The 144179-nt window shown below is 40.7% G+C and overlaps 6 protein-coding genes across 7 annotated transcripts; 3 read left to right on the top strand and 3 right to left on the bottom strand.

Annotated features, from left to right (window-relative positions):
* Positions 1-5173: 5173 nt before the first annotated feature.
* Positions 5174-25992, bottom strand: tnk2a (tyrosine kinase, non-receptor, 2a). Its single transcript, XM_073487803.1, has 21 exons — positions 25937-25992; positions 23568-23653; positions 18271-18433; positions 18027-18097; positions 17072-17278; positions 16373-16522; positions 16174-16269; positions 15850-16031; positions 15589-15715; positions 15277-15423; positions 14493-14587; positions 13822-14016; positions 13187-13278; positions 13042-13086; positions 12704-12936; positions 9797-10000; positions 9070-9716; positions 8267-8402; positions 7795-7890; positions 7102-7229; positions 5174-6448 (listed from the first exon to the last, which is right to left on the bottom strand). The coding sequence occupies exons 3-21, from the start codon at positions 18431-18433 to the stop codon at positions 6442-6444; spliced, it is 3021 nt and encodes a 1006-aa protein (XP_073343904.1). The 5' UTR covers positions 23568-23653; positions 25937-25992; the 3' UTR covers positions 5174-6441.
* A 5727-nt stretch (positions 25993-31719) lies between these two features.
* On the bottom strand, positions 31720-43710 carry tfr1b (transferrin receptor 1b). The gene is made up of 19 exons (XM_073488673.1): positions 43659-43710; positions 40596-40647; positions 40009-40222; positions 38740-38944; positions 37699-37836; positions 37113-37197; positions 36881-37003; positions 36674-36769; positions 36430-36569; positions 35264-35427; positions 35051-35170; positions 34482-34567; positions 34321-34384; positions 34167-34234; positions 34009-34076; positions 33277-33367; positions 32753-32980; positions 32519-32668; positions 31720-32160 (listed from the first exon to the last, which is right to left on the bottom strand). Exons 2-19 carry the CDS (start codon positions 40626-40628, stop codon positions 31957-31959), a joined length of 2277 nt encoding a protein of 758 aa, XP_073344774.1. The 5' UTR covers positions 40629-40647; positions 43659-43710; the 3' UTR covers positions 31720-31956.
* Positions 43711-48614: 4904 nt separating this feature from the next.
* Positions 48615-87190, top strand: sh3kbp1 (SH3-domain kinase binding protein 1). 2 transcript variants are annotated; one of them, XM_073488285.1, is made up of 20 exons: positions 48681-48757; positions 56321-56478; positions 66938-67052; positions 68126-68232; positions 69211-69240; positions 69615-69759; positions 69857-69936; positions 72093-72182; positions 77834-77903; positions 78388-78482; positions 78616-78711; positions 78835-78886; positions 78976-79047; positions 81516-81654; positions 81744-81814; positions 81956-82062; positions 82181-82306; positions 83287-83498; positions 83582-83645; positions 84474-87190. In XM_073488285.1, exons 1-20 carry the CDS (start codon positions 48754-48756, stop codon positions 84510-84512), a joined length of 1872 nt encoding a protein of 623 aa, XP_073344386.1. In that variant the 5' UTR covers positions 48681-48753; the 3' UTR covers positions 84513-87190. The 2 variants fall into 2 exon arrangements, with proteins under 2 accessions (XP_073344387.1, XP_073344386.1); XM_073488286.1 differs by lacking the exon at positions 69211-69240 and having other exon boundaries at positions 48615-48757.
* Positions 87191-90137: 2947 nt separating this feature from the next.
* On the top strand, positions 90138-114569 carry map3k15 (mitogen-activated protein kinase kinase kinase 15). The gene is made up of 29 exons (XM_073488386.1): positions 90138-90953; positions 93789-93928; positions 94246-94269; positions 96383-96576; positions 96687-96855; positions 96945-97051; positions 97173-97343; positions 97499-97611; positions 97955-98114; positions 98316-98466; positions 98554-98661; positions 99414-99463; positions 99701-99796; positions 99966-100053; positions 100149-100282; positions 100460-100587; positions 100801-100931; positions 101824-101929; positions 102994-103151; positions 103469-103652; positions 103937-104114; positions 105501-105675; positions 107491-107676; positions 107917-108022; positions 108274-108514; positions 111748-111860; positions 111938-112044; positions 112132-112208; positions 112448-114569. Exons 1-29 carry the CDS (start codon positions 90644-90646, stop codon positions 112539-112541), a joined length of 3999 nt encoding a protein of 1332 aa, XP_073344487.1. The 5' UTR covers positions 90138-90643; the 3' UTR covers positions 112542-114569.
* A 10491-nt stretch (positions 114570-125060) lies between these two features.
* On the top strand, positions 125061-127438 carry ccl20b (chemokine (C-C motif) ligand 20b). Its single transcript, XM_073488333.1, has 4 exons — positions 125061-125220; positions 125627-125729; positions 126790-126864; positions 126973-127438. Exons 1-4 carry the CDS (start codon positions 125139-125141, stop codon positions 127055-127057), a joined length of 345 nt encoding a protein of 114 aa, XP_073344434.1. The 5' UTR covers positions 125061-125138; the 3' UTR covers positions 127058-127438.
* tlr22 (toll-like receptor 22) lies at positions 127401-133453 on the bottom strand. The gene is made up of 4 exons (XM_073488332.1): positions 133345-133453; positions 129833-132446; positions 128913-129030; positions 127401-128600 (listed from the first exon to the last, which is right to left on the bottom strand). Exons 2-4 carry the CDS (start codon positions 132366-132368, stop codon positions 128360-128362), a joined length of 2895 nt encoding a protein of 964 aa, XP_073344433.1. The 5' UTR covers positions 132369-132446; positions 133345-133453; the 3' UTR covers positions 127401-128359.
* Positions 133454-144179: the final 10726 nt, after the last annotated feature.

The following is a 144179-nucleotide window of genomic DNA, read 5'->3' on the forward strand; positions in this document are numbered from 1 at the left end:
CGTCGCTCTTTGTTTTGTCCGTCTGTTTTCGTCCATGCTTCTCTTGTGCTCCTGTGCCTATTACCCGGTCCCCGTGTTTTCCCGCATTCTGGATTTGTTCCTCGTGGCTTAAAAGGGTTGGTATTTTCCTTTGCATGCCCTTTTGTTACTTGGATTTTGTACACACAGCTAAATAATTCGGATGAAAACTCTGCGTATATACTGTATTTCTTTCAAGTTCTAGTCGTCAATCCACAAATAGTGGTCACTTCGTCTCTATAGCTCATGGCAGCATTGTTTGGGCTTTGAGGAACAATGCACTTCTAATGATAGGCAGGAGATGGGCTCTTGGACCTCCACAGCTCTGACTAAAGACAGACAGGAGCTGAATTGATTCTGGAAACTCATTTGCCGGCACTGAACAGCACGCCGCCAGCTTTTCTCCTTGCGTCTGACATCTGCTGACCCCAATCTATGGACGTTAGCAATTCAGCTAAGATATAAACACATGCAGCCTTCTTTTATCCAGGTGATGTAACAGCATTTTTTTTTTCAATCGGTTTGATTAATCAGACAATCAGGGAATCTACTGATCACAGCAATGTTTATTTTAGAAACTGAAAAATATTTTTCAACACATTTTGAATATTTGCACCATTTTTTAAAATTGGTTTGGTCCTTTTTTTCCAAACAGGAACATTTGAACAACATTTTTATTTCACCATTGGCAATAAAAACAAAACAAAACAAAAAATCTCTGGTCAATAAAGTCAGAATTGGTCAACATATGATATGACAGCCATGGGATTGTCTAAGTGAAAACCAGTGAAGGAATGATATTTATTAGCAAGTGATCCTTTGCAACATCCAAGTGATTATCATGAAAGCAGATCTCAAATATCTCAGTTTACACTCATTTTAAGATGACATTTCAACATTACACCAGGTTAACTCAATATCAAAAGAGTTTATTAGGCATTATTTACTTTATTTGCATACAAATAAGATAAAATCAGGTCAAGAGGCCTTCAGACATATACGAAGGACCCCTCCACCCTCCATTACAGATACAAAAAAGACAGAAGCTAGCTGGTTAGCATGCTAACTTCAATAGACATCTCCCAGACACAGCACATGTCTTTGACTGTCCATATGTTACAAATGTCTCTTCTAACAAAAGCAAAATGAGCAGAAAAGTCACAGTTTTGACTCAGAAATACCAAGAAATCATGTTTTCTGAACCTGAAACGCAGCACACAGGAGCCCGTTCTCCTTCACATGTAGTGAGCATTGATTTAATGATGAAGGTGAAGATTTAATAGGTTAAAAATGAGGCCTGGACATCTTTCACCTGCTTATTACCAACTGCGCTTCATGCATACATGTACAGGCGCACACACAAATGTGCCTGGAGGATATTTAAGTACATGTTGAATAATAGCTAATGACTTCCAAATGTTTCCTATTGGAAATCTATTTGAAATCGTTCTGTAATTTCACCCTTTGATGTCTCACCATGGAAATCTATCCTGAGTTAATAGGCAGCTGTCGATGAGCGATCACAGAGGTGGGATAACATGAGAAAGGTCTCCATTCGGTTGGGTTAGGTTGCCACTGTTGTCATTCAGAAAATTGACATGTGAACAGCCTATTTCCAATTTCTCTCTCACACATAGCGCTATAGAAAAAATGATTTGCTCAATAATTATTCTTTCAAAAATGATTGAAAGCACTGATTGAAAGTGACACAATGGAAAGCTTCAAGGTAATAATCTCAGGCCGGTCCATGGTCCGTCTTCATCGACAGACTTGCCAATAATGTTACGAATGATGATGGAGTTGAAATGTCACAAAAAGCTGGGGGGAGTTACCAGCATGTCAGGCTCGGCTGAGACGCATGCAAATAGACAAAGCACATGAAAATCAGCTTTTTAAAAAAAATGTATCTGGCAAGTCACTCAGGGTGGAGCCCATTCTGTCCATTGCCATCACCGGCCTCGCTTCTAACTACTTGTTTGCGGTAGTTGTAGAGAAACTACTGCGTTCAGAAGCTAGCAAGAGTCAAGTGAAGACACATCACTACATCTTCCTCAGCCAGGTAGACTGGATAGAAAGAAGAGTGAAGGAGATCGATGAGGAAATGTGAAGATATTATTAGAGACCCTGCCGATTTAATATTCTTAATAGTGTTTCTGTACAACAGTGATTGTTAAAGATTAGAGAGCGAGAAGGAAAAACTGAGGGAGTTAAACGAGGGGAGCGTGGAGGAGTGGAGTGGAAAGGTAAGAAGAAGGTAAGAGCAGGAGAAAGATTGAAGGAGACCAAAGAGTAAAGAATAAGGAGAGTGACGAAAAGGGCAAGGAAGAGCAGACAGAGGTGGTACAATGGCTTTTATTCAAGAAGAAGAATTTCCATTTATCCACCAGGTCAAAGCGATACAACGGTTCACTGCACCTCTGATTCCTCTTTTTCAATTGGCAGCGGGGGGAAGAACAGCAGTTGCTGAACATCAACAGATGAAAAAGCATGAAGCCTCTTTGATTGATCTCACTGGCGTAACCACATCCATCAGGACGATGGAGCCTTTTGCAAGGAGAACGACTGTTGGCATACGACGCTATGTGACACAATTGGGATTGGGTTGTCGTGGCAGCAGGCTAAGCAGGGTATTACAGACATCCTTCGCCTTAGCAACGCTTGCCAGCTGTAATCCCTCCAGTGAGTTCTGGGTCTGCCCCGGGATCTCCTCCTAATTTGTTGCGCCTGGAAAACCTCCAACGGCGGCGGGCATCCTAATCACATGCCCGCACCTCCTCAGCTGACTGCTTTCAACACGAAAGAGGAGCGGCTCTACTCCGAGCTCCCTCGGGGTGTCTGAGCTGCTCACTCGATCTCATTCTTTCAATCATTACCCAAAGCTCTTGACCAAGGTGAGGATTAGAAGGTAAATCAAAAGCTTTGTCTCCCTGCTCAGCTCCCTCTTCAGCACAATGGCCACACCAAACCGCCTTGATCGTCTCGTGCACCATTTTCCCGTTACTCGTGAAGAGTTCCCCACTTGGAGCAGGAGCTCAGCCCCCAACCAGAGGGGGCAATCCACTGCTTTCTGGCAGGGAACCATGGCCTCAGACTTGGAGGTGCTGACACTCATCCCGACCGCTTCACACTCAGCTGCAACCCACCCCAGAGCCTGCTGGAGGTCACAAACTTGACATCACATGACCCTGAAACATGGCGGAGGAAAGTATACATTGGGTTGATGGTAAGAAACCTTTATCAAAATCATGTATTGTCTTGTCATTGTATCTTTTTCCTTTGCGCTGCCTTGTCACTCAAATACAGGAAACGCATGGCAACGTGTTGTTGGGATAAAATGGAAAATAACAACTTCTTGGCATCCACGCTGCTCCCACATTCCAACATGACACACGTGAACATACGGAAGTCAGAAGAACGACTACCCAACTCGGGAAATGACCATCTGATGAGCTCACTTACGCACCGAGTGAACATGTTGTGTATGCTGACTGTTCTCAGAGCGACTGCTGCAACACTATGCCCCCACGGTGAGCAATTAAGCTGGGTACACCCGGCGTGAGAGCAGCTTGTAAGAGCCATCTGTTGCACCAGTCAAGAGAGTATTCTCCAAATTGAATCATATACCGACAGCAGCTAGAAATATGGAGGTTCACTGCTCCCACCATTAAGGCCAAGCTTACTGTGAAGATAAACCTCCATGAACTCCCTCCTACAGTTAATTGCAGTATTTTGTGAGGTACAAAAGGTGCATGTATTTTGTGTATGTGTTCCAGTATGTTTGTGTGGATGTGACAGAGTGCTTACTGCTGTAGCAGGGAAGTGCCGAGCGAGCGTCTGCAGAGAAAGGCCGCTCAACCGTGCTGTCCAGGGATCACACTGTGCAATCGGACCACAATGCACTGCAGCTGCGATCAATTTAGGACCGGAGGAGTGAGTGAGTGAGGGACAAAAGGAGGGGTGGATGGGCGGTAGGTGTTGCGGCCTGGGGTTTCCATAACTGAAGGGTCGCGGGTTTGATCCCCGAGGAGGCAAGAGACAAGATTTCCATTAGAGAAAGGACTCATGCACCGTTTGAACCCATCACTCTGCGGAGTCTGAGTGTTTGGTGACAAAAGCAAGTTTTAGTCGAACATATTTAGACTTTCTTCCCACGAGTGGTGGGTGGATTCAATGTCCTTTTTGTTGTCGTTGTTCTTTTAATCGTTTCTGTTATATTTTAAGACGGTTAATTGATGGCATTCACAAGACATGTAGTGAACTGAGAATTTCCCAGCATTGTTCACTGTAAAATAAATAAATAAATAAAGGGAGGGTTGGTTAATTTTTCTCAAAGCATCTTTTGTTATAATTATAGAAAATCTCATAACTTCCTGGGTAGACTTGAGGCAATGAGGAACGTTTGTGACACATATTGTGTTTTTATGATTGTGGCATTTGTCAGAGTTGTATATTTGTGTATTTATTTGACTAAACAGTTGAGAGAGCTCGTTGAAAGCAGCGAACTAGCTGCTAACACACGTCTCCAACAAGTACGTTGAGGCAGTAGGTGTCTTGAGTAGTCAGGCATTGCGCGTTACTTAGTTTAAAGTAGATTTAGTTAGACATAATTAAGAGCGTGACCACTTTGAGTGGTCTGCTCGGCTGTGTTTGTGGTGTTGGGAAATGCAAATATTGGGCAAATAATATGGCTTCCTGTGCGGTTAATTGTACCAAAGAGCAACCCTGTTAGCGTTAACTGGCAGATAGCTGGCGAGCTCTAGAGGAAACAGCCATGGGCAGAGCTTCAGGTGGAATAAACACCTGGATTTGAGGAGAGCACAGTTTGTTTTGTACTTAAATTCTCTCTTTTTTGACTGCTGAGTGGAGGGGAAATGTGCTTTATAATAAAGACAGGAGATGAGAAGAAGACACAGGAGGATAACAAAAAAGATCAGGACTCTGCACCTGAATAGACCTGTGGGTGAACTCACGCAAGAAACTCCAATAAACACAAATGATCCTACGATCAAGATACCAAAACTGTCTTGTGATTTTACAAAGGCCACAGATGTATTATATTATCTGTGTACAACTGATGGAGACGTTAACGGTGCCTGTTTCTTTAAGTCATTTATTTTTTTAAATAAAAACAGAACACAGATGTTTTCTTTGAAAAGAGAATGACTCATATTTCACTTTATTATAAAAACAGTGGCAGCGGCCATATTTGCATTTCTCATTAAGAAGCTGCTTTATTTTTACAGTATAATGCAGTCAGCGTCACATACAGCAGTGTGACTACGAGAGCTTACAGCTGAGCTGAAGAGGGACGGACGTCACACACACACACACAGCCACACACACACACACAGACACACACACAGACACACACAGACACACACAAACATTGAACATTTCTTGCCCACTTGTTCTGAAATGTTGTCTAAATTATATCTTGGAGAAGTAGCTGCAAAAAACGACAGTTTGTCTATTTCTATCTCTGTTTAGCTGCGTATAATTACCCATACAGCACTGCAGCACTGAGCACACATGCAAACACTCTCACGTAGCAGGTCCTACTTATTCAGGTAAATGATAGTTAAGCACTTCAGCATGTGTCTATGATTATCATACAGCAGTAATTTTCATCTGAAGAAATACTTAACATCCATTTCCAGTTATTTAACGTGTGGAGGTTCAGCTCTTATACCCTGTATTCATAAGGAGATGGTAGATATCTTCACATTTCTGTTTTGGCGTCCTATTGCCGAAGACGAAACTAAAAATCTCTCGATCCGTTCACAATTCACGCCTTTGTAAAGCCTAAAAAGCTTCGTTTAAGACACAAATGATACATTAATAATACATGATATCAGTATCTTATCGCTTCACTAACTAGATAAATTGTTTACCATCTTCTGACCAGCAGTTAATGTGTCGTCACGTCCATTAAAGTGCTATATACAATACAGCATCTTAACTATTTTCGTAAAAACGTCAGCTGACAGTTCCCTGATTTTTATATATCGCTTCATTTACAGCGTAAAGGCATGGGCACAAACCTTGACATGCATGTAATTCACAGCTAAATTCACAACCAGTAAAAGTTTGCAGTAGCTACCAGCGGAAATATAAACTTTCATTATTCACGTAATAATAATAATAATAATAAAAAAAACGAAACATAAATAGCATCTGTTCAAGTAAACTGAGTGACTCATTCGACAAGCTGCTCTCGTTAGCTGATAATGAGCATGCATGTGTATGACACAGGTAGAAGCAGGTATTCACAGTACACTGAATGAGGCACACGTTTTTCCTCCATTCATTATAAAGCATCGCTGTGTCCTCGAGTCCTCGCAGCGATGAGTCATCCGAGCGGGTCAGTGATGGTGTGTCGATCCAGACATCAGAAGCTCGTCAGTGGTTGATGTCGGCCTGCTGTCACTTCCTGAGAGAGAGACAGAGACAGAGAGAGAGAGAGAGAGAGATGGCATCATATGTGAAGGGTTGTTAGAAAATCTCTGATGCGAGTCCAAGGTGTAACTTCCAGCTTTTTTATTTTAATCTGTCACTTCTTATTTGCTTGCTTTCGCTTTAAATGCAATTTTAACATTGTTTTAGCATTTATATGTCTCTCTTAAGCACTTTGAATTGTCTTGTGTCTGAATGGTGCTACAGTATTTATTTTACATTTTATTTATCTTTTAAATTATACACCAGAGCTACAAGGCTTTAGGACTTTAACATAACTAATTTTCACGCGACATTTTTATTATCTTTATTTATTTATTTTCTGATTTGAGATGTTCTTTTTAACTCTGGTTCCACTTGTTCTAGTCACTGTTTGAAAGTCCAAAACTTTTCAGGGAAGCTCTGACAGCATGTCGACACTCTGACCGGGTGTCTTAACAGTCACAGGAGCACCAGACCGACAGGCAGGAAGAGCAGATGGAGTGACATCTTCATCCCGTATGTGCTTGTGTTATCCAACTATCGCTGCATCTTGACTACACATTAAAACCACAACCAAGCCCAATTAAATTAGGATTGAATGGACATAAACAACTGCTGTACAATACTGACTTCATTTTGCATCCTTACACGTTTCGATGTGGTCCGTATGAGTCCAGCATGAGTGTGCTGGACTCCTCCAGGTTCCACTGGCAGCGCTGCAGAAGCTCCTCACACTCGGTTCTCGACCGCAGGCCCAGACGAAACAGCTGCTCCACCTTCCACACACAAGGCATGTTGTTTGATAGTTCTTTTATACAGTGTGTCTCCACTATGTACTCCAGTATGCATTTTTAACATCTGCGTAGGGGCCTGTTGCCATCAGGGACAGTCTGTGTCTTGGTCTTAAGCGTAACATAACCACCAAACTAAAATGCATACTGCTAGAACACATTTTTAAAACCAGTCTGAATTGCTTATTTGTGTTGTCGCTGTTAACAGACAACAGTGTCTTTATTTGGCCAATGTTCTGCCATTGAGGCATGTGCATCTTATAGAGTTTGATTGATGGAAATTGAGATCACGATATTTCCTTATCGCCTTTTTATGGGGAAAACATGCCTGAAAGAACGCAGAAATGTTCACAATTTTGCACTTGTATGTCTGCGTGTACCGGTGTAAAACAAAAAAGAGATGAATAACATTTCTTTGGAGGAAATGTTACTTTAGTTTTTATTTTATAGTACCTGGTAACATCTACTCTAGAGCAGAAAAGCTGGAGTTTAGCTTTCAAGGCTAACAAAGAACTATAAAGAGTAAAAGTGTGTGGACGTATGAGTGTACCTTTAAATAATTGACGGCCAGAGGGATGCTCCAGTTGTGACCCTGCAGAGCTGCCTTACATTCCTCCAGTGTGACACCGTGCACGGCGCCCTGGACCTATCGATCACATCATCAACTTATAATCAATTGAGGATGAAAGTTAATAGAAAAATGTCTGGAACAACAGATTATATTTTCAAAAATATTTTCCTGGAAGCTGATGAAAGCAGGAATGATGACTGAATATAATATCAAATGTAACTTAATTTATAAATATGGGCTTTGTAACAGACGAACAGTTGCCTTTTGTTGTGTTGAGATTTACTTTTGATCTTTCAGCACATCAGTCGGCACGGCAAAATGTAAATAAATGTCTGTAAACTCTGAATACTCTTCTTATACACAGAAACAAAAACATTTTAATAACAAAACAGGCAGATTAACATGCAAAAATAAAAATAAAAACAACAGCAAGAGTTTTCCTTTCTCTTACCTGTGTGATGCTCTGCTCTTGTTGCATGCTGGGAGCGGCAGTGCGCCCGTTGTTGTTGTTGTAGGAGGAGTTGGGTTTGGCTCCGCCGGGCCGCTGAATCATGGGTTTGACTGCCGCCATGTTGGCTGCTCCATATCTGATTAGAGAACCACAGATACAAAATAATAGCTTATTACAGTAAGTATGAGTGAATGCTTTGTTATTTATCGATGTTCTATCTTTTCATGAAAAACTGCACTTTAGCAAATGTGTTTTAATGAAAACACATTTATTTCATGTTTGTTTATTAACTGGCACAGTCCATCAGCTAATGAAGATGATACGATCAAAAGTACGAGTAGTTTTACATTATAGAAAATATAAAAATGTATAAGTACAGTGATTTTACAGCACCGACCAACACCTGCAAACCTGACTAATTTATATTTCATATCTGATTTGTTGAATGTGTACAAAAACTAAACTCAGATTTCTGTTTTGGAGGAGTTTATTTGCTGGACTATTTCTTGGCCAGGCGGTAACTTCCTGGACAGACTTCTCATCAAGCTTACTCTCCCGAAAACGAGCGAATTACTTTATTTCCGAAAATGGGGAATTACTCCTTTAAATTATTAAATTAGTTAGTTAATTTTATCTCTCACATAGTGGAAAATTGTGAAAAAGTTTGTTTTAAAAACAAAGGAAATATGGCAGGGACGCAGTATAAACAAGCAACTGTAAAAAAAAATACAAATAAAATGAAATAAAATACTTTTAATTAGAAGAACAGACATTAAATATGGTGTTTGATATGAGTAACAAACCTTTCCAGATACGCTGGTCGATCAGGCAGCGGGGCGGGAGCAGAGCTCTGGGAGCCGTCGATCAGTGAGGACAGGCCACGCCCCTCACGGAAGACGAGAGGCTCCAATAAGGAGCCGGACGAGTAGGAGGAGCCGCGAGCTGTGAGCTGTGAGGAATATGATGCCACTGGAGGCAGAGAGGAGGCGGACGAGTTGGAGGAGAGGAGCGGGCCCAGGAGTCCGGACGCCCGCCGTGGGGAGACGGAGAGGGGAGGTGGAGGCAGCGCCACGGGGGAGGAGGAGAGCGGCGGCACCAGTGGGAGGGGAGAGGAGGAGCGGGAGCCCGGCTGAGAGAAGGCGTGGTCTCTGGGTGGGATCTGAGGAGGCGTGTCTTCCGGGTCGCCCAGGGAGATGGAGCTTGTGCGCGACTGCGGGTTGGCGGTGCGGTTGGTGATGTTGTGTTTGGAGGGACGCAGCGGGGGGACGGGGCTGCGAGGGGGCAGCACCGGCCGGTCCTCGAAACAGGAGGTGAAGGAGGAGGTGGAGGAGGGGGAGGGAGGAGGCAGGTAGATCTGTCGGTGGGGGCCCAGAGGAGCCAGGGGCATGGGGAGGGGGGAGGATGGGAGGGAGCGGCCTGTTGCCATGGGAACCTGCAGCTTCACCATCACCTACACCGACAGAGACAGAAAGAAGAGTTAGCATAGAAAATGGATCTAGAAATGGAAACTATATATTAAACGTTCTCTACCTCTCGCTGCAGCTCTTGGAAGAGGTCAGCTGACTGCGACTCACTCCTGCCCGCCATACCAGCGCTCGGCGTGGCCGCGGTGTCCTCAGTAAAACCCTTGTTGATGGACCGCACCTCCTGGTCCTCTGATTGGTCCTCAAGCTCGGTAGTAACCTCGTCGTAAGCTGGCTGGGGGAGAGGCCAGTCCAGGATGGATGGAGTATCCTAAGGATGAGAGGGGTGGACAGAAGCGGAGAAGGTAGCGTTAAAGGAACAGTTCAACATAAAATGAACATTCAGTCACTATCTGGTCATGCTCGTGCCGAAAGTCTCTTTTTAAGCCGAAAAGTGTTGGCATATCTGAAGTGGGTGCACAAGCTTGAGGGTGTAAATAACATCTTGTCAGAGGAGCTGCAGGTGACAGGCTGCACACCTCCAACTTCTCAACGAGGTAACCAACTACTTTTCCTCATTAACTTTATCTGGTGTTTGCACCAGGTTTGAATTGACAAACAGGCTTTTGCATTTTGCTTTGACAACAAATCCTCCGGCATCATTTTGTCAGTACACATCTCCTTATTCTCGACGTGTTAAACCTGAAATGTGACTCCTGCTACTCTGTGCTGCGACTCTGCTGCTGGCCCCACTGCACACGAAGTAGACGCCTGCGGGAGTTTCTAAATGTCGTGGGACTGTGTATTGATTTTTTAAAACACAAAATGATGGTGCAACACCGGGAACATCGACTGCCATGGAGAGCCTACACTGGATGATTTTGGTTGTTTCTTTACATATTAAACGAGTCTCCATCTGCTTCAGTTGTTGACGAGAATGCCCCAACGCTGTTTTGTTGTGAAGCTCCAGAAATGTTTTGTGGACTACGCAACTTCACCTGACTTTTTATCGGTATGGAGGTGAGTAGGTAATGACCATACTTTAATTTTTTGAGTGAACTTTTCCTTTTAAGTGACGGTTACATATAATGTAGTGAGACAAAGTGATGCCAGGACGTCGGGTTCTGTTTCCATCTCCATCAAATATCCCATGAACTTAAATATCCAGTCTTGGAAGATAATCTTTCTCAACATGATGTCGTATTGCTCACTTCATCTACTGTATTTGTCTAGGGATGGTAGCTTTTGAAAGACAATCTAATATCATTGTTTATTCAGTATTTCTGTTATGTAACACCAAGATGTTTTTTTCTTAGAATATGGAAAACCCCAAGCACATGCTACATGTTGAATAAGAGACCACTTTGAGATCCTTGTCTTGACCTCATGACTGTTAATATATAATCTGATGTTACTGCTATCTGAATTTCTGCTGTCTGTTCAAAATGTCATGGCAATCCATCTGACAGTTGTGGAGATACTTTAGTCTGGGCCAAAGTGGTGGATATCGCCATTCATAGAGGCTAAAAACAAAAAAAGTTGACCAAAATAAATAACTCTACTTTTATACACAATCATAAAGCCACTAAGATGGTAAAAAATGCATCTCCATATGCTCCACAAAAGGTAAGACAGCTACATTTTCATGTTGTAAACAGCATGTTGAAACTCCAAACACAGCTGAGTCGAGATGACCAAAGGGAGCCAGAGGATGAGGAGAAGTTACTGTAAGTATGTACATGGCCATCAAGGAGTACGCAGCCATCACACTGCACCTGCCTCAGGCGCCTTCAAAGAAAATAAATTATATTGGACATTACTAAGCCAAAGACCAGGCGGTCTGGTGGGAGCACAAAAATAACCGTTCACATGTCTAACAAACTAATTGGAAGTGAACGGGACTGCTTGCTGGAAACATTAGCTGATGTGAGGTTGACAGGAGTTTAAGATCTTTGAAACGCTGAGGCACAATTGCTTTCTGTGTGAGCTGCTGGTTGTGTCGAGAGAACCCAGAAGGTCAAAAGGTAGCTCAAACCACCGCATTAGCTGGAAAAACATGTGAGAAACAGCGAATAAAGACCTCTTCCTCTTCTATGATCGCCTGACAGCTCAAGTGCGTTAACAGAAACTGAAAACAACTTTCCCAGCTGTCATACTAATCACTTCAGCGGCGTAGTGACAAGCGGGGTTAGCCGAGCCGCAGCTACTGGCTGCAAAAGCTACTATTACAATCCTGTATTATAGAGAGCACTCTGGCTGCTGGTCTGGCAGTGTGGTTTTTCTTAACTAGAAGGTCGTAGTGTACAGTATATACGCTGTATATGAGTTGAGGACATGAGTTTTAAAACTTTTTACAAGCTTGTGTTTGTCCTCTGCTTGTTTACTCTGCTGGGGGTTCGAGGCCTTCGAAACATCCCGCTGTATGAATCAGTCAAAACAGAGCACCCCCAAACGTAAATACACACCAAAGTTAGCTGTAGTGGGGGACACGAGTTGGGAACCATGTGAGGCTCGCTGGAAGATATGTATTGCCCAGCTATGGAATAGGTTACTTTATATGGAAGAAAATTGGCTGACGTTAAAAGTATTTACATGGGATAAACACACGACTGGGCCTTGTCAAGAGATGTGTATACATTGTTCAGTAACACTGGACTGGTTGAAGTATTTCTTTAAAATGAAAAGGTCTGTGAGAATCTGTGCTTACTCGGTTTAAAGAGCAATGGGCTGATGATATGTGGACTTAAGATGAGGAAGATTGGGATGATGAAATTTCAATATGGCACTGAGAATTATGTTTTATATTTTTTATATTTTACGTGTTGTTTTTCCCCTGCAAGAAATTAGTGATACTGTTATTCTTAATTTAATTTATTACATGTCTTTATATATTTTTGTGGATATTTGTAAAACCTGAAGATGCCATACATGACAGACATGACGGACCAGATTTTGGCATGACACAGAAATAACAAATTAACTAACCAAATCTGTGATTGTTTGACAGGTCCGACTACTTTAACTCTGACTGTACCTTCAGTGTGTCTTCATCCAGCCGGCTCTCGGTGAGCGGCGAGGGCGTGGTCGAGCTGAAGCTGTCGTCTGTGAAGTCGATGAGCGACACCTCGCTTTTGGCCGAGCGCACGCCGGACCCCTCCCACGGCCGGAGCTTCAGACCCAGAGACACTCCCAGCCGCTTCAGCCCAGACGAAGCGCTGGTGTCGTCATCGTCGTCGTAATCGTCCATCACGGAGTCGTAGAACGGCTCTGGACACATGTACAAACACCGGAGTCAGGCAATAACAGCAGCAGGTATTTATAGGTGAGATTGTGGATTTACAGACAGCACAGAACAAGAAGAGAAGAACTTACTCTTCAACAGAACGGCAGGTTGGGGCGGACGAGGAGGAGGTTGCTCTGGTAAAGAGAGTTTTTAGACATTCATTAGTTCTGATTGTGAGCTATTAAAAGAAGAAAGAAATGGCGTGTTTGTGTTTGAATGTCTGAATAAATGTACTCTTGGCACGATTGGGGAGTTTGGTCGGCCTCGCGATGCCCGAGTCCATGCCAAGGACGTCAGGAGGGTCCATGGGATTCCCCAAGTACAGACTGAAAGAAAGCAGACGTGAAAAGTCAGATTTAATTTGTGTCTGTGAATTCATTCAGCATTTAAATATGACGCACAAAATGGGCCAAAGAACAAAGGAACCTATTATTTCTTTAACATCTCTTCTTTATATCTGTCAAAGCTAATAAATGTTATTGGTGCCTGTAAAAATGTTTATCTGAGCTTTGAGGTTTTTTCTGTCTTTGCAGCGGTTGTGAGGTTTCTCTGGATTTGAGTATTCGATCGAAAAAAGCTGAACAAGCAGATCATCTGTTGGTGAAGTGGAGGTGATGCTCTGCTGCTCTCCAGTGGACAAAGATGGAAGCAGATCTTTTACTCAAGTAAAACAGTGTAGAGAAACTCTGTCATCTATATGAACAGTACTTGAGGAAAAGTCTTAAAGTATCTGATATTAAATGTACTTAAGTATCAAGAGTACAAGTAAAAGTAAATTGATTATCAGAATCAGTGTCTTTCTTTTTTTAAATTCAGATCATTAATTAAATTAACTAAACTGGTGACTTCAGTCTGTGAGTGTTATCAACCTGTCTATACGATCTGCGTGTCCCCAGCTCCTGTGAGGGTCCGTGTCTCCGTGTCCAGTGTGGATGAACGAGTGTTTGAGCGGTCGGCTGATGTCGTGGGCGGACAGGCCGGCCACCGACGTCACCACGTGGCGAGGAAACTGCCCGACACGCAGCGTTCCCCTGTTCTGACCTCGCCACCAGTAGTGCTCCGCCCTGAAAACACACATATCGACAGAAACAAACACATCAGTATGAAATGTAGGATCTGTGTCCCCATATTGCACTAGTAGAGATAAAATTCAACAATAACGGGACTTTCCTGAGTACAAAAAACGCCTCTGTCACATGAATACTCTTATTTAAATGTATAAACAACAGTGGAAATCAAGCAATATCTTGTTAGCTTGGGGGTTTTCATTTGGGCAGCGATACACACAAACACGAGACAGAACAGATGTGTGTCTGTCCAATCAAAAGAAGCCACAATAAACTATAACGAGCCAGTAACGAGACAGTAATTACAGTAATCCTCCACAATGCAAAGAATCCAGCGTCAACAAAAGATGCATTTGTTGTCCCGTCCAGTCTGCACTGACACACACAGGCAAGACTTTCAAAACCGGTAATTCCATTAAAATACTGCTGTGTGTGTGTGTGTCTGTGTGTGTGAAGGATTGTGACACACTGACCTTCCCTCTATGATGGTGATGACATCGTTCATTTTAATCTGAAGCTTGTCTTCCTCCTCAAAGTCCTGCAGGGCTCTCATGTCTGTCGGCATCGTCTGCAGAACACATACACACTTACAGTTAATGCAAAAAGCAACGGTCCAATGAACAATTAGTCTGCTCATTTTGTGAGAAACTACTTCTGGCGTATCTAACACATTTAAACTGCATGCTAAATAAGATTTCATCCTTTCTTGTTGATAAATGTGCTCCAGATTTGACCACAGAGATGTTGATTTGCAACATTTAGATGGATTAGATCAATTCAATGTGGCACTGAAGTTAGTTTCTTCTGAGTTTAAATAAAGCTGATCTAGCCTGGTTAGCAAACTACAGTAGTTGTCCCTAAACTGTCTTAGCCTTAGCAACAGAAGCTAATCCAAGGCTCCTTTGTGTGCTGATTCTCATTTGGACATGTCTCCTCAGGTCATGCTGAATTTTCACTCCCCTCGTCTGTTGTAGAGATTCAGGAAATGTAGGGGGAAGTGTTGTGACTCTATCGTTTCCAAATGAACTTAAATCTACACGAATCATTTTAAATGCTTCTCTCAGTCCGATCACAAGTAAACACAGAAATTAGCCCCCTACTAGCTAGCAATTTTAGCTAACTAACTGCTATTTTCGAACTACTTTCTTTCAAACCAGATGTTTGAGACGATTAATGTAAAAAGTTGGCGTTGCAACTGTTTTGGACATTTTCTGACTTACGATTTGTGATTACATTCGACTGAAACTGATGTGCTACCTCGAGCAGGAAGTCTCTGAGCGCAGTAAAGGTCGGTCTGTCCTCAGGTTTGGGGCTCCAGCACTGCAGCATGACGTTGTAGATGTCCTGAGGACAGTCCTCTGGTTTACACAGCCTCTCGGCCTCCACGTCCACCTTGTGGAGGATCTGAAAACAGACGCACAAACGCAGAATACTGATTATTATCGGCTGAATTTATAAAATTGTGAGATGCTGCAACTGTTTTTTGTAGTTGGAATGTTTTAATTTGAACTTTAATGGAAAAGTAGGAAAGATGGAAACGTGTGTGTGTGTGTGTGTGTGTGCTTGCACCTGGCTCCCATTTAGGCCCAGCCACGGCTCCTGTCCGTGGGTGAACATCTCCCACAGAGTGACCCCGAACATCCAGGTATCAGACGCATGGGAGAAAGTACGAGACTTCAGGGACTCTGGAGCACACCTGGAGTGAGACAAGGATGGAGACAGAGATGTAGAAAAGAAAACAGGGAAAGAATAATACCAGACTTGTTTGATCACTCATCAAAATTTGAGCTTTGAAGTCAGGCTACAGAACTACCAGGATGCTGTTCTCACCATGGGAAAGGGATTTTGTGGCCCTCCTCCATGATGTATAGGTCGGTGTTTTTTGGCAGCGCCCTCATCAGGCCAAAGTCTCCGATCTTCACCGTGTCGTTGGTGGACAGCAGAACGTTGCGAGCCGCCAGGTCCCTGTGGAGGAAACGCTTCTGCTCCAGATAGGCCATACCACACGCCACCTACGCACCAACAGAGACAGCACTACTTAATAACACCTCCAGTCCACTACATCTCACAGGCCAATATTGTACTTTTTAGTGTGCAAGAGGGTTTCCACTTCCACTTCCTCTTGTGTGTTTGATCTGTTTGGTGTTAACTGACCTGCACAGCGTAGTTACACAGAGAGGAGATGAGGATGTGACCCTGACGCTTTCTCAGACGATCCAACAGGGAACCCAGAGGGGCCAGCTCAACCACCTACACACAAACACACAAGATGGAGATAAAACACTCAGCTTATTACATCAACACTTCTCATTTTTGAGAGAGAATATGAGAATAAGTGTTTTGTGTGTTTTACCATCTTCATGGGCTGTGTGAGGACGATGCCGTACAGCCGGATGAGGTTCTGGTGGCTCAGTGAGTGCATGGCGTTCACCTCTCTGATGAAATCGTCCAGACCGTCTGAGTCCAACACGCTGGCCTTCAGACACTTCACCGCCACCGACAACTAGGAAGACAGAGAGGGAGAGACGACGACCGTCATTCAAAGTAAAGCAAACAGACTCTTAAGCTCCTCTTCTTTGTGAGGTTCCCCGGACCTCTGATCTATGGAAGACTGCAATCAAACTAAGGAAATAATACGTTCAACCCAGGACTGTTTAGGGCTTCTGTAAATATGTCATTAAATGCACCAAAATGAATACTAAAATGTATTATAAAATGTGACATAAACAGATATTTCTGTATTTATTTACCTTTGCATTAATTCCCTATTCATTTATGTTAACAGCGTATTATTTTTTGAATGTATTCATTTACATATTTATGTTTTATTTTGCACAACGTAAAGGGAAAAGAATACAGTAATAAATATCTAAATAAATACGTAAACACATACATTTAAATCTTATTTACTTTTATTATCTGGATCTACTGTAAAGCTCTTTGTAACTTTGATTGTATATAAATAATTGTATTATTATCTTTATTAATCAACAGCAAGTTATGAGCACAAGTTGACTCCATGTTGGTGCAGAAACTCTCTCCTGTGTCTCACCACTCTGCCGTTGGGTCCGGTCCACTCTCCTCTCCGCACCACCCCGAACGTGCCGTCTCCGAGCCGCTCGAACAGCTGGAGCTCCGCCTCTCTGATCAGGCAGGTGAGCGAGGCGGGAGCTTCGCTACTGGCTGGGGCCGGGCTGGACGTCGCCCCCTGAGGGACGGGCTGCTGGGGGTCGGCGTCGGGTCGTTTCACTGGAAACACCTACAGGCCCGGAGGAAGAAACCTTGTGACCCTGGTTTTCGTTCTCGTTCTCATAAACAGGAAGATCTTTTACTTGAATTGATTTATTTATGGATCAACAAAACACACCAATCCAAGGGATAAAACGTTTAAGTGAAAACACTTTTATAAGATGTTAAAGACAAAACGTGAGACATAAAATGTAATAATATGATCTTATACCCAAAGCTACATCAGTATACCCTCAGTTAAATTAAACTAAAAACCAGTTAGCTTACTGTCTGAGATTGTTGTTGTGAATATTAAAACCCTGCCGTCTCACTATGTATTGCTCTGAATAATAGTATAAACATGTTTCACTGAACGTCGCAGCATTGCAGATGTCTGTCGTCTCCAATTGAAGGTTATAAAAATGCTGGTTTTACTTCCAAGTGCATCTACGTCTCATTATATATGACCCATTTTACAGTGATTATAAAAGGTATTTAACTTTCTTTAAATATACAGTCACCCTGCAAATATGTGAGCATTTGGCAGTACGCAGTCTAGTTATCTAGCAGAAAAAATGTGTTTAATATTTGAATAAGACTAACATTACACTATCTTATTTGGCATTCAAACTTTTGTTCAGTTGGCGGTGAGACGTCGGGGTTAAAGAGTCAGAGAACACATGTTGAAATACAAGACTGTGTGTGAATGTAACAAAGTGTGTGTGTGTGTGTGTGTGTGTGTGTGTGTGTGTGTGTTAGAGTACAGAGTGGTACCGCACCTTGCTCATCCAGGACTTGCGTTTGTAAAGAGCTCTTCTCCTCTTGACGGCCTCCCAAAGCCTCCTCTGACCTGAAGTGACACAATAACAAACACGCTGAAGACATTTTATATTCTTATTTTAACCAACTGTGAAAGAATTATTCAGATATTTGACTTAAGTACTATTTCAGAAACATTTTAAAAGAAAAGGCAAATAAAATAAAATGGATATTTTTAGACTGGGACCAGGAAAGAGGACGTACCCGGGCGCCCCATGCCGATCTTCTCCAGGTCTTCGTTCTTGACATAGTCGAAGTGGGAGATTCTCGTGACGTTGAGGTCGTCACGGATGCGCAGGAAGTACTGCTGCAGCTGCACATCTGTCAGCAGCTCCAGCAGCCACTCCGTCCCCTCCTCACACTGCATCTGCACACACACATTCACCTGCTGTTACTACACATGTGTGGACACATCAGTGACAAAACACTGTGCCCTCGGTGCATACAAGATCCTGATTCTGTGTTTTTAGCTTCAGCTGATCAGTTATCATTACAGGGTGAGGCTAATGGACACTGAAGTGGAAATGGAGGAGCTACTCTAAATTATGGATGACTGTGCATTAACACGTTCAATAAAAACAAATCCCTGACAAAAAACATTTTTACCTGACATACCCCTGCAAAACTACAGATAACACAGACTGAACAAACGAGATTTCACGTGTTAGTGTGAGCTGTGAGGTGCTGGTGGGGGCAGAGCCAAGCTAGCTGTTTCCCCTTGCTTCCAGTCTCTATGCTAAGCTAAGCTAACGGATTGCAAGAAAGCGATTAACATTTGCCCAAAATGTCAAACTACTTCTTTATGTCGAGTCCTTGGAAGCCAGACTTTGCGTCTTAAACTATTGCTTCATTTTTCACCCATCTGGATCTCAACATGTCACATCAGCGATGTTGAAGCAGTTCAGTGAGAGTGAGTCAGAAATTAATCACATTATTTAAGCTGTCATTGTGTTTGTGTGGGAAGAATCATTCTTTCTATGAGGATTGTGTTTGAGAGACGTGATTATATTATGAGTTTTGAGGCAAATGCTAATATCAATATTTGATAGTTTAAATCTTGTTTTTGTTTAAATTAACACAAACATTTCCGTCAAGATCTCTTCATTTCTTACATGTACCAAAACTGTAACTGACTTATTTGCAAAATCTGCTCACACACGGTCCTCATGTGTTAATGAACAAAACATCAGACAATCTGAGGGGTTGCACCATTAATAACAGGAAAGAAAAGAAAGAAAAAACTTACACATTCTGCACTAAATTTATTGTTTTTATGTCTGTTTTGTCCCAGACATGCCTGAAACGTTGCTTTTTTTCTGGTGAATTACAGGATAACTGAAGCTTGTCTTTGGTTTAACTCTAAACTGGTACAGTAGACATTATGGATCTGCACGATTAGTCGACTAAAAGATTAAATGTCCAGCTTCTTAAATGTGAATATTTTATGGTTTCTTTACTCCACCATGACAATATACTGAACATCTTTGGGTTGTGGACAAAAAAAAGACAACAAAAAATTAACTATTTTTAAATGTACACATTTAAGTTACATTTTGATAGAATTTGCCATGTTTCCATCGTCAAATGTTGATTAATTATAGAGAAAATATTTCTTTTTTTGCTGAGGACCCCCTCAAACCTCCTCAAGGTCCCCTGGAGGTCCCCGAACCTCACTTTGAGAACCACTGGTTGTGAACAATTGGACTAAATGGTTAATTCAAATTAAAATCACAACACATACTCTGTTGTTGCAGCACATCAACACACACACACACACACACACCCACACACTGTAATTACAGCGACAGAAGGAGAATCACTGTATGTCCAACCACAACTTGAGGCTTTACCATTCCTGCCCCGACACTTCCTCCGATCCTCCCGTCTCTCTCCTCTTCGTCCTCCTCCTCCCCCTCCTCCTCTCCCCTGGTGAATGGGAGACGCTGGTACATATAGCTCTCCCCCATACTGTAGCGGCTCCTCTCGTCCTTCGCAGTCGTCTCTCTCTTCCTTTTTTTCCCCCCCCTGTCTAGCTGCTATTCAGAGAAGGCGTTAGCTCTGCCTCTCCGAGTCTAGTTTGCTAATCTCCTCTCAGCTCGGTGACCTTCTCTGCTCGATCGATAGGCGCATGCACACGCACACACAAACGCACCGGGAGGCATTTGACGCCGCGCTCTCTCCAACCGTATCACCTAAAGCTATCTATAAACTCTCTGTGTCTTCCCTCCCACTGCTTGTTTCTCTGCCTGCTGACTCATGGCTTCCTGCAGCGTCGGACACCTCCATACTTCCCCTTCTCTCTGCATCTTATCCTCCTCTCTAGCTCTCCATCTCCTTCTGGCTCAGCAGCCGAGCCCACCGTCTGATGTTAAATAATTCAGCAGCACTGACAAGAGGAGGAGAGGGAGGGAGGGAGGGAGGAGGGAGGTGGTGGAGGAAGGAGGGGAGAGAATGTAGATACAAATAGGTGGACAGATGGATGGGTAATTGGACGAATGGTCAGGCCATAGAGAAATAATAGGGAGACGGTTCCCAGCATGCATCTGATGGGTGCTGACATGCAGATGGTGCAGCAGTCACCTCGACATCAACTCAAACAAGCAGAACATCTTCCCGAGGATGGGAATATGATGCGGTCGTTTTGCTTTGAGCTGATTTCGCTGGTTCAAGAGTTTTGATTTGAGTTGTTGGTTGCACAAAATCAGCAATATTAAGACATAACTTTGGTATTTTCCGCATTTTTCAGGCCTCTTTATGGACATTTATCAAGAAAAAATGTCAGACTGTTGCGGAAATTTCAGCTGCTCAATAGGATAATTGCGTTACTTTGGTTTTTTAATCGTCCATAGCACGTTTCCCTTTTTAAAAGTCGAAAATCTTCACTGTAGCCGCTGAGCTAAGAGTGCACACCCTCTCTTCAGTGGGTGCACGTGCTCCACCGTGCATGAAGGATGTAGACAACATCTTTTCAAATCAATTTTTAAAAAAAGTCCCCATCTCCTTCAGTTGTTTAGAAGAACGCCACAACGCTGTTTGTCTGTGAAGCTCCAGAAACGTTTTGTGGACTACTAAACTATTTTTGGGTGAACTTATCCTTTAATAGTTGGTCCATGCAGTTTCTCTCCACAGGCCATCACTCTGATGAACAGTTACTTCAGTCATATGGTGTCAGTAATCTTCTACCACAAGGTATAATTTATAATTTACAGTTCAAAATATACAAGTTTTGCCGTGTTTTCTGTTGTTTTACTGTTTATTTTGTAGTTCAGCCTGTTGAATCGGGCCTTAGCATGTTGCTACTCCCAGTCTGAAGTGATGTTGGACTAAACCTGAAATATGTAGAGACAGTCAAGAGAAACTGTGTGAATGTTAAAGGTGCTATTTGTAGGAAAAGTTGATTTTTGAGTCTCATTCCCAACTCGTCAGATAATCACGCTCTGGGACTGTAGGATGGGTCGGCCGCCATCCCAAAGCGTCACCCAGGGACTAAATCTCCTTTATATTCTCTGTATCCACATCTTTTCTAGATTTTCCACCTACAGGTAGATCCACCTCAGCCGTGCACGGGAAATAAAAACCTAAATCCTTTTTTCCTTAATTTAAATCACACAGGTTGTCACAAACCACCAAACATCAGCATGCCCTCTCACAGGCAGTTTAAATAAGATAGCATGAGGTATATCTGAGTGATATAAAGGCTTATCTGCTGCTTGCACTGAGCTCTGACAGAGATAAAATGTACACATAAATCCAATCTGCTTAAACCTGTGAGCTTAAATCAAAACATATTGAGCTCAACTACCACTGAGCTATCCCCACCACCAGCAACATCTGACGGCTAACTGGTGCATGCAGGAAATTCAGAGTGTGTCGACAATATCTGCCCGTCCGCTGCACGTGTGTGTTTGTGTCTGAGCATCTGTGGCCTAAATGAGCATAAAATCAGAGCTTTCATCTGTGTGTGCACCAGTTTTATCGAGGGCGATGCCCTAAAAATAGAGAAGCTAAATTTAGCATATGTACACTGACATGAAGAGTGAACAGAGCTGCTTTACCTCGCTCTCATCTCAGCATAGAAACACCTGAGATTCACTCAGGACTGTGAACAGATATCCTGTACGATGAGGATGAGGATTTATGGTGCGGCTTTATTCTTAGTTTCCTCAAAATCACTGACCTCTGACTAATTAGAGACACCAGGAAACAGCAGCTCTCAGAGCAGCGATGCTGTAATTTAGTATATGTACAGTTGAATGAGAGTAGAGGCAGCGGAAAAACTTCAAATATTCATATCTGACAAAGAAAAACAGCAAATAATAACATTTAAGAAGCTGGAACCAGAGAATATGAGTGACAAGATTGAAAATATTTTTCATTTTTCAAATTTTTTAACTTTGTATCATTCAGCTAATTGATTTAAAGCTACACTGTCCCTATATGTCCATACTGCAACCTGCTGACAAGGTTCAGCCTAAAGTCAGCAAGCAACTGGGTGTGTTTTCCCGGGCCCGGGGTCAGAACCACCCTCTAACACTTAAAATAAGAGATCATCTCATCCTGCGCAGGAGTCAGACCGTCGGCTGCCCTGCCTGGGATATCATCTCTATCAGAAACTGAGCGAGAGCCAAGTATCCCCACGCAGAGCAGGTCCACTGAGGGAGACATGACTAAGCCTCTGTTTACATCACTATCATTATCATTCCAGCTGACAATTATATAATATTTCTGTTCTGATTTAATGCAAAGCAGTCCTTTTTTCAATCAGTGTTTCTCTAATCATTCATTTTCTCCTTGTTTTGAAACAACTGACCGGTTATATTGAGTACACGTATGTAAAACTGACCATGACTTGCATGTGTTTGAAACAGTTGTTAGAGACTCCATCTGTTATTATGCTTATTTTAAACTGTCCATGTCAGTATTAGAGCTGAAGGTGGATCGTGGTGCTGGATTTCTAATGGCAGGCCTGGTCCCAGCAAAGACCACTTAGAGCAGCATCAACATTTTTTATTCATACAACAAAGACGAGGCTTTTAATTCTGTTAATTATATCAACAGACTGACGAGAAACATGGAAAAATGTAGACGTCAGCTTTAAGTTTGTTTTTCATACTACTGTGGGCCGTGGTAGAAAGTAACTAAGTACTGTGCTTGTACTTGTACTCTACTTGATAATGTCCATTTTATACTACTTTATACTTCTACTCCACTGCATTCAGAGGATAATATTGTACTTTTTGACTTTGTGACTTTGTAGATTGAGATTAAAAACATAAAATACAATTATATACTATATTTTAATGTATTATTATGGATAAAGACGAAACGTACTCATCTTTAACATTATATAAAGTAATAATTTAGCCCCACCTTTACCAGCTGCAACATCTATATAGTATTTTTACTACTTGTAACAGAAGTAAAACGTATGAGTACTTCCTCCAGCATTGTGGATGTGTTGGTACAACAGAGAGGCAGTGTGTGTGTTAAACTGGTCTCACCCTGCAGACGTCTTCTGGTGGATCAGGAGTCAGGAGAGGTCACTGGAGGTCACCTGGTGGAGGCCATGGGTGGAGAGACTCCACATCTGCACACACAAAATAAAGACAAAGAGAGTCTGAATGAACTAAACTGAGAGATGGAGACACAACAGACACAAGAGCTCAAATGTGGTTGTTTTCACACAAATTATTAATAAAGCGCCAAAGCAAACTGGAGCTCCATCTGTCTCCAGACAGAAGACAGCAGAGTCTTTCACAGCCGTGACAGACTGAAACAAACCGAGGAAGACAGACGAAGAAACAGTTTGATGGAGGAGCCCACACATTTCCCTTTTCATGCCACATGAATTCAATTTCACTCATTTTTACAGATTAATAACACTCACTACTGTTATCTGTGAGCAACACTTAATACCATGCATCCATTGTTCTTCCTGTACCTCTCGTTTCTGGTGTCCCTCCAGTGTTTTCTGTTTGATATCCCTTGAAGGGGCCACCGGGACTTTTGCTTTGCTGTTTTAAGTATTTAAATACTTAAGATTTGAATGTTTCAGCCTAAATATCTGTTCACCTCTGTACATTAGGGTGTGTATTTCATGAGGGAAGACAGGACTGGAGCACACTGATTGATCTGGGGTCTTTTCAAGGTTCTGAGTCTTCATCAGAGTCAGAAATCAACTTATTTTTGAAGACGTGTTGAAACATCAGAAGTTGCTGATTCAGCTGAACGTTGCTTAAGGATGAGCAGAGATTTCCTTATTTTTCTTGACTTTTGCAATACTTTTTTTTTTTCTCTTCTCTTACTACTGTTTCTGTGTTAGTATGCAACAAAATACAAAATATATGTGAAATCCTACATGGCAACGAACCTGATTCTGATCATAATGACAATTTAATTGTTTAGTTAACACTTTTTTACTTCGCTCTCACCGACTAATACATGCACGTCTCTTTACACTTTATACTACTGACTCAATTATACTGAACTTCAAGGGGCTCTACGTAGTTTTTGAGAAGAAATTCAAACTCAGAATTTTAATATTTACAATATTAATGAGGAAATAATACATTTTTTTCCCATAACTGAACAAACAAGCTGTCCTCCGAACACTGTTTGAAGCTAGAAAGTTGGCAGGGTCCGCCACATATAAACAAAGTAAAACAGTATGAACACTGACTCCACCTGCTTACAATCTGTTTACATTACAGTGTGTATATTTATTACTACAGCGTACACACCCATATATCTATTTTACCACCTTTTACAAACTGTTGTCCTGCTGCACAAAGTATAAACATATTTGTCTGGGTATTGTTGTGCAAGAAATAAAATGATTGAAGGTAAAATATGTAGTTTGGGGGAAGAGAAAGATTCATTGACTGATTTTTTTTTTTTTATGCCAAAACAAACTAAATAAACAAACTCTCTTTGTTTTCATGACTGAATAAACTGAACAAACAAACTGACCTTAAATGACAACACAATTTCATACTGTTTGTTTGTTTATATGTGGCGGACCCTGCCACCTTTCTTGCTTCAAGCTTCAAACAGATACAAATATTTCTGACTTTGTATTATTACCTTATTTATATTGTAAATATTCAAATTCTGTGTTTGTATTTCTTCTCCAAATCTACATAACGCCCCTTTAAAACATTTTAACAGTTGGGAAGACATTTTAATCAGAACAGAAAAATATTAATCGATTGATTTTCATTGATTTTTATTCAGTTTGATGAATAAACTGATTGTTTACATGTGGCGGACCCTGCCACCTTTCTAGCTTCAAACAGTGTTCTGGGGACTTTATTTTCCTCTTAAACTGCATGTTTATTCAGTTATGGGAAGAAAAAATATATTATTCCCTCACTTATATTGTAAATATTAAAACAGTGCACCTTTAAAACATTTTATTAAAGACTTTATATCGTTGTGTCTTGTTAAAAATCCTCTGGGGGTGGAGACAGAGGCTATTTTCTGGTCTTCAGTCATAAATAATATATTTTTATGACTTAAATCTGACTGTGAGACAAACATATACAAGATTTTTGATATTTTAAAAGCAAATATCAGTACACAGCAGACAAATATAAACAAAATTAAGAATATAAGGACAGTCAATACAAACACAGAGGGAGATGTAGGCTACTCCTCCTTTAATTGATCAATCTGCCGCCTCAGTTAAAGCTGATTAACCTGCTGTTGACTCGTCACGTTAAGTTCCCACCTGTCAGTAAACGTCTCACCGTCACATATTGATCGATTGATTGATTTATTGATTTATTGCGGTTTGTTTTGTAGCGACACGTCTCGTCTTCCTGATGGAGAACCAGGGCTGCCATTAGATTAACCTCCCCGGAGTACCGACCTGTGAAGACGGGGCTCTTAGCGGGAGAGCGGTCCCCCCCTTCTTCTTCTTCCTCCCGTCCGCCGCCGAAGCCGAACCTGTTCCTCGGTGTTCGGTTAAATCCAGCCGGTCCGGTCCGTTATCTGTCTCTCTCTCCGTTCCCACCGTAAATCCCGGGACCCTCCTGAGACGCTGCCGGGATTTACGAGCGTCACTGTGCGTAACCTCACGCGCAGATGTAGCAGCGGAATAACCGTTATAGCTACACTTCCTGTTTGGAGCTCCAGGCTTTCAAAATAAAAGCACATGTTTATCCACTATGTAGATTTGGAGAAGAAATTTAATATTTACAACATAAATGAGGTTATAATACCTTTTTTTTCTCCCCCATAACTGAATAAACAAGCTGTTCCCAGAGGAAAATAACTTGCACACCACTGTTAGAAGCTGGGAAGGTGGCAGGGTCCGCCACATATAAACAGTATACAAGTAAGTAAAACAGTATGAAATTGTTTGTTTGTTCGGTTTAATCATCAAAAATCAATCAATAAACATTTTTGTCTTCTGATTAAAATGTCTTCTACATAGTACACCTTTAATGAAATGTTTTAAAGGGGCATTATGTAGATTTGGAGAAGAAACTCAGAATTTTTATATTTACAATATAAATGAGGTTATAATACCTTTTTTTTCTCCCCCATAACTGAATAAACAAGCTGTGCTCAGAGGAAAATAACTTGCACAACACTGTTAGAAGCTGGGAAGGTGGCAGGGTCCGCCACATATAAACAGTATGAAATTGTTGTCCTTTAAGGTCAGTTTGTTTGTTCGGTTTAATCATCAAACTAATCATCAAAAATCAATCAATAAACATTTTTGTCTTCTGATTAAAACGTCTTCCCAAAAAGTACATAGTACACCTTTAATGAAATGTTTTAAAGGGGCATTATGTAGTTTTGGAGAAGAAACACAAACACAGAATTTTAATATTTACAATATAAATGAGGTTATAATACCTTTTTTTCTCCCCCATAACTGAATAAACAAGCTGTTCTCAGAGGAAAATAACTTGCACAACACTGTTAGAAGCTGGAATGGTGGCAGGGTCCGCCACATATAAACAGTATACAAGTAAGTAAAACAGTATGAAATTGTTGTCCTTTAAGGTCAGTTTGTTTGTTCGGTTTAATCATCAAACTAATCATCAAAAATCAATCAATAAACATTTTTGTCTTCTGATTAAAATGTCTTCCCAAAAAGTACATAGTACACCTTTAATGAAATGTTTTAAAGGGGCATTATGTAGTTTTGGAGAAGAAACACAAACACAGAATTTTAATATTTACAATATAAATAAGGTAATAATACAAAGTATGAAATGTTTATTTTTTCCATAACTGAATAAACAAGCTGTTCTCAGAGGAAAATAACTTGCTCAACACTGTTAAAGGCTGGAAAGGTGGCAGGGTCCGCCACATGTAAACAAAGTAAAACAGTATGAAATTGTGTTGTACTTTAAGGTCAGTTTGTTTATTCAGTTAATAAAATGTTTCTATATAAATATTTTCACATTTCACTTTATAAAACAATACAATTTTCAATATATTTATTTTATTTCAAGGTAAGGTAAATTTGTCATTTTTCAAACAAGAGTTAAAATCAAAACAGTTAAATCACTCTTTACTAAACAAACATTAACTATAAAATCACATTTTATTAACGGTGGTTATTATAAAGTGTTGTGTTGTTCCTCAAAAATCAGCCATATTTACCAAAATACACATTTTCAACACTACATCAGCCATTTAATGCTGATAACTGCAAACACGTTGTCAGTTAAAGTTTATTTTTTGTAAGTTTATTCAAATAGTGTGTCTGATATTTGTGAAACACTAATAACAGATAGCCTGGAGCGGGCAAACTGGGTTTTATTTTGTTTAGTTTAGCTTTAATGCAGGAGGTGACTGAACCCAGCACTGGTGGATTAAAACAAAACTACAATATCTCTGGTGGAAAACTTGGAAACATGACAACAAATGTCAGGCTTGTCTCACTATTTGCATGGTTAAAAGGCATAGCTGGGCGCAAATGGTGCTTTTAATCTGAAAAGCACACCATCGGAAGGATAAAAATATGTTGCTTGAACAAAGAAGTGGCTTTGCTGAAACATTTGGCTGAGGGCTAAACCACTTTCTCACAAGCTTCTCTGTTATCTGAACACTTTTACAAAGGAAGGATGGAGGAAGGCATCTGATGAAAGATAAAAAAGAGTCATAAAAAAGAGGTAGAGCTGCCTAAACAACCCCTGTATCCTCTGATTTCCTGTTTTTACCATGTTAGAAACTAAAACTCAGACACAGATTTACTGGATGCTATAAGCCAAAAGGGTTTATTACATTTTCCAGCTGAACATCACAGAAACAAAACTCCAAGATGTTTGTAACATACAGAAATCATACTGAAGAGGTCTTCAAACACCGCATTTCAGCATACCGTACAGTAAGTTAGTTACACAGTGAGCGGAAAACACATTTCCTCCCCTCCTCAGGATTACGCATCCTTATTTTGAATTCTTGCGACAGACGTAGGAAAACAGGATATAACAGCATCAAACTCACCAGAAGTGACACGAGGAAACAAATGATTTCCATAATATGGATCATGGAATGGTTGCAATTTGGTCGACAGACTTTCTATTCGTTTGTTATTGAACAATTGTATCCATATTCAATGCATTCTGGGCACAAATCCACTCATTTGTAATCAGTTTAATATAATTTTTCTGATCTTTCATGTTCAGACGCCTGAGAATGTCATGTGAACACCACTTAACTGATTTATCTTGACAGAAAATGGTCAAATAAATATAATTTTACCAGCAAAAATATTACTTCGAGTCTAAAAAAAACATTTGTTAAACTCTAATTTGAACATTTGTAACATGGTCCGAGTCTGCTACATCTCAGTAAAGCAATACAGTAACATGCAGTGAAGAGGGATATGATGTTACATGCAAAGAGTTGTTGTGGCTTGTGGAGTTGTTTTATATGTAGTTGAAGCATCTGTAGAGTCACTGACACAAAGAAACACCAGAGAGGTTTGACGGTAACAACCAGACACACCAGGGGGCCGGATGTTTAAACGATGTGTACACACACACACACAAAAAAAAACACTTTTGCCTTTTCTCTCACACATAAACTGGTATTTAGGGATAAAATGTTGTAGATGTGAAGTATAAGCCGAGACCTGTAACCTTGGAGTAAAAACATCGTTTAGGTTTTTTGCCAATTTCACCGACTGAGTCATTATCTTGCAGTCTCAGCCTTCAGTTTTAATGTCATTAAGAGGCACGTTGATAAACTTTGAAACTACTTAAGAATAGAGCGGCGACACCTAATCAATAAGTTGTCAAGCGTTAAGTTAACTGCGAACTATTTTGATAAATCGAGTATTTTTTGGTGAAAAACAAAGTCAAAACACTCTGATTTAAGCTTCCCAAATGTAAATATGTTCTGTTTTCTTACTCCTCGATGACGGTGCACTGAATGTGTCGACATCTGAGAACGTTATCTCAGGCCTACAGCTGTAGCTTTGTCCAAGTGGTATTATTATTAACAACAAAACAAAACAAAACATGACTTCATTTATTCTTTTCGTCTAAAATGGAGATTTGAACATAGACAGAAAAGGTGCCATGCTGCTAGCGTCACATCATCACCAGTCAGCCTTCATTTTCCCGGGAGATTTTATGCGCGGTAACAGACAGAATAGCGATAGTGAAAGCAAAGTTTATAGGGAAGCAATCTAAACGACTGCTGGTTTAAGCTCTTCTACATCCATGTATGCATAATTGTGGGAGTGGAAATGAAGCTTGTGACGTGCACCCATTTTCAGAATGATTGAGATTAATAAAACAGAAATCAGACGAACACACAGCTTTATAAACGTGAGGAAAAGAACGCATGTTTCTGTCGTTGAGCGTACACACACAGTTTTAGTTGGGAATCTACGCAAAAGTTATACGCATCTGGCCACAGGAATCTAAGGCCGGGCTCACACGACAGGAGTTTTAAAACTGCGTTGCACATCACACACACAGCGACGCAACACTTCGCGTGATCTTATGGGGAAGCAGATGTAAACAGGCGGAGACTTACGCATAAACGTGCTGTTGCAACATTAACACTTTGCAGTGAGAAAAAGCAAAAGTAGAAGAAACGAGTCTGGATTCAGCGAGAAGTGGAGGTGAGAATTCAGCTGTCAGTTTTAATATCCGTCCACAGTAGAACGCTAGCTAACGTTAGCCTAAAGGGCTAGGATGTGAGCTTCTCCCGGGATGTCTTTCTTAACGGTTATTGTGGTCCCTCTAAAAAATACTGATATAACCGTCCAGATTTTGAACCCTAAATACCAGATAACCTTTGACTAATTTTGGTACCGACCAAGCATCCACACCAGATTTCTCCTCTGCCTGTCGGGAGGGACCAATCAGGCTTAAATCGGCCTCGAAACTCCTGCAGTGTGAGCCTGACAGATGCTACTGATTCTCAAGTTCAGAACATGATACAGAAATTTGAGCTGAACACACAGACACACAAACACAGTATAATCCAAAAATAAAGACACAAAAAACAAATAAATAAGTATAAAACTCTGGGAAACACTGTTCCCGATAAGTTGTTCCACCCTTCAAAGTGAAATATGAGAGACACTGCTCCCGATAAATACACATGTAAATCACACACACATACACACACACACGCACTGGTAGGTAAAAACTACCATCACTGCTTGTCATTATGGAAGGCACTGCTCCCGATAATGGGGTTTTTAAATTATGGAAGGCACTGCTCCCGATAACTTTATCTCCAAAGTAGACTGTGCAACATAAATGGCTTTCTCGCAAATTATGGAGCCAATCAGCTTAGTTGTTGCGCGAAAAATATGGGTGGGGGTTTGATAATAATTTGGTATATTTTTGGATGTTCTTTGAGCTTTTTTTTGTTTATTTAATTTAGCGTTAATCCTGCCGTCAAGCACAGACTAAATCAAGACCGGGTTTGTAGTTTATGATAGAAATATCAGTTTGCTCTGCGCTCCTAGCTTTGTTTTTAAACTAATTTAAAGACTGACCGACACCAGGCCTGTCACAATAAATATGTTACGATAGCTCATTTTATTTATTGTTTTAGTTTCGTCATCAGAATCAAAAATTCATTGCTCTTTGAGAGGGCTTACTTGCATCATTACAATATCAGTAGCATAAAACAATATCTTTTGTTGCAATTTATATTTCGTCCAACAAAAAAGTAGTATCATGACAGGCCTAACTGACACTAGATCAGGAAAAACTCTTCTCTAACCTTCATTTCTCCCTTTTTATGATTTCAAAACATCCATTTTGAAGACCGGGTGAAGCGCCACTGATGTGCACCATCTCGACTGGAATCGATCTCCACATAAAAAAAGGAAGAAACGAAGGCTGTGAAAGGTTAAACTCTCACCTTATCAGGGGCTCCATTTTGTCAGCAACAGTTGAGGAGGAGTCATTTGTGTAGCAGATGCTGCCGTAAGATCAGACAGTATAACCGTCATAATTATGGAAGGCACTGCTTCCGATAACGTTGTATAAAAAGACAAACAATAACTTTATAGTGGGCACTGCCACTGATAAAAAACTGAAGTATAAATAAGGTTTCTCAGTGTTTCGATGGCGAGAGGTCACAGCGAAAGGCTTCGGTTGGTCCGACGTGTTGGCGAGGACGCAGATTAGTCAGTAGTAGCTTCATTTTTTTTTTCAAGTATTCATTTCACAAGAATGCGTTTTATTTTTTCGACCTCCTCCTGGATCTTTATGGGATAAAGACCTCCCCCAAATTAGGGCGGGGCTTAGACCTCTGATTGACAGCTTGTGCTTAAGTGCTGATATTGGAGCTCCTGCCTCTGCTCTACCTCACGTTTCATTTCAACGACGAACACACAAACACACACAGGACACCAACGCTCACACCTCCCCCAACTTCCCTTCTCTAGATTTCTTAATCGATGTCCCAGATGTCTCCCACCATGGCGTTGGCACATCCCTGCAGGCTCCAGGTGGCCAGGGCCAGCTGGGTGTGGAGCTGCTTCATGTCGGTGGTCTCGGCGATGGATGCCAGCGTGTGGGAGCCTCGGCCCAGCAGGAGGTGACGGAAGGGGGTCTCAACGGGGGACACGTAGGGAGAGAGGAGGGTGTGCTCCACCTAGGATGATAAACAGAAGACTTTAATACATCTGTGTCGAAATTCAACGGCTTTTTTGAAAGTCTCCCACGTTTTCCTGCATTTGCTGCTTCATAGTAAAAGCTTTTATATAACTAAATAATGAGGGACTTTTATTGTGAAGACTTTTTTGGAAATATAAAGGTGTTTAACAATGAATTAGCGTCTTTAGCTTTGCTGAAGTTTTACAGGAAAAGGAGTGTCAACCGTGCCAGGTTGGTTGGTTTTGGTAAGCTTATTGTAACTTTTAATAAATTCACGAGGTAGCGCTGTTATCAACCCTGCTTTTAAGAACTGAAAACATTTCAAATATGCAGGTAAGGAGGTGTGAAAGTCTCACCTTCAGGATCCTGTCGTTGAGGATCCGACAGGCCTCCTTGTCATTTAAGTCGGTGTTGGTGATGGCGAGGTTGAGGGCGTCGGCAGCTCGCTGGAAGGAGCCGCGTGCTCTGTTCAGCCAATTAGGACTCACTCCCTTCAGCTGACCAGACTGCAGAACAAAATGTCCAACAATCAACATGAATTAAAAAAAACAAGTTTACTCAACGAGAGCATAAAAAGGCACGAGACTGACCTGTGTGAGCTGGTTGATTCGTTTGTAGACTCGCACCACGGCCTTGGTGATGACGCTGCTGTATCGACTCACGTCCAGGTTGAGCAGGTGGTCGTGGATCAGTCGCAGAGCCATCTGGCCGGCGAAATGCGCCGCCACCGCCGTCACCTCACTGGTGTGATGGTTGGTTTGGTAGTTGAGGTGATCCATGCTGTCCAGGTTGGTGCCGTAGTAAGTGTAGGCCTCAGTCTAGAGTCATAAAAGACAAGGGGTCAGAAAAACAAACGATTATGTTTATTTACCAGCTGTTCTATGATCAGTTTAAATGCAATCTCATGGTCGTAATCTGAGAGAGGTTTTAACATAATTTCTTCTTTCATTATCTTTATATTAACTGGTCTTGTAGGGACCTTAAAGCTATTTTATTTTTCTTTACTAAAACTATTATCTTAATCTGAATATGTCTACCTACATGGTAACATTCCCATTTTTACTCGTTGCGGTGAATATTATCAGTGAATGTCGTCTTTTGTGTCAGGACTCACGTTGGGCGATATGAAGTGGAAAGAGATGGAGGGAATCCCAGAGAAAGCCAGGAAGGGATAGGAAGGGTCGTCCATTGACATCGGCCTCAGTCTGCACACACGGGACGTGAAGTTATTGAATATGAATATCAGCAACAAAAAGTCTGGCAACAATACTCCAGCACAATGTTAAGATTTTAAGGTACTTTTAGTTGTTTTTTTAAAGCCATAAACGGGCTGGCAACCCCGTACATTTCAGGACTTCTCTCCCTACTTCATCTGTAGGCCTCTTACATCCGTAGAACAAATGTTTCTTCTCGATCAAAGCTAGAGGGTAAGGGCAGCTCCAAAGCTCTGAAATCATTTTCAATCAGGTGCTCCCCCTCCACTGACACGTTTAAGACAAAGCTCAGGATGTTTTCCATGGCCTTTGGTTGCTCTCAGTGGTTTCTGTATTCTATAATCTTTTATTATGAGAAAACGATATGCCCTTAACGACTCTGTAAGGAAACTCCCACGCAGGGTTTAAAGCCTGCAACTCCCCTCCGGTTAGTTAGAACTGAAGAAGCCTCTTGGATGAGAGGTGAAACGTCTTCAAGAAACTGAAACAAGTCCAGTCGCCTACGATACAGCACTTAGAATTACCATGAGCTGGATGACTAATAGCCTTCATCAACAGGATTAATACATTTACAATATTCAACTTTAGCTTCCTGGACAAAACATGGCAGCACAAACTGCTCATCTACTTACGCATTTTTCTGCCAGTTAATTTTTCCCATCATGTCGTACACAGTCCCAGAACCAAGAGGACTCTGCACCTGTGTGGTCGAGACAAATCAATAAAAACTCTGCTGGTTTGTGCAGAACTGGTTCAACATTAACTGTGCTGTTGTTGTTTGTGTCGTTACCTCCTTCATGGTGTTCTCAAGGAGGCTGTAGAGCAACGGACTCCCTGAGGCCATAAAGCTCCCACGACCTTGTGAGGAGATAAATTCAGTCAATTGACAATCACTGAAAAACATCCGAGTCTTGAGAAAAACTGAAGGTGTGAACTGTACTGACCCATGACCAATCCATCCAGGCTGATGTAGGTGATGACACTTCTGTCAATAGAGGACATGTGGCCCTAAAAATGAACAAAAACATGTTAAAGGGAAGTAGAAAAAGAAAAGATTGATTTTCTTACTATTCTAAATCCAAGTCCAAAGGAATTAAGTTTGTACCTCCAACCACTCGGTGGCGCCAACGCTTCCATACTCTCCAGCACTCCAGCTGGCAAACACCAGACTTCTCCTGGGCCTGAACCCATCTGACAAAAAGAAATACACTAATGTAAGCAAAAATAGAAAGTGCCCTACACCTACATCACTGTCACAGTAGAGACTGTTGAGAGTAAAATCAGCATGAAGAAAGGCCATTAAATGATCTCTTTCTAACATACTTCAAATCTCAGTGATGTAGGATAAAATCCACAGTCCTTGTTTTGTTTAAAAATATCTTAAGTTCATAACCCCTCTACTGTTTGTTTCTCTGGACAGTGATTCAGTGCTAAGCAGGATAAAATCATTTAAATATTTAAAAACAAATACCATCAGTTAAGAAAAAGGCATGAGATAAAAGAGGTTTTGAAGAAGAGATGTAGAAGATACTTCTGAGTTTTTCCTTAAGATAAATGTTGGAAGACACTTTTGAACAATAAAGATCATTAAGTAAAGAGAATGCCTCAGATACTTTGGCACGTCCTTGTTAATCCCTTCTGTTTTGTTAGTATGAACAGTCTGATATTTGTTACCTTTCTCCACCATCTCTTTAACAGCCTTGGCCAGCTCCAACAGAACAGAGGTACCAACAGTCGCCTTGGCGTAGCCTTTCCCCCAGGCGTCTCTCTGAGCTCCCAGTACAACGTAACGATCTGTATACCCACATCCAGACACCAGAAACATTGTTAATATCTAGCTGTACAATGAAGAATCCTATTATAGAAGAGAAGACAGATGAGCTCTACCAGGATCAGTGAATCCTTTGATGACTCCGAACACGTTGTGGATCTCCTTGTTGACCAGCACGTTGTTCACCTCCACAGTGACGTTCTCGATGCCTCCCAGTCTGTACGTCAGCGACCTGAAGCCGCCTTTAAAACTCTCATCTGATTCAGGACCGCCGATTTTCCTGGAGGACAGAGAGAGGACGGCGACTGGTGAGTTTACACATTTAACCAGTGAATTTTGTTAACAGAATGAGTCAACTTTACAGGAGACAGTGCTGTGACCAAAGTCGAGTCTTACTCTGCTAAAAACAAAAATGAAGGACATGTGCGCACATTAAACAAGAGTTTATCTAAATGTTAAAGAAATCTGCAACTCTTCCTCAAGAATATTCAGAAGAAAAACAGACTGTGTGATTTGGGAAAGACGAAGGGGAGTCATTTCTTTTTTTAACTGTACAAATTACGACGATTTAAAAGAGTTAATGTTTCATGAAACGTCTCTGCAAAACCCTGAAATGTTCTGGTGCTCCCATGAGCAAAAAATGGAACGTCTGTTTAATTTGGATGCGTTTAATTTTGCTATTAAAAGCCTGGAAAAGAAGGCAAGATAATTTATTTAATTTTTATTTATTCAGTTATTTTCAGTACAACGTCGTAATTTGTTTTTTAAGTCATTTATAAATCACGTTGTACTGCTTTTCTATTTCTGTTTGAAAATGTGTGAGCTGCACTCTGGTCCTGGTTTATATGAATTCACGGTGTCTTTTAAGGCCATGCAGGTTGGACAATTATATGAATGACACAATTATAACAACAAAAAAAAAAGTATTTCATTCATATACAAAACGTCATTACGACAGAAAAACAACATTTTTTAAACAAAAAACAATTGTTACTCAACCAAAGTCCAGATTATAAATACATAAATATAATACGAAATGCTGGGAAATAAAATAAAAAATATATAGATCTTGTATTTAGTAGATGACTATAGTAGGCTTTACCATAAATATGAGTTTTGATGAATTTATGTCACATGTTCACAGTCAAGTATGTCCAGAAACTTCTACTGAATTACTTAGTAAACCTACAAAGTCACACTGCGGCTCCAATAAAGGTGTGAAATATATGTTGTATGTATGATGTATGTCCCATCTGTTCAACAGTGTGTGTGTGTATCTTACTGTAGAAGAGTTGAAGCCGTGTTGGCGGTGATGGTCTGTGCTGGGATTTTAGGGAGGCCAGACGACTGAGTTGGGGGAAACTGGGTGTGGTTGAAGGAAGGGAACCCGGGAGTGTAAGGGTCACCTGAACCCAGATGGACCTGAACGTGGACACGAAAACAAAAGTAAAGAAACAATTTCATCATTATTGGCTACTTTTACAACACGCTTCCTCGTATGTGAAGAGTTGTGTATATAAACGTACGTGTCCGTAGAGCGGCGTGTTCGCTAGATACTTGTAATCTTCAACGTCGGGGTAGATGAGAACAGCAGAGGCGCCCTTCGTGGCAGCATTATCCACCTGAAGAGACGTGATCAGAAACATGAAAACAAGACTTTAAGTTCCTGAAAAACTAAAAAAAAACAAAAAAGAGAAGTAATCTGAGGTATATGAAGAGAGGTCAGCACATACCTGCTCTGCAAAACTGATCTTTCCAGTTCGCAGCAGCATCACGCTGCCTTTCAGCTCGACGTTCTTCTTCTGCAGAACATCCAGGTCCTCCTGACGGCCGTAGTTACCGTACACCAGCTTCCCCTACGAACACAAGCACAAGTCAGACGGGCCGCTACATTCAACACAGCTAAAAACAGCAAATCACTGTTTATTTTGACCTTAAATGTAAAGTGTGGCTGTGTCAACTCACCTCAACTTTCCCAGGTGCACTGTAGGCTAGATAACCTGTCGGCTTGAAGACATCTGAACCAAAAAGGACCTGATTTGGACGCTCGCTGTCAACAAGAGTACAAAAGCTTGTTAGAATATCATCCTTTTTTCTTTTTAATATTGTCAACTGTTCAGTAAGAAAACAAATCTTAATGTAAAGTAAGCACCTTTTTAGCTTGCTGCCTTTTATAAGTCAAGTTTTAAGAAAGTAAGATCTTCACCATACGTAAAAAGAAAAGATAACATATGGAACCTAAAAATGTAACATTAGGTGGCATTTCATCCAGAGGACAAGGCAAGAAAATGTATAGGAAGACTACGGTGTCAGAAACTGGAAGGAGTAACAGCGATCATTATAAACGTATAGCCAAAAACTTGAATGTTCTCAGTCTCCTACGAGTGTTCAGGAGCTGCTCGTTCATCTATGATCATTTCTAAGAGTGTCTTTGGTACGATACTTTTGAGAAACGTTTCTTTTGCTTCAGAGGATTTGATTTGTAAAATAATCTGAATCCATTCATTTATCAAGTGAAGTAAAAAAAAAAAAAAAAAGGTGTCATATCAACCTGTTTGGCATCTGCAGCTGAACGTAGTGGATGTCAGTCCAGGGATTCATCTCTTGTTTCCTGAATTCATCATAGATGCGGTTCCCCAGACTAATATCTTCCTCACTTCCTGCAGAGCGTCGGGGCAGATCGAAATCCCTGCAGAGAAAAAGTTATGTTTCACAAAACAGTTCAAAAGACTTCAAAAGAAAAGAGCTCCACTGATGACTCACAAGCTCTGTTACGAACAAATATCAAGCTTAAGATGAAGTACGTAAGGAGAAACATTCTTTCAAAATGACGAGAATGATGAGGGGGCTTTCTAATCAAAGTTGTTCCATTTTGCAGGAAGAAATGAGTCAAATCACACTCGAACAAGATCTTAAACATCAGTGGGTACTCTAGTGTGACTGATAAATAAAAACTGTGAGTCAGACAGAGGAAACAGTTGGATAGTATCAGCTATGACAATCTTTCATTGGTCAGCAGCACTTAAGTTCAGTGACTGCATAAACCCTCGTATGAATAGAGATCTAACCAGAGACCTACAGAAACAGATTTAAGTGATAGCTGACACATGGAGTTACTTGTGTAAAGTTATTATATAAAAAGAAAATAGAAGTTGTTAAGCGAGTACCCAGAAAATGTTATTTCAATCTCTGCTCATCTCTGTGTGGTTCTTTGGGTCAGCTTTACAGTCACAGAACGTGTTGGGTATAATCCCTTACATAATCGCACTCACTGTAACCTTCCCCTGTTTCATTTGTATTCTGACTGTCTGCAGCGTAATACTCTAAAAACAAATTGTTCCCTCTCCTCTAGTTTATTCATATTTATTGTTTCTTTCCCTCTCAGAAAAGCTGAAGGCTACTTAGACTAAAATTCTACCTGTCTGGTATAATTTATTGATATTTTAACAAAGGATTTAGTTTGGAAGGACTTGTTTTATTCTTCTTAACTGGAATCATTTACTTATTAACGAAGCGGCAGTAGGTTTGTTTGATTGTCGGGTATTTGTATGGTAAGGCGTGTTGTGTTTGAGCGTGAACATGAACAGCGTACCTCAGAGTTCTTTCAAAGGCCTGGCTGGTGAGTTTCTGCTTCAGGAGTTTGGTGATGTCCTTCCAGTCGAGCTGAACTTCAGAAACTGGTGCTACAACAGCTTGAGTCCCGTCCTGCTGATTTTCCGCTTCCAGCTCAACTCCAGCGTCACAGTTCGTCGGCGTCGTCTGAGGTTTACGGTGGCTGACGTAGCCAATCAGGTAGCCTGGAGGAGAAACAATGCAGAGACAACATAACTGGTTTAAATTAGTGTGAAGACTTAAGAACAGCTTTTTAACTCTACACATAGCAAAGTAGTGGACCACATCCCAGCAGTCCTTAAAACCTTGCCCTGATTTCCTGGGATTTTAAATACTCCCACACAAACACTCTCCTGCTAGTACAGCTAGCTGCAGGGCTAACTGAGCTAACACGTCATGGATGTATTAAAAGAATACAGTCAGCAGCAGTTAGTAGCTGCTCTGATGATATGCTGCCGCTATTTGAGTGGGGTATGTATTCAAGATGGCAGATTCTTACATACTGCACCTTTAAGGGAATAAAGAATTATATTTGCTTGAACTGATTAAAAGACAAAAGGTTTAAAACAAAATGAAAATGGGACACAGGAATTGGGGGATGACGTACAACATTAGTCTCGAGCCCTGAAGCACACTGTGGCATTTTAGCTGCTCGTAGGTCTCGTAGGTTATTACTGTCTCGTCTGTTTCCCTGAACTGCTCTTCTGATCGGCCTTTAGATAGACCAAACAAATATCAGCCGATCAATCGAAGCATCCTAACATTTTATAGACTTAACTAATCTAGAAAATGAGATTCAAGAGTCAATTATTTATTGCCATAAATCAACTCATACAGTTGATTTGAAATGTGTGTTGACAAAAAACACGCACAGTACAATAAATAAGATTAATGCAGTCACATGCTTCTTTATATAACCAGTAAAGCAATTAGGCTGTGAATCGCCTCTGGGTGGCTGCTTTGTGGAAGCAAATTGTTCTGGTCTTATTACTGCAGAGTCTTTTTTTCCCTGAGGGGAGATGGCTGCAGAGTGGTTTGGCTGGACGAGAGGACTTCTTTAAAATTTCACATCCTTTCCGCAGAATGTGGATGTGGAATAACTCAGAAATGGTGGACAGTTCACAGCCAATTATTTTTGAAGCAGGGCGCACAGAGTCTGCCCGGCAGTTTTTTCTTGTCCCGATTGGCAAATTTAAATGAAAGAGGGGCGTACTGATGTAAGAAACACATCTTCATAAGCGTGTCCTACCTGTGACAAATATCAGCAGAGTTCCCAGAATCAGGTAGCAAAGGTTACGCCGGTTTTGATGTGGAAGTGCTGGCCTGAAGCTCGGAGACCCCCCCGCCTGACCCGCGGCCTCCGTGGCGTCATCTGTGCCATCGTCGGACAGTTTGACCTCGACGTGTCTCTCTCCGTCCTCTGCCGGCTGCAGAGTGAACCTGCTGTACCGCTCGTTCTTTATCTAGAGGGAGGAAGATAAGAGGAGAAACTATGAGAGCAATGTGCTCCTGATCCCACAGCTGCATGGGACGAAGAGGAAGCAAATGTCTAATAGAGCAAAGAGGAGCACAGCAACTTAACAAAGTTCACTCGAGATACAAAATAATAATTAACAGTACATGTAGTTTGTCAACCTATATTTCGATACTTTTCATTTTAGTCACTTTTTTAAGCACACATACCAAACAAATGTCTCAAATGTGAGGATTCAATGCTTTTCTTTGTCATATGCCACAGTAAACTGATTGACATTGGGTTTTTGTACAGATGTGTGAAGAAAACAAGCAATTTATATTGTAAGATATAAACTCTACATAAGAGAAATAAACACTCACCATGCTGTTAAACGCAGACCTGATACGATCCATCGTCGCTGTTGTTGTGTTGCTATAATCAGAGAGCGGGAGAGACGGAGAAGATGAAGTTGTGAGCGGGAATTCAGGAAAGGAAGGAACAGGAATGCAGAGAGAAAAACCAAAGGAAACAGGAGGGACGGAGAAAAAGGTGAGTCAGGTTTGTAACAGTGATGCTATTCAGCTGACCCTCACAGGCTGACTGTTACTCACTGAGGCAGTAACCTGAACAGGACCAACAGCACTTGAAACATTATTTATACACACACACAGTACAGTGCATGTGCTTATGAGGGTATCACGAGTGATATGAGACTGAGATTTTGCAGCACTGATTTATGGCTATTGGGTTTTCACAAAGTTGATCTCCAGAAAGAGGAACTTTGTGTTTAATTTGCTAAAATACACAAAACAAATTCACAATATGAACAGACATCATGATGTAAAGTCTAATGCGACAAACAAACTCCTCGACTGGACATGTTGAAATATAATAATCTTTTATATCCAAAATGTCGAGCTGAAACAAAAACACAATCATTTAATTCAGTCGACTGATACAAAATGAAACAGCAGTTTTTTGAGAATTGATTTAAAGCTGAAACTATTAGACGAAAACAGACAGAACATTAGTCACCAAGTACTTTAACATTTGATAAATCGCTTTAGACTTTTTCTTATTTTAGCAAAACAGAAAAGTCTCTGCTATAAGGGGTTTTATATTGTTTTAAACTGAAAATATTTGGGCTGAGGACTGTACAGATGTCACCGTGGACTCGAGGACACTCTTGTGATGTGCCGTATGATTAATCAACTACACTGTAAGATTTTTAGACAAAACTGTCAAACCAGGTTCCAGCTTCTCAGCTGTGAGGATTTGCTGCTTCTCTGTAACTGAAACTGAACTGTTGAGGATAAAAGAAGCTGTTTGAAGAGATTTCTTTGGGCTTAAGGGAATTACAGACCAAACGATTAGTCGAGAAAATAATCAGCAGATTAATCAACAATGAAAATAATTAACAGTTAAAACCTGAAACTATTTCTCTGCGTTATGGGACAGTAGTCTTTAGAGATGAGTCGAAATCAGTCACATTATCAATATCAAGATATACATCCTGGGTAATGATACAGCAAATGTGCAGAATAATCAAATTTATGTTAAATGCATTAAGTAGCATGAATCCACTGTTATGCATTACATCTGAAGAATGAGAGTACAAAGAGCTCAATATCTATTTCTCACAGCAAACCGGAGTCATGTTCAGGTCATCGTCTACCAACTAAACCGATCAAAATATGAGATGAGTCACAACCTGTGATGAGCGTAACCTCTGATTATTAAACAAAGGAAATACAATTTTATAATAACAACAACAAATTCAGACAGCTGTGAGTCATTTTAGCAATTTATAAGACGAAAAACAAAACAATGAAACATTAGTCACTGCTTCAGAAGTGCTAACAAGTGCTTGCTCTCTCCATCATACGCACCACATAAAATGTGTTTTGAGTCGACTTTGCTGCAGATAACTTTTCCTCTATTGTTGTGGATTTTCTCATTATTCTACACACCCTGCATCGACCAGATGAGCAGCCGACAATAGACTATGAGAAGACGTCCAATCAATAGTGAGCACTGTAGCCATTGTGACTCAGGGTTCCTGTCTCAATGCAAAATATTTAGTCATCTCAAATGTCTTTCCAAGAACCGGTTTGACCTTTTCTTTAGGCGACAGACAGAAAATGTGACCTTCAGGCATTGTTTCCACATCATAACACCCCTGTTGGTGAAGCTTTGTTTCATTTCTAAACATGTCAGACGCAGACTGCACTCAGACGTCAGTGAGAGATTAGGAACAAGTGTCTATTACAACTGACAACAAGCCAGAAGTTCCCCCTGTTCTTTAAGGTTCGTCTTCTTCCTCATAGACTGATGCAACATTCAATAAGCCTGCCAGTTAATCACACAACTTCCTCATAACTGCACAGAAGCAGGATATAACTGACTATTTCTTCATAGATACTACCTTTTCAGGAGTATGCAAATGTATTTTGCTAAAAGATGTTACATTTTAAGACCCACAAACTAAAGAAAATAAAGAAATTCTCACATTTAAGAGGCTGAAACTGAAAAAAAAAATGTCTTAATCGATTATTAGAATGGTTGCAGACCTTTCTGATGACCAGCTAATTGATTAATCGATCGGTTGTAGTTTTTTCCCCAACATATTAATTTCCGAACAGTGAGCTTCGATGGTCAGTCGAACAAAGCATCTTTGGGTTTTAGACTGTTGGTTGAGCTATTTGAGCTCTGTGAGTATATAATGGACATTTTTCCACAAATTTCTTAGATTTTTTTTAGAATAAAGTAATTATTTAGCTAATCCAGAAAACAATCTGCAGATTTAATAAAAGAGGAAATAAATCAGAGTCTAAAATCTTAAAGAATTCACATCAAAACTATATTAAAAAAATGCAGAAAAGCAGCAAATTCTCAGATTTTGAGACGCTAGAAGCAGCAAAAATTGGAAAAAATGATTATCAAATAAAATCATGAATAAATCAAATAAGAGACTTAATTGTTAAAGCTCTAAATCACTCTATTTTTCAACTATATTATTATAGTGCCACTGCAACTAACAATTATATTTAATATCGACTAATCTGCCAGATCTTATTCATTTTTTTTCTTACAGAAGACAATTAAATGTTTTTAGGTCATTAATAGTCCTCCATACATACTCACACTGGCACACCAGGAAATGGAGCAAAAACAAGGACTTCTTATTAAAAACAAACATTAGTCGATTTATAAGTGAAATATGGATTTACATCGAGGGAAAGACGGTCAGAGGACAAGAGGACAAGAGGACAGGTGATAGATCTGCAGCATCATTTGATGAGTAAGCTAGTTAGCTGCATGTTTGCTGTCGTCTGTTTTCAGTGGAGGGAGGACTTAGCGTATAAAAGGCAGAACAGTTCAACAACAGGTCGACATTATAAGATATAAATGAATACAAAGCCTGTCTGTGTTGGTTAACTCACCTCTCCGCCGCTCAGAAACACCCCGTCCTCCTCCCGCAGCTGCTGTCCTTCCTTTTACGAGCTGACGATGGAGTACTTCCGCCTACGTCATGTCGCAATGACTGACGTCAACATGCCCGCAGGCAAAAAGAAATAGTTTTTAAATGTAATAAATAATAATATGATCATAATAAAAATATTAAAATAATAAAGTAATACAACATTTTTTTTAAAAATGCTTCCATATTAAAATATGATAAATAATAATATAATAATACAAATATTAAATAATATAAATAAATAAAAATGTTTAAAAATGCTTCCAGGTGGTATATTAAAATATGATAAATAATAATATAATAATACAAATATTAATAATATAAATAAATACAAATGTTTGAAAATGCTTCCAGGTGGTTAGAATAATTTTTAAAAATGATTATAAAATGTAATAAATAATAATATAATCATAATACAAATATTTAAATAAAGAAAGAAATACAACATTTTTTTAAAATGCTTCCAGGCGATGAATGAAAAAATGATAAATAATAATATATTATTTAAAAAATGATAAATAATATAAATAAATAAAAATGTTTAAAAATGCTTCCAGGCGATGAATGAAAAAATGATAAATAATAATATAATATTTAAAAAATGATAAATAATATAAATAAATACAAAATTTTATAAATAATATTATAATAATAAAACATTTTTAAAGATAATATAAGTAAATAAATAAAGTAATACAGCAATGTTTAAAAATGCTTCCAGGCAGTTAAAATAATTTTTAAAAATGATTTTAGAATATAATAAATAAATAGATAAATAAATAAATGCTTCCAGGCAGTCAAAATAATTTAAAAAAATATTTTGAATAAATAAAAAAAATCTTAACAATAATAATACAATTCTATGAATAGGAAAATAGGAATAAATAAAAACAAATACAATATATTTATAATAATCTAATATATGGATATGTATGTGTATATATATAAACCATTTTATACATTAGAGGCTCCAACCAGCTTTCTAACGTTGACACTGCTGTGGCCTCAGCTCAGAAATACAGTTTGTTCAGTGGGTGGAGCTGAAGACAACAATCACACACAAGCTGTCGATGCTTCTTACCGTCTCGTGGCACTAATTCTTCAAGGTAAGATAACTCTGAATAGTTGGTGTTTAATCCTGTGTGGCTCACTATACCTGTCACAGTGCTGATCCTTGACCTACATGAGTAAGATGGATACTGGCTGACCACATTCACGTTGTATTTTACAATGAACTTTATTGTTCAAACTGACATCAGTGCCCTAAAACAGTAAGCTTCACTGGAACTGTAGTAATTATAAATTGCCTGAAGCATCTTTTTCTGAATTATTACCTCTAAAATGCTCTAATAAGAATTAGTTAATAGGTAAATTTAAGTCTTTTTAACATGTTTATTAACATTATTATGGACTACAAACACTAACACTACAAAAGGGTTAAATCCATTCAAGATTTTCTACTATGATAACAGAAGGTGATGGAGACACTGCCATTGTTTTTTATTATCAATAATCCCCACAGATGTCAAATGACAGCGATGTAGTCACCACATCCTGCGGGGGAAGAGATTTACAGTAACATGATCTCACTGCAGTGGTATCACAGATGGTTTTCTTACCAGTCATCTGCTGGTGCAAACTGCTGCAGAGCAAGACTCCCATGTAACACTTTAAATGTGGGAAATGTGGCATATAGAGGCATTCGAGCCTGCAACTGTAACTAAGAGACGGTATGAAAATGAGTAAGGGAGAGCAGAAAGGGGGTCCTGAATCTTCTCATGCCCCAGATTTATAGATTTTAATCATATATTCAGAACCATTGAGAAGTTCTTGTTTGTTATTAAGTCAAACGTAATGTTCCTCAATCAAATAGACGTCTTAAATGAAGCAAATGCTGCCATCAAACAGCGAGGGAGCGACGGAGGTGCTAGAAATAGTGTCTGCACTGCTGAGACTTCTCGCTGTGTGTGTGGTTGTGTGTTTCCACATGTACAGTAGGTGGCAAAATTTAATTGGGGCCGAGCGCACCGTGCAGTAGCATCGCCGTCCCAGATGGTGTCACCTTAGTGCTTCGTGGTAAAAATTACCGTTCCTCTCTGGAGAGATTTAACCTCCATCTCTGGATTGGGAAAACAATTTTGCCTCTCTGAAGGAAACCACACGTACAGCACCACAGATGGCATCTATGTGAGAGGATATGTGAGATCTTTTTTTAACATTTCAAAGTGGGCTCATGCCACTGAAGAGGTAGTTTGCCTCACTGCTCAGAAGCCTGACACATTTTTGGTGTCATCATGGTCTCTTCACAAGTCCGGCCTGTGCATCCGTGCATTAATCTGAAACAGATGCAGCGACTCTGAGTGCCGCAATTCGAAGAAAATTCTCCTGAGGCCTTGATTCACAGAATATGAGTAGCCTAATATGGGTGCAATATGTTCAGCAGCAGAACACCATAAATTTTACTCTCCAGTGGCCACAAATGAAAACACCAATAGGCTGCTTGTGCTAAATGCTAAAACCTACTGCAATAAAGGAAAATTCTCCCTGCAGTGCCTCCTGAAGCACACACATCAACACATCATGTTTAATTTGTTTTACAAAAACAGCCGCTTGCCATTTTACACGGTTAGCTATAGCTAATCCACTGCTAGCTTTATATTCTTCATATATGAGAGAAGTATATCTTCTCATCAAACTTGCAAACTATGCAAAGATTTTGTATTAAACTGGCATGCTCTACCTTAATCTCGGCACAGAACAGCTACAGCTCTTGCGAACTGTTTCTTTTGCACTGAATATGACGGATGTGCCACATAAATTGGGGTTTTTACACACTGTCACACCTACGGGAGAGCTACATTTTATATTTCTGACAGTTTTTAACTAAATATGTAGGTTAATCATGCAATAAAACACTCTAAATAGTAGATACGGCAGATATTAACCTGCAGTACCGTCCACAAAATCATTTCAAGTCAAGGTTACACATCTCTTGTGCGTCACAGATACTTGAGATGCACACGGCCTCTCCCCGGTTATATGAATGCCAATTTCTGAACTGTGCTATCGTGTTAGATCTTGTCTGTTCAGCAACTTGTTCTGTCACTATACTCGGGGACAGAGGGGACGACAACACTGCAGGGCTTGGCATGCTGTGTGTGTGTGAGAGAGAGTGTGTATCTGTACTGCATGTGTGAAAAGACATCTGTCAATTAAAAACTATTTTAATGAGGTCTACCTCAAACCATCAGACCACCAGATTACTGTGTTTACACACAACCCTCAGTGAAGTGTTGAGGTGTAAAACCTCAGGCGACACAGGTGCCAGGCTTGAGCTTAAACAGATGCTGCCTTCAAAGACTGTTGGAAATATTGGAATTGTTAAGGAAAAGCTCATGAAATAAAAAAAAAGTAATAAAAGTTACTGATATTGAATTTTCTTGTTTATTTTAACCGTTTTAACAATAGATAGCAAAATAAAACTATATTACAATACAAATACATTACAATACAGTATTACAACTAATTACTTTAAATGATTTGTGTTGCTAACCCACCTTATGATTATTTCCTGACTATATTTATTTAACTTATTGCTATGTAAAATACTTGGGATGCCTAACATTAATGCAAAGCATGTGATATATATGTTGTGATATTGGTAGCTAACATTAGCTTCCTGGCTAATGCTAGCAAAACACTATCTTGAGAGGTCAGGATGATGTCAGCTATTTCCAGACACCTGTTCGCTGATCTGACTGGTAAACTGTTTGCATTTGCAAATTACTTACACTTGCAATGACGTATTTTTGTTGGCTAACCGCGGAAGTTAGCATCGCCCTGGTTCCCTCGTCAAAGAGCCAATGAGATTGTTGAATTGGATTTTGGATTATCACTGAAAATAATCTCTGTGACAAACATAAGTTTATGATACTTACACGTTGTGTTCAGCGGTATGATCTTCGCAGATCAACACCACTTTTGTGATTTTTGAAGCAGAAATTAAATCTCTGGAAGTTAAAAGCTAATGTTAGGCTGTCATCACCGCTAAGCGTCTTACTACATAATTACTGTACACGTTTTCTGTAAATTAATCAACCTACAAGTTAAAAAGTTGGAGTTTGTATCTAAAGTCGGCCTGTAAACTCACGGACTAGTGAGTAGATGAGTCTCCGACAACTTCTGTAGTCTTATTTAGCCGTTTGTTAGCAACACGTAAGCTCTTTATAATTAAACTGTGGCACATTTAATGATAATATTTTGTGTAAACATGTAGATATCTTCAGCCTGTGGTAACCACACACCTTATTTCAGACATTTAAAAGAAAACCAAATTTAAAAAACTCTGACTTTGAGACGAGGGAGTGCAAAAATGCTAACTGATTTTAGGATTCAGGTTTAGGTTTTGTCATAACCTGGCTAGTGGGGCCAATATGCCATTAAATTACTTATTAATTTAATGTAATAAAGTTAGACTATGAAGTAAATTATGTAGTGAGTTGTGACAGACAGTGAGGATGTGTTTGAGTTAAAAAAAACAACATGTCGGATCGAAAGATTTCATTACGAAGCGGCTCATTTTTCAAATGTGGGGATCTGCTTTCCCACGACGCACAGAGTAATTGCGTCACCACCATCTGCTCTGAGTGCATCGTGCATGGTGCAACGCGATTGCGTCACGGCGTGTCTGCAATGTGATGAAAAGTGCAAGTTGAAGTGAAGCCGGAATTTACGCGCTGCACCTGAAGGCAACGAGAGAGAGAGAGGGCGAGAGAGGGAGGCAGAGAGAGATTTGTTCATCAGCGCTTTTTCCGTTTTCTGGCTCCTCGCTCTGCCTCCTCTGTCGTGTCACCGGAGAGAGAGAGAGAGAGAGAAAAGAGGAAGGAATATGGTTTCATCTGACGCTCCTCCCGTTTCTGTAGCGGATCTCTAGTACGAGCAGGAGGCTGGCAGGGGCTCGGTCCGGCACAAACCTCCTTCTCTACCTGACCACCAACACCTTCCCTTCGCTACCAACCAAGCCTGCAGGAGCGCCACCAGCACACCGGGACACATAAATGGGTGAGATGCGACGCCCTTTTCCTTTTTTTTATTGCGCAAAAATGCCCAAAAATAGCCTCCAGCGCTCTCTGCGCATCTGGATGGGGCTGGGAAATCAAACGCCCGGTCCAGATGCGCGCTGGGTTCAGCCCCTCTCTCGCTCTCTCTCTCTCCCTTCCTTCCTCTCCTCTCCTCTCCTCACCTCCCCTGACGTCGCCGAGCTGTTTGTAAGTGACCATACGGGGGGTTTTTTTGTGCGTTTTCACAGCGTTTCCGAGGCTTTTTATTCATGATTAGAAAGCAGCGAGTGGGTGTGCAGCGGTGCGGGCTTTTTTTTTTGTTTTTTAAAAAAAAGGAAAGCAGCCGGTCACATTGATGGGTTGCAGATGTTGACACGTTTACATTCAGTCTCTCTCTGTCTGTGTGCCTATTGTGTTACACAGTGTTTGACTCTCTCCAGCTCCCCGTCTGCGCGGATGAAACAGGCCTGACTGTGACATTCCTGCTCTCATCATCGCCATCATTTCCCACAGCACTGCGCTGTTGCACACAATGCATAAAGATTAACTGATTGCAGGTTTGCCTGATGAGTGCTGGATCAATTAAGTGCATGCAGAAAATTGCTGATTATCTCACAGATAGCATGCGAGGCTGGAGGGGAAACTTCCCTTTTTTTCCTGTCATGCTTTAAATCTTTGCGACAACTTGACATTTTGCAAATTAAATGAATGACCCCGCACTTATTTCTTCTATTCCTTTTTGCATGCATGCTTTTCTGCTGGACCTCTGCCTCTGCTGCATGTAAACAAACAATGCACAGCTGGCCCCAAGGGAAACACTCAGTTACAAACAAATGTCAAAGCTGGAAAAAAAAAAAAAAAAAGACAGGCAGCTTCCCCCAAAGTCCCCAGATTCACTGACTGTGTGTTTGTTCTGTGGTAGTTTAATTAACTGCTAAATTGGTTGTAATGTGCGCCACTAATTAGCTGAAATGGGAATTACAAGGGGCTTTAAACACGTGCTGCACATCGGCAAGAAAAGAAAATAAGCTCAGTGTCAATAAGTAGTTTTAACACCTTCGAGTTTTCAAGTTTCAAGTTTTCAAGTTTTGGAGACCTAAACCTAACCAAGAAGTTGTGGAGACCTAAACCTAACCAGTAGTTTTGTGCTTGCCCAGAGTGAATGTCCGTCCCGTAGCTGTTGTTTTACCTCAGTTTCTATCACTCTCCCTCTTCACCTCCTTGGCCTCCTCCATCACAGAGGGTATTTTTCTTTTGCAGTGTGGCATTTCCACAGTTGTTCCAGTTGTTGCACCGTTACCTGGCCATAGCAACCAGGGAAAACAATGCCTCTTCCTGTGGAACCGATCTATACAGGGATGGAGTCATTCCTCTGCAGCGATTACACTTTGCAGTCAGTAATGATATGTTAAAGCAAAAAGTTGTCTATTGCCATTTTAAGCTGTCAGATGAATTCACAGGAAGATGTGGGTGGTAAATGTGGGCGTCCTCGTATGATATCTGCTCACAGAACCCCAAGTGGGTTAATCCATCCGTGACATTTGTAGAAGAGGAGTAAGTTGCCAAGTTGGCGGCTATTATCTGTATATAAAGCAGTACAGTGCAACACCACCGCTACGGCATCAGTACTAAAAGACAAAAACCAGAACACCATTAAAGTGGACTTTATGGCAGAACACTTGTGTTTGATTGCGTTAGATTGTACCTAATTAAGTGGTCACTGACTGCGATCAGATGCAGTGCATGAAAAGCATAATTGAAAGCCATTAAGGCCGTTATTTTTAATGTTATTTCACGTTAAAACGGCCTGAAAATGCAGGACTATAAACAGCTCGTGGTAATGAACCTTGCATTCTTGGGCCCATTGAGTTGTTTTGGTTATTTCTTCACTTGCTCTTAAAGATATCGTAGAAAATAAAGAAGTCAGACATCACACTTCTGGTGGGTATCTTCCTGTTATTCTACTATTGCTGCAGTTTTCAAGGATACAGTGTCTAAAACTGTGACCTTCACTCTTTCATAAGTGAAGCCAAAGGTATTTTTAAGACATCTGCACAAGGATTCAGACACAAAGAGAAGTCAGTTATGAAGGAGGTTAGTTTCTCTGCCGTCATTGGTCTCAACAGAAAGTAGTACAAAGCGACTGAAAGTCTTGTGGCTCTTCTCTCACCTGGAACTGAAAAACTTTCACTCCTATTCTTGCTTTTGCTGCCACCGTTGCTCTCTCCACCTACATTGAAAAAACCCTGCACAAAGTTCCTATCTGGGGGTTGTCGAAAGGCATTCTGGGAGAAAAAAAAAAAGGGAGTGCTGGGAATTAGAAATAGACAAAGCAGATCCAGGGAGTGTAGTAAATCACAAAATAACTGCGAGGCAACAGCATAATGAGCAGAGAATGGTTGGAATTTTTCTTTAATGTGGGAGAATTTGCTGAAGTCTGTGATCCGATCCACAGTTGGAGTGGGTGGCTTTGACTCCCAGTGGGCCGCAGTCCAGCGTGAATGTTTTACAGACAGAAACAGGCAGCTGTTCTTGACATCATCAGCAACAGCAGCTCTGAAACATACCCACATCTAAACACCGGTCCGCTGTAAGCCAGAGAAATGTCGGGTTTCGTGGAGTTCAGTGTGGCCGTATGTGCAGTTTCCTCTTATCTAAACTGACTGCAGCTGTTCACAGGACGCTCAGTTCCTGTATGTGTGTTTTCTTGACCACTTGAGTGGGAGTTTTGTTTTGTCTGCAGACTTTTAAATATTCTGTCTCGTGTCATCTCATGTCATTTTTAGCCTCGCAGACACTAGCAATGTATTACCAACCACATGAGCGCAAGCAAGTATGACACGACACAACAACTGACAGTTATTTTTTATTATCAATTAAAATGCCGATTATTGTATTGACTCATCGTTTAGTTTGTGAATAAAGTCATAAAGTGGTGGTAAAACAACAATGACAGCTTCCCAAAGAACAGCAATGTCCTTAAGTCACTTAAAAATACCATAGATCTTCGTATTGTACCATCATATATGACACAAAAAGGAAAAAAAAACAATATTTGAGGAACTGGAACCAATAAATACTTCTCATTTTCTTCTGGTTAATTTCTTCATATGGACTAGCCTAATTTATTGCATTGTTTGTTTACACTGGTTGTAAACGTAAACCTAGTTTCTACTGAATTTAAATGATATAAAATATAGTCTTTGTATTTGTAGATATTCTGGAAACTAAGCTAGCTAGCTAGCTATGAGGCTACTGTTGGATGTTTTGGCGGGAAAGTGGGTTAGCAAACAAACATTAAACTGTTTCTGACAGGCAGAAATGTTCTCTTCTATATTTAACTGAGTGACGCAGATAGTTTTTCATTAGCGATGGTGGTTAACTGATCTTATTTGTATATAGCGTTTCAGTATTTTTGATAGTTTTGATATTCACCTCATCTGCGAGGTTAGCCAGTGAGCTAACTGCAGATTGTGATCTGTCGTCTGTTGGTTTGTCGTTGTTTCCTCTTGTATTCACATGCGGTCTATATCTGGATATGTTGACGTTTCATAAGCATTCTTGTAATCTTGAATGTGCCCACGCTGTGATCTTTATGTGCAATGCTGTGGCATCTCAGGTCACAAGAAGGGAAGCTACTGTAAAGACTCTACTTCTTTATTCTCTGCTGAGGGAGCGTTTTCATAGTCATACCAGATGTAAATGTTGTCTATGGGTGACCCCTTTTTTTTTGTGCAAACACTAGTGAATTATTTATTCGATGGGAGCTAATTTCAGCCCTGGATTTGGTGCTTGAGTGAGTGTTTACAGCAGCAGGACAGCGCATGTGGGATTGGCTCAAAGGTCCATAGCTTGTATTCACAGGGCGGCCATTTTCGTCTGACGTCAGGCTCAGGGTGGGAAGCTCAAATGTCGTACTGCTGTGTTCACAGCTAATCTGACAAATCATTACAATTTCACTGCTTCCCGAATGATCAGCAACTGAAAACACGATGGATAGTGAAGATTTGGAGGGACATCAACCCATATTTAAAGCTTAAATACCATATAACCCATTAGCTCCCGTTAGACAACAGCTAACGTTGGCGTCAACCACTTCCTAGCTAACTTGACGTTTTTCAATGTTGCATTTCCCCCTTTGATGGCACGTGACCCCTCAAATTGAACTAAAGTTAATCAGGGAAGTTGCTGCATCTACTACCCCCTTTAATATCAGGACAGACTGTCAGGGTAGGAGCACGGGTTGCTAACGTTAGCCCATAAAGCAGGGCTAGTGTCCAGGTAATAAAGCTGTGTTCTTTATTATTGATGACTTGATTGAAAGCATGAAGTTTTGAATTATTTGTGAGCATCCATGCTTTTCTATCTCTGTCAGATAAATGGCAAATGGCTTTGTGATAAGAGCAGGATTGCCTGAAATCACCACAGCTGAAGACGGCATGTTGGAAATGTTTGGTCGCGTCTGTTTAGGTAGACGCTATTGATGACAATAGATGATTGACCATCATGCTGTTTTGTACATAAAGACCATAAATGGCGGCTGTTTGCTTCGTAAAATCATTTCCTGTGTTGATGAGTAACAAAGTCTCGGCTTCACACCAGACAGAGCTCCTCTCCTCCTGGGCCCATTTGGCGTTGACTTCATGTCACTTTTAACTTGCAACCCGTCTTTGCACTCTGCGACGTGTGTTCTTGTGCAGAGCCTCAAGCTGTCGTCTTCTTCTTCTTCTTCTTCTTCAGTGGTGTATGTGTCGTTGACTGACGTGGCTGGGTGGGTGGATGGCAGCATGCTGTCTTGTTCTGCCAATCGGATGTACTGTAACGGCGGTGGTTTGCAAGACAACTGCCACGAGCTATAAATTCACATACAGTATGTACTTCTCCTTACCGAGGAACCCTCTACTACTTCCCTACAAAGTTATTAACTGAGAGAAGGAGGAAAAAAACGCTATATGTGCCACGTCGCTGTCTTCGTCTGCAGCTAATCTCTCTCTAGTTATCTCAAGCCAGAATCATATCCTCCCCATCTGAGCACCAGGCCAACTTGGACACAGTCGTGCGCTTTGTCTGCTTGATATTGACGTCTCAGAAGTCCTCCTCCGCTTTCATGTAAACTCTGACCTTCCACTCGAAACGCTCGAGTCGTGGCTCATTCTGGCTGGTGTCATCATTATACGACGAGTGTGCATGTATGTGAGGGGGAGATGATTTTGGGGAGGAAGCCAGCGTGTCTGAGTCATAGCTACCCCTTTATACTGTTGTTCCCATGGTTACCCCACCCCCCGAAACTCCCCCTCATCATCACCCCCCTCCGCCTTGTAGCTGCACACACAGTTTATACAAGGATCAAGCCTCAGCGGCTAATATATGTGTGTTTGTAAGTGTGAGTGTGTGCAAAGGTTTATGGGTTAAGGAAGCTATATGTGACATGACACGTTCAGTCATGTGGTGTTTGTGTGTGAATGTATGTGTTGATGTGAGAGAGAGGTGTTTTTGCCATCATTTTCCAATTTTGACATCTTGTAAGTATATTTGACCAAACTTATGTAAGATGAAGTTTCCAGTTTTTGCTTTCTTTAGATATTAAGCATAATGTACATTTCCACAACACTATTTCTGTCAGTAGCATCATTATAGTCACGCTGTTGTCGCTCTGAGTTCCTCTTTTTTAACAGAAACACTGTTTTTATTCAGTCACTTAATGCCACTGTCAATGAAACTCAGCGTTTCTTATATATGTTGTGTTTTAATTAGATATTTTTATTTACATTTTTCAATTCTACCGTCTGATTGCTGTGTTCACGGCACAGGAAACGCGTGAGAATAAAACAACCACCATCCTTGACATTTAATGCAAGTCATCTGCAAAAAGTGTTCAGATTGAAGATGTACTTTATTAACACCTTGGGGACAGAGCGAGGGGGCTGCCCTGTATGAACAGTAAGGGCTTTGGTGCCCAGCTACCAGTCCACACTCTGTACAGACAGGTCCGAGCGGGTCTTGAACCGGCAAACCTCCGATCCCCGACCCACTCCCTGCGGACTGGGCTACTGCCACCCAGTCGCCAGTTGTGTGTAGGTTCACGCTTCATGTGAACTAACTCAAAGTTCAGTTCACACGTCAAAATAAACTAGTTCACGGTCATAGGTCAGAGTTTTGAATTTCCCAGTCCAAAAAATGTCCACACCTTAGTAAGTCATGCCCGCCAATCATCACTCTCCCATTAAATCATTCATGAATCAGTCTGGGACTTTTCCCATTTTGACTTCATCACATTAGTCCGCTGCCTTCAAACTTAATTTAGTTCAATGGTTCAAACATGTTTGAACAACTTGTTGTTTTGAAGCCTTTCGACCAACAACCTTTATCTCCTTTAAGACCTCCGACAGAAGTTGTATCGGCCACAGATTTGTTTTGCTCCTGCCATGTTTTTGCGCCTCCTGTGAGCCACGTCGCCTATAATGAGAGAACGATTAGACGAGGTGTCCATGTAGCGTCTTTTCCGGGCAGAAGAGCGCTGGCTGTGTGTTTTGGAGCGCTGAGATGAAGTGTGAGAGAAAAAAACGCCGCGTGTGTGAATCTTGTCTCTATGACAACAATGTCTTGATCGACACCTCCCCGTTGTGATTTACTATCTGTTTGTGTTTTATTTGATATCAGGACATCAGAGCGAGGAGGGTGTGGGTGCATGAAATGATCCATAGGAGAGAAAAGAGGCTCGCTCCTCAATGGGAACAATTGAAAAAAGCATTTACATGGTTATATCAGGGTGCAGGTAAACACAGCTAATGATAAACATGTGGTCAAGGTCCTGGAACGATCGTGGTCATAGTTCAAAGCAACCAATGTTGACTGTCAGTCGGAAGTGAGATACGAAGCGTCGTGTCCTGGACTTTGTCACTCAAGGTCATAATATCATCTACTTCTGTATGTCAGCCAGAGGTCTTTGTCATTTAAACCTAAACAGATGCTGTTTTTGAAGAACTGGCTGAAGCCACTGCGGCTGTCTTCTTCTTAGAAGGACAGTCCGGTTTTAAGAAGAAGGAAGTGAGTTCATCGTGTTTGTCAAACCTCAAGGAGGCACCCAGAGTGTTATGGTGAGAAACACCGACTGCGAATACAATTTATTTGTTTACAAGTCGACTCCCCGGGGCACCTTTAATCAGTGAGTGGGATCAGTTTCCTGTTTGAAAGTGAAACTCAGCAGCAGAGTGGTGATTATAACATAACGGTATTGTTTCCAGTGAGGTGGAAGTGTACATTATGCTGAGTTCATCGTTCGAGTCGTTCCAGGACAGGTCATTTTCTCAGGCCTTTATTTGTTGGTGGCCATTTTTTTCAGTAGTAGGTTTATTTGAGGAGTGTGTGTGTGTGTGTGTGTGTGTGTGTGTCTTTCACTTCCCATTTGAATCAATAAATAAAAACAGCACAATCGTCAAAAATCCAAACCACGCTGTGCCGGAGAGTAAATATAGAACAATGTGAAACCTCTGCAACGTCTGACCTTTTCTTGTGGTTAACACTCTCTGTGTTTCTAATTCTCCTGTGCGTCTCTCCCTCTCAGTGGAGGCCGTGGTGGAGTTCGACTATGAGGCTCAGCAGGACGATGAGTTGAGCCTGACGGTGGGCGACATCATCGTGAACATACGACGGGACGATGGAGGATGGTGGGAGGGAGAGCTGGGCGGACGGAGGGGGCTGTTCCCGGATAACTTTGTCAGGGTGAGTAATCACAGTCTACCCCCCCTCCACCTCATTCGTCTCTCTTTCTTCTGCCCTCGTTCTCCGTCTCTTACTCGCCTCATAAACCCACAAGAGGCGGTCCATAAATAGCAGCAGGGTAAACATGCAGATTCCAGTGTGTCACTGCAGTGTGCGTCGCTCGGGGTGTTTTCTGACGCTACTTCAGTGCCGGAAACTGCAACTCATTCACCTTTTGTTAGGTGAGTGTGAGGATTACATTCAGATCACGCTAAGGGACAATTTATTTTGAGTTCAGTTTGAAGGGTTAGGGAAAAAATTTATTTCCCCACCTTTTTTTTCTGATGGCCGCCTTTGGAAACCAAAGATATTTTTACGCCCTCCCCTGACGTGTAAATTGATTGCATTTTCAACCACTAACAGTACAGTGATATATGATATACATGCTGTCTTTAGGGTAGTGAACATGTTATTCTTATTTATCCAAACTCAATGAAGATATGGGTGACAAATCATTGGAAAAACAAAAGAAAATGTCTTAAACTCCTTTCACACTGGACAAAAAAACCCACCAGCACCCACTAACATCTAGAAACGGCATTTATTCACAGGTCAAATGACTTTGCGGTAAGTTATTTATCAAAGTCTGCACAATTAATTGCAAAACAATCGAAACCGCAATATGACAAGGTGCAATATCCAAATTGCAAGAACTGCAATTGTTTTATAAAGGTAAAACGTGTCACAAAACAGTGTTTCAATGAGATTTTGTAGTGCTGCAGAGATGCTCTGGTTTGTTCTCCAGATGTAATGAAACATGTTTGTTTGGCAGAGACCGGGAGAAATGCCACATCATCATGATTTTGAATTATATCGCAATTGCAATATCTGTTTAAATAATCGCATCATCACTTCTTGACCATATCGTGCAGCTCTGTTACCCACACCGTCAAACTTAGAAGACAAAAAACTAAAGGCAAACTTGTCTACTGGCAATAAAAACGGAGTCAATACCCTATTTTTAGTGGGTTTACCTTTATTTTGAAAAACACACATACAGCCTACAGTACATACTAATGTTAAAGCTTCCTCATCGAACCATTCAGTGGACCCTCATCCTCAGTAAAGAAGCGTCCACATTTGTTATGTTTCTCCACTCATTTCAATTTGTCCCCAGATTGTATGTTAGAGGCCAAATACATGAGTAAACTACACTTCACAGACCCATATATGGTCTGCATTCCTATGTAGGCCATGCAAACAGAGCACATTTAGTGAGAATTTAGACTCTAGATGAGGACAGCTGTGGTTAAAAAATACAGATCAGGCTTAAAAAAACAGGGTTTGCTTGAAATGAAACGTTTTGTGCAACTAACTCTAATAGAAAAAGTGTTGACGCCCTTATTTGTACGTGCAAAAGTGGCAGAAATAGTTCAAAGTCCAAAAGTTGTGGTAGTAGTTCTTCACTGGCTCGGTTGGTGGTCCATCTTTAGCTCGCGGTGGTCTCGCAACGAGTATTTAAAAATAATAAACGTGTGGTAGACTTATTAATTCAACACCTCTCATGATTTCCTCGTTCTATCCTCCAATTTCTATCTTTCAAGCAAAATATGTCCAATTAATTGTGTTTTGCTAAAAAGTGTGAATGCATCACGATTACACCCACAGTCACAAGGCAAAACATAAGGCAGTAAACACCGGGGTAGCCTTGTTTATTTTTTTATGATTCATTTCAATAAGGGAATAGCAGCATTTTGGAAAACCCTGGCCTCAGAAAAAGCTTTCGAAAGAAGAGTTTCCATCCTGGATGCCTATGGTATCATGTTTTTAATATTTAATGCCACTCAAGAGGAGAACAGATTTTGTTTGTCGTGCGATCTGGGCTAGATAGAGAATGAGGATCACTTGTTCGTTTGCTGTTCTGTCTACGAGGACGTAAGAGATATGTACTCGAATGTCCTCAGTTTTTGCTGGTTTATTTTGATTTTTTTTGCCAAGCTTTGCAGAGAAGGCAGACTACTGTATGTTGTTTTAAACCGAGCTGCAAAGTAACCTGTAATTACCTCCACCAAAGAGGTTTTAACCGTGTCCGTTTGTTGGTTAGTTGACTGGTTTGTCTGCGAGATTACACAAAAACCACTGAACGGATTTCCACGAAACTTGGACGGAGGATGAGTCTCAGCTCAGAATAGACCCCATTAACTTTTGGTGCGGATTTGGATAAAGAGATCTGGCATTTTTCGACATTTTCATTTATTTCTCAGGGAGTAATGCATGGGTTTGTTATGGTTAAGCATCTATGGATGGTTTAAAATGTGATACAGGGCTATCAAGTTTGATATTAGACTTGATCTAAAGCCTAATTGTTGGAGTTTCTTACTCTGGGAAACTGTATTTCTTTACTGTCTCTTTAGCCAAATCACACACATGTGGTCTATTCTATGTGGTCTCCTTTTGGTAACTAATGTAATAATTAATGTAATATTTGTTCACTGCCAGTCAACGAACTTCCCCTTGCTTAGTTTGGAGCTTCTCGTTTTGAAGCTGTGTCTCAAAAATGACCAAATACATCTGGTTCCAGCCTCTCAAATGTGAATATTTGTTGGTTTTCACTGTTTTCTATGATAGTACACTGAGAGTGATCAATTAAAGCTTGAGTTTTGCATCTGGGTCGGTAGCCTCTGCACAGATGCCTTCACTACGCTGTAGTCTAACGTGCACCTCCCCAGAAATGTAACTTGGGATTGGTCCGCTTGGTAGCATTGCATTTTCCGGCTTCTTTAGTGGCAGTGCTAATAATGGGGTTTGTGACCTGTAGTTTCCCCAGTAAACACACCACCCTCTTCGGCTGTTGCAGTCCCTCCTGATCAAAGAGCCTGCATGCGACCATAAATGAGCCTTAACTGATTATTAAGTTAGCAGTTTGTCATAAATAAAGTAAAATATCATCTAGTTTTGTGTGAACGCTCAGTGAAATGCTCAACTCACATCACCAACACCAACATGGCCGCCAACTCGGCATAGATAAGGTAATGAAAATCACAATTAATCTGTTTAAGTCATGGGTTTTGGTGAACGTTAGACGAGACGACGTCACTAACGCAACTGATGGCTGTGTAGTCTTTATAATTATGTATTTTCACAGTCTTATATTTCATTAGTTTTAAGACAAACTGCGACTTTCTCAAGTTGAAAGATTATCTTTTAAGTTGACAAACATCATATGTGTGATTCATGACAAAATTCACACGGGATCAAAGATTATTTGTGTCTCTCTGCTCACTACCACACAAAGTTTTTTTCTGAAATAAGGTTGCATGAGGGAAACCACAAGGGGCGTGAGTTTGGCTCTCTACTTCCAGATTCATTGTTTCGTCTTCCTGTCAGCTGGTTCTTCAAAGTAAATGAGACATGTTGTCGAGCTGTTCGAGATAAACATTCAAATCATGAGTAAAGTTGGTCAAAGCCTCTGATATATATATAGCATAACAGTGTGTTTGCGGTGGTGAGAAGGGGGAAGTATTTTGTTCACTGTAACGTGAGAGGGAAGTTAACAAGGGCCACAAGTGAAGGCTGACAGTCAGAGAGCCACATTTTGACAGTGCTGAAGAAAGTCCGTCCATTGTCAGGTGGTTCGGCCGCAGCCGGGCTTTTATTTGTGCTGACCGAATGTCACAGCTCTCATTCACTGTCAGGGAACCGGACAATGGGCCTGTGAACGCTCACTGACGGTGTGTGTGTGTGTGGATGTGTGTTCATGTGTGTGTGTGAGACGGAGGGAGGCTGTGAGTAATGCAGTAATACCAGACTGGTCTGTCACAAGACTGCAGTTATGGGAATCAGTGACATTAAGCTTTTTGCAATGCTGATGAATGTGTGTGTGTGTTAGTAGGAAATGGGGGATGTGGACAGACAGGTTGGAAGGGGGACAGGAAGTGATGGTATGCAACCCCCCCCCCTTCTGGAGCCGCCATGGCTGTCACGGCACAGATAATATTAAAGTGAAGGTCATTGAATTAGCCTGTTTCAGTGGTTTGACTGTGTTTGCTTTTATTTTCAGAAGGGTCAGCTCGGGTTAACAACATGCTAATTCTGGACTCAATGTCACGGATATCACGAGACTGTAATGCTAGCTCATTGAAGAAGCTAAATTTCTGTATTTGTACAAAGCCTGGAGCAGTTATTAGCTGTGCGCCCAATTAGCTAAACTGATTTTTATCATAAAACCAAACTGCTCGCTGAAGGAAACGCAGATATTAACCAGTTATCTTCAAAGATCTGTTGAGAACCTGCTGCTGTTTCTCATTAACAGAAAGCTCCAGTGTCGCTTCAACTTCACCTTAAATGACTTTTCACATCCAACAATTACTATTTTTTACTGTAATTGATCCGCTGAATATTTTCTGTGTCAATCGATTCGTCTACAGAAAACTGCCCTGTGTTTATGAGAGCCGCTGCGATCATCTGACCTCCGTGGATTCGACAAGCAGGTGTTGCAAATCAGAATCACATGTTTCGATTTGCTGCTGACTCGTTTTGCACGGAGCGAAAGAGCAGATTCGCTTGGATTTACTTCAAAGTCAAAGTCGGATGTCTGATGAGTTGTAAAAAATTTGGCAAAAAGCATGCAGAAGTTTTGTTGTTTTCAGTGATTAATCGGTTTAATAATGAAAATGGACGGCTCCTAGTCGAACGACGATACGTTTAAAGTCTCAGCTTCGTCTATAAAATGCCAAGAAATACCCCTAATAACCTGGTCCAACAATTATGACTGACTTTAAAGTACAGCTGCATAGGCCTAGTCTAATCGGCTGTTTTGTGCCATGCTTGTGCAACGCTAGCGGGTGTACACCATTATTATAATCACTTTTATCAGTTACAATAACCATTAAAGGTCCTATTTGTAGGAAAAGTTGATTTTGAAACTTATTCCCCAAATCTCATTTGGGATTATAGGACGGGTCGACTCAAAAATCTGTTAGTAGGTCTTATAAAAGAATGAAAACAAAAAGGTTTTTAGTTGAATAAACGTTTTAAAATAATATGGTAGGATTCAATATTGTATATAAGCAAATGTGCACGGTCTGATAACTGTCATACAACGGTATATCGCTGTAACCCTGCATTATACTGAGTCCGAGGTAACAGCTTTAAATTTGGTGTTTTGTCTGAGTGAAACCTAAATATATTCAGTTACACATACTCTGTCAGAAAATTTGAAAAAAAAGCAAAGAAAAGCAGTAAATCCTCACATTTGTCAGGAAGTCAGAAGTCCCAGAAGTCCCCTTCTAGAGCCAGTGTTTGGTTTGTCCTTTCTGGGCTACTGTAGAAACATAGCAATTCTAAGATAACGGAAAAACACGATGACTCTTATTTTAAGGTGATTATACACTAATTAAAACATAATTATGAATATTACATTAGATTTCTGCCCATAGATCCTCCTTAACCCCCCTCTAAATGTTACACACTGGACCTTTAAACAAAAAGACTCACTGTTTATTACCCAATATTAGCTTGTGTAAGAGCTTTCCTCCCCTATCAGTTGACCGCTGAATACAGTTGTGTAATAACGGGGTGTATAAAACGAGGGGAAATAATATTTTGCGTCATTGTCCCTGTGCATTTCACAAGCAGAGCTCTCTCTTTTTCCTTCTGTGTCGCGCTAACAAGGCTAACGCGTCCTTCTCGCTAGCTGCTACACTGCATTGTTTTGCATTATCTGTGACTGGGAGGGAAAGGTCAGAGGTCCGGCGATAGGAGGATGGATGCACACACACACACACACACACACACAAAAAAGCGATGTTTAGCATTAAAGCAGTGCAGTGTAAACTACATTCCTGCTGTCGGACAAACACATACACACACACAGCCACCACTGCAGTTTAAATTATGCAGGTGTTTCCTGTTCAGATATGATGAATCATGTTGTCTTCCTCTCCTCTTTTCAGCTGGGTTTCCTTTAACTCTGGGTTACCTCCATTTCCCCCACGGGAGGAACTGCAGTAGAGCGTGAATGCGGTCCAAGTCGTAACAAAAGGCCTCCAAGAAACAGCAGAATGAGCTCTGAAAAAACCCACGCGATCATTAGTCTCCAGCTCTAAACTCAGATACGTGAATGATTTCAAACGGGAATCCTTAATAGATAACAGATGTAGGATTTATGTTCTGTTGCTTTTCATGAAGCATAAAGCCAAACAGCTACTAAACACCGCCTCTGCTCCACCACTCATAAAAAACGGGAAGCTGCAGCCCGACAAATGGCCGCTGTGAGGTTATGTGTAGGTTGGCTTGTGCAATGTGGAGTCTCTGGAGTTAAAAGTGATTTTTCTTTTCACCAGTCAGTCTTTGTGTCTGTGCATGTGAGACTGAATGACTGTGTGTGTGTGTGTCTATATCTGTTTCAGTACATGAAGGCATGCAGGATCTAGACTCAGAGCCGCTCCATCTGCACTCTGACTGCACAAATCAATGTCTTTTTCTTTTCCCTGGCTCTGCATTAACGCTGCATTAGCCTACTTAGCAAACTGCAAACAGCAAATGTCAGAGAAAGTAGCAGTGTGATCGAGCTGACGTCAGTGGACAGAAGTCATATAACATTAACACTTCCCATCACATCTCCGCCCAAGCAACAGTCTGAAGGTATTTAGTTGAAAAAGAAAACAAAAGAAAACAAGAACATTGTCATTTTTCAGCAGTCGGAGCCGCCAGTGAATTTTTGGCACTTTTAAAATGTCGACTGGCCAATAGGTCATCTAGATTAACGTTTACCAAGAAGTTAGCTTGGCGCAGCGGTGGGAAATGTGGAAGGGTTAGCGTCTACGGAAAAAGAAGGAATGCACCTCCAAAGTCCAAAGTTGTCTTATTAAGCTACATGTCTTTATAGCTGCTAGCCAGCGTCTACCTATAAATCTTTTTCATTTGCACGTCCTCTAAGGAGCTAGCCAGCCCATTCCGGTGACTCCAGAGCTATTTACATGTGTTTTTTGATGCTAGCTAGCACCTTCTACGAACTCCAATGTTTCCTTATTTAGCTAGCCAGCAGCTATAAAGACATGTAGCAGCTATCTACCTATAACTACAAATTTTAAGATGCTAGTCAGTCCCTTCGGGTGACTATTTTTAAACTTCTAACTAGCACCTTCTGGTACATTAACTCCAAAGTTTTCTTATTAAGCTACATGTGTTCTTAGCTGCTAGCAGTAGCCATCTTTCTTTGCCCATTTATGGTTGCCTTTATTTAGAAATCACTTTATGTTAGCTTTTGATGGCAAACTGGTTGCTTCTTCCCCCCATAATTTCTCATTTTCTATTTCTAAATATGTTAAATAAACTTGGACTTCATGATACTGCAGCAGACAGAAAAAGTTAGCAACTAACGTTAGCTGGTAGAAATACGTTAACTAGGCTAATTATTTCTTCTGTTGAAAATGTAGCAACGTTATTATTCATACCAAGTAATTGACTGTATTTTTAAAGTAACAATAAACCAAATTCAACCAACACTGCTAACAGCACACAAAATGAGAAACTAGCTAATGTTAGCTGGTGAACAGTGGAGCGTTTAGCGGCTAACAAGCCAGATATTCCTTTCAGGAGTTGGTGGAGAACAAAGCAGGGCTAAAAGGGGAATTAATATTAGATTTATATTCGTCAGCTGGCCAGAAACATGACTCCAGATTAATGATAATGTTTCTCTCTGTGAAAATTCATGCTGAGATGATTAGCTTAGCTTAGCCTGAAGACTGGAAGCAGGGGGAAATATCTCATATGAATATAGGTGAAACATGTTGTGGTCACTTTCTGCTCTGTCCTTCAGTTGTAATCAGTCACTTCCTGTTGACACAATGAATTGTTCCTCTTCTCTGCCGAGTGCAACATTTGTGGTTTCAGTCGACGAGGCGTGTATTTTTCTTACTATAATGTTTTTGTCCCGCTCCCTTCAGATGAGCTTCGGCCGTCGTCTAGGAAACGTCTCCTCTCGTTGATATTTTTGGATCTCGGAGGCTCATTAAGGCTTTCACGCCACACCAGGCCAAACACGACCAAGGGTGTGTGCGAGGGGTTAGATTCTCTGAGTCAGTGTAGCCCGGGCCCGTATGCTTCACTGAGCTGCGCTCGCCACAGGCCAGGGGCTTATGAAACAGTGTCATGATGAATGTGGAGCAGAGATGTGAACCGTCATGTCCAGTTTTTCCGGGTCTCCGTGCCTCCACGTTTGTTGTCTCTCCATCTGCCCGCTTGTTGACTCTCCTGTCGCTCCTCTCTCCAGTCCTCTTGATCAGTCTCGCATGGCGTCTCGTGATTTCTTAACGCGAGTGAGAGTCATGTGGATGAAGAGTTAGCGAAAGGGAAAGGTTGCAGCAGCAGTAGAGGAGGAGGGGGAGAGCCTTGTGTTTGTGTGTTTGTGTGTTTGTGTTTGTCCGAGCCTCACGAGCTCCGGCTGGTCGTCTGCAGGTAAACAGCGAGGGTCACCTGGTGTTACTGACATCCAACACTGCTGCTACACTGCAGCACGGTGCAGAGCAGCAGCGGAGATACTGTCGAACAAACCTTATTTGCATTTATTGAATACATCAGCAAGTTTATTGCATAACACATAAGCTCTTAACCTTCATGTTTATGGGGATTTGCATTCTAGCCTGACTCATGCACCAATTTACAGTGTTTTACTCGTGACATAAGGGATTTTTATGTGTTTCGTGTGTTTTACATTATACAGTAGTTTGATGTTGGATTACCTTTTGTTTCTACGTTATTGTAATTGTGCAATATTGACCAGAAAATTCAAAATATTAACATTTTTGCAGGTAAACGTTGCCCTTCTCTTCTTTTTGCCTCCTAAATAAGAGGTGCAACCTAGCAGGCGAATGACAGCTACAACATTTAACATGTCTGTTTGCTAAATGATGGATATATGAAATAAATACACATATATAGATGTACTTATTGATCCCAAATTGGGTCATTCCTGTGCTACAACAGCAGGACATCAGGCAGTAATACACAACAGTAATATTAATATCAAGGACAGCAGTGAGACATAAATACATGTACATGTATTGTTGTAAAAATACAAAATACACCAGCAAAGCTAAAAATAGAAGACAAAAAAAACCTGAGTATACTCTGTAAATAATATAAGATATGTACCTATATGTATGCTGTATGTATTTCACTGTGGTGTTTTGTTTTTGTCATAAATACAGCAGAATTTATCATGTTTTTTAAAAATGTTCTATAACTACACAATATTGTCATGATAATGTCGTAAGGTAGTTAAAATGTTATCATGTTAGTCAGTGTGTTCTGTCATTATTTATGTAAATCAAGAAATATCATGCAGAAATTGGTATTTTGTGCGATTTGGCGGCCCTCACCATTTCTGAGTGCAACACAACCAATCCCAGTTTTCAGAGTCAGTCGAGGACGTTATGTTAAAGTCTGGACACTACTTCGTTAAGCGCCCGGCTAACTTAAATAGAAATAAAATAATTTAATCATGCAGCTCTTGTAGACTTTCCTAATTTTACTGCACTGAATGGCTCAACTTGTGACAGTCAGACGAGTCATTTCACGGGTTGTGACGCTAAAAAAATCCACCGTTTAACAGCTGCGTCTTTCACAATGGAAGTCTTTTTGGGCCTCAGTGCGTCACGTGACGATGTAACTACACGGTTTGGCCACTATGACAGTTGGCTTCAAAGCCTGGCGCTCTTCCTGGAGGCTTGGGAGTCAGCAAGCAGAGCTAACTTGTAGCTACAGTATGCAGAAGTTGAGAGTTGGTGACAGTTGGTGCTGCTATTAAGTGTTAATCAGTGTGGCGCTATCCGCTAACAGACAGTGTGAAGTAAAGTGCAGGAACAAGTGATGGAGGCAGAGCTGCTGTGACAGAGACAGATCACATTGTTCATAATGTTGCTTTAACGTAGAAAATTGGATTTATATTTGTTTTGGTTCGTATTTTTTTAATCATTTTATGACTTTTATGAGAGTTATTCTATAATTAAAAGGTGCAGTATGTAGTTTTTGGGGAAGAAATGATTCATCGACTGATTTCTTTTATGTCCAAACAAACTAAATAAACAAACTCTCTTTGTTTTCGTGACTGAATGAACTGAGTAAACAAACTGACCTTAAAGGACAACACAGTTTCATACTGTTTTGTTTACATGTGGCGGACCCTGCCACCTTTGGAGCTTTAAACTGTGTTCTTGGGAGCTTATTTTCCTCTGAGAACAGCTTGTTTATTCACGTATGGAGGAAAAAAAAGTATTATTATCATCCTTGTAATCATTTTTCTAGTTTTGCACTTAAATGGATCCGTGTTGACTCTCCCGTCTCTCTGTTTCTGTTTCTGTTTCTGTAACCTACATTTTCTCACCTGAGCCATTTTCTCCCGTCTCTCTCTCACCATCTCTTCCTCACCTCCTCCACTCATCACCTCCTCTCTCTCTCTCTCTCCCTCTCTCTGCAGGAGATAAAGAAGGAGGCGAAGAGGGATGGAGGACAGGCGAGCATGATCAAGTCTGAGCTTTCCAACGGACGGGCCAGTCCTGTGTCCGACCCTGGAGTACGACCGGGCAGGAAAGGTACTCACACACACACACACACACACACACACACAGTCACATACATTCATACATTGTGGTCATTAGCAGCGTTAAGTCTTCAGTCTCAAACATAGATCCTATTAGTGTGAGGAAGGATTTGGGTCAAGCGTTCCTCGGCGTACTAACATGTGAGCACGTATGTGCTGGAATGTGACATGTAACTACTGAACATGACACTTTATAACTATAAAAACAACGTCCTTTATCCCCTCTACATTTATATTTAACATATGAAAATGCACAAGAACAGCTTAAATGTTCTGTTGACAGCGAAAGGATTATTAGAAAATAATCATTTTCTAATGCTGAATCATTTCAGCTTCTAAATGTGCCGATTCGCTTCTGTTATTTTAAGAATTTCAGTTTATTTTTTGTTAATTTTGAGGTTTAGACTGTTGATTGGGACCAAAGAAAGACTCTGCAGAGGTCTCACTCTGGACTGATTACAGCCTGACCCATAAGCTTCATTATATATTACATATATGAGCTGATGTACACATTTTTTTGGCCATCATCCCTCAAACGCAGCTTTCAAACACTTGTGACAGGATTTGGATGCAGGATTAACGATATTTTACATGAAAACAACAAACCACAGTGTCAATACAGGACTAATGGCCGTATCACCACTTGTACTGAGTTAAAGATCTTAATACTTCCTCCACCTCTGCATGAGAACACACCCTTCAACTCAAACAAGAGGAGGAGTGACACCTTGTGGACGGACGAGGAATCGCAGGCTGAAGTCTTAAAGCCCCAGCTGGTGTGGAATGAGTCAGGACTAACGAGGAGGCTAATGAGTGTAAGACAAACAACTGAAGGGCCAGTGTGAAGCATTTGGTGTCTCCACTGGTTAGTGAGACTGTCCACTTAGTGAGAGGTCAAAGGTCGGCGGTGTCGGTCTTCAGCCGTGAGGGCTTTTCATAAGACAGTGAACACCTGCTCACTCCCTGGAAGACATGGATTATAGAGAGAGCTTATTATGTCACACGCAAACCTAAAAATGTATTTGCATATGTGTGTGTGTGTGTGTGTGTGTGTGTGCACTGCAGGTGAACAAATCCGTAAGCGGCGGTGTAAAGCAGCGTTCAGCTACGTGCCGCAGCATGAAGATGAGCTGGAGCTGAAAATAGGAGACGTCATTGAGATCATAGCAGAGGTGAGACTGATGACGGCTGACTGGAGGCGTGACGGAGATTTGAGACGTCTTTACAGCTCATGTTTTATTTATTTTAGAGTGTGACGTGTCGGCGAAACTGTTAGATAACAAATATATGAAAAGAAATAGAATAAAATGTGTTTGTTGTGATGAAGAAGCGGTGCAGTGACATAGTTTGTCCACCAGAGGGCGCTGATAGCTTTATGTTTTGGTCATAATTCTTTATTTAGAGCAGAAATAACTAATAAATTGATCCATTAGTTGATTAAATGACAACTATTCTGACAGTGGATTAATAATTTAAGTTATTTTTTAAGTCAAATGTGGATATTTGTTGGTTTTCTTGGTTTTCGGTTACAGTTACATCTGTGTTTTAATTTATAGAGACATTAAAACAAGAAATAAAAGGCGATATATAAAGAAAAATATAAACAAGATTCCTTTTAATTAAATTACACAACACTTTTGTTTTTGTTCCCATTTTTCCAGGGTTAAATCAAGTGATATAATACTTTCTTTCCGTGCACTCAAAACAATTATTTCTCTCAGATTTCTAGCACAAATTTGTTAAAATCCATCCAGATTCACTTCACGAGCAACTGCATCAAGACGTACAACGTCTGTGGTGTTACGTTGTCTGATGAAACTGCACATTTTAGCCTTTTTATAGGCAGCAGTACAAAACACACCTGTGCACTAATCATGCTGTTTCATCAGCGTCTTGATACGTCACACCTGTCAGCTGGATGGATCATCTCGGCCAGGGGTGTAAGTGCTGTTTGTAAACTGGGATGGGCAGGAGCTGAGGCATGAGCTCACCTTTTAAAGTCAATATGACATCATTTTATTTCTGTTTTTTGTGGCTCCCTTACATGACAGACGCTTTAGTGTTGATCGGATCTCCAGTCACATAAAATGTATATGATTTGAACGGGATTATTCAAACTGTGAACATTTCGTCTCCTCGCTTCCTCACAGAAAAATACATGGCGGAGCGGTGGTCCTCAGGTGCGTTCCAGCAGCACCACACCCATGATCTTGCTTATTAATGTGGATTTTAACAAAATGGGAGCAAAAACAAAAGTGTTGTTAGGTGTGATTTCATAGATGATACTGAAATAGTCCAGAAAATAAAAGACAGTGGCGAGCACGAACATACTTCGGCTTGATTTAAAAGGAACCGAGAGTCGGAGTCGACCTCTAGTCCTTCTGGGACTTCGCACCAGCTGTGTGGTGCACAGAAACTGAACTCGACTTCTCCTTATTAAGTCTGAACTCTGGAGACAGTGAAGGAGCCTGAGACCAGATCTCGCAGCAGATCATACATGTATTTTTTCTTTAAACCAGGAAAAAAGGAAAAAACATGTGATTCCTATTTTCAGGTGGAGGAGGGCTGGTGGGAGGGATTTCTGAACGGGAAGACGGGAATGTTTCCCTCTAACTTCACTCGAGAGATCCTGAACGAGTCGGACATGCCCTCTTCAGACACGCCCACCTCGCAGGAGGATCTGCGCAGCGGCCGCACCAGTGAGTCTCGGCCAATCGGATGACAGGAACGCCAAGCAAATGGCTGTGGTTGTTATATTTATGACTTATGTGTTGTCTGATCTGTGTGTGTGTTCAGGTAAAGACAGCCCGGGCAGCGAAAGTGATGGAGGAGACAGTCGGTCAGAAACAGGGTCGGGAGAAATCCAGCCCAAGAAGGTAATCAGTGATGTAACTAAGTACTGTACAACTTTGAGGTACTTGTACCTCACTTGTCTTTTTATTTTCATGCCACCTTCAGAGGGACGTACTGTACTTTTCACTCAAAAGAATGAATACAAGGTGTTTCCCCTGTAATGGATCGTACGAGTAAAACTGAAACTAGTCCCTCTACCTCACAGAAATGTCACTTGTGAGGTGACTGTGTTTTATATTTAGTGTAACGGGATCGTTTCACCAGAAATGAGACAAATATACTTGGTAAGATTTTGCGTTTTTGCGTTAATTACTATATTTTGCACACAAATATAGATTGTATACATTATTTAGATATATATTTTGCAAACTGCCAAACTATGTACAAGTGCAGCTGACATTATAAGTTAAATAATCAGAACATTTATTTGCAACTAATTGATGATTGTCTCTGCATCGTGTACTTTTATCTTTAATATTTGAAGTACATTTTCCAGATTTTACATACATACCTTTTCTTAAAGGGTAAATCCACCACCTTTGCTCATTAAAGTGTGTTTAGAGGTCCTGGGCAGTGCTACTGCATATGTGAAAAAAGTTTGATAAAGCCTTTTGTGGCTCTGGAGGAAGCTGCAGCCAATCTGATAAATTGCCTCCAGTGATGTCACTCAGTGGTTAAGTTGCATTGTGGGTAATGTAGGCTACAGGTTTTGAAAAGCAGTCCACTGGTCTAGTGGTACACCCCTATAACACTGCTGGACTCGGTGGACAGTTCTGAAACAGAAGATAGAAATCGATACAGCAGAACCAGAGATATCAACTTTTTAAAAACATGGTGCCTACATTACCCACAATGCAATGCAGCTTCCTCCAGAGCCACAAAAGGCTTTATACTACTTTTTTCAGCACTTCCCGAGACCTGTAAACACACTTTAATGAGCACAAGTGGTGGAGTTACCCTTTAAGCAAAAGTTTGTACATAAAATCAGGAAAATGTACTAAAGTAAAAGTAGACGATGCAGAAAAACGTCACCTGTAACAGAGACAAACATCAGAGCAGCGATGATAGTCGTTATATTTACTAAATATATTTTTACAGTGTGGTTTTGGTGCTCTTCCTGAGTACTTCCTCCTCCACTGTTGAGCCTCACACAGGCTCAGATCTGGTTGTAAATGGAGCAGGGTTCCTTTTAAACAAAAAAAACAGGAAGATGACTGTTTTTCCAGAACAAAACTGAAAAACAAAAGCCGCATGCCGGTGTGAAGCAGTGCAACCAGTCATCGACACCGAGGTCTGCTGCTCACAGCTGTAATATAATGCTGAAAACACCTGAACTATGGAATGATTTTAATTTTGAACACTTACCAGTCGGTGGAGGACGGCAGATGTTGTGCGTCAGAGTCAAAGTGAGAGTAGAGATACTGAAATGTCCATCGAAACTCAACCCACTCCTGCAGCTGTGCTCTGTGGGCCTCAGGGGACACATGAAGTGATATTTAAAGAGGTATTTGTGGAAGCACACTCGCAACCATAACATTAAAGTTTGTTAAAAGTGAATTATCAATTTGTGAAGGGTCTGTGAGGCTTTAATTTTCAATATGCCCTTTTTAAAACCATTTAGTCGTCGCACAATCAAACTGAAAATTGAAATATGCAGACTCTGCTTGTTGTGCAACAGAAAAGTAGCTTACTGAATCACTGAGACAGAACCAAGGACGTTTCTGAGGGAACAAAAATGACTTCATTACGAACATAAAAGAATAAAAAGATAACTGAAAGATGAAGGAAACTCAGTGTAGGGACATTTTTCAGGCCACAAACTACGCCTGTGCTGACAGTGTGGCTAAATTCACAGCTCGTGTTTGTGCAGCTTGTGGTTTACACTTCCTACCAGGTCACACATGTAATCTGCCGACTGTGCGAGGGTCAGATTGAAGCCGTTTATCAGACGTATTTTGGGAACAACATGAGCGTCTGGGACGCAGAGAAAAACAGTGGAGAAGTGAGATTATGCTGCAGCAGTGACGCCTCTGACTGTCTTTGTTCCACCTGACCATGAAGCAAGTTTTTTCCTCTTTAAGCTGACAGTGTGTCAGAGTTTGAGACTCAGACTGCAAGATTTTTGGTGAATTGTCCCTTTAAATTCAAAAGTTCATCTTGTTTCACTTCACCTCTGTAGATCCGAGGGTTCGGTTTCGGTGACATCTTCAAAGACCAGCCCATCAAGCTCAGACCTCGATCTATGGACGTGGACTCGGAGGCGGACAAGGTGAGACACACACACACGCACACACAGGAACACACACACTTGAACACACACATTAAAAAACGCCGGACGCACATATATCGGACATTTTTTGATACGGTGATCATTGTATTGTAAGTGTTTTAGGGAAGGAAGTCCCCAGTCTTGGCTCCTCCCCTTCCTCTGTTTCAGTTTTACAGCACAGGAAATGGTTTTAATGTTCACACACACACGCACAACTGCACACACACACACACACACACATCCTGCAGTGATTTGACAGGCAAAGCAGAAGTGAGAGCTCCACGGGGGAGACAGACAGAGAGAGAGAGGAGGGGAGGTAATGCAGGAGGTTTCACTGACGTATTCATATCCACACACACACACACACACACAACCACACACACACACACACACACACACACACACACACACGCCGTCTCCTGCTGCTGCCGGAGCTCCGTCTGTCTGTGTCTAACTGCGACCAGAGGAGAGGACGGTAGGGTCAGCTTCTGTTTCTGTTCCTCCCTTTTTGGTTTTTAGATTTTTAGTTTTCATGGTTTGTCTCTCAGCTTTTCTTCTTCTTCTTCTTCTTCTTCTTCTTCTTCTTCTTCTTCTTCTTCTTCTTCTTCTTCTTCTTCTTCTTCTTGCTTACTGGCTCTGTTTTATGTGAGATCACGCTGTTTTGGTCGCTCAGAATATTTGGTGTAGTCGGTGGAGTTACACCTACAGCTAAAACATGCGGAAAAAGGAAGTTTTTTGTACAGTTTTCCTGTTTAAATGACCAAATATTGCAAAATCTGGATCAGTCTGTGTTTCTATGAAGAGTTATGTGTCTGCTGATGGTCCGAATATCATTTCAAAGGCTGTCTCGAACTTTTCGGGGGAAGACAAACATAGTTTTTGTTCACTTTTTGAGTCATGAAAATACTAATGTTAACGGACGTGGAATTAAAGGGTCAGTTTGCCCCAAAATTACAAATCAAAAAACAAGTTTGCTTCTGCTTGTGGTTTCTGGTGACGCAGCCACTTTTGGCTTTATTTGGAAAACTTAAGTCTGACTTCACCAACTGAACCAGACCTGACGGAGAGAGAAGAGCTGAGATTATGAAACGAAGACAATCAGAGACACATGATGAAAGACAATGTAAGACGAGTTAGGTGGGTGAAGAGAACATAAACCTGGATGTAAAAAGGCTTTTTATCTGTTGGTCAGAGCGTCCTGTAGCTCCTGCAGATGTGCAGCATGAGAGTGCGTTGCCGTGTTTGTTCTGGAGGATGTTTGTCAGCCGGTCCTGCTGAGCGGGAGGCTGTTATGTTGCTTTATGAGTGAGACGAGTCTCTCTGCTCTCTAATGAGGCTGTTGGAGGAGGTGACAGCAGACAGAGTCTCCGTCCGGGACGGGGGGACGCTGAGTCATGTGAAGCCACGTCAACCTCAGAAGTGAACAGGAAGGTCGGATGCTCGTACGTGAGTGCAGCGGTGTGGCGTCCCTCGCTGCATGGATACACAATGGTGGATTGCTAGTTGAGGTGTTTTTCAGGGCTCGTTCTGCTGGCTGGCTTTTGTGGCGATGTTCAACATCTGGCTTTTGTGCCAGAGGAAGGGGAAGTTTTAGTGGGTTTTTTTTTTTTTTTTTTCCCGTTGTGGTGAGTCAAAGTCAGTCGGTCGTGAGATCAGCTGAGACTTCAATGTAAAACAAACGTCTACAGTTTGAACGTTGGGAGAGGAAGTTGATTCAAGGGCAGGGTCATCCGACAGGCTTATTTCTATGGTAGGACAAAATGAATGAATTTGCATAAAGATATGTTGTAAAAATGAATGAAATGGTACAGTAAGCATGTTTTAATCAAGGTTTGGATCATTTTGAGGTGTTTGTTATGTGGGATCGCACAAGTTGACTGGCTGATTTCTATAATGTCGCAGAAAAGCCCAATAATAAGCCTTGTGTGTGGTTTTTACCAGCAAAGTTCTTGATATTCTGGCGTAACAATACCATCAGATATATACGTTTTTATTTCTATTCATGATCAGTAAGTTTTCAGTCCTGCAAGGGAACTATAATCACTTCCCACTCGTCATCAAGTCACCCTCTGGTCTGAGTCAACAAAATGATTGTATGCAATCGACCAAAATATCTGTTATGGATTGTTTACTTGGACCAGAGGTGATTATTTCCTAAGAATAAGCATAACACTGGAGGTGTTTAGGAAGTTATTTTTTTGCCTCTTAAAGGTGAAATATGTGAGAATCTTGGTTTAAAATTAGAATTAAAGCATCGCCGTTGTATGCCTCCACGCACTAGTCAAGTTGCTGGTGTTGAATAACGGCCAGGACATTTTTTTTGCTGAATATTATGACGCCGCAGCGCGTTTAACCTCCGACCTTTTGAATATCAAATGTCATAATTCATAATTTTATCTTATTATTCTGCTTAGTTATCCCCAGCTCGTCCTGTCTTGTAACACAGCTTTCTACCTCAAGATAGTCTGATAATATAGCTCAGGTCGGAGCTTCTGTAAATCGCCTCTGTACTTTATCCCTTGTAACAGACTTCAGTTGTTCTTGGAGGCTGTGTTCAGTCCTATTTCGGTGTCCAGCCGTGTTTACGTGATCCAAGGTCCAGACACACTCTACGGCCACTAGCTCTATGGCTAACTGAGCCATGAGCTAATCAGCTAACGGTAGCTAGCTACTTTAAGAAATTGTAAGAATTGTCATGAAATTTGGTTCAGACATTAAATTGGTGACCCCTTTAACTTCCAAAGGTCAAAGTTGTCCAGTTCTTCAGTTATGACCAAATACATTCTGCTGCACATTGTTTGTAGCGCTAATTAGCAAATGTGAGCATGCTAACAAGCTAAACTATGGTAGTGAACAAGGTGAACTTTTACCTGGAAGCATCACCATGATAGCTATGTAATTGTGAGAATCTAAGTATGCTAACAGAGGCATTTAGCTTATTAGCTAGTTCAGGTTTTAGCCTTCAGTGTGGCAAAAAAGTCACACTAAAAAGCCAAAGTGGCTAACATGTCCAGCCACGTTCACGTCAGGCTAAGGTCCCGATCTGGACAAGCTCTAGGGCCACTGATGCCACGGCTAACTGAGCCATCAGCTAATTAGCTAAAGGTAGCTAGCTACAGCCAAGGATAGCTAGTAAAGAGCAGCAGCTGGAGCTACCTTTGAATTCTGGACACATTTTACAAGTTACAGCTTTTATAGAGTGATTTATATTAATGCATCAATGATCGCAATATACATCATTCGGAAATGGGCTGTTCTACCTAACATTTCACTTTAGTACTCTGAGTATGTTTTGGTGCTGATACTTTCGTACGTCTGTGGTGACAATCTGAGTTTCGTGCGTCTACGTTGTGTTTACAGGATGTTGTTTCACGCTTTCCTTGTGAAACCTGAACCAAAGCAACTAAACTGCAACCATGCAGGACTTACTCATGTTTGAATTTCCTGCCTCTGGTCACACTTTGTTTTGCAGGTGGAGATTTGGTTTACCAAGATGCAGCTGTGAAACTGTAAAACGTACAGTAAACGCAGCTTCAGGGTCATGTGAGGATCCTCCAGCACTCAATAAGAAAATAATTCTTTACTTTTTAAACTAAAAAACAAGTCCGGCTACTCGAGATCGTCGGACACGAAACCGTCTGTGTGACGTCATGATGTCTCACTGCTTGTGGCACCACATGGGTCTCATTACAGAGAAGGGGAATGGTGTAGTGAGAGGAGTGAAGCTGGCGGGGGAGGCAGTGTGGGTTTTTTTTTTTTTTTTTTTTCTCTCCGAGCCGAACAGAACAGAGCTGTGTGTGTGTTCGGGGACAGACTGGGTCTTGTGAATGTGTGTGTGTGTGTGTGTGTGTTTTCCTGTGGAAGAGCCACCCTGGTTCCACAAACACTGTCGAGGGATCCACTCCAGCCGGAAAACAACGGCTCCTTTAACAGCCTGCACAGCACACACACTCACACACACTCATACACACTCATACACACACATACACACTCATACACACTCATACACACTCCATCATCGAGTCAGCTCGGTGGTTTTGTGCTAAATCCGATCTCATCCTCTCTAATTAGCTGGTTAGATTGGAGCTGTGGGGCAGTTCTGTTCACTGGAGAAAAGTGATTATTTCAATTTAATTGTTGTTTATTTTTGTCTTTCAAGGTATGATTTTTATTTTTTACATGATTCTCTTTTGCTGCTACTTGTTTAATTTGTGATTTCAAGTCATTCTAGCAACATTTCTCGCCATTTCTTGCTGAAAATGTTGATTTACCACACAATGTCTCAGCAACTACTGCAACATTATTCATGAACATTTAGTTCAGACATTAATGTTCCCCACACAATGAATTTTAATAACTTTGGTGACCCCATAACTTTTCTAACTAGCACAACAATAAGGTCAAGTTTGGCAAATTCTTCATTTTTTAACCAAATAGCTGCAGCTGCACTTTGTTTTCAGTGCTAATTAGCCTATGTTAGCTTGCTAACACGCTAGAATAAGATGTTGAACATGTTAAACATTACACCTGCAAAACATCAGTATTTTAGCTTTGTCACCTTGAGCATGTAAGCTAGCTAACACTAGCATTTAGCCCATTACCTCATTAGCTAATTTTGCTTTATAGTGTGGCAAAGTGTCAAATAGAGCAGCTAACGTGGCTAACATGACTTTTAGTTATGAAGTAATTTCTTGTAATTTCTATTTTTATTTTTATCATTTTATGTTTATACCTCGAAGACCGGCGACCACTTCATGGACACTAATGAGGATCTAAATAAAGTGAAAATGAAGAATAATAGTGAATAAGCTGGTGGCATAATGGGCTTATTTTATAATGTAGTTTTTACTCCAGCAGAAAAATAAATGCCCGGTGATCTTTTGGAAACCCAGAAGGTCCTTTTGAAAATGTTTACCGCCGTTATATATGATAAATATTCATTTTTTTACACAAAAAAAATTTTTTTTTATCCTTTTTATCCAAATTGTGACTGTTTCTCGTTCTAGTATCTAGAAATGTAGTTAAAAATTGTATTTAAAGAAGCACAAAGAAAATATCTCATATACACGTTTTAGTTTGTGACATTTTCCAAATTGAGCAAGTACATAAAATATGTCAGTGAATTATTTCTACAATGGATCAATTATCTATTAGTAAAACATGACACACAAGTTATAAAAATTTCGTGGCAACATTCAGAGATCATAGCGGGAGGAAAGCAGATTTTAGTTTCTGCATGATATTAGAGCGCACTGAGGGTAACGTGCTATCTTCACAATCACACCGACGTACAGCTGGATCAAACCAGGTCACGATATCCTGACAGAGAGCTTGGTTAATCTCACCACGTTAGGCAGGAAGTCCCAAACCAAATCAGAGCGGTTAAACCAAACACGCAACGTTACACCGCTGATTACAAAACAATATCTACAGTAGATGTAAACGTATCTGCAGGTTTTACATCCCTAAACTAAAAGTTTTCTTCAGTTTATTTATTAACTTCTTTCTATTTCTCTCGCTTTTCTATTTTTATTTTGTGCATATGCATATATTTTTTTGTTGGTGTTGTTGTTTTATTGTTCTCTTTCTTGAAAAAGACAATAAAGAGTTAAAAGAAAATTAAAGTTTTCTTCCGTCTGTTCTTCACTCAGGCCAGCGAGGGGAAAGCAGCGAGCGTCACCCCGGAAGCCATGAAGACTGAACCTGACAGCAAAGCCAAAGGTGAGAAGATGCAGTTTCACTGTCGGCCATGTTTCCATCGACTTACGTGCATGTGCATGTTAAAGTACTGCGTCAGAAAAAAAAACTGCAAAATAAAATATTTGCAAAATGTGCAAAATACAGTTTTTATGCCCACAGGAGGTGTTTTTGTTTTTCCTTTTTCGGGAAAGTATAAATGTGCCTGATGGGAGATGGAAACACGTTTTCTAAATAAGCTCCAAGTACCAAAAATGTGCTGATCAGCTGTATCCACTGGGGAGAGAAAAGAACGTTTTCTTAGCTGTTTGTCATCATCAGGAAACACAAGAACTTTTCTCAACAAAACTGTGTCCAAAAAATCTTTTCAAGTCAAATTTGGAAACAACATGCATCCCTGCGTTGCAACATTGCAACGCAGGGAAATTATCGCTGAGCATGTCGTACTTTTAATTCTGGGTCAGAATCTCCTTTATTTACTTGAATTTGATGTGAATGTGTTTGTCAGGGCGGGAGCAGTGTAAAGTCCTCTTTCCTTATGAAGCACAAAATGAAGACGAGCTGTCGATCAAAGAGGGAGAGATCGTCAACATAATCACAAAGGTAAACCGGTTCATATGTGTGTATGACTTCATTCTCACACATTTGCATCATATGATTTGTTTGAAAACGCAATTTACATCCAGGTGCACACTAAACACATTATGAAGCATTTTAAAAACTCTCCTCTGTCCAGGAGTGCGCTGACGCCGGCTGGTGGATGGGGGAGATCGGAGGACGGCAAGGCGTCTTCCCAGACAACTTTGTCAAGCTGCTAGAAGCGGAGAAAGAGGTGAGTTCAGCGCGAGGACACACCAGCAGAAAGTCATCTGTTTACTGTGATGTTAGAAGCTGAGAGAGTCTCAAAGACTCGACACATTCTTGATGTGTGTCTGTGTCTGTTTGTGTTTCTCAGAGACCAAAGAAACCTCCTCCTCCCAGCGCGCCGTCAGCCAAACACACCACAGGTACAGTCACACCTCCTCCTTCTTCTTCTCTGCTTATGGTTTTATGTTCTGAGAGAGAAAATCAAAAGCCTGTGAACTCTGACCTGTAGAGAAAAAGTCGGAGGTCAAGAAGGTTCCTCCCGAGCGACCTGAACACCTGCCTCAGAGAGACCAGGATCGAGGTACAGTCCGGACCACTCCGGTCCTCTTCAGACCGCCTTCAGCCTGCAGCTCCTGCAGCAGCTCGCAACTTTCTGCTCATCTGTTCAGCTGACAGATCTCTAACTAACATGCTAAAATGACTAATCCAGCATCCAGAGGGAGTCATGATGCATCCAGGTGCTCCTCGGATTGTTCTTACAACTGCGTTCATGAGCTTTTAAGTCGCCAAAGCCGTTTCCAGAGGCATTATGTTATCGGTTTGTCCGTCCCATCCTTGCGAACGCCGATACCTCAGAAATGCCTCGAGGGATTTTTTTCAAATAAGTCACCAATGTTCGCTTGGACTCAAGGATGAACTGATCAGAATTTGGTGGTCGAAGTTCAAAGGTAAAAGTCACACCGTGACCTCACAAGTCATATTTTAGGCCCTAACTTTTATATGTTCATTATGACTGCACCATGTGTCGAAGCGCTGTCAGTCAGTTATTCACCAGGATTATAGATGTCGAATTTTCACCAAGAACTCCACTTAATTTATGAAAGTCTTCCCTACACAGGCTGTGTTATATGAGTGTGGACAGGTGTGGATGTAAACTTGAGTACAACTGCCAGGTAATTCTAGTTTAAGTCAAAATCTCCCAAGTTTTTAGATTTCAGCTGCTAAAATGTGAACTTTTTCTGGTTTCTCTACTTCATTATTAACGCTAAACAGAATATTTTCGGGTTGCAGACAAAACAAGACGTTTGAGGACGTCATTTTGAAATTTCATTTAAATTGAAATTAACTAAATTGTACTAAAATATTGTTTTAACTGACTTGTTATCAGTGTTAATGCTAATAAATAACCTTTCTAACTAATCCTGAATTAACCATCGACCAAACATTCACTTTAATCCACCATGTTTCCACTTATATAACCTCAACGTCGGCAAGTCCTGTGCCAACATTTTCACAGACTTTCTGAGATGTCGCTCCGACTTCTGACACCACGTGAATGTGTTATCATTAATGCCGGTGTGAAACTGGACGATTTCCACGTTTTTAATCTGCGAACGTGCAGCAGGTTTTGTCGAGGCTGGATGCTGAAGTTAAGAGCATGTTGCAGTGTGTTTGTCCTCGTCTGTGAAGCGGAGGAACAACGCTCCGATTGAAGAAATGGTGTCAACATCATTATGCGTGCAACAGGAAGCTCTGGGTGCTGTGGTTTTGAGCTTGACAAACACTGGCACAGACACACAAGCCTCCAATTATCTCTGCAGTCGTCTCATTACATGCGATTAATACAAAACACACAGAATTAACTCGACAAATTGACTCATTTTAAATGCTACTCGGATTATATTTGATCCCTGTCAGTCGGAGGTTTCTTACTAGTGAGCAGTGGAAGTAAAAGTAACAATAAAACAAAGTAAAAATACCTGATTACAAGCATAACTCCTGTTTACTTATAGTAAGTAAAAGTACATAAGTGTTATCTGCAAAATGTACCCAAAGTAATAAAAGTAAAAGTACAGATAGATGATCAAAATATACATTATTGCGTTGTCAATATACTTTAAATGTTGATGTCGCTGTAGCTGATTAAGTGTAGCTTATTTTAACATCTTTGTAAATGTGTATTTTTCTTTATTTGCTTTTTTGTAACTCGTGTGGAAATCTTTCGCAAGTATGAACAAAAACAGAGTATACAGAAGTATAGGAACTAAGTACTAAATGGAAAAAATCAGGTACAAGTACTTGTTCCACCTTGTAAGAAAGTTGAAAATACTGATGCTTGGGACGGTGAATATTAAGCAAAAACTGAGAAAAATGAATTTTTTGGCTGAGGCTCATCCTCCATCCAAGTTTTCTGGAAATCCGTTCAGTACTTTTTGTGTAATACTGCTGACAAACCAACTCAACAACAAACACACAATCAGCCACGGGCGAGAACATAATCTCCTTCCTGCCACCACCTTGACACCTGATCATCCTAATCCTCTTTTGGTTGCGGTCGAATAGTCTTTTTTTGCAGAGGAAGCTTCCTCACTGAGTGAAACTAAGTATTTAAGAGCTGTTTGAACTTTCTAAATGCAAAGGAAAGCTTCAGTTCCTCCTTTCTTACCTTGGATTCCTCATGAATTCTCCTTCACATCTTTCCTTGACCTCGTGACGTTTCCATCGAGGTCAAGGAAAACTGTTCAGGATGTAATGTTTTTTGACTTTTCGACCGCAGCCATCTTGTTTTGATTTTCCCTCCCGTTCTTGCAGCTTCGGGCGGCTCCAGACCTTTCTTCATCTCCCTAGATATACTCTCTAACCTTCTTTGGCTCGCTTTAGTCCTCTCCAGTCGCTCCTTCTTACTCCTCACCTTCATCGCACTCCTCCTTCGCCTTCGTCTAAATATGCATGTCTGTGTCACACATTCACCTCTACATGTGCAGTCTGTTTGTTTTAGTTATCTGTGAACATCCGTGTGTGTTTGTGTGATTTTGTGTGTGTGTGTAGGTGAAGAGGTGAAGGTTGGAGACATCCCCAAGCCCTCCCTCCCATCTATCTTTCCCAAGAAACCCCTCCCCCCAAAGACAAGCTCCTCCTCCTCTTCCTCCCATCCCCCGCGGCGTCCCGAGAGACCGCCCACTCTAGCGTCAGTACACGCTCACACGCAGACACACACATCCTTTACATCCCTGAGCGCACACAGCCTAACGTTGTCGTATTGGTTTACCTGCTCAGGTGTGAAAGCCCCAAGTCTGAGGGCGGGGCTTCGACACCAGATTCTGCCCCTGACAGGTCACATGACGCCGGTGAGTCTGACTGACGGGAGCGTCGACCAATGAGATGAAGATGTGGTGCCTCAGTGACAGTCAGAGCGTCTCCTTTTGTCTCTGTACTCATTCGAACCTTTAATCGTGTGTTTTTTTTGTGTTTCTGATGTGTGTGTGCAGACGTGGACCTGGACGCTGTCGTCGCATCGACAGAGAAGCTGAGTCATCCGACGGCGTCGCGGCCTCGAGTCACAGACCGCCGGCCTCGCTCACAGATCATCACACCAGTGAGAGTTTGTTGTCAGACTGTCATGATGCTGAGACCTACTTGATAGTCTTTTAATGAATGAAATGAAACCACCATCACAGTCGTCTTCTACCTGTTTCTGTCCGTCTCTCTCACAGTCTTCCCTGTCCACGACCGATCTGGACCCCCCTGCAGTGGAGAACAGGAAGGAGAAGGACATTTCTCCGGAGACTTTCTCCAGATCCGTAGACGTTTCCCTGAGAAAAGGAGTTCCCACCGTCTCTGTACGACCAACCTCACTGCACCTCCTCGCACTGTTTATTTCATCCAGCAGAGGGCGGCACAACACAGATTTTATTGTTCATGAGCAGTTTTAAATCTTATTTTTTGTTCCTCATAAACACTTGAGATAATACTTTGCTGGTTGACTATTTTTTAGCGATGTTAAGTTTATATTTCATGCCCAACACATCAGAAAATCACAAAGGAGTTCATTAACAACTAATAATCAGTAAGAAATGCTGTTTCTTCTTGATTTTCGTAGCACTTCTGGCACAATTTGAGTTTTAAAAGGTGGATGTGTTTCACAAGGTCCAGGTGTATGGAGGGCCAACATTGCCAAAATTAAAATGAAATAAAGAAATGACTCAATAAAGAAATATGCCATTGAATGCACCCAAAAAAGAATATGAAAAATACATCTAGGCAATATATGTATGTATCTTTTTACTTTTAGTTATTAATTTATTCATTCTTAAATGTATTTATTGACTGATGAAGCAGAAATGCATCAAAAAACTTAAAGATAAATAAATAGATGAGTAAATACATTTAAAAATTAATAAATAAAATGAAAAATCACATGGGAACTTAAATAAATAGGAGAATTGATACCAAGGTAGATAAATACTGAGAAAAATATCAATTTGTATAATAATTCCTATATTTGTTTTAAATATTATTATTGGTGCATTTAATTGAGTCATTTATTTATTGCAGTATCTTTCCTCCATTCATATTCGTAGCTGTTCTACAGCTTTTGGTTATGTTACACAATTTTTCTTAATATGTGTAGTTATGAAAATTCCCACTTTTCTCCGCACTTTAAGGACTTTAAGGACAGCTTGAAACTCATTTGCGTTTCTAACTTTCCTTGACGCTCTCACTAAAGCAGAACTACGAGGATAAATCTGAGACGTATGAGAACAATATAATGATTAATAAATGATGAGAATCACTGACTTGTGTTTGCGTTTCCCTTCAGGTACCTGACAGTAAAGCACCGTTGCCCGTCAAGCCCTCTGTCCTGACCCCGCCTAACTCCAGCCATCGCCCGTCCTCCCCGTCTTCCTCCTCGGGTCTGACCCCCTCCCCCGAGCTCCGGCATTCACCTCTGACCCCCCCGACACTGGAGGAACTCAGGAACCAGCTGAGAGACCTGAGGTCCTCCGTAGAACTGCTGAAGAGCCAGCACAGGTACGTCATCTACATCGTATGCACCTGGATGTGTGTGTTTAGAAGCAGGTGTATCAGAGTTGCGATGCGTTTGTGTATTTCAGGCAGGAGATGAAGCAGCTTTCAAACGCGCTGGATGACGAGAAGAGGATTCGTATCGGTTTACAGGTGAGACTCATTAAGGAGTGAAAGCGGAGAGAGATTAAGTTTTTCTAAAACTGAAACCTAATAGTGGGTCATGGACCATAATCAAACACCTGTTGTATTGTTGAGATGCAAATGGTACTAAGATCCCAAGTTCCCTTAATCGACTAGCTTCCTGCACAAAGTGTAATTCTGCCCGCCTCATTATAAAACTGCAGATAAAACTGTGAAAATAGCTTGGCACTCATATAATTTAGCATATATAACATATGAAGTGTTTAAGAAATACTTTTTTTTTTTTTTTTTTAGTTTTTATTCATGACATAATTTAAATACTTTAATCAATTATTATGGTTTATTGACTTATATAACCTTTTAGCTTGGATTCTACAGATTTTAGGAATATGGAGTAATTTTATTTTAAGAAATTACATCACAAAAACAAAAATACCACTGGTGGACCGCTTCTGTTGTAGGGTTCACAGCGTTGAACAGCATTTCTACCTCACGAAAGATAAAACTGTGTAAATATTATATTTTTTCAATTTAATTTTAACTTTCTTTTCTAAAACACATCTGGCGGATCGAATTGAACCTTATAGCGGGCACACTTTGGTCTTTGTGGAGTCTGTTAAAGACTTTAAAGACTGTGTTCGTCTGTGTTTAGTTGAGATGAATACAGTCTGAGACGTGACAAGGATGTTGCTTCAGAGATTACACCCCAATCAAGATCTGATTCCCATGTTTTCTTGTCAATCTTATCATAAATTGGAAAGTTACTATTTTTAGAATGATGTGAATGGAAGATGTCAGAGCGTTTTCATCACTGATGTCTGTCTTTTGGTTTTACAGATGGAAGTAGAGCAGATAAAGAAGAGCCTGTCGAAATGAAGACTGAATCATCCTTATCTCTGATGACCGCATCAGAGGCCAGCACATGAAAACATTGTCACTGTTGGCCCCGAGACACTTCAGCCAAAACAAAGTTTGTGCCAAATGATCATCACGATCAACATCAGCAACATTACAGTACCATGGAATCAGCCACCTCCCTCCCCCTGACGCCGCCTTATCCTGTGTTTACTTCTTTATTCTCCTTTTAAAAGAGGCTTCTCTGTTCAGTTTACTGCTCTCTTGTCGAAGCTTGCTGTGCCACCGGTACTGACCCGAACAACAGAGCCGCGGCTGCCGTGCCGGTACTTTTTTTTTTGTTTCTAACATGTGAAGGAAACTTGGAACTTCGTAGCCCGGTTGGTTCAGACGACCTCTGTGCTGTTCTGTGTCCACTCTGCGGCCTTCTCATCTGTATGTGTGTGTGTGTGTGTGTGTGAGCGTGTTCTTATTTTCCATCCATGTGAGTTGTGTTGGACCTACAAAATAGGGACATTTTTGTAAAGTGAGGTTGGCCGGTCCTGACTTCTGCATCGGGCTAGATTAAGGTTAGAATCAAAGCCTATACTTTGAGGCACATCATTAACGTTAGGGTTGTCTGACACACTGAGCTCGATGTTTCTATGGTACACTGCAGGCGGGTGATTTTTGAAGCATCAGCCAATTAACAGCATTCACATTTGGACATACTGTTTACCCCCCAACTCTTTTCTTCTTAGTGTCGTAACTACTTGAGTCTTAAAAGTCTGAAATATAGTTTGAATTGAAATTGAATGTTAAATCTGCAGCCAAATATTAGATTTTCAAGCACATAAAGGCTCCCCTTCCCCCCATCAGTTAAATTAATCAAACCAACATGACAAGCGATACCGTAGGTGCTACTAAAAGGAAAAGTTTTGCAAAATACATGAATTTGCTTTCTAGCTGGAACTAGATGGGAAACTAAATACCGCTCCTAGGTCTGTTTGCTAAATATGAAGCTTCAGCTCGCAGCCAATTGGCTTAGCTTAGCATTAATACTGGAAACACGGGAAAACTGATCTGTAACATAGGTCATTAAATCCACCTACGAGCGCCTCTAGAGCTCACTAATACTACTTTTACTTTTACCAAAATTATTGTTAATGCAAGTTTTTTAAATGCAACTTTTTTTTCTTGTGTGTCTTATTGTCAACATGGAAGCCAGATGTTAGTGGGTGTTAGCAGGTTTCTCGTTCCAGTATGAAAGGGGTATAATTCAAATGTTATGTCTTATTTGTTTTATCCATATAAAAAGCTGTGAAAAGATCAGATTGTGGTGTTTATAATGACCACAAGACTTTAAAAAGCCACTGCTTGTGGTCAAGACATAATCTGTCCAACCACAAATTGTCACTGTTACACTTTGTTTTTTGTTTTCTCAAATAGCTGCTAAGACCTTTTATTTATCTCACCTGCAGAGGGGACCAGGCCTGTATTTGAAGCAGGCTTTTATATCTATTTCCCTCTGTTTGATAAGTATATTTTGTCACGTTTAAGTACAGTTCCATGACGGTACTTGAAATCGAGCTACTGCCATCTTATGGCACTCGTATGTTACTACAAAACATAATTTGTTGTGAGACGTTAACACACATTCACGTGCAGTGACAAAAATATGACAACAATACACTAGATGACAATATAGTGTTGTTGAATCTATTAAATTAAAGCAATGTAAATATACAATACATGCATGCACATTACTAGGCCCAGATACTTTATCTACCCTTATTATTTTCTCCTGACCTTTATTTGTTTGTGTTGACTATAGTTATTGTCGGCTTTTGTATACGTAAAATAGGGTAATATGTTCATTATTGAGCTATAGATGCTGATAGGCTCTTACCTTTTCACAGAGCCTGACTAGCTGTTACCCCGTTTCCAGTTTTTATGTTAAGCTAAGCTAACCGGCTGTAGAATCACAGATGTAAGAGTGATATCAATCTTCTCATCTAACTCTCAGCAAGAAACCAGAGAACTGTATTTACCTCGATGTCAAACTATTCCTTTGACACAATAGAAAACTGCCCTGAGATATTTGGCTGCAAATGAGAAAGTGTATGCAAAGAAAAGTACAGGTCACTGCATGAACACGCCTATCTATGATCAAGAGTATTGGTTTCTGGACAAAAATTTATTATTTACCTTTTTTTGGTTATTGCACTTTTGCTCCACAACTCCAGAAACCGCTGTGCTGGTCGCATCACACCCTACAAAGGTGAAACGTGAGATCCATCTGATGTTTCTGGTGCTCTTTTGGCAGCAGATGAAGGGTAAAGTCGAGAACAGGGTTTGAGGAATGTAGTCGGTAAAAGGACCTCACAGGTTAAGGAAGACAAAAATGTGTGTGTGCATGTATGTGTGGTAGCATGTACGGCTGTTTGCCTCCCTTCCTTATATGTGCACAGAATCTATGGCAACCCGTCACTGTGGCCTTCCTGTTAATGACTCCAAATCTTTCTTTCTTTCTTTCTTTCTTTCTTTCTTTCTTCTCTTTCTTCTCTTTCTTTCTTCTCTCTTTCTTTCTTTCGTATGACAATGAGAAAACTGCTACAACTGAGGCTACAAGTTGTTTTCTTGACTTGGTCCTTTCTCTCCAGGATAGTGATAAATATATATACTTTTATATTTCAGTGTAATAAAGATGCTATTATGTACTGTACGTGTGCATTTTTTGTTTTTTAAAAAAAAGTTACAAACATGTTTAAATTGTCTTGTTTATTCAAACAGTCGGTTCTCCTGCATGGATTACTGTTACAGAGCGATGTTTGTGTGGGTGTGAAACATAAACTGGACACACTCTCAGGTCAGTGACGTTCTGAGTGAACAAAAAGAGAAGTGAAAGTCGCTGATTCAGACTAAATAGACACTGAAACCACTGCAGAACGTCTGCAACAGCACTATTTAGGTGACTCATAACTAACTAACTGGGAAAAACGGATTAAATCTCAGAATGTGTGTAACAGGACACAATGTTGACCAACGTCATAACATTCAATGTTTTCACAGCAGTATTAAATGCCAGCAGGTGCAGAACAAAGTGAGTGAATCATTAACAGAAATTTGTGAACAAGCATAACAAACACTGGATCATTTTGAATATGCTGCAGTACTGAACAAAGGTTAAACCAGGACTTCAGACGACATACGCTTACTTTCACGTTCATAATTTTATTGGGCTGGTCTACTAGAATAGGTTTACAAGCTTAAATGCCCAAAAAATACATTACCTTAACCTCTGTTAACGCTCTTTTTTTTTTTGTGTTGGTTGTTAACCAACATAATGAGGAGATAACAATAGCGACTGTGAGGGAGAATCATTAGGGATTCAGTTTTTCATATTCCAGGCAACAGTGACACATACTTTTGTTGAAAGACAATGAAAAAGTGTTTTGCAAAGTAAAAATCAACCTTCAAGAAAGACCTGAGAACATAACATATAATACAATGAAAATATTGTAAATAAACATCCGTAATAAATACAAATACCATAGTAACACAATAGATAACTTATAATAAATATCCGAAAATGCGTAATTATAAAATAGGGAATTAAAACCAGATTAAAAAGTCACATCTGAAATCAATCATGGTTTTAACCAGATTTCTAAATATGTGACCTTTAAGTTAAACATTTTAAAGGGGTAGTCCAGTAATTTGGTATCTCTCCTCCACAATTTTGGGGTCTATCAAATGACAATCTGAAAATAATCTGACACTGTGAAAGGGGTCATTTGTGAACCCTTTACATGAATCTGTAGATTTTCTTGGCTTCTTGTAGCTTTCTAGAAAGTTTCAGCTAATAGTAGCTAATTTTTTTAGCTACTAGCAACCAGCTTGTGAACATAGCAGAGCAGTTAGCAGCCGAAGAGAGGGGATGGTGGAGACCAAAAACAGAGCTAAAACAGAGTGAATATCAGACTTAAGCTCATCAGGTGGACACAAACACAAAGCTTAAAAATTAACAATAACTCAGCGTTGTGTTCACAACTTTCTGCTGCCCCCAAGTGGCCAAAAATTCAGTTACTGCAGGTTTTTTTTGGAAATTAACAAAGGCAAAGATCATATGAAATCGTACGGTGTGTTTGAGTTTCATGACAAATCCTGATTAATGTTGTAATGCAGCGAACTGCAGGACATCCTGAAGTGAAGTGCTTTGAGTGCCTCGAGGTTGTTATCACGCTGATATGGAAAACTGAGTTGGCACACGGCTTCAGATTAGATCTGGTGAAAGCTTTCATCACACACTTCGTTTCGCTTGAACTGCCTCCTCATCTGTGCCACATACTGAAGATGTGTGCTGATAGTGGCTGGGTGTGGTCCTGAAACACAATGTGAAGGGCATATGCAGCATGTAAAACACGTTATGGAGTACAAGTTCGTAAGATGCTATGATTTATATGAAATTAGAAGCTCACAACGTAATGTTTGTCCTTAATTGGAGATTAACAATTTAAGGCCATTACTTACTTTTCTTGTGTTTGCACACGATGGACAGCACACCAAGAAAATTCCTGCAAATGAAGTCCCAGATACAAACTTTCTATTCTAACTTTTATATGGTGGAATTCACAAACTCTCTCTCAATTAATAATAAATAGCTGTACATGATTGGTGGAACAAACGACAATCGATCCATAGATCTGGAACAGTCCTGCCTTCTCAAATGCCTCCCAAAAATATAATCCTTTCCTTGTTATAGGAACTTTTCCAAACCTGGCGCCTACATTACCCACAATGCAACTTAGCCACTGAGTGACATCACTGGAGGATCTGTATCAGATTACATGCAGCTTCCTCAGGAAAGGCTTTATGCTACTTTTTCACATATGCAGTACTCCCCAAGACCTGTAAACACACTTTAATGTATAAAATTGGTGGAGTTACCCTTTAGTGATACTTTAATCCTATTAATTTAATAAAGTTACCCTATTTGAAGTATGCAAAGCTTAATTTGGCACTTTTATCTCAGTCCTGCTGCTTTTGAACATGCAATGAATTTACCACATTTAAGCTTTTTACATGCAAAACATGAAAAACAGCATACTTTTCATGCTAAGCTATAAAAACCCGATATCTTTATGTCTGTGAGCTTATTAAAGATGCAATATGTAAGAATTTTGCATGGGTAACTCAGCTAACAAGCGAATAACGGCAACAGTTAGCGGTTACTCTCTTGATATGCTGCTCCCTCATTTGTTTTGAGTGTGAATACGACAGATTAACAATTCCTACACATTGCACCTTTAAAATAAGACAGTTGCCTTAAATATTCTACTTATTTCCCTTAATGGAGCTCAGTGGAGCCATTTTACACACAAACAACATAAAAACATTGACAAAGAGTCCAGGTAGGGTCTTTTAGGAAACATTAAAACCGTTTTCAGTAGGTGAAGGACTGTTGACCCAGTTTTGGGGACACATGGACACAGTCCTACATTGGTAATCTTATTGTATTTGAGTGTTGTGGGCTTTATTGTGTCCTGACAATCATTACAGGAAAACTTGTCAGCCATTAACCTTTACCCCCCTCCAGAATGAAGTGAAAACACAGATAAGAAATCATAACAAACCCTGGATCACCTCATGTCAGCCCTGTGCTGGACTTTCTGGCTGTGTGTTGAACACAACTGAGAATAACTTGGCTGCTGTGTGGAGGAGTGAACCAGGAGGACACACTGTTTTATATTTAGACAACCAGAGAAACGGTGGCAGCGTTTCAGACTGTGGACAGCTAATTGTGTCCCGCAGCAGGCCGAGAAACGATCTCCAAACAAGACAGAAAGGAGAAAACTTTAACTTCTGGATGCGTTTCCTCTCCCCCCGCCTCTCCCTGCACTTCCTCCTCTGTCTCTCCTGGATCTGGTCGGATCCAGTCGGGCTTCTTGGTGCGAGATAATCGGCAGCTGATGTGAGTTAATGAGGCGGAGATGCGGGGGGACAAACTCAGACGCGCTGCGCTCCAGCGAGGACAGGTGCGCAAAGAGTGAGCGAGAGGAGAAGACAGTGGAGAAGACAGAGGAGAAGACAGAGGAGAAGACAGGGCAGAAGACAGAGGAGAGGTGGACAGAGACCGGAGATAAAGCAGAAACACTCCCCAGGATCGCGCTATGGACACCGGGCAGAGCGCGCAGGTCGCCGACATGGGAGGGGAGCACTCCGCCGGGGTGTGCGTCCTGGAGCGGGACCGGGAGAGAGGCGAGGTGTCCAGCCCAAGTCCCCCGGCCAAGCAGCGCTCCCTGCGGGCGGTGTATGTGCTGAACGACGGGCTGAAGGCGGTGATGGCCAGCAGCCCGGAGTCCGGAGCGCTGCAGTGTCTGCAGAGAGCCTGCGACTCCGAGAGCGCGCTGCTCACCACCGTCACCTTCGGACGGCTGGACTTCGGAGAGACGTCGGTGCTGGACAGTTTCTACGATGCAGGTGAGTGACAGGGAAACAGCATGCTGTTGGTCTGTAATGATAGAGGTTTGGAGTGCAAGGTGATGTGATTTGTATGAAGTTTAAGACTTTTCTATCGGAAGTTCTGCCCAAAATACGCAAAAATTTCAAAAAATTACAGTGTTGGAATAAGGCAAGAAAACAGGGGGGGAACTCGACGTCATAAAGACGTCAAAGAGACTTGACATTTTCAGGCCTTGTGACTAATTTTGTGCCGTGCCCACACACCAAATCTCATGCAGGAAGTAAGTTTATTATACCCAAAATACCCCAAATATTCCCAAAATGACAGAATGAGGGAAGACAACAGGGGTGAAACAACACATCTGAAACACTTTATTCATTTAAGTTGCACAAAAGTTGTTTCACCAACATATAAAGTCCTGACTGGATGTTGTAATAGTCACTAAAACAACAGTGAAACTACTGTATGCAACAGGGGTAGACCGATATTCAGCATTTTCTGATTATCGATCAGATTGCATAAAATAAACGTATCTAAAAAAGTGCTACTTTGCAACCCATTGCTTAAGTTATGTGTTTTACTATACTATTTTTTATGCTTTATTTTCTTCCTTATTATAACTCTGAACAAGTTTCCATTCATTTCTAGGCAGGAAAAGTACATTTATGTTGATTTATTTTGGTTGGATGAATCTGAAAAACTTGAGCTGTGCCTCAGGAAGGGAACCTTTGTTTGAGCCACTGCAGCTGTAATTTTGGTGTGTTGAGGGTCGGCCACTGACGCAAAAGTTAAAAAAATCAATCAGTCAAATTGATCGTACAGTCAGCTTGCAGAATTTCTAAACTACTTGAGTTGAAAGCAATGATACAAGCAGTGGTGGTAGTTAACGTAACATGTACTGTAGGTCAGTTGGGTCTCCCACTGTAAAATACTGCTAAGACTGACGAATACACACAGCAGCCTTATTGAGATAAATGAAATAATTTCATGCAGTTTGCAGACAAGTGTTCAGGGCAAGAGTCTCACAGCCTGAGGAGTACGACAGCCGATACTTCTGTATCTTTTGCCAGATGGCAGCAGGTTGAACAGACTGAGACTGTTGTTTTTTCCTGGTTTTAAAGGCTGCGTTACAGTAAAGTGTCCAGTTCTTCTAATACTTGGTGACTATATTCACATTACTGATGATTATTTATCAAAAAAGTAGTTTTTTTTGTGGTGTTGTTTTGTGAAAGTGCCAATAGTCTTCCCTATAATCCTGCTACAATATCGCCATCAAGGTATTTGGTGAAAAATATTCCCAGTGGCTAAGTTGCATTGTGGGTAATGTAGGCAGCAGGTTTTGAAAAGCAGTCCACTTGTCTAGCATTGCACTCTGTAACAATATTGGACTCATTATGGATAGTTGGTAAAACATATGATCAAAATCAATACAGCAGAACCAGAGATATTTACTTTTCAATATCTGCTGCCTACATTACCCACAATGCAACTGAGTGACATCACTGGAGGCTCTTTATCAGATCACATGCAGCTTCCTCTGGAGCCACAAAAACTCTTTATGCTACTTTTTTTTTTCACATATGCCGTAGCACTCCTAAAGACTTGTAAACATACTTTAATGTGTAAAATTGATGTAATTACCCTTTAACACAGGGGCTTTTTAACAGCTTTAACAGCTATTTAACAAAAAAAGAAGACACACATTCGTTTTTGAGAGTGTAATTTCATTCATGCATGCTGTAAGTACAGTACTTGTACGGTACTTGACTGTAGATTGCAGGTGTATAATTATAGCCTGTCTGCACACTAGTCCCTTCCTGTCTTCTATATACAGACTCGTAATATTTGGTACGCTCGAAGCATCTCTGCTGAGTGTTGTCTCTCTTCTGTGGAGCGTGCAGATCAGAAAAACTCTCAGCCGCAGGGGAGGATTACATTCACCCCTTTTTAATCCATGTACATGGCAGCAGGGAACAAAGAGCTTTCAGACTTCTCCAGGGAAAAAACAACAAGAAAGACAATGAGAAGCTCCACGTTGCTTTTGATTTCTCGTTCTTTTGTGCTTTTTATTTCTTTTTGTTTCTGTTAACGTTGGATCATGTTGTTCAATGCAGCCGGGACTGCACAGATTTGTACATCGGGGTAGACAAAACAACCTCTCCAGAAAATGAATGGCACAACACAGGAGGGCCAACTCCTCAGGTCAGGACTCGGCTGTCCACTTACATCTGTGTCAAACTGGAACGACCGTCTTTGAACAGAGGAGGTGGCCTAAGACATTACTTTTCACCCACCTACAATGCTGTACTGAGTTCCCTCCCCAGACAACTTAACAACCATTCACACCTGGGCTCACCTAGCCCTGGCTACCCACATGAAGGCCAGTTGGGTCAATGACCCACAAGTGGCCCAAACGACTCTGTAAGGACACTCCCACACATAGTTTAAAAGCCTGCGACACCCCTCCAGTTAGTTAGAACTGAAGAAGCCTCTTGGATGAGAGGTGAAATGTCTTCAAGAAACAAGTCCAGTTGCCTATGATACAGCACCTAGAGTTACCATGACCTGGATGACTGAGAACCTTCATCAACATGTTGGATCATGTGGATCAGAAAGCACCAATAACACATATTACGAGCAAGAAACGTGTCTTAAAAGCACTTAAATGCTTTCCGCAAACACACTTTTAATCAGGTCGGAGACTGATTTCAACTTGTGGTTGAAGGAAGGTCGCCTCTACATATTTGTACCAATACGAAATTATGAACTTCAAGACATGTGTTTTTGTTGTTGTCACCATCGTCATGGTCATCATCATCACGGTCGTCTCCTCCTCCTCCTCCTCCTTCCAGACATCGCGGTCGTCGACATGAGTGATGTGTTCCGGCAGCCTTCCCTGTTTTACCACCTGGGCGTGAGGGAGAGCTTCGACATGGCCAACAACGTCATCCTGTACCACGACACTGACCCTGACACTGCACAGTCACTGAAGGTACACACACACACACACGCACACACACACACACACCTCTCTGAATCTGCGGTCAGAGTATTTAGAGTTCATGGATGCCATTCCTTCGCACCTCCTTAGAACAAAGTGATCCACTAAGTTATTTACAGACTAATATAAGTGTGTGTGTGTGTGTGTGTGTGTACGTGCACGCATACTGGTCAGTGTGTGTGTCCAGTACAGTCTGTCCTGCAGTGTGTTGCCAGGGGGAAACAGCTGTTTAAAGAGCGCACAAGAACACACACACACACTTCAGCTCTTATTTCCAGTCTCACATTTTTTGTTTTATCTCCTTACAGGACATGGTGGCGCAGAAAAACACAGTAAGTTTTTGTGAGTGTGTGTGTGTGTGTGTGTGTGTGTGAGTGTGTGCGGTGTGTGTGTGTTTCAGAGTGATTTACGTGCACACACACTCTCTCATGTTATTTGTGGGATCATAATTCATTTCGAGTGCCTTCCACGCACAAATTCATGCAGGAATGCATATCTACGTGCTTTCTCTCTCTCTCTCTCTCTCTCTCTCTCTCTCTCTCTCTCTCACACACACACACACACACACACACACACAAACATAGACGGACACACACACACACACATACATAGACGGACACACACGTGCAAAAACATGTGTGGCAGCCTCCTGAAATAAACTGCTATTCATTCATTTAATAACTGATTTAATTTAATAACTGATTTTTTTAATAACTGATTTTTAATATGTGTGTTGTGTTTCCGTGTGTGTGTGTGTTTCTGTGTGTGTGTGTGTGTGTGTGTGTGTGTGTGGAGAAAGGCCACACGTCCTCCAGCGCTAGGTTTTCCGTGGGTTCAGTTGCCTCCAGAGTACAGAGGCTCTGGACTGCGCAATAAAGTAGGTACCGTGCTGCTGCAGCAGCAGGGCATGATGGGAGATTTCCCTCACAGATTAATAATAATAATAATAACAAACATGGAGGAGGGAGCTGAACGACACCTGACCTCCACATGGGATGTTGTGTGATAACAAATTAAAAGCCCTAACAGCCTGCGACTCACAAAGCCAGAAAAGGACAGACTGAGTTTCTGACGCTCTGCAGCTCGTGTTTTAAACATGATGGTATCCTGACTTTAACCGCAGTGTGTCTCAAGTCGAATATCTACTTCTTAGATGATATCATGCAAAAGTTATGAGTTCACATATCCTGCATTCAGAACAAGCTGCTCAGCCTCTACTTCTTCTGGTCGAGTCGTGTGTCGCCAGTCTAAAAATGTCCAACCATTACTTAACACTTACTGGAGAACATTTTTGTTTTTTTTAAAGCAGTTGTAGTTGACGTTTTTACAGCAATATATAAAATGACAATGTGAAAACCATGTGACAGTATCAACAGGGTTGCTTGTTGTGATGAACCTACAGAGAATTAGCTCCTGAATCTGCAGCTCCCCCAATAAATGTTGGTAATGTGTGTTTCTGCAAAACCACGGATATGTTGAAACTTTTTTTTGGGCAACTTTCTATTTCTTAATTTTATGTTTAGGCAACACAACAGAAAAGCCACTTGGCTAGTGTTAGGAAAGGTCATGTTTTGGCTTAAAATACCTGTTTTATGGCCACAAACACAGCTGGAGAGTTTTCATTGCCATGGACGCAGTATCACCCTTACAAATGTTGAAACGCCACAGTCCCTTGTCTAAAATATTCAGTGGTTTCACATGTACAAATGTTGAAATGCTGCAGCCACTTTCCTGGCAGCCTTCTCGCCTGTCACTCACCAACGTGACCACAACAGTCATGAGCATGAACATGGCAGCCATCCTTGCAATTGCGGGCTAACAAGACCAGGCTCCTGTCTAAATGAATGAGCTTCACTTTTAATGATCACTTGGACATGCTGCACGAACACCTGTCAAATCTGATCTGAAACTGTCATGAACTCGTTTGCGTGTGCAACAACAAAATTGGCTGATTACTCTTCTGATATTAAATACACGGTTGGCTTTTCGGGCATGCCTCATACAGTTGCCATCTATGGGCTTTTTCTGTCTTTTGTATAATCTCCCTGGAAATGACGCATGAAAAACATTTAGAGTAAAGACCAAGAGACTGAGAACGAAGAGGTAGGAGAAAAAAAGAGAAAATACAAAGAGAATTTGAATCACGAGAAACCCAAACGGTGTTGCGGTGTGTATTTGCAGCCATGTGAGCCTCATTACTTGTGCTAACCTTTGCTGATGCGGTCATGATGCTATGAAACGATCTCGGTGGTTAACTGATCCTCCTCATTAATCACCCCATAATCCCCACTTCTCCCCAACTCTCCAATCCCCTTCCTCCCTTCCTCTTTCCCTGCCTGGCATCATCATCTGGCATGTGTGTTTATCTGATATCTGTATTACATCTTCACCCGCCATTTATAAGCACCTCCGGTACTCAAACATCAGATCTTTTTCTTCTTCCAGGCCTCTAGTGGTAACTACTACTTCATCCCCTACATCGTGACTCCTAACCACGAGTACATGTGCTGTGAGAGTGACGCCCAGCGCAGAGCCAGTGAGTACATGCAGCCCAGCTGGGACAACCTGCTGGGGCCGCTGTGCGTCCCCCTGACGGACCGCTTCACCAGCCTGCTGAAGGACATCCACGTCACATCCTGGTGAGACGCGTTTGACCATAAACACGATCAAACACAAGCATTTTATATCGTATTAAACGTAATAGCTTCGAAAATGTTCACTGCTTTTACCGTCTGTCCGTCTCCTGCAGCGCTTCCTTTAAGGACACCCTGCTGAATGACATCAGGAAGGCCAGAGAGAAGTACCAGGGAGAAGAGTTGGCCAAGGAGCTTTCCCGAATCAAACTCCGAATCGACAACACAGAGGTCCTCACCCAGGACATCGTCATGAACCTGCTGTTTTCTTACAGAGACATACAGGTCGCCTACAAACACACAATCGTAACACATATATGTGCATCGTATTGAAGTGAGAGGCAAGAGATAATTTCCCTGTATGTGACCACCAGGACTACGATGCCATGGTGAAGCTGGTGCAGACTCTGGAGATGCTGCCCACTTGTGATCTGGCCACTCAGCCCATGATCCAGTTCCACTACGCCTTCGCCCTCAACAGGTACACAGGAGATGGATCCAAAATCAGGCCCATAGGAGAATCCACGCACTTCTTTTTTCTTTTATGTGCAAGTATAGTAGAACGATATATCATCATCGTTTATGGATCTGTGTTTGTGCAGGAGGAACAGTCCTGGCGACAGAGAGCAGGCTCTCAGAGTGATGCTGCAGGTGTTGCAGTCGTGTGAACATCCGGCTCCGGACATGTTCTGCCTCTGTGGACGGATATACAAGGACATCTTCCTGGACTCTGACTGCAAAGACACCAAAAACAGGGACAACGCTCTGCAGTGGTGAGGACACACACTGCTCTTTAATGTCTTTTTCATAAATATCATCCGTCTGGCTTAAAATAAACGCAGAGAATCCTTCGTACATGCTATTAAATTTTGTGAATTTCTTATAATTATTCACATTTATTTCTCTGTTTTTCAATGCCGATCTGCAGGTACAGAAAGGGTTTCGAGCTGCAGCCGACTCTCTACTCTGGCATCAACCTGGCCGTCCTCCTCATGGTCGCCGGCCAACAGTTTGAGAGCTCCATGGAACTGAGGAAAATAGGTAAAAGGATCCTGAACCTGATGAGCCAGCAAACAGGCCAGGACACCTCAAATGCATCAGTTGCTTTCAGTGGCTCCTTGTTTACTCCACCTACAACCTCTGGGGCAAACTTCATGTGTTTTAATACATTATTACAGTACCCACGTGTAAGAAAAGTAGATTTTTGTGTGATGCTCTGCGATGGCAGCCGACCTGAGCTACAATCACAAAGGGTCAGGGTCAGGCTAACGTTACAAGAAGAAGTTGAAAAATGGAGACGACAGAGATTGTTAGAAAATAATAAAATATTTGTATGAATATAAATATCCTACAATGTCTTCATGCTTGTAATCTGATGTTGTAGGTGTGAGGTTGAACAGTCTGCTGGGACGCAAAGGTTCCCTGGAGAAAATGAATAACTACTGGGACGTGGGCCAGTTCTTCACCGTTAGCATGCTCGCTAACGACATCCCCAAAGCTACTCAGGCTGCCGAGAAGCTCTTCAAACTCAAGCCACCTATCTGGTAAAGACGTACACATTATGAAATAGTTTATATTAAAGTATTAGTCCACATATATTTTAGTAAAGTTTATTTTAAGGTATTCGCAGACTGTTTGTGGTCTGAAAAAAGCTTTCTGTTTTAAGCTAGTTCTTCAGAATAACGACTGTTTAGGAAATATACTTGACAGTGATTATGACTCTGCTTCTGTATATTTCCTTCCAGGTATTTGCGGTCGGTGGTGCAGAACCTGCAGCTGATCCAGAGGTTTAAGAAGCAGTCGGTGGAACATTCTCCCCAACGAGAGAGGCTCAACTTCTGGATGGACATCATCGTAGAGGCCACGCAGGGCACGACCAACCGACTGCGATTTCCGGTAAAAACACCCATCGACGCAAACACTCAAACATGCCTGACCAGATATTCAGCATACGCCGTATTAACATGTCTTTTTCTGTTGCAGGTGTTGATTCTGGAGCCAACTAAGATCTACCAGCCCTCCTATGTGTCCATTAACAACGAGGCCGAAGAGAAGAACGTCTCGATCTGGCACGTTTCTCCTGCAGAAACGGTGAGAAGTTAACGTTAAAGCTCCACAGCAGCAATACAAGAGAGTGTGGAGCGATGCTGTTCCTTGATCTAATACATGAAACAAACATAAATGACTTATTTCAATCACTTTTCTCCCAAGTATATTTGTCTAATTACTAGTCAGAATACATCATTACACTTAATATAAGACAAAATCACCTAGAAAGTAGCATTTCAGTGAGATAAAGGGACTGTTGTCAGATAATTACTTGTTTTTAGACATTTTCACTTGTTCCATTGGCAGATCTTTTTACTGATTACAAGCAAGAAGCAGCTTATATTCATTGTTTTTTCACTTATTTTGTACGTGACATTTTATCCAGTGTATCTAGCGAACAAGGCACTGGTTTTGAGGGAAACCGTTACATATAATAGAGGAAGCTGCACATAACAACCTACTAATTACTGAAAATTAGGCAAGGAAAACCTGATATTTTATGGTTTCAGCCTTTTGAGTTCAGAGCCAATTTATTTCGTTCAAAATGAGGTGTGTGAATGAGAACAGAACCGGCTCCATGTTGGTGGAAAAGGGTTAAGTTAGAGGATTGACTCGTGCTCTTTTTCTTTTTTGATCACATCATCTGGTTGTGTTCTTTTCTTTGGATCTAAACTCTGTTACTCCTATCAAGAAGGAACATCGCACATCTGATATCTCCTTTTAACTCACTTTGAGTGAGTGATAATGGTTGAATAAATCTGTAAACGTAAAAGTGTCATCCACTTTTATTACAGAAAGGGATCCACGAGTGGAACTTCACTGCGATGTCCATCAAAGGCATCAGGTAAGAACGTAAAGTCGGAGGTGAATTAAATCTGAATGCAAAAGTTGCCAAACTCTGTGCAAGATACATGAAAGATCGCCAAAATTTTGCCAAATTACTGAAAAACTTTTAACATGTGGTTTTATATTGATTTGAAACCCACCAAAGGGGAGATGTTTTTCAAATCTTGATAAAACAGAACATGAAGATAAAAAATGTAATCTGAGCTTTCACCTACTTTAATCCTTCTGTCTGAAGCATCAGTAAGTTCGACGAGCGCTGCTGCTTCCTCTACGTCCACGATAACTCCGACGACTTCCAGATCTACTTCTCCACGGAGGAACAGTGCGGTCGGTGAGGACACACCTCTAGATGTGTCTGTGTAGGTGTGTGTGTTTGTCTGCGTTTGTGTTTGTACAGTACGTGTGTGCGATTGTTCTGAAACATGACCCGATGGTCTTGATGTGTAAATAATAATGTTATAATGTTTGTGTGTGTGTGTGTGTGTGTGTGTGTGTTTCAGGTTCTGCTCCATGGTGAAAGAGATGATATCTGATGGGACGGGGAACGCTGTGGAGCTGGAGGGGGAGGGAGATGGAGATACGCTGGAGGTCAGCCCAAACTCTTTACAGTAACTATCTACCTTAACTGCTCCAGGTGATGATTACTGAACAGGAATACACGTGTGTGTTTGTGTGTGTCGCAGTATGAGTACGACGCCAACGAGACAGGCGACAGGGTGGTGTTGGGGCGAGGCACATATGGAGTGGTGTATGCTGGGAGAGACCTGAGCAACCAGGTCCGAATCGCCATCAAAGAAATCCCTGAGAGGGACAGCAGGTAGGTCAAAGTTTACCCTGTTTTACACTGAAAAAAAGTGTAGAAAATTTTTGTATTTATGTAATGTATTTAAAATAATTTAGTGTGATTGTAATAGCCAATGCATGACAAGCAAACTTTATATATAAAGGAGAAAAAGTATTTCTCTGTGGCTCTTCTTCTCTGTATGTGACTTAGGTACTCCCAGCCCCTTCATGAGGAGATCGCCCTTCACAAGTACCTGAAGCACAGGAACATTGTTCAGTACTTGGGCTCCGTTTCCGAGAACGGCTACATCAAGATCTTCATGGAACAAGTGCCTGGAGGTGTGTTTGTACCAAAGAGAGAAAGATGGTAAAACAATTACTCTGTTGTCTTTTGTTCGGAAAAACCTTCAGTCCTGAGAAACTGGATGGAGGATTTGTCTGTTTCAGAGATCGATGCTTGTGACCTCTGGGTTGCTGGGCGGTCTCTCTAACTGCTTGGTCGTCTTCCCATTTCATGATAGGTTTTGGACACTCCTTCTCTCCTTTCTCCAGGAAGCCTGTCCGCGTTGCTGCGGTCTAAATGGGGCCCGCTGAAGGAGGCGACTATCATCTTCTACACCAGACAGATCCTGGAGGGGCTCCGGTACCTGCACGAGAACCAGATCGTCCACCGAGATATCAAGGTACACTGCAGCCCATCGTAAGGGCATCTTAGTCAAATAACTGTGGGGTTTTTTTGCCAGTAAAGGTGTAATTTGTAAAATATGGCCAGAATTTGAAGAAAGCTCCAGAAACATAGAAGGCATCATATCACGGGAGTAAGTAGCTCATGGCTCAGCTAACCATGGAGCCAGTGGCTGAGATCACAGCGGTGCCGGATGCTCTGGTATTAGCAGCCTGAGAGTGAATGCGTGTGGACATCAAACTGGGACTGAATGAAGCCTCCAAGACCGCTGGAGGTCAGTTTGAAGACAAAGGGATACAGTACAGAGGTAACTGAGAGCAACTCTGACAAAGACTACGACTCTGTGGATGAGAAGACAGGAGAGGCGGGGAGACAGGAGAGGCGAGCTGTGGAAGAGAAGTGACGGAGAGTCGGGAGTCATCAGCGAAAGACTTGATTTGTTCACATCAAGTTTGTATCAAGAGTGTTTTACAATTATCGTTAGTTATCCAGGCAGACTTTCTTGAGGTACAAGGTGGTATTTTCGAGATAGGACAGGCCTGGGCTAGCTGGTTAGCATGCTAACTTCAGTCACCAACACAGTATATATATATCTGACACACTCTGTTCATAATGTCAGCTCATTTTTTAATGTTTTAAAGTAAAATTCTGGTCATATCTTACAAATCACTCCTTAAAAGCTTCAGGTGACATATTGATAAAATACGTGCATTTAAAAAAAAATGGTGTATGATGGAGGATGACTCACTGGACAGCATGTGAAGCTACATATTGTACCCAATGCTAATGCATTAACACAATTTTGGCACTATATGAAAAGCTATAAATAATCATAAATCAATCCTAACTGTATTTAAACCCTGTGTCTCTCTTGTTTCTTTCTCCATCAGGGTGATAATGTGTTGGTGAATACCTACAGTGGCGTCTTGAAGATCTCAGACTTTGGTACCTCTAAGAGGTTGGCAGGAGTCAACCCCTGTACGGAGACGTTCACCGGTAACTTGTTTACTTCTTCCCACAATAAATTCTGTTGTTGTCCTGCTAATATCATGTACGTAAAAACACACAGCTGTTTTATTTGTACCGGTCATGTCCCGGCATCTTAAGATTAACATTTTAAAGACGAATTATTAACACTGAAAGCATAACATTATTGATAGTCAGCTAAATCATCACAAAAATAACACTGCATGAAGCTTCATAAACAACTGGAATAAACGGCTTCGAGAGAAAGAAACTCAGCATAAATGGAGTCATAGAAATGCTGCAGACTGTGGGTGTAAATATCAAATGACCCTCAAAATGTCAAGAGCCACTATCAGCCACTATGGTAACAGTCGGACACACGGGCGCGTACGAATGTGCATGTGCGCACAAACGAACAAACAAATTCATGGACCATCTGGCCTCCAGCAGCCAGCGAGGTGCGTAATTAGATTAGCTAATCAAGCAAAGGCAGAAGGGTGTTTACCTTTCATTAGCAGGTGTGTGTGTGTTTGTGTGTGTGTGTGTGTCCTTATCTGTTTCTCCTCTGCTGCTTCCCTCTCTCTCCTCTGACTCTGTCTTTTTATAGCTCTCTCTGTCCCTCAGTGTTTACATCAGCATGCAGAGCAGACCACAAATGCCAAGTCTGTTCAGAATTACTGACTGCAGACTAAATACTCGGAGATAAGAGAAAATATAACCTGCAAATTCTTCTGAACTCACTTTTTTTTAATTAAAATAACTCTGATCTCAAGTCTTTAGTCTTTCTTTGTTCAGTAAAATGAGCTTCATTTATGCTCCAACAAGCATTTTATTGTACAAAACCACTTTGCCTAAATGTCTAGATCTAAAAAACGAAGACCAAAACCAAAGTAAAAGCCATGTTTACACTAACTAGGCGACATATTTCTTCTTCCACGTATAAATACATTTACAAGATAAGCTACAGCTTTTGCAGCCTGTCCTGAAATGACATCTCAAAGTCTCCATTACAGTTTGTGAGTCGAACAAATATTTGTTGACACTGACGAATGACTTCATTGTCCACGTTACTATCTGCCCCCTCTATCTTGCAGGCACTCTGCAGTACATGGCTCCAGAAATCATTGATAAGGGCCCTCGAGGGTACGGGGCCCCGGCTGACATCTGGTCCCTGGGATGCACTATTATAGAAATGGCCACTGGGAAACCCCCCTTTCATGAGCTGGGGGAACCACAGGCGGCCATGTTTAAGGTGGGTTTCGTGTACATGTTTTTGCTTCTACATAAGGGCAGCACATGCATAAATGTGTCCACCATTTTTATCAGCTAGGTATGGCAACATCACTTGGACAGACCACATGCAAATATAATCAGAATCATAAACAAGCGAAACAAATTGCTGGTTTTGCTGCAGTTCTGTGTGCGGTTTGTCCAAGTGGTGTTGTTGTGCCTCGTTGTCCAAGATGGCGGATGCGGCGCCACAGGTTAAGTAGGCCTCGGTTTTGATTTCTAAACTTTCTGGGTCATGATTCATTAGTTTCTTGTTGTTTATGTGTTTTTATGTTCCAGGTTGGCATGTTTAAGATCCACCCGGAGATCCCTGAGTCCTTGTCCCTGGAGGCCAAGTCGTTCATCCTGCGCTGCTTTGAGCCGGACCCTCACAAGAGAGCCATCGCCTCGGACCTCCTCAGAGACACTTTTGTCAGACACATCACCAAGGGCAAGAAGAGCAAGATCGCCTTCAAACCACCAGGTTAACACACAAACACACACATACACATCTTTGGAAAGTTGGCAGAAACTGGTGGCGGTGTGGAATAATAAGATCATTAAGACTAGCTGGATTAGTGATTCCTAATGAGCCAATTAGTCGGCTTTTTCTGATGAAAAGGAGGTGGTTGGGGTGGAGGGGGAAGCCTAAAAAGATAATATTCAGTAAGCATGAAAGAAGGCCCTCCTGATTGAACCTTTGCATATGTGAAACATTTCTTAGTACTTACATTTATGCCTTCCCTTTCTCAACTGATGTTTCTTCAGACTACATCCACAACGTTTCCCTGCCGGTGCAGTTGCAGTGCGAGGCCACCGGGAGCAGCAGCAGCGAACACGGTTCTGTGAGCCCTGACTGCGACTCCAAACACGACGTTTTCTTCCAGAAGAAGAAAAACTCTGGCTCCGAAAACCTGCTCAAACCTCCCAACTCCAACTACCTAAGGTGAGTATTATCCCTTGATTCCTTGAGGAGCGCCATGCCTGCCTGATGTTCTCGACTTGCTCAGACAAATTTGAAAAATGGCCGGGTGCACAATGCCGTTCCACTGTCTGACTTCGTGACTGGCGCTTAAAAGGACATGTAGCAACACAGAAAGTATCAGTTATTTTTACGCTAGATTTTCACTTAAACAACTTGAAAGCACCATGTCAATTTATGTGAACGAACCCGACCCCAACGTGGACATCATTTTGAATTTTTTGTCTGAACCCAACCCGTCGGGACCCATCTGGTGGGTATCACTGCTCTAGTACTCAGAATGGGCGGGTCTTAAATATAAAGTGGGTGTTGCTTAAAACAGAAGTGGGCGGTCCTGAACAAAAGTTTTTACTTTAAGCCTGAAATTTATGCGTGTTGATCAGAAGATTCTGTTTTTTTATTTTTTATTAGAAAACTATTTACAGAACAGCCTCAGAATCAAACTTGAGGATTTCATTTTACTCGGATAATACTCCGTTCTGTGTGTTTGAGAGCTGACAGTGAGAACATTCTGGTGAGCTGGGGCATGTTTAAAGAGTTTATGTCATGATTTACTGAGGCAGACAGCTGGAAAAAAACAGAAGGCATGTTAAACTAAAATTAAGCTGAAGAGGGAGGGAAACAAACACACAGGATCTAATTCACAAAATGAAACACAGGTGCACACAGAAAACAGATGGGAACAAGACAAAGACAGGAAGTGCAAAGGAAAACATGACACATGAGCTTAAAACCTACAAAATAAACAGGAAATGACTAAACCAAAAACGCAAACGATGACATTTTACATCACTCTGAGGTCTGAAAAAAGGATCTTTACTGACGTCAACCTGCAACTTCAACTTCAATGGAAACAGAATCGTCTTTTTGTAGAAGCCGTGCTTATTCTGCATATATTAGCTATTCTTACAATCATAAATCTGTGTGTCAGCGCAGACACAACCTCACTGGAACAGCACAGATCATGTGAAAAGATGCGAATGTGTGTGTGGTTTGGGTGGCAGGTGGTCTTGCTGTGCTCACACTGCGCTCTGCTGCCTTTTACAACACTGATATAATGAGCTCTGATCACTTTATGAGCTTCAGCTAGCGGCTGAGCACACACGCGCACATCTGCACGTGCACAGACAAATGCGAGTGTGTATACTTACGTGCACGTTCCCGCCACGCTGACTCATGCTGTCTCTGCACTTTAGTCGGCACACACAGTAGCCAGGAGAGGCTTGTATCTGTAAATAAACCCAACGGTGCGTCACACGCTGTTATAAATCAGTCTTTTTTTATATTGCAGTGAGATCATCCTGTGTGTGTCTGTGTGTGTGTGTGTGTGTATGTGTGTGTGTGCTGCAGTGTTCCAGATGAGGGTTCGGTTTCGGAGGACCGCAGCGCCCCCCCCTCGCCTGAGGACAGGGACAGCGGTCTCTTCCTGCTGAAGAAGGACAGCGAGAGACGGGCCATCCTGTTCAAAGTCCTCAACGACGACCAGGCAAAGGTCATCTCCAACCTGAGGGAGAACTACATCCAGGTGTGTGTTTGTGTGTGATGACTGATGATTTAATGATGATGTGACTCCTCCTCTCAGCACCAGGAGACAAAATATATAAAAAGGCAAAGAATAAAACTGAATATACTCGTCTTCCTCTCAGTGACAGGGGCGATACGTACGTGTGTTTTAGTTCCCTGGTTAAGAGGACATTTTCTTGATCTTGTCTCACCTCTGAGACAAAAACACACGGGGCACTATGAATTATTCAACCACTTATAGATGCCCAGCTAATTTTCTATTATCTCTGGCAGCCTTTGCGGCACCTTAGAGGCTACTTCATCATGATTTATTTACCGAAGGGGCATCCAACAGGGTACTTTCCCAGTGTTTCTTTCTCTTTCCGAACACTGGGTGACCAGTGCCTAATGGTAGCTGTTACCATCTCCCCCCTCCTTCCCTTCTTTCAGGTGCTGCTCGTCAGGCAATTAGCTCCGCCCCATGTGCCTCGTATGGCGTCCTGTACTAATATGTTGCTGGTCACAAGTTAGAGCCAACTGGTTGGTTCTGGCCGCAACAGTAATACCTGAAAAAGATACACTGGCATGCCAGTAACCCCCCTCGCACAGCAACAGCAATTTTCACTATATGCAATTGGCATTATTGAAACAACACTATAATCTGCACTTATTCAAACAATGATGGTAAAGAGTGGAAGACCCAGAGGGTAGCGTCGCCCTGGATCCCTCGACAAAGAGCCGATGAGATTTTTCAATCAGATTATTGCAGAAGATAAGCTTGTGGCAAACACAAGTTTATGATACTTAGACATTTTTTTGAGTTAGATGAGTTACCGTGTTCGACATAATTATGTTCAAGCTCTGTGGTCTCATGAAGCCATTTAACAAGCACCTTTTTTGAGATACGCAATAGCCGTCAAATTCACAAATGGGGTATTTATTGACATTTTTTATATGATAGAACAAAATGTGAAAATCTCTTTAAGCTTTATTAACCACAGACCTTATTCCTGACCTGACTCACCCCTGCAGGACTCTGCTTAGAGCTTAGCTTAGTTTTAAGTATGTTTGAGACAATCTGAGTCCAGTTTGGAAACACAAACAAGTCAAATTAAAAGATCACAAAATACAAAAATGAAAGTACAAATCAGGTGGACTGCTTGAGGCTCAGGTCTACGTAGGATGTGGTCATGTTCAAGCACATAGTATTTTCTGTAGGGTCACATTTATTACCACCAATCAAGGTGGTTTTATTTTCACCTGTGTCCGTTTGTTTGTTGGTTTGTAGGCAGGATTACATAAAAACTATTGAGCAGACTTCCATGAAACTTGGATGGAGGATCTGTCTCGGCCCAGAATAGACCCCTTTAACTTTTGATGCAGATCTGAATAAATCTCACTTTCAACATTTGAATCTGGATAGCAGGAAATAGTCGAGAATAGATTCAGCTGGGTTTTCTTATCTATAAGTAAACTCCACTTCCAACTACAAGGCCTTTTAATTTAAAACTTAGCCTGTGAGAAAAGGAGCCTGCATTTCTGTCTGCCACAGTGTCTTTTCTGATTTCACCACTGGGGGGCGCAAGAGTCAAATGTATTACAACCCTACAAATAAGGGCTGTGATGACATGATGTAGTTGCACCTGGAAGTTTATCTTTATGCTTTAATTTTGTTTATTAGTTTAATTTCTGAAATAATAAAGCATATTTACACGAAACCCATTCAGTAACATAAACTAATCACTACTAGACTTTATTTTGGGAGATTCATGCTTAAAGGCTGAGCAAGCTTCTGTATGTGTGTGTGTGTAAATGTGTTATGTGTGTGTGTTTTCAGGGCAGTGAAGAGCTCCAGCTGTCCGCCGAACACATCAAGCAGATCATCTGCATCCTCCGAGACTTCATCCATTCCCCGGAGCGGCGCGTCATGGCCGCCACCATCTCCAAGCTCAAGCTGGACCTGGACTTCGACTCCACCTCCATCAACCAGATACAGCTGGTGCTCTTCGGCTTCCAGGACTCGGTCAGCACACGCAAACCGATCCCATGAGAGGAGTTTGTTTTTGTAATGTAGGCTGATACAAATAGCTCATATCAGCATATGTAGTTAAAAACAATATTATCACACATCCACTAAAGGAGATGTTTGGGTTAAATGTGTGAAATTAGGTTTGCTGACAGAAACCAAGAAGAATATTGTTCAGATTTTCAAGCAGAAATTAATGTTCAGGTGATTTCGGGTCTGAATATTTTTGTTTTTCAGGTGAACAAAGTCCTGAGGAATCATCACATCAAACCTCACTGGATGTTTGCGATGGATAACATCATCCGCCGAGCCGTGCAGGCCGCCATCACCATCCTCATACCAGGTGAGCGGGCTCAGACGGCTGCAGCCCATCATGAGCGTGTAGTGCCATCTAGTGGACAAAATGCTCAATTCACTTTCAACTTTATGTCCTCCCAAGAAAAAAACAGGGTCAAATGATTATAAGATAACATGAGAAATTATTACTTGTATTAAAACATTTAACATATGCTCCTGTATCCAGAGTCCTACAGTTGAAATACAGTCATGTATCACAGCCTTGACCTTTGACCTACAAACTTATCGCCCTCGCAGAGCTGCAGACCCACTTCGGCCCGGCGTCAGAGTGCGAGGGAGCAGAGAAGGAAGACGAGGTGGACGAAGAGGAAGCGGAGTTCGGTCCCGTTTTAGCTCCACATGCTGACGACTCCGGGGCGACGGCTGACCCGGTCCACTCTGCTGTCAGCACGCTACACTGCGCCCAGTCCCAGGAGCATCAGCGCTCGCATCATCAGCTGGGCGCGCAGCTGGGGCGGCTCAAACAGGAAACCAGCAGGTACTTTAAAAACACACGTGTGAAGAAGCACGTTAGGTTGAGGTGAGTGCCGTTCAAAGATTTCAATGGACACACATTCACACGCCCACATCTTGTCAACGGAAAGCACCATTTATTATCTCTCTTCACGGGAGGTGTGCAGTGACACACACACGCACACAAAAATGTCACAAATGCAATACCTCCAGGGCTTCATGTGATGCCATGCAGCAGTAACAGTAAACAGCAGTTAGGTCAAAGCGAAACCTCACCTGACCTTTGACATATTTAACCACTGATTGAATATCTTAACCTCATCATCAATACTTAAAAAAAATGGAAAACTGAATATATTTCATGTAATAGCACCTTTTTTTAATCGTGTAAAAAACTAACTGAAGTTAAATTCTTTTTTCAGCGATATCTGACAAAGACAGCTGTATAAAAACAGCGTTATAGCAGTAAAGACAAGGTGAAGTGCAATACAAAAGCTCATAAAGATTATTCAACATTTAGAAAATGTTATGTTAAATGCCTGCACGAGACAAGACAGGCTCTGTGGATTTATACCTGACTAATAATGGTTAAACTGTCTCAGCAAAAGTGACTAACTGCAACACTTAACTTAAATATATAATATTTAACATTTACACAGTATATCGTCTAAAAATGCTTCGACCTTTGTTGTATATTGTGTTGGTAAGGTTTCATTTCTACTGTCGCTGTAACTTCCTGATATCAGATGATGCATCGAGAGTGAGGAAGGAAGTCACTGGATGTGACAAGAATACAACATTAATGTATCACCCGCATGTTCTGTGAACATTTTCTGCCTGACTCACTTCAGATAGATTTTTATCATTCTTCACCAGCAGTTTTCATTGTTTGGATTGGGAGTTCCCTCGGGGCAGAAATCAGATCAGACAGGTTCAACGCGAGGCCAGTTTTAACATTTAAATCAGCTGATCTGTTTTATTGGTGCAAAAAGATCCGGCCATTTGTGGTAAAACTGTCACGGTCACTTGTGTAAATACTGAAGCCACAGAAGTTCAGGGTAACTTAATGGCTTATTTTTTTAAGTTCAGAAAAAAAGCATAAAAAGGCAATTCAGATATTCTTTTTTCTTTTATGTACTTTTGAAATACAGTTAAACACAGTAGAACAAACACACAGTTGGTCACCTGTGTGTTATACTGATGGATATACATGTCAGTTTATATAATGAAGGGTGAGCGATCATCTCGTGAGGTCACGAACACAATGCATTTTTCAGTCGTGACTTTATCTATCCAGTCGGTCTTTGTCGGAGGTTTTGGCCTGTAACCATTTTCGTGTTATAGATAATAATATCTCAATTCCATCACCAATTTTTTTTTTTTTTTACTAGAAACATCTAAAAAACAAAGATTACAGGGGGGCAACTTTGGCCAGCAGGCCCCATTTTGGTCAGCAATGGTTTAGACTAAACAAAAACCCAAGGAGAGAATTGGATATGAACACTACTGCAGTATGGAGGTAATCCAAGAGTGTACTTTCTCCAGAGTAACAATGCAAAAAAACCAGGTAATTCGACATGTTATTGATGACGTTGGACAGCGCTGACACTTCCAACAGACAGGTGTGGCTAAATAAACAAGATCATTGTTTCTCAATAGCAGAGAAAGAGGACAGTCATCCACTATGACTAGTGTCAATACCCTGCTGTTGGTTTTATGAGGCACTGAATGATTTCGGGCCAAGATACATTTCTGATCTGCTGCTACGTTATGAACCATCCAGACCTCTGAGGTCGTCAGGTTCAGGTCTGCATTCAGAACTAAACAAGGAGAAGCAGCTCTCAGTTATTATATGACACATATCTGGAACAAACTCCCTGAAAACTGCAGGTCCGCTCCAACTCTCACCTCTTTTAGATCAAGACTGAAGACCTTTCTGTTTGTCGCTGCCTTTCACTGAAGCACTTTCAAGGCTTTGAACTGCACTGTGACTTTTATTTTCTAGTCTTGTCTCTGTTAAACCTCTTCTATTTTAGCCTACTTTCCTATTTCTTAACTTTAATGTACTTTAAATAAATTTTTTTATTTCTTTTAATGTAATGTTTATGCCCCTGTAAAGCACTTTGAGTTGCCTTGTGTCTGAATTGTGCTATACAAATAAACTTGCCTTGCCTTGTGTATATAGCTTCACCACAATAACAGTCGTAGCAGCACTTTGTATTGGTTACTTCTTCTCACGAATGAAACTGTAACTATGTATTTTATCAAAGAAACAAGCTATAGACCGTGTAAACGAAAGTATGTAAACAATGTATGTAAACAAAAGAACACAAAGAAGACATGGACAGGGATATGCACTGCTGAGTCTCGAACATAATCAGAAATCAGAGTTTGAGTTACACCTGTGAGTTTCGACTAAACATCTTCGTCAGGGTACGCAGGTAAAAAAAACAAAGACAAAAGACACGATTCAATCTGTAAGAATTTTTACGATCCATAATCTTTTCAGTTGACCTTTCAGCTTCACCCTGAGCATCACATCAGAGGAAAATGGCCGCTGTGTGAATACTGTCTATTGGCTTACAGATTGAATCGTGTCTTTTATCTTTGTTGTTTTTCTTACCTGCGTACCCTGATGAAGATGTTTGGCCGAAACTCACAGGCGTCAGTCACGCATTATTAAACTTTTGATTATGTTCAAGACTCAATAATGAATTACATCCTTGTCTCTGTCTTCTCTTTGTTCTTTATTCACTGTTAGTTTACATACTTCAGGTTTAGAGTTGGTTTCTTTGGTAAATCGCATAGTTTAAAGTTTCGTTCGTGGGAATTATCTTGTTTTTTTGGGCCACACATGTCAGCTGAGTGTCAGCGCTGTCCATCCTCATCACTCAAATATAGGTAATAACATTTGTATGACATCATCAGTTTATTGTCTCTGCAAACCAACAATGACAAGAATGCATTGTTGTTTGTTTTTACCTGGAAGATTAAGAGCATTGGATTCAGTTCTGAGGATTTTATATTTAAGTTGCATCTTTTTCCTCATATGACAAACTGTGAGAGAGCTTTGTGATTAAGAAAAAAAAAATCTTGACACCAGACACGAAATTTCCAGGGGGGAAATGAAGACTGACAAGTAACCAGTCATACTACCAGCAGCCTGGCACAGTTTCTGTCTGCATTCACCTCTCTATCATAAACGAATCTCCATGCTTAATGTAGTATTAACAGATGTCTCTGGTGTGCCCCCTGCAGGCTGCTGGAGGAGCTGCTGCAGAAGGAGAAGGAGTACCAGCAGGTCCTGAAGGCCACACTGCAGCAGAGAACACACGACCTGGAGCTGGTCAAAGTCAGGCACAGACCACCAGGTGAACACGCTGATTGATCCGTTAATTGATTATTTCATCCGTGTGAGCTTCTTTAACTTTATTTTTTTTAAAAACAGATGTTTCACCTCCCTCCATCTTCCACATCCCAGCGGACCATGAGCCAGACAAGCAGCTCACCGATTGGCTGAAAGAGCAGGGGGCAGACGCCGACACCGTAGATAAGGTCGAGTATCTGGTGGCCTTTGAGATTCTTCCTCAACGTCTACAAACACAGCAGGTTTTTAACCGATGACTGTGTTGTGTGTTTTAGTTTGTGCTGGAGGAATACACACTGACCGACATCCTCAACGACGTCACCAAAGATGACCTCCGCTGTCTACGTCTACGGTATCTACTAAATCAACAAACTTGTATCAGCGTTGTCAGTATTAGTTGTTATTCTTTACATTTTTAGTGCACACATGTTCAGTTTCTACCAGTTTTAAGGTGCATTATTGCCTCATCCATGACATGAAACCATTTGGAGAGGTTAAATCTGGAAGTAGGTCTTTGTTTTTCTCTCGCCTCTCTGAAAGTCTGACGCCTTCATACATCGAACTATCATGATCAACCCTTCTTTACCTCAGGGGCGGAGTCCTCTGCCGCATCTGGCGGGCCATCCAGCGGCACCGAGAGCGAGAGAGGCAGAGGAGGAACGAACGCTCTGAAGATGAAGGATGACGGGAGGACAGAAAACACTACCAGCCCTGCATGGCCACTTCTTCTTTCTCTCTCTCTCCACAGTGCCTTTTCATGTTGTAGCCTCTGTACCTACAGGACTGTAGCCTCTGTATCTACAGGACTGTAGCCTCTGTATCTACAGGACTGTAGCCTCTGTACCTACAGGACTGTAGCCTCTGTATCTACAGGACTGTAGCCTCTGTATCTACAGGACTGTAGCCTCTGTATCTACAGGACTGCAGCCTCTGTACGTACAGGACTGCAGCCTCTGTATCTACAGGACTGTAGCCTCTGTACCTACAGGACTGTAGCCTCTGTATCTACAGGACTGCAGCCTCTGTACGTACAGGACTGTAGCCTCTGTATCTACAGGACTGTAGTCTCTGTATCTACAGGACTGTAGCCTCTGTACCTACAGGACTGTAGCCTCTGTACGTACAGGACTGTAGCCTCTGTACCTACAGGACTGCAGCCTCTGTATCTACAGGACTGTAGTCTCTGTACGTACAGGACTGTAGCCTCTGTACCTACAGGACTGTAGTCTCTGTATCTACAGGACTGTAGTCTCTGTATCTACAGGACTGTAGCCTCTGTATCTACAGGACTGTAGTCTCTGTACGTACAGGACTGTCCGAATCTCCCTACAGTGTCACACATGACCAGACCAAAGCGCTTTAGTGCAGGCACTACTGTATGTATCTGTATGTGCATTTTAAATGTGTATGTGTGCCACAACATGCTCGTGCTTGAGGATTTTGAAAGGAACATGGACGCAGTTTTTTAGTTTCTCTTTCTAGTATGAAACTGTCCCCGAGACACATCAAAAATGAATTGTTGTGGATAAAGCTGCTCCTGTCGCTTAATCTGTTCAGTGCTGTCCATTTAAACTCTCAATATATTTTACACAGTCATAATTTTGCGAAAATATGGTTGCATTGCTTCCATCTTGTCATCAATCATGACTTTGAGCCCTCCTCTTGTTCTGCCATTGGTCAGAATTTGGGTTGGGTAATGGTACCCGAAGCCTTTTTTAAAAAAAACGACTTTACTTATAACAAAAATGTCATTTCAGATGTCAAAAATAAGTCATCCAATACAACCAGCACTGTTTCAAAAGGGGGAAGCTGTTCAAGGGAACTATTTTTTACTCTGTCGAAACTGATGGATCGTCAGCATAGTATTGGATTACATAAAAAAATATAAATAACTGTCAAAAGAAGCATTGATGACAAAGGGCAGATACGTGGTGCAGAAGAAGAAGAAGAAACACGGGCAGTATCTGTTACGTTATATAATGTAATTATTACCCTTAAATAGTATTAAATCCACATGCTATTGGTTTCATACCAACGTTTTGGACAGACTAAAAACCTCACATAATGTTTGAACATATTGATTCGGAATTTTAGACGAAGTTTTGGCTAACGATATTAAAAATAGTTCCCAAGAAAGTGAAAAAAGCCCAGTTATTTCCAACAACAGCTAATTTATTACATAAAGATGTTGGTGCCTCGACGTTGAGAGATTACATCTCGCTCTGTCTCTCTTTATAATGTACCAAATTCGGCACCGATTGATTCATTGTGAATCAGTTCTTGGGAGCACCAATGTAATTAGGTCCGTATGCTTAAAAGTACTGTTGTTTGGGACCCAACCCGAGTCAGAACTGCTCTATCTGACGTTCAGATGGACAGCAGAGAGTTGAGTGTGCTGCAGGAGTTTGTTTGACAAGTCTCCGTGAATGTTTTTACATTATATCCAAGCACAGCCGCAGCAAACTACAAAAACTACCACCGACCACACTGAGATGATTTATTGAAATCATGACTGCCAACACATCACTGCCTTACACATTTGTGTGCATGTAACTTATTAGTTGTGTAAGATTTCCTCGATATTCCTACTGAAGTTACTTTTCTCCTCTGTGTGTTCCTGTATTTAAATGTTTTTTTTTTATTCCAACTGTTACGTATGTGCCTGTCTACTTCACGATTGCTTTACAACTGCAATAAAACAGGAAATAATCAATGTGTTGCCAACTTTTTTGAGGTCAGTTCTTGATCTTGTGCCATTTGTCATTTTCAGTCTTTTAAAGTAGTCTAAAGGACTACACAGAGTCGTTCATATACTCAAGGAGATAAAGTAACCCAGGACAGTAGTATCTGACTGGTAGTTTACACAAACTGTACAATCCTGTCTGTGTTGCCTATTGCCTACGTGCCTGCCTGCTTTAATCTTCTCTACATTCCTTCCATTTGCTTTCCGTTTTCCGTTTACCTGCCTGAAACCTGTTTCCACCTGCCTGCCTGAGGCCCCGATCTGTCATCTCCTCGCTTAACTCTTGTTTTTATGGCTAATCTGACTGTAGACCAAATGTGACGTTAAGCCTGTTGTGACCACAGAGCTGCGGTTTTTCCAACATGTGGTTGAAGTTCACACGGATAACAAATATCAGCACGCTAACAGTTCTGCGAGGCTAAATTTAGGCACAGCAGTGCTTTCAGCCAACTGCTAACGAAACGCGGACGTGCTGATGGAGGATAAGGTCACCCATAGATGTGGGTCTACCCACCCTCATGCAGATAGAAAGTCGGGTGAAGATTCACAAAAAGCGACTGCAACAACTTATGTCAATTAGGACTTGATTTAAAACATTAAGAAACTACTGATGGGCTGTGCACTTTTAGTTTAGCAGCTACAGTGAAGATTTTGTCTGTAAAAAGTGTGTAAATAAGGTCTTTTCAAGTACTTTTGGGATCTAGGGGCTTCCAGAGACTTGGATGGCGCCATTTTATGTTTTTAGCTTTTCCCAAAGCCCCCATAAAGCTCCAGAAAAGTTTTGTCTGCTACGGAAAAAAAAACAACACACTCTGTTTTTTAAACCAGAATTATAATAATTTATCCTGCAGACTGGGGACAAAAATGGGTGTACCAAATATCAATTTAATTTAATTTTTAATTTATTATACTATTTTAATCCCACAAGAGGAAATTCTTTTATTAATCTAATATATTTCCAGACATTCAGAAACGTGAACATCATGGTGGTGCTAAATAAACACCAAAATCATTTGGTTTCGTCATCTGGGCACCAGGAAGCCTAGAAACCTGGGCATCGGACCCAGAGACATTGACCCTGAGCAGTCATGTCAGCAAATAACTGACATCATGCAGCATGCTCAGCCACTGACTAACCCGGCAGGTTTATTTCATCATAGCGAAGGAATCAGGAAATAGACAGGAAAAAAATGGCAAGAGGTTTTGCCTTCATGTTGAGCAGAGAACAGCTTGCTTTTAAGTTTTAATAACACGTTTATTCACAGAAATAGCACAGAATTAAAGAGAAAACATGCATATTTTGCTATAAAATAATACTACCATTTTGAAATAGAAAACATAAAGGCTTTAAAAAATATGTAAGCATATTTCCTCCGTTACACTTGAGTGCATAACATGACCCAATCCCAATCCCTTGCCCTCAATCATGACGATTTTGCTGACGTATCTTAGCTAATTAGCAAGCTAATGTTGCGTGGTTATTGCTGATCTGTTCGCATTTTGTTGACGTATTTCAATCTTGCATTTCCCCTCTTTCCCGGCATAGGAGGCCCGAAATTTAACTCAAGCCAAGCATCAAAGTTACTGCACTTCTAATTCCTTCACTCTTCTAATGATACGGGATGCTAATGTTAGCCTTTAAAGCACCGCTAACGTTATTTATTTGACGACTTTACGTGTCATAGTGGGAGATTTCAACAACTACCCCTTGTAACCCTGTTCTGATGGGCAAGGGGAAACTGGGGGTAGGGTTACACATTGGAAATGGGATTGTTGAGGTATGTCATTTTCTTTACTATTTAACAAAATGGATAAATAAACAAAATAAGAGTATGATACCATCCTCACATCTGTCAGCTTTTTGACTTATTGTAGCACTGATTACCACGTCTATCCATATGGAAACTGTAGTCTAGGGTTCAGTATCAGGACACAAGCGTTTCCCAAGGCTGAATGCCAGTTTGTGGTAAAGATGTTCCACCCGTGCAGGCTTCTCCGGTTTCTGTCTCCCCGTCAGGCTTCTCTGTTGCTGCCAAATGGAAAAATAAAAACCAGGTGAGCCTGCATTACTTAACAGGGAGAGGACGAGTTTTAGCTTGCAGCATAATGTACGGATTATGGTTAAAATGAATTTTTTGCTGGAGGATTCAGGCAACTATCATGTTGAGAGCAGAAACAACAGACTATGAAAATATGTTTTGTTTTTGTGAGCTTTTTGGATTTAGGGTACATCTGCACAGATAACCACACCACCACACTGTGGCTATTCTGATTTATAACTTATATAAACGACAAGATTACATTTTTAGTTTCCTAACATGCGTGTAGTTAAGAAATTCTTGCGTTTAAGAAGAACAAAGCTGAAATTGTCATGTTTTAATTGATTTAATTTAACATAAATATTTTACAAGCCACCCACACACAGGACTAACAGATATGTTTGTCCAACTTTACTATCTCAGGTAACATTGGTTTGATTTGGGGGAGTGTAAAGGTACTGCTAATGTCAAGCTAGTTCAGTACGAGCTTCCACAAAGTTCTGCTTTTAAAAGTATCTCTTTTCCTTCAAACCATTATTATGACTGTGAATTAAAAATTTTAAAATGTTTGTCGTATTTGATGTGTATGTTACCACAAAGTTGCAAGAAGGTTTCGCATCTTTCGAGGCGTCGGGTCCACGCATACTTGGCGGCGTTTCCACTTTATTACACTTATGAGAAACAGAGACAACAAAAAGGAAAGAGGGATGTGAGACTGGCGTTGAAGGATGAACAATTATATCAGAACCATGGAAAAGAGATCAACAAAGTGCCAGTCGTGTGACTGAAGACACTGGGTCAGATCATTGTCAGTATGGTAAAAATGGGACGTGATGATGGGAAATAGGGAACAAAAACTGGTAAGTGGGTCATCCTGAAAAGAATCTCACGACATGAATGAAAAATAATGTGTGTGATTAAAGGAACCATACTGTATATCACAAAGAGATACAGGAAAACATAAAGCACAAAGCAGGAAACGTAATCTTACATTGCACTTTCCTTCCACTTTTGACGATGAATTTCACAGCACGGACTTTGGAGAAAGCCGTACAGCAACCATCCTGGCCTGCAAGATTACAAAGACACGCACCAACAGAATAGTCATCTGATACACTTGCAGCTTCCAGTACTGAGGGTTGTTGTTGTTGGCTCACGAAACTTTAATGCGGTTATATTTATATTTATTATTTTCAGGGCATTCATGTACTGAACTCATGAGCTTGTTATGAGGCTATCCATCAAGGCAATGCTCTCATGAAGGTGATATCACTTCTGTGAAAATGGGACGAGGAATGCATGACAACCCAAAAACATAATGCCTTCGGCTATGGCTGTCGAGGCTACGGGATTCATTACATTCATGATGTGTTGGACGAATCAGCAAACCTCGTGTAAATGTACTGTTATTCAAGCACAATCCTATGACAGCATGAGAAGTATGTGGAGTCAAAATGAGCCAAAAACAGATTTTCATTGAGAGTTTTGTAGAAACTTGACATCACAGATGAGATGTTGTAATTAAACCTGCACTGATTCTTTTCATCACTTTATCGATTTAAGAGTAGAATTGATGTGGGTTGATCAGCATGAGACGCTATATTCATTCTTTATTAGAAAGAAAAGCCTCTGAATTTAGCTTCAGATATATGTTTCTTTATAAACTTGAATAAATAAACTTCAGTCAGCAGGATTTTCCTTGATTACATGTACAGTTATTGACATATTTTACAAGTATGATAGTCATAAAAAGTATATTATCTGTTCTGGATGTGTATTCAGCTGAGTACTCGCTCAACCCTGACTGATGAGAAAAATGTGCAGGATTTCAGCTCTGAGGGGAACTGTGGTGATAACTATGTTTTCAGTTTAGTTTTATTTTGAAGGTTTCATCCTCACGTGCAATGTTTTATTTGACACTTCCTGTCTTTGTCTCTTTCCTGCCCCTCACCTGTGTTTCATTTGTGAATTCATCCAAGTGTATTTACGTCAGTCGGTCTTGTCTTCGTTTCTCACGCCTGTTCGCCAGTTCTGGTTACGCTCCTCCTGTTTCGCTTGTGTTCCTTGTTTGGACTTGTTTTTTTTCTTGCTTACTCGCCTGCCTTTTGTGTTTCTGGAATTCAGCTTTGTTAAAATAAATCTTGCTTTTTGTTACTTCCAACTTCCTGCTTGGAGTTTACATTTTGGTCCTTTTTTTGTAAACCATCACACAATCATCCGTTTTACAGCCTCCCCAAAATCAAAGTACGTTAATCATTAAGTTGAAAAGTTAGAAAGTGCTGATTATAACTATATATTCATTCATCCTTCCATTTATACATCAGTTTTTACACTTTTACTCTTGATGTGCAGCACACCAGAAACCCTTCCAGGTCCATTGGCAGTTTGGCAAGGCATTCACCGATCAAGAACATGAGATGAATCATGCTCTGCAAACAACGACTTACCTGCTGCCTGAACAGTGACGGCCAGCCAAAGCAGAGCCAGTGTCAGAATAGAGAGAAGTCTCATTTTTCCTAAAAACAAGAGGTTGTAGATGTTGCTAAACGAGTCACGGTATGAAGGTGAAGCAGAAAGAGAATTGTTCGGGATACACATTGTTTGTTACCAGGAATAGAGATCTCGGAGGGAGGGTCCAACGGGACTTTTTGTATGAGTGTGTATTAACTTACCTGGAACAACAGGTGGTTTCCTTGAATTTGACAGTATTGGTTTTCCACAATGTAGCACTATGTAGTCACACTGTGACTGTGTGAGTGACAGCTTAACGTCCTTCACAAGATCCCCAAAAGAGATTATATTTTATCTTGATGCAATCACAGCAAAGATTATTTCAAACTGACCAACAATAACCTAGCAAGTGATGAAATGCAGTTTCGAGTGTAATGCTTGTCACTCATCACTTCCTTCCCGTTAACTGTTAGCTCACCTTAATTCTCCATCAGCCAAAAGAACGTGTGTTTAAGATCAAAGGTATTTACAGCCTTGGATGATTTATGAGTAACCTTGCAATCGTAGATTAGAGCTTCTACGTCAGAGCTTCTCCTTATCTACTGTAAACTGAGCCGATAAACTAATATCAAAGCAAGTTATGTGCTACTACTTGATGCTATTTGTTTTTCGTAATGTTCAATTCGACTATATAGCCCTCGCACTTAATTGAAGCTATAAACTTTTACAATGAGTGAAATATTCAAACACAACACCACAATGTTTTGTCATGGCTGCATCCCCAAGGAAAATCATGGGGCTGTTTACAAAAAAAACATCCGTTTCAAGCGATTTAACGGTCACTGCGTGCATACTCCCATGCACCCTTCATGTCGGCATGGATGTTGAGTAATACGACCACTAGAGGGCGCCGCTAAGCGTCTCAGCGGTTAATCACAGGCCTCTTTTCCTTCGCCACCAACGAACTGACACATAATTCCCCTCAAATCTCCTCCCAGCTCTTCTGTAGTAATTGTTTGTAAGTAACATCTCAAGTCCTCAGCAACTCGTACAACATTCGGAGATACCCGGATCTTCCGTGTTGTGCGCCCAATAGAGTGTCCGCACTAGAGGCCTCTGCAGAACGAGCTGGCAAATAGAAAAATGTATCCAAAAATTAGTTTTGCGTGAACTATTGGCCACACTTGTACTGAACACTGCTTCCCACGACTACTGGAGTTCGTCTGTATCCGTGAGCTTTTAGAAAAAGTACGTATCTGTGTGCACAAGGATCTTTTTCACAGCATTGTATAAACTTTGCAACTTTTTTAAAATGGAAAGCAAAAACGTGTGCTCCAACCTGATATATTAGGTGCTTTTGGAAACGTTTGGTTTGGTGGTTTGAGCTAAGTTTGGACAGCTTAATCAGCTTTGTGTTTGAGGTTGCGTTAATGAGTATTGTGAGCTACAGCAGAGGTGCAGCCACAACGTCAAGCTCATTGTCAGACTTCCTCTCCTGATAAGATTACGCAGCTATCAATCTTGCCAACAAGAGATAAGGTTACTTCCACTGTTGAATGAAACTTCAGAGTCTGCTAAAATGTGATCTGGTCAGGAATGAATACAAATGTACTTGTTGTAAGGAAGTTATTTTTTTCCTCACCCCTCTGAAGTGCATGTAAACATCAAAGTGACACTTAAACCCATAATCAACTGCAACTCGCAAGGTTATGAGGGTTTGTTTTTACAACAGCACTGTAATCTCAGCCCCTTATGGAAACCAGGAAATGGTGGTTTACAGCATTGTAAACAAAAGTTCACATTCCTGGACAGTCCAACCTTGATTATCTGTTACTATTTTTAGCACCTGCTATTTTTAGCTCCACACGGCTGTGGTATAAAAATAGATTTATCCTATGAGTGACCTCGTGCAAGAAGAGTTCACGAGATCATCAGGCCCAAATGTACATATGTTATTTTTCATTCTTTCTGATTGTGTCTGTCGGAGGAATGAAAGGTGGCATCAATGAAGCCTCTAGGTTAATGAAAACATTGAAAATATCATGAAATGCGTCTTTATTGGGTGTTAAGTTTTTGTATTTCTGGTGATTTTTCAGAAAAAAACCTCCCTTGATGCATCTGTAAATTTACACGCAAAATAGGGTTTCACGATCAATTTCACAATTTGATGAACAGGATCGGACTGAAATATAATGACGTTTGGGTGGAGTTGAACAGTGAGTGATTCACAAAAGGAGCGTTGTTCAGGAGTATAAAAGCTGCAGGTGTGCTCACACATATATTCCATCTACAGTTCAAATATTTGATATTTTCGTTGGAGAAGAGTTTGGCTGCCAAATCTGGGCTGGGCACACCTCTAAGGAAGAACTATTTTTGGCTCCACAAAATAAGCAATGGAAAATCAATGCAGCGCCAAGAATGGCTGTGGAGGAAAAGATCATTGTAGTTTCTGGTATCCCACTTTCGTATGTCCTTTTCAGAGATAAAAATAAAATAAACAGATCTTCTTATTTGAACAAGCTACTTGGTAGCATGCTAAATTGGCATAATGGACAAAACGTGTCAGTTGTACCAAGAATCAAAATGAGGTTCAGGTTTGTAATATCTTCTTCCATTTGTTTTTTGATCAGGTATTTCCTAAAATCGGGACACAAGTCAACATTTTTGGACTTCTGGTTCCCTCGTCTCAAACTCATTGAGTTATTTGAATGGGTTTTCAGTTAAATGGCAGAAATAAGGTCTGTGGTCAACACAAGCTTAAGAGATTTTCACCTTTTTGTTCTACGACATAAAACCCAACGGTAAATATCCCACGTTTGAATTATAAGCATTCACATGTCATAAAAAAGGTGGTTGCTAACACGTGGATAAACAAGACTACAGAGGTTTTTGGGGACATTAAACATCATTACGGCGTTCAAAGACAGTTCGTCTGTAGCTGTAATTGTCTTGCAAAATTAGCAACTGTAACTTACTTGCTTATTTTCCAGACACATTGCACATAACCACATGACTCATGAGACTTTAAAACAAAGAGGCTTGAGCAGCAGGCTACTGTTGATGTCTTACAGTGAGTTCAGATCAATTACAGCTGCTATAAAGACAACGTGACTGTTGCTTCATCTCCCTCTTTCATCATTTTATAACAACAATAAGACCAATTTAATTGCTCTGGAATTTGGAGTTTGGCATCAGGTTCTTTGCGTCATCAGTGCTCTTATAAATCACTGCTACTCTGTCAGAGCTCTTTTGTTCAGAAAGCAGAAAATGAAGATTAATCCACCCTGTATTAACAGCTTAATGGCCAGTCTTTTAACTGTCACCTGTTCCTGTTTGAGTGCCAATTTTAGCAGGTTTAAACAAAGTCGTCAGACAGTGACATCACTGCAGCTCATAAATAAACATCAGGGCCGGATCAACCCAATATACGGCCTTAGGGGGCCCGTTGTTGACCTTTTATATCCCACCTCTTTGTGCATCGTGTATGGGTTAGTTATTATTAGCTGTTTGTTTCTGGCAACTTCTTTAAAAACAATTTCATTTCAGCCCGTCCTTATCAGAAAAACAGCCGTATAGGTCGAAAGAAAGAAGTCATGTGATGGAGTATAAAGAGCTACTAAGTTGGCGAGGGAGAATGGGAGGGATTAGGTCACCCAGGAATACAAAAGTCAAACATGAGTTATTTCAACTAACATCGTTAAACGCATAATATGTCATCTGCTGCTAGCAGGCCGGCTCTAGAGGAGAGAATTGGGTGCAGAGCCAGACCTTCTGGAGGAATAAACACTCTGACCCAGAGCTGTTTTCAGAGCTCAGAGATGACTTTTTAACTTTTGGGATTAAAAAGTGGATTTATCTTCACTCCTGTTTATCAGCCTGACTGCAGCAGCGATCTGCGGAGGGGATGTCCATTGTTGGGTGTTGATGTTCTCTAATGTTGACTGCTGAATGCAGCTAAAGGGGAAATGTACTTTACCTCATGGATAATGTTACGGAGAGGGGAGGGGAAAAGAATAGAACAATAAAGTAATCTGACTGTTTTGGGCAAATAAACACTTGCACGATTAACGCAAAAATACCCACAAATGATGGTGGTAAAATGATCATTAAACAACCACCATTGCTGATGAAAATCTACAATGGTATGGTAATGTTTTAGTTTAATTCATGCTACTGTGAGTCTCACTTGGCTACTTCCTTTCTCACTCTCTGACTCTATCCTGGAAGTTGAGGTGATGGACAACCAAATGATACAGGCCGCTACCTTTAGTAAATTTATGGATTTCTCTGGTTTTGAGCAACAAAAATATATGTAAAGGTCTAGTTTTTTAGACATTTCAATGCAGAAGTCCTACATATTATATCTTTAAAGGGGCACTATGTAGTTTTGGAGAAAAACAATTATATTAACAATATTAATTAGGTAAAAATACAAAATACGTGATACAAACAAAATACAAACAAAAATGTTAAGTTACGTTAACGGAACATACAACTTACTTAACGAAGTTATGCCAAGACATTTCATGGACAATTAGCTCTAATTGTAATAATTTGTACAAAACAAACACTCACTTTCCACGTCATTTAAATCGCACAACTCACACAGGCTGTTTTCCTCTGAAATATTTATCAATCTCCCAATCGTAATGCCCAGTTATCTACCATTTTCCTGTGCAACATGGTGGTCAACAGTCACCACATTTGATCTCAGGTACACACACTGTTTTCTGAGTTGGCACATAGGAAAATCAGTAAGTAGATCATCTTCATGCAACTAAAAATAAATGGTCACATTGTTAACTTCACTGGAATTCCTAAATATATCCGAATCAGAGTGCCTCCTCACATGGTTCTAGACAAACATTAAATAAATACCTGACGAGGGAGCAGAGGGACTTAACAAAGGCCTGTATTTATCGTTTCACTCAGGCGTGGTTATCTGAGCTATGTGCTCCTGAGATAATCTCCCTCAATTTTATCACTTTCATTCCATTCACATGTGGAAAAGTAGGATTTGAAGCTCCGAGTTGGCTTTTTTTCCAAATTGTGTTACTTTGACATTATAATACAGTTATGTTGAGTTTTGTTGATGTCATCCTCAGATATGATTGTGTTTGTTTTGTGCGTTACGACCTTCTTGGAAAGATGATACATGTAGTGACTCACACACACACAAACACGATGATGAAATTCCATTGTCATGCCTCAAGCCAGGTAGTTACTGAACAACTTGCACGGGGAAGTAAAGGATTAAATGAACTGTGGTTGGAACATCTTCCCATGTTGTTTGCCTACGTGCACACAACACACATGAGGTGGTTTGCAATACGCTGTCATACTCGAGAGGTCATATCAGTTTCAAATCAAGGGTGTTCACGTGAAATACAAACTTTTAGTGCTAATTGCTAAGCCCAACATTCACTTGAAGCTCTCCACCCTCTCCACTCCCCAGAATATCTTGGTTTTCAGTAAAATTTAGCTGCGTTATTTTGGATCCCACAAGATTTTTTTTCCTAAGACAGCTGCCTGTTATGGCTGAAACGAAGTCATGAGAGCCAAAACAGTAACGTTGTGATATGGGCAGCTGAAACACACACTCTGCAAAGCTGAGGTGAGCTACAGATTTGGGTAGTAACTATCTAACTACTAGCAACCCCTTTTATATCGTCACTTTGTCATTTTAAACATTCTTCTTCTAAAAAAAAAAAAATGTTTTCCATTTTAAATCTGACTCGAAGCCAAGTCGCAGGTTTAGGCTGCAGCTTTAACTGTTATCATAACAAATACCTCTCCTGTAACTTAATATGTCTCAGTGTTACCTGGAGCTTTTATCTACAATCAGTTCCCTGGCTCCTTTCCATTGATTTATCACGTTGCGTAACCACACCCAACAAGGGAAACCCCCAGAGACTCTGTACTTAAGGAGGGAGCGCAGCAGCCTCTGTCACACTTTCACTGAATGCCTTCAGGCACCTGTCACCACTTAAGCTAACGACAGCCACACACTGCTCCAGACCCGCAGAGCAAAGACACCAACTCCAGAACCATGGCAAGCCAGAAAGATTTTCTCCTGACTGCTCTGTGCTCCTTCATCATCCTCACCACCTTTATCGACCACACACAGTCAGGTGAGTCTGTCAGCGGCTACCAGGACTTCAATACTAAAGCATTTTTGTCATCTGTGACAAGAGTAGGAAAGGATAAGGAAAGAAAAATGTGTATATTGCCTTTTTCTTTCTATGACTGTAGAGCATGAAATGCAAATCTTAAAGCTGCCAAAGATAGAATTAATATTGCATGATTTCACATCAGCAAAATAACATTTTCATGTTCAAAAATATAACCAAAATGTGTTAAGTATGTGTACACATACAAGGAATATGACTCTGGTTTATATTGCTCTCAGCTTATTTAAATCTAAAACTGAACAAATAAGTTTTAAGAAAAGTCTGTGAGAGGAAAATTGTTCCAATCGATGTTGAATGTTATGTTTCCAGCATCAAAACTTAAAGGTTGTCCATACTGTCTTTGCAGCAAGCTGCTGCCTGAGGTACGTGAAGCGTCCGATACCATGCAGCGCGCTGCTGGGCTACACCATCCAGACCATCAACAAGTCCTGCGACATGGAAGCTATTATGTGAGTAAATATTTTTAACTCGTGTCACAGTGAAGTGCTGCAAGTTATGGTAGAAGTTATAAGTGGTAATAGAGTGAAGACAAATCCACGTTTCAATCCCAAACGTTTAAAAGTGCTAAAAGCTCTCCTTTTGTCGAAGTGGCTCTGGGTGTTTATTCCTCCAGAAAGTTTGGCTCTCTGCTATGCCCACACAACGCTCCGTTTTTGATAGAAATCCCTAGCGGCAGAAAATTACAAATTGTGCATTTAAGAGCAACATTATGTAGAAATTAGCATTTTGTGCGATTTGGCAGCCCCACAGTTCCTGAGTGCAACACCACTGTCGTAAATGCAAATCCAGATCTGTAACAATTTGCCAGACATAATGTAGGCGCTTACTACAAACAAAACTCATTACGTCACAACAATGTTATGTGTTGAAAACTTGTATCTTGAAGTAAATCCAATACTGACAGCAGCACAGAGAACAGGTGGAAATATTTAGCTGAATCCCATGTCACTCTGGGTGTTAATTCCTCCAGAAATGGCTCTGCCAGCGACTCCCCTCTAGAGCTGACCGGCTCTGAGAAGCTGTCCTGCAGCCAAAACATACCTGAAATAAAAATGTGGCAGTTCACAGTAGTTCAAGTGGCTGAGAAAATATAGAAAATAGGCCAAAACAAGATGTGAGTAACACAGGAGAGTGGGATTTTACATCATATTTATGTAACATTATATCTTGTCTGTGACTAGCTGCTTCTGTCATGATCAGTTCTTAAAACAACAAAGATTTAGTATTTGGAAAATGTTCTTTTGACTAAAAAAAAAGTAAATAAATAAATGATAAAGTGAAAGCAAATAAATCCTGATGCTTAGAGGTGTCACCAAAAAAACAAGCATGAACACTTGCGGGACTTTTTGAGAGCAGCTAGTTTGGACTGGGTGACTCTGTGGGAGGTACGCGGGACATTCCTGTGGTTAATGATACACAGGCTGTCACACTGGAATGAGACCTCAGGGAAAGAGTTTGAAATTCATTCATGTGTTTGATCATTTCTTCAATGTCTCCTGAATTCGACAGCTTCCACCGTCCAGCGAGGTATTTGTGTGCCAACCCTAGAGACAGCTGGGCCAAGAGAGGGATGGCGTGTTTGGAGTGAGTATACTCATGTCTATGCACAGTGTTTTCTCTTTGTTATATTAATTTGATGCTTTAACCAAAAACTGAACTGAACTCATGCTGTGTTTCCATTTTTCTTTGTAGTGAAAGGAGGAGGAAGAACGCTCAGATCATTAAGGAGGCAACCCAAACCAACACCCCGTCAGCACCGACTCCACAAACAAGCTAATTTCTGCCGCACATGACTTAGTTTTATTCATTCCTTAAGCTACAGAACCCAGAAATATATTTATGTTGCAGTAACACTTCACCTTCTACACTTAATTTTTTTCAACAGGAACTATCATGTAATGTTTGTTGTCTTATATTTGTTCTGTTTTATGAACACGGAAATGTAGTATTATTAATACACGACAAATTGTAAACTGTGGATACAATGCATCAACAGTTTAAGAAAACATTGTTTTTCGAAAAAGTATTGCAAGATTTTTGCAAATTTGGTGTTGATGTTTTTCTGACGTTTACTGGATGAAGCATAAAAACACAACATGAGAAGATTTAACTGTAACTGATTATTGTCAAAGAATTTATTAAAAGAGATGTTTGTTAATACATGTGTCTGTTCTGTCCACACACAGGTCATGTCACACCTTTTATACAACTTAAACAGTTATGACATTTATAATTAATACTTGAGCATTTGATTTTATCAATATAGATTAAATAATATAGCATAAAAAACAAAAATGTCACATAATCATACATTATTTTATACAATCTGTTGGATTTTATCTTACTTTACAGCAATTTGGAAGTCGGTCAAAAGTCACAATGTCAATAAGACCGCAACTCGGTCCAATAGAAGTAACATTACTGAGAAAGAGGATAGAATTGAAAAACTTATGTTCATAATCAAGAGGGTCAAAAAACTTGCAATCAAAAATAGAATGTCATAAAATAATATCTTTTTGGTTGTTAAAATCATATTTTCCAACACAATCATCATATATACATATCATTTAATGCTGCTTCATTTCTGAATACTGAAAAAATATTCACATATGACATGGACCCTAATATTTCACTACTAACGACGGTTATATAACATTACAACACCGCTCTGAGACTAATCACCCAAAGTTATACTGGAGAAGCATCACCTACAACAATATATGTAGCCATCACATCTTATCGGGTCACTTTAGTTTGCTTCCATGCAAAAAGTACAGTTTGAATCTCTAATCAGAATTATTTAAATCAGAATTTAAAGACATATTGACCATGAGACTACAGTTATGTAGCCGCTGTCCACAAGAGGGAAATGAAACTGTACACGTGGTTAAGTAGAGGGACCAAGAAAGAGAAGTGTTGACGTGACCAGTTGTTGTTTGACTTACAAAATTGTTTGTTTTTTGTCAGACTATCTGTCACCCAGTTATTAACTGTCATTTTGAGTTCATCAGAGGCGTCAGAAATGTTAAAAAAAAAAAGTTCAGTAAACCTCACAGAGAGGGTCGTATGTCCTTCACAGTCACGGTCTGTCCACCACATTAAGGAGGAACCTGTCTTCCTCTGGATGTTCTCTGGTCTTCAGAGCCTGGCGGAGTTTCTCCCAGAACAGCTCGGTGTGCTCGCCGGCTCGCGGCCAGCTCAGGTAGGTCTTCTTCTTCAGCAGCTTCCTCATGCGGTAGTAAGGAGAGAGCAGATAGTTGGGAATGTCCTCCAGAAACACGAGGATCAGCACGTCCTTCTGCTCATCGAACAGGCGGAAGCTGGACCAAGGACAGAGGAAAAAGAGGGATGAGAAGGAGGACAACACCGCTCATGACATCCATGAAGATTTCGCTTGGACTTGATTATTTTTCATTTGACTACAACTATTTTTTTTAATGAACAGCTAAATGTTTTGTTCAAAAAATGTAAAAAAAAAAGTTCAGAGATTGCATTTTAAGTAAAGTCAACTTCTAAAATTTACAGTGCAGTTGCACCAAAAAGAAACTTTCCTACTTTCCCTACTTTGCTTCTCATCAAAAGACTTCATGAGGTGTTATAGCACCATGTGTCTCAGCTCTGTGTATTATTACCTGGCCACCTGGATCTCTCTGGAGCACCACTCGCTCTCCAGGTATCTGCGACTGATCACGCAGATTGTCTTCCTGCTGCCGTAGATGGCGTCTGTGATGTTGTCTATGATGGGTTTACCTGAGGAACAGGAAAACAAAAGGAAAGAGTTATCTCAAAATGTGTTTCCTCCTCACTAGTTCCTTTGATAATGCAGGGGAAAAAAATACAATGGTGACGCCTTCTGGAGTTTAGATGACAGTACACAACAACTGTTCATACACATACTGTACAAGTAACATGCAGCTTAGTATACCATTGATTAGCTTGCTAGTGTACACACCAGAAGTCTGGTGGCTTTTGCTGTCTTGCCTTTAAACTTGCGTATGAAACCTAAAGTAGGAAAATATCAACCTTTTTTTTTTTTTTTTTACGACCAGTGGACTCAGAAGTGCAGGATTTCTTGTTGTTTTTTAAGGCTATAGCTTTTAACTATCTACAGACCATTATCAGTTTATATGTGAGAGAACACTGCGTCCACTTTTATCAAATAAATCAGGGCACCTTCCAGAAACCATGACAGAATGATCTTATTAATCCTAATATGTGTTGATGAATGTTGTCATTGTCATCTATCTATCCAACATCCATCCATCATCCATCCATTCAACATCTATCTATCTATCCAACATCCATCCATCCATCCATCCAACATCCATCCATCATCTACCTTTCCAACATCTATCAATCATCCATCCATCCACCCATCCATCCATCCATCCAATATTTATTTATCCAACATACATCCAACATCTATTTATCCAACATCCATCCAACATCTATCCATCCAACATCCATCCAACATCTATCTATCCAAGCCGTTAAAGCTCAGCTGGACAAAGATGATAATTAGTTTAATGCCAGGTGTGAAGGGCAGTCCTACCTGGCTCGAAGTCTCGATGGTGCAGACACAATCTCCAGCCCTGCTCATCTTCCAGTTTTGGCAGCAGCTGTCTGATGACCCATGGCTCATCATCGGCATTGTAGGAGATAAAGGCGTCATACTGATTACGAGTTTGCTTGTTTTTATTTCTTGCATCAAAGAGCAAAGCCAAGAAGAAGTAGTAGGCGTAAACCAGCTGCCACCTCAGGAAATGATAGGTGTAGGACACCACCATGAAGAGGAGGATCATAGACGTGGTGGAGACGAAGCAGATGAAGTCGACATTCACTGTGCAGGACTGGGGGTCAAAGTCCATCAGTTTCATACCTCTCGTGACTGCAGGATAGTTGCACTCAAAGTTGTAGGCATCGTAAACTTGCGTTTGGTTGTTCTTTTGTATCCACAGAAGGAACCAGACGTTATCGCAGTCACAGGTGAAACTGTTGCCTTCGAGATCCAGATAAACCAGAGCTGGTGTAGAATTGATTACTTCCTCTCTGATAACATGAAGTTGGTTTTTTTTCGCCTCAATGAACTTCAGCTTAGTAAGGTTGGCATCAATGAGGAAATCTAGAGACCGAAGGTTTGTTGTTGATATGTAAAGTTTTTCGAGGCTTTGAATTGGGGAAAACAAGTCCGGAGAGAGATCTGAAAGTTCATTCGATCTAATGTCAAGTGTTTGCAGCTTAGGAGTGTAGTTAAACATGTCTTTGGGAAAGGATGGAAGGTGAATATTCCTCACATCGAAAACCAAAAGATTTGTCAAACCTTGCAGGATGTTGCAAGGCAGATAGGCCCTCTTCCTGCGGCGTTGTACATAAATAGCCAACGTCTCCAGATGGGACAGGTTAGAAAATGGTGGAGGATGCAAAGCTGAACTTTTTTTATATCTAATGTGATTGTTACTCAAATCCAATTTTCTTAAATTTTTCAGATTATTAAAAGAACCATGGCTTATAGATGTATCATCAAGGTTATTCGCTTGCATCTGAAGACTTGTAAGATTCGTCAATCCAATAAAACATCCTTTGTCAAGTCTCTTTATCTGATTTTCATGTAACGACAAGTTCTGGAGGGATCGCAAGCCCATAAATTTCCCATTATCAATGGCGGTGAGTTTATTTTCATTCAAATACAGCTGTCGGAGATTTGGCAAGGATTTTTTGAAAGCATTTTTTAAGTCGGAGATGGAGTTGTTCTGCAGCTTTAAATCTTGCAGTTGTATTAAATCCTTGAAAAGACAGTCTTGTAGAGCTGGGATTGAATTGTTGTAAAGGTGGAGATGTCGGAGCTTTGTCATGTTGGCAAAATCATGACACTCAAGTTTGGTGATTTCATTACTGCTGAGATCCAGCTCAGTGAGATAAGATAGATTCCTTGCTGGAGCTGGAACGGATGGAAGTTTGTTATGACTCAAATCCAAGATCCTTAAACCCTGAGTAGATCTGAAGGCCCTGTCTTGGATGTTTTGAATTTGATTATGTGACAAATCTAACTCTGTTACGTTAACACACAACTGAAAGAAATGTGACTGGATAACACTCAGTTTGTTATGTCGGAGTTGGAGTTTGGACATCGTTGGGATGGTGCAGGAAATGTTGATTAGCGTTGGTAAAAGGTTAGGTTTCATTTCAGTCATCCTCAGAGTAGTCAGAGAGGAGTTGACGCTCTCAAGTAACTTTTTCATGTCATCCATAATCAAGTGGAGACTACTAATATCAAGAGTAGACACTTGACTGAGAAAGGTCTTGTTGCGCACGTCCCATTTTATCGGTTTCTTCCGGGGATTTTTGCCGATATTAAACCAGGTGAGATTTGGAAAAATATCTGCAGTGATGTTAAAGACTTGAAGGCCATTTTCGGATATATCAAGCGATGTAAGTCCAAGAGAAGTGTTTGTCAGTTCCCAGGAATTAAAATAATTGATATCGTTCTTTTGCAGATACAGAACTTTTAGATTTGGCAGGTGCTTTATTATAGAATGAACTTTTGTCAATTGATGCAGTTTGCTCTTAGAGACATCCAGAAACGTCAAGCTTGTCAGGGACTTAAAAGAAGTGGACGCCACAAATCTGATTCGATTGCCATGGATTCTCAGCTCTGTGAGGTTGCTCAGACCATCAAAAAGATAATCTCCAAGCGTAACGAGTTTGTTATTATTGAGATTTAACTTGCTGAGGGAAATCAGATTCGCAAAGGCACCGGTATCTATCTGCATAATGCTGTTGGAACTAAGGTCCAACGTTGTCAAAATTGGAAAATTTTTGAAATCTGAAACGAGTATTTTAGAAATTCGATTCGAAGACAAGTCAATACCTTCCACTGTTGAGGGAATATCCTGAGGAACAGCTGTGACTTTTTGCCTGTTTTTGTTACATACGGCTTTCCCCTGACTGATTCGGCAATTTCTCAGTGAATATCCTGTGACCGGAACAGCAAAATAGTTGATATTCAACAAGAGGAAGATAATACTTAGTTTGATGCATTCTGATCCTCCTTTTGGTCTGGTTTTGTCCTCTTTTACTCCAGGACCCATTTTTAAATCTTCATCAAACCAACAAGGAATTGCAGCTTCTTCAAGTCCACAGGGTGAATAAAACCACAGTAGGTAATCCTAAAAATGCAATAGAACAAAAAACAGGAATTAAAAAAAAAAAACAAAAAAAAAAAAACAACAAAAGCAACAATCAGCAAATCCTTGAAATAGTAAATGATCACCTGATGTAGGAGCAATAGAGCCTGACTCATACTGGATTTTTGGGGTATATATGCCGATACCGATATTTGGACAACGTATGCATGTTAATATGTTTGTGTCAGAATTTACCAGTATTGACAATAACTGTGAAATAAAAGAAAAATATATTGATATGTGTTAATAATATATATATGCTAATGTGATGGAATGTAACTAAGTACATTCATTCAACTTTTGTACTTTGGTATACTTTTGTGGTATTTGCACTTTACTTACTACTCCACTACATTTATTTGATCACTTTTGTAACAAGTTACTTTGCTGATTGCATTTTTAAGTTAACTGATTTATAAAACATATACTGATTTCATAATAAGAAAAAATGCTGGAAATTTCCGATGATTTTCGAGTATGTGTTCCCTGTACTCGTATATTGAGTGTACATTATTTGCCAAAAATGAGCTGAAATACACAGTAAACAAAGTTAAAAGTGAATTTGAAGATAACTTTCTTATAAAAGTGGCTCTAATCCCTTTGGACTATTTAGTACATAATGTCATCAATTGTGACAATTAACTTCATTGTCCAAGATTACATTAGTGCACTTACAGAGTAAACTTTACTGGAAATGTAATGATTATAATTGACCCAAGGCATCGTTACTCTGACCAACCGATATCTATCGGGCTCTAACAATATGTCACTGTAGAAACAGGAAAAACACAACACCTGAGCTCTTAATTTTCCTTATTATAAACAGAAAATAAACCAGATGATTTCGGACACATGACAAATAATCGTTTCTCATACTTACTGTGTCACATAAAGAAGAGCTGATTGATCGTGGCCAGAATCTTGCAGTTTGATTATCTTCCTCTGTTCAAACACAATGTCTGGACACTGTTCCTCTGCCGGTTGTCTCTGTCCTCTTTTTCATAGATCAAGAGAGGAAGTGAGAGTAGACTGCAGGGCGGGGCGGGGCGTTGCGTTTTATCAGCAGCATCTTGACTTTGAAATATACTGTAAGTCGAAGCCCCCCAGCTTTCAATGAAAAAAGGAATTTCAGGAAAATAAAGAGAAAGTTTGTTTGAGCAAGATTGTTTCATGTATTTAAGATGCTGTATTCACCATCATAATAATGAGGATACATGCAATTAATACCTTTTCAACTACTTTTTTATGTCATTGGGGGTTGTGGTTTTTCTCATTTCCTCTGTAACTAAATTGTACAAATAAAGTGTGAAAACACCAACACTTCCTCTTCTCTACTGTTTGAGTGTTGTCTGTTGAGATGTTTTACTTCCCAAATTCATTAAAACAACATCACACTGAGATGTGGTTTATTAGTTAACAGATGTTAACTACATTAATCATTATTAAACTGTGATAAAAAACTGTTATAAAACTAACGCTCATGGGTAAGATACATGATTCTGTAGTGTAGAGTAGAATATAAACTCGTGGGGTATCCAAGGTGTTATGAAATGTAAATATCAGCTTTTAAAGTAAAAATCTCAGTTGAGTTGACCAGTAGACGTCCACCAGTTAATCGGTTTCAGAAGAACTGGTTCAGAAATGGTTCAGCAAGTGTTCAGCATGGTTAGGATCCAATTTTCTTGAGATGCATCTTCTGTTTTCTCTTTTATAATATCTGGCTTTTCAACGGTAGTCTCGCATAGCCAGACCTCCACAGCACTGTGTCAGCGCTGGAGAAAGGCTGCACCAATTCTCATTCTGTTGTAGGTGGGAAAAAATGCTCTTTAAAACCAATCACAGTTGTCTTTGGTGGTATTTAACGTACGCTGGGAGGCAGCCCTGGCATTAAAATTGCCAAATCTCTGCAAAAAAAAGGTAACAGCTGCTGGCCTGTTTATGTTGCCATTTGACGAAACAGCAAACAGTTTTACAGTACATGCCAGTTTCAGCGTGTAGGTTGGTAGCTTGGAGGTTGTTTTACGTAGCAATGGTGATTTTGATGGAAAATAGTGGATGGAAAGGGGGGAATAGGCGCTCAATGGTATACTTTACAATAAAAATAGTTCCCATTCCACTAATTTGAGTTTGATGTTAGTTAATATATTAATTTATCACTGACTTTTCACTCGAACAGTGATCTACTTTTCTCATTGAAGATTGTTTATATCTGTCAAATTTCTTGGATGTAGTCTAATGACCATCGTTTTCAAATCGGCCATTAAAATCCACCTTGGGACCAGTGGTGGCAGACATACTGAGAACTTTTTTAGGGTCATCATTTTATTTTGGGTTACTACTAGAATAGGTTTACATGCTTTAGAGCTCAAAAACATGTTTCTGTTTTAGCTCCTGTCTCTTTAAGGCCCCCCCTCCTGAATACCCAGTCTGCTCTGATTGGTCAGCTCACACATGCCTGACCCAGCACCACAAACAAAAACAGAGCAGGTGTGCTGAATCAATTCTTACGTGCCAAACTAGCTGCTAGTCATAAATTATGCAAATGTGTGACACTGTTATGTGGCGTGTTGTCACAAAGTCACGGAATTAAAGGCGGGACTACTGACAAGGCGTTTGAGGAGCCCTGTTTTCTATGGGAGAGAGGAGCTTCTGTTTGTGCGGACTTTGATCTTTTTAACTTTCAAGATGTTTTATATGTGCAAGAACATAAAAACATTGACTGAAAGGAATAAAAATGGAAAATTTCCTTCCTGCTGGCATCACTGTAGCAAACACAGCGTTAGCAACATGCTAACACTAGCAGCCTGGCTACAGTGATCTCAGAGCGATGAAAAGGCAGAGTAAAACACTTGGCTGTATTAATAAGAAGGCAGGGTTTGTTACTTACTGATCTAGTCGAAAGGATGCCAATTTTGAACCGCCTCAAGTCCGGGTGTTAAGGTGAAATATCAAAGAATTAATACCTGTACGTTTACTCTACGTCTTACTCTCACTACGCTCTTTGCCTCCATCAGCAAAGGTTTTTTCTTCCTTTGCAGTGTAGAGTTTCCAGTTATTCCAGTTGTTCCAGTTGTTCCAGTGTTCTCTTGGCATAGCGACTGGGGAAAACCATGCCAGTTTTGATTGTGTGCTGGCAGACGCATTTCCTTTGTGCTGTTATTTGACCCTCATTTTTGGGGAAATCCAGCCTGGTGACATACATTTACGAGTCACTTTTTTGGCTTTGCATCAAACTTTTTGAGTTTGATCCTTCTTAAATTAGCAAAATACTTTTTATTCAAACAGTATGAGCTAATAAATGGGCTTTCCAGATCATCTCAACATTCACCAAGGCTTGAGTCATTGGTATTACTTCCAATTGTGGATCTACAGTCACATGGCCAGTTGGTGCAATATATTTTCAGTATTTCAAAATACCAGTGCTGTCATTGAAGGATCATTTAGCTTCTCTGTTTGGATGATTAATGTCACACAACAGTGACCACATCATCCAGCCAAAACTGACTTTCATTTTCTTGCTGTTAGGGAAATATCCGTTATTGCACAATCAGCTAAATGTTTTAGGTTTGAGCCTGAATGTGGTTCAAATAACTGTAAAGAGAACTGGTAGTAAATCATGTATTATACTTGCATGTGTAAATATGCTGTCATATTGTGTACCCAGATTAAGATAGTTTATTAGTTTCATTTTTTGAGGAACTTAAACCACTTACTATTTGTAACGGCCACTGCAGTGTGAGAAAATTGCATTATTTGCATTAATGTATCATCAGATCCCTTTTTCACTTCCCCAGCTACAGTTTATGTAAATTCACTATACCGTTTAAAACTTTAAACACTTTGAAAATACAAATCAAAATTAAATTACTGATTCTGATGTATGGGGAACATAGTGTAGAGACCTAGAGGGAACGTCCTACAATAATGGTCCCCAGAATGTCTTGAATGTTCCCTGATGTCGCAAAAAAACATCCCCATACCCTTTGAAGAACTCTACATCGTGACTGTCTGGGAACATTTCAAGCTGATGTCTTTTATACCATTGGGGGAGTTCTCAGAATGTTCTGGGAACATACAGTTTTTAGCTGCAGACATTATGGGAACGTAATGTAGAAACCTAGAGGGAACATCCTATAATAATGGTCCCCTAAACGTTTATAGAACCTTTTGAATGCTCCCTAAAAGTTGCCAAATAACGTCCCCCAACCCTTTAAAGAACTCTGCATCGTGACCGTATGGGAACGGTCTGGGAACATTACAAGGCAATGTCCTGTATACCAGCAGGGACATTCTCAGAATGTTCTGGGAACGTACATTTTCTAACTGCAGATGTTGTGGGAACGTAATGTGGAGGCCTATAGAAAAGTCCTTTAATAATGGTCACCAGAACGTTACCAGAGTGTTCTGAATGTGCCCTGAAAGTCGCCAAATAATGTCCCCATACCCTTTAAAGAACTCTGCATCGTGACTGGGAACGTTTAGGGAACATTACAAGGCGATGTCCTTTATACCAGCAGGGACATTCTCAGATTGTTTTGGGTCTGACATTGTGGGAACGTAGTGTAGAGAGCTAGAGGGAACGTCCTGTAATAATGGTCCCCTAAACGTTACCAGAAGATCTTGAATGTTCCCTGACAGTCGCCGAATAACGTCCCCCTACCCTTTAAAGAACTCTGGGAACAAATCGTCACTGCCTGCTGTGCTCAGATCATGAAAGAAAATTATAATACGGGATTCAACACATTTAACAGTCATTTCACCTTACACCAGTAACCATTATTGCAATTTTTAAATTAAAGGTTAGTTTTTACTGCTTGAAAACGTCTCACAGGCCAAATTTGTTGTTATTGTTTTCGAGCCTAGCACTTTCCTGTAAACTATGGTGAGAAATGGCTGTAATTATATAATAACCCCACAAAGAAGGACTAGTTCTCTTGAAATCTGAAACAAAAAGGAAATGTACTGTGCTTGAACCACAAATTAAAGAACAGGGATCATAAGTTGAAACTAATTAAAAAGGATGTGGTATTTAATGAGGGAAGTACAATATAGAAAAACCCACTGATTCTGCAGTGACCTGTTTCGTGTGGTGTCACACAAGTCCAGTATAGTTTGGTCAGCATTTAATGCTATTTGGTTTTCTCTTCAGTGTGCTAAAGCTAATCGGCAGCTGGTTGGCTTCATGTGTTCGACAGAGTTTTAGCCTTTCAATCTTCTCATCTAACTCTGCTGTAGAATTTCTGGTCCCAGTCAAGAAATACTTTCTTTACTTTGGCTTTTGTGCATAATAAGCAAACAAGTTATAGCCAATCTAGCTGTTCCTCCCTGCTTCCAGTCTTTGTGTGTAGCTTAGCTAGCTAGCTCCTGGTGTTAGCTTCATACTTAGGCTAACATACAAACATCTAAGTAGTATCCATCTTCTCAACTAACTCCTAAAACAAAGTGAAAGCTTTGGCTATTTTACAAAATGTTGAATAATTGCTAATTTTTTGTTGTTGTATGTCTCTTTCTAAGAAACTCCAACTCCCAACTGATGTTGGGATGGCATCATGGGAGTTGAAAATCCATCTGCTTAACTCAGACAGAAATATTCACAGAAGATGTCATGTTTTAAACGATTAGTTTTGAAGAAAAAAAAATCAAAGTCAGAATTTTAATATTTACAACATTAATGAGGTAATAACTTAGAAATATTTATTTTTCCATAACTGAACAAGCTTTTATCAGAGGAAAATAAGGTCCCCAGAACGCTGTTCGAAGCTAGAAAGGTGGCAGGGTCCGCCACGTCCATTTGTTTACTCAGTTTATTCAGTCATTTATTTAGTTTGTTTAGGCAGAAACAACATCTTTCTCTTCTGATTAAAATGTCTTCCCCAAAACTACCTCCCTCACTCTCTGACTCTCTCCTGGAAGTTACAGCAACAGGTACCTTGAATAAAATCATGGATTTCTGTGGTTTTCTCTGCTCATTTTTAAATATTTTAAAGTGGGAATGTTACATATTATATCTTTAACTTAATTAAGATCGTCCTGGCAGCATAAATATCTGTACAGAATGTCATGGCAATCTATCCAAGAGTATTGAGGCTTCATCTTCACCTCTTGGAAGCAAGAATCAAAGGGTTTTTCAGCAGTTTTACCTCTCGCCCCCCCAAAACAACAACCTCTCACATAACTTCAGATAGAGTCCCAATAGAGACAGAAAACTGAACATTTCTCGAGTCTCTGCAATAAAATATGAGAAAATAAAAGTGTCAGAAAGTCGAGCTCAGAGTACAACAGCAGTTTGTCACCAGCAGAGGTCTCAGTTGTGAAACTATTGCGGCCCTCTGTACTGTACGTGCACACATCCACCTACAGAGGAGATGGCGCTGCAGTGAATCAAATCAAAAGACACCACAGCTGATTTTACCTTCAGTACATCTCGTCTCTCCCTTTGTTATATCTGAGAGCATCCACGTGTGTGAGAAATGTGAAGGTGAGGTTGTCATCCAACACACACACACACACACACACACATGCACAACCTGCACATACTAATGCATCGTAGGCAATGAATCTTTAATGATTTGATTAAACTGAATAATGTCCTAATCATGCCTTCATTATACAATCACGCTAACTCAAATTACTGCAATTAGCTTAACATCCTGCCGGTAAACATTAATATGTATAAGATTTGAACAGAGCGGTGAGGAGGAGTTTTATTAATACAATCATACGGGAGACGATACAGTGAAGAGCTGCAGGTAAAGATGCAGGTAAAGGAAACATTATTAACATTGATTAAGAAATTTTGTGAATGTTCAAAATGGAAATAATACATATTAATTGTTCTAGCTTCACAAATATCAGGAATTTGATTTTTTTTATTATTAATTTTGAATTTTGGGACATAACCATTAAGGTGTCAGTTTAGACATTTTTCACATAATTTTTTTTTTTTTTAGGAATCTTACAAAATCAAGCAATCAATTTACTAATGGAGAAAATAATCAGCTGATTAATCCATAATGAAAATAGCTGCAGCTCCATCTCAAACAACTACAACAGTAAAATTCTGCTCTTAGATTATGCATCGGTAAAAATAATCTAATGATATTAAATACTGTTTAATAGTGACAGGAGACATTTTTACTTTTAATTAGGGTTGGGCGATGACATCATTGTTAATGAATTTGAGGCAGCGTGTCCCCTCAGTGTTGTTGTAAGGCAGCAGTTGTGTATTAGCTCACCACTGTAGCGGCCACCGTTGCTCTGACATGAATCTCTAGCTGTCTCACCCTGCAGAGGAAAATATCTCCCGTTACCACCGACTGTCTCCCCACCACAAGTCCGTAACTCAGCTTTGTTCAGCCTTGTTCAGCCTTGTGTGCATAAAACAACACTGGCCGACAAGCCAAGGAAGCTAAGTGCCCAGTGTCTGGGCTTCTCCTGACTGAGCTGGTTTAATAAGAAAATAATCAACGGGACACAAACAACAACAATTCTCTGACAAGAAACGGCAATAAAACGTGCTCTCTGGTGGGGAGCCTTTTAAATCACGATGTGACGATGGATTAGTAGTCGATGACTTGTCAGCCATCGGCAATGGAGGATGCCATCGCCCGTTGGCCCAACCCTACTTTTAAAACTATCTTTTCCTGATTATAGTAGTTTCATTTTCCGTGCAGGACTTCTACAGCGTGGTGTTAGTACTTTAACTTGTATACCAGCTTTTGAATTGGATGAGACCTTATGTGAGGGTCAATGTCCAACAAGGGTCCATTATCAAGAATTAAGAGGCCAGAAGGAAGGTGGATCCTGATTGTAGACAACTCAGAGGGTGTTATCCCACTTATGCCAAGGTCACTTGCGAAAAAAAATAAAATGAAGACCATAATTTTTTTATTTTCATGCATTTTATGATCAAATATGAGGTTTTTCACAAGCAGCAACACATGAGAGTTTGTCTGGAAGCTAGACGAGTCGTGACAATCCCATAAAGTTCTTATACAAAGGAAAAGATGTTCACCACTGCAGTGTGACGTTTAGATGGACTGAAGTATTCTTTAACAGCTCCTCATCTGCAGCCGGCCACCAGTTAGAGATGGAGGTCTGGATTCCTCATAAATGTCATTGCACATTACATTACAATGTAACTGTAATGTGACGGTAGGTTGAAGAATAGGACTTGCTAGCCAGCCAGCCATGTCACAAACAAATGATAGTCCGGGTTAGGGCTAGAGTTAGGGTTACGGTCAGGGGGTTGACCAATTGACTCGAAATCGATCACACATGAATATTTTAGTGAAATGTCGCCATTTTTCATGAAAAGGTAGGACCATTTTTTCAATAGCTTCCAGGTCTTTGGACCGATTGACTCGATATTTCTCCCAAATGTGGTCCTATACTGGCTGAACGAGACACAGCAGTTCCCATTGGATTCCGGTGGAATTTGTATTTTTGGTGAATATTTTAGTGAAATGTTGCCATTTTTCATGAAAACGTCTACTGATTTTTTCAATAGCTTCCAGGTCTTTGGACCGATTGACTCGAAATTTCTCCCAAATGTGGTCCTATACTGGCTGAACGAGACACAGCAGTTCCCATTGGATTCCGGTGGAATTTGTATTTTTGGTGAATATTTTAGTGAAAAGTGTTCATTTTTCATTAAAACGTCGGCCGAGTTTTTTCAATAGCTTCCAAGTCTTTGGACCGATTGACTCGAAATTTCTCCCAAATGTGGTCCTATACTGGCTGAACGAGACACAGCAGTTCCCATTGGATTCCGGTGGAATTTGTATTTTTGGTGAATATTTTCGTGAAAAGTTGCAATTTTTGATGAACAGGTAGGACAATTTTTTCAATAGCTTCCAGGTCTTTGGACCGATTGACTCTAAATTTCTCCCAGATGTGGTCCTGTACTGGCTGAACGAGACACAGCAGTTCCCATTGGATTCCGGTGGAATTTGTATTTTTGGTGAATATTTTAGTGAAAAGTCGCCATTTTTCATGAAAACGTCAACCGATTTTTTCAATAGCTTCCAGGTCTTTGGACCGATTGACTCTAAATTTCTCCCAAATGTGGTCCTATACTGGCTGAACGAGACACAGCAGTTCCCATTGGATTCCGGTGAAATTTGTATTTTTGGTGAATATTTTAGTGAAATGTTGCCATTTTTCATGAAAACGTCTTTGGATTTTTTCAATAGCTTCCAGGTCTTTGGACCGATTGACTCGAAATTTCTCCCAAATGTGGTCCTATACTGGCTGAACGAGACACAGCAGTTCCCATTGGATTCCGGTGGAATTTGTATTTTTGGTGAATATTTTCGTGAAATGTTGCCATTTTTCATGAAAACGTCGGACAATTTTTTCAATAGCTTCCAGGTCTTTTGACCGATTGACTCGAAATTTCTCCCAAATGTGGTCCTATACTGGCTGAACGAGACACAGCAGTTCCCATTGGATTCCGGTGGAATTTGTATTTTTGGTGAATATTTTCGTGAAATGTAGCCATTTTTCATGAAAACGTCGGACAATTTTTGCAATAGCTTCCAGGTCTTTGGACAGATTGACTCGAAATTTCTCCCAAATGTGGTCCTATACTGGCTGAACGAGACACAGCAGTTCCCATTGGATTCCGGTGGAATTTGTATTTTTGGTGAATATTTTAGTGAAATGTTGCCATTTTTCATGAAAACGTCAAGCGATTTTTTCAATAGCTTCCAGGTCTTTGGACAGATTGACTCGAAATTTCTCCCAAATGTGGTACTATACTGGCTGAACGAGACACAGCAGTTCCCATTGGATTCCGGTGGAATTTGTATTTTTGGTGAATATTTTAGTGAAAAGTGTTCATTTTTCATGAAAACGTCTTTGGATTTTTTCAATAGCTTCCAGGTCTTTTGACCGATTGACTCGAAATTTCTCCCAAATGTGGTCCTATACTGGCTGAACGAGACACAGCAGTTCCCATTGGATTCTGGTGGAATTTGTATTTTTGGTGAATATTTTAGTGAAATGTGGCCATTTTTCATGAAAACGTCGGCCGATTTTTTCAATAGCTTCCAGGTCTTTGGACCGATTGACTCGAAATTTCTCTGGAAAATGTTGCCATTTTTCATGAAAAGGTCTAGCGATTTTTTCAATAGCTTCCAGGTCTTTGGACCGATTGACTCGAAATTTCTCCCAAATGTGGTCCTATACTGGCTGAACGAGACACAGCAGTTCCCATTGGATTCCGGTGGAATTTGTATTTTTGGTGAATATTTTAGTGAAATGTTGCCATTTTTCATGAAAACGTCTACTGATTTTTTCAATAGCTTCCAGGTCTTTGGACCGATTGACTCGAAATTTCTCCCAAATGTGGTCCTATACTGGCTGAACGAGACACAGCAGTTCCCATTGGATTCCGGTGGAATTTGTATTTTTGGTGAATATTTTAGTGAAAAGTGTTCATTTTTCATTAAAACGTCGGCCGATTTTTTCAATAGCTTCCAGGTCTTTGGACCGATTGACTCGAAATTTCTCCCAAATGTGGTCCTATACTGGCTGAACGAGACACAGCAGTTTCCATTGGATTCCGGTGGAATTTGTATTTTTGGTGAATATTTTAGTGAAATGTTGCCATTTTTCATGAAAACGTCTACCAATTTTTTCAATAGCTTCCAGGTCTTTGGACCGATTGACTCGAAATTTCTCCCAAATGTGGTCCTATACTGGCTGAACGAGACACAGCAGTTCCCATTGGATTCCGGTGAAATTTGTATTTTTGGTGAATATTTTAGTGAAATGTTGCCATTTTTCATGAAAACGTCTACTGATTTTTTCAATAGCTTCCAGGTCTTTGGACCGATTGACTCGAAATTTCTCCCAAATGTGGTCCTATACTGGCTGAACGAGACACAGCAGTTCTCATTGGATTCCGGTGGAATTTGTATTTTTGGTGAATATTTTAGTGAAAAGTGTTCATTTTTCATTAAAACGTCGGCCGATTTTTTCAATAGCTTCCAGGTCTTTGGACCGATTGACTCGAAATTTCTCCCAAATGTGGTCCTATACTGGCTGAACGAGACACAGCAGTTACCATTGGATTCCGGTGGAATTTGTATTTTTGGTGAATATTTTAGTAAAATGTTGCCATTTTTCATGAAAACGTCTACCGATTTTTTCAATAGCTTCCAGGTCTTTGGACCGATTGACTCGAAATTTCTCCCAAATGTGGTCCTATACTGGCTGAACGAGACACAGCAGTTCCCATTGGATTCCGGTGGAATTTGTATTTTTGGGGAATATTTTAGTGAAATGTTGCCATTTTTCATGAAAACGTCTACCGATTTTTTCAATAGCTTCCAGGTCTTTGGACCGATTGACTCGAAATTTCTCCCAAATGTGGTCCTATACTGGCTGAACGAGACACAGCAGTTCCCATTGGATTCCGCTGGAATTTGTATTTTTGGTGAATATTTTAGTGAAATGTTGCCATTTTTCATGAAAACGTCTGCCGATTTTTTCAATAGCTTCCAGGTCTTTGGACCGATTGACTCGAAATTTCTCTGGAAAATGTTGCCATTTTTCATGAAAAGGTCTAGCGATTTTTTCAATAGCTTCCAGGTCTTTGGACCGATTGACTCGAAATTTCTCCCAAATGTGGTCCTATACTGGCTGAATGAGACACAGCAGTTCCAATTGGATTCCGGTGGCATTTGTATTTTTGGTGAATATTTTAGT

Source organism: Pagrus major, chromosome 19 (assembly GCF_040436345.1).
Source record: "Pagrus major chromosome 19, Pma_NU_1.0".
In the NCBI taxonomy this organism is placed as follows: Eukaryota; Metazoa; Chordata; class Actinopteri; order Spariformes; family Sparidae; genus Pagrus; species Pagrus major.

What these genes read in the sequence shown, in the direction of transcription:
- tnk2a (XM_073487803.1), bottom strand. Translation starts at nt 18,433, where the DNA reads ATGCAGTGTGAGGAGGGGACGGAGTGGCTGCTGGAGCTGCTGACAGAT. An exon ending in TGGGCCTAAATGGGAGCCAG is followed by an intron (nt 15,424 to 15,588) that starts GTGCAAGCACAC and finishes GTCTGTTTTCAG; the next exon opens with ATCCTCCACAAGGTGGACGT. An exon ending in TCCAAGAGCTGCAGCGAGAG is followed by an intron (nt 9,717 to 9,796) that starts GTAGAGAACGTT and finishes CTGTCGGTGTAG; the next exon opens with GTGATGGTGAAGCTGCAGGT.
- map3k15 (XM_073488386.1), top strand. Translation starts at nt 90,644, where the DNA reads ATGGACACCGGGCAGAGCGCGCAGGTCGCCGACATGGGAGGGGAGCAC. An exon ending in TGGTGGCGCAGAAAAACACA is followed by an intron (nt 94,270 to 96,382) that starts GTAAGTTTTTGT and finishes TTCTTCTTCCAG; the next exon opens with GCCTCTAGTGGTAACTACTA. An exon ending in ATGTCCATCAAAGGCATCAG is followed by an intron (nt 99,464 to 99,700) that starts GTAAGAACGTAA and finishes TTCTGTCTGAAG; the next exon opens with CATCAGTAAGTTCGACGAGC.
- tfr1b (XM_073488673.1), bottom strand. Translation starts at nt 40,628, where the DNA reads ATGGATCGTATCAGGTCTGCGTTTAACAGCATG. An exon ending in CAAAGGATTCACTGATCCTG is followed by an intron (nt 35,171 to 35,263) that starts GTAGAGCTCATC and finishes GTGGGTATACAG; the next exon opens with ATCGTTACGTTGTACTGGGA. An exon ending in TAAAGAGATGGTGGAGAAAG is followed by an intron (nt 34,568 to 35,050) that starts GTAACAAATATC and finishes TCTTTTTGTCAG; the next exon opens with ATGGGTTCAGGCCCAGGAGA.
- ccl20b (XM_073488333.1), top strand. Translation starts at nt 125,139, where the DNA reads ATGGCAAGCCAGAAAGATTTTCTCCTGACTGCTCTGTGCTCCTTCATC. An exon ending in TATCGACCACACACAGTCAG is followed by an intron (nt 125,221 to 125,626) that starts GTGAGTCTGTCA and finishes CTGTCTTTGCAG; the next exon opens with CAAGCTGCTGCCTGAGGTAC. An exon ending in TGCGACATGGAAGCTATTAT is followed by an intron (nt 125,730 to 126,789) that starts GTGAGTAAATAT and finishes TGAATTCGACAG; the next exon opens with CTTCCACCGTCCAGCGAGGT.
- sh3kbp1 (XM_073488285.1), top strand. An exon ending in GAGAAATCCAGCCCAAGAAG is followed by an intron (nt 69,937 to 72,092) that starts GTAATCAGTGAT and finishes TCACCTCTGTAG; the next exon opens with ATCCGAGGGTTCGGTTTCGG. An exon ending in GGATTCGTATCGGTTTACAG is followed by an intron (nt 83,646 to 84,473) that starts GTGAGACTCATT and finishes TTGGTTTTACAG; the next exon opens with ATGGAAGTAGAGCAGATAAA.
- tlr22 (XM_073488332.1), bottom strand. Translation starts at nt 132,368, where the DNA reads ATGGGTCCTGGAGTAAAAGAGGACAAAACCAGACCAAAAGGAGGATCA. An exon ending in CCATCGAGACTTCGAGCCAG is followed by an intron (nt 129,031 to 129,832) that starts GTAGGACTGCCC and finishes CCTGTTCCTCAG; the next exon opens with GTAAACCCATCATAGACAAC. An exon ending in AGAGAGATCCAGGTGGCCAG is followed by an intron (nt 128,601 to 128,912) that starts GTAATAATACAC and finishes TCCTTGGTCCAG; the next exon opens with CTTCCGCCTGTTCGATGAGC.